The following is a 121,896-nucleotide window of genomic DNA, read 5'->3' as shown; positions in this document are numbered from 1 at the left end:
AGGGCTATGTAGCAAAAAAGTAGGTGAGTCACTAGTTGGGCCACGATCAGTATAGCTACTATGAAGTGTAAAGTGTGTTGCTGGTACATGAATCGGTTGGCTATTAGAAACCCGTACATAAGAAATAGACAGTCGATCCGGGTAAGGTACTGTACATATAAGCCAATCACAGAAACAAATTACCTTTAAATTCAGAGATAAAGAATGAACTCGTTCACGTGAAAAAATCATGCAACAACTATTACCACAGTACTTTAAATATTAGATGTGTCACACAAAGCCAAATGGCTTAATTTATTTCACAGTTCATGAAATACAAATGTACACTATTTACATATTTGACTGCATGATTCTATATTGTTTACAAAATATCTTCTTTCATATTAACAGAAGAACATACAACATCACGTACACAGCAAATAACTGCATAGTTTTGTTCTTCATTACTGGTTCAATTAAATAATTAAATAAAAATTACATCCACTCTCATGAGCATATGCCTAGGGCATGAATCAGAAATACTCTACAACAAAATACATTGATATTTTGCCTAATTGACAACAGTAATATTTACACAGTAGAAATATTTTACTCAGTTACTACATTTGGTACCTTCATTGAATAACAATTTTCCTATCAGTGAATATAGATGACTGGTCTCTCCACTATTTTGAGTAACTAACTATAGTTCAAACACAATGTATGACATTTCTTGAAGCAAAAGTATTGTGTTTGAAATAAAAATGCTTCTTTGTCAAATCAACAAATACTGATACATTATACATAACCACAGTTAAACAATCTGCTCATCACAATTTTTTCTTTACATTTTAAGCTAAATTTCAGTTCTGAAATAAATGGTACTCAAAGTTATATCAGTGTTTTTTGCTTCACACTGCTATCTCACGTTCTTTGCAAAGACCCAGTCAAATTGGAAAAGCTTACAAATTCCATATTGAAACACAAATGTGGGAGAGAGCTAGGTAGCTAGGGATTGAATTGAACCTAATAATTCAACAAATAAACTACTTCATATCACCTGTACTAATTATAATTCCGTAACCCTTTCAGATGTGGAAAATGAGACACTTCGGCACGGTAGTTATGGATATATATGTCGCTAGGATCAAGGAGACACACTTCTTTGCAAGTCGTAGCCCAAAAGATTCACCGATCCATCGGGGTATGTCATATGACGATCTTCCAGTTGGACTTCCTTGGTCCTGCCTTCCGGAAGGGTGAATTTTTCTAATGAGTGTTTTCATGAAGTTTTAGTCCACACTCGCATATCAACTATTTTCATTCTACCTCTGGAAAGAGCGATGAATGATATTGTTATGAGTTAATCCTCACTCAATAATCTACGTAATTTTTGTCTTATGGGTGTTAATGCTAAAAAGTGGTTCTCGGTGTTAAGAAATTATGCCTTCAAGATCTTCAGCTTCATCCCGTAGAGTTTCAGCTTTTTCCAAAAGTAAAACCTATGAATGAAAAGCAAAATAAATGAATAACCCACCATACTTTCAAGAGAAGCTGATGACAGGAACTAATTCATGACAACATGAAATATCTACAAGGAAGAGTCAAATGAAATCCGTAATTTGTTTTTCTTTCTTGTCAAGTAGATTTCTGCATGTAGGGTTGCACAAATTTGCTGCATTTTAGCACAGACCTATTTCTGATCTACATGTATTTTCAAGTTTGATTTAGTGCCTGCATACCTTCAGAAGAATTTAGTGCCTGCGTACCTTCAGAAGAATAAGTCTTTGGGGTCCATGTGCAGTCACTTACGAGCCACTGTGAAGGCCTTTCCACACATCTGCCTGCGCACTGAGTCCATTGTCGAACATTAGTAAACTTGCTGGTGCGGTAAGCATGAACAGAGATATTGAATTATCATTTGCTGAGAAATTTCTGTAAGTTTTAGGCTGACAGAGGACAAGAAACCACTCCTCCACTGGTGCAAGTGTGTGTAGGAGGCACCATCTTTAACCCCTTCCCTGTAGCGACATTGAAGAGAAGCGCGATTAAAAGAAAAATCATCTATATATAGATGCAACCGCAAATTCGTGTCATCATAAATAATGCAAAAACTAATTATAAAAAGACTTGCCGCAAACAAACATTCCATATTAGGTAAGGTTTCCCCTGCAAGGCACATTTAGGGTATGTGAGGGTAGGGCCCCACACCTCCACTACATTCTCGATATCGGCCATTTTGGAGGTGATGTGATCAGCACCATGCTCTGGCTGCCTTTACCCTCAAGTACACATTGATTTGAGGCTGTGAGAGACCTAGAGCCACTTTATGCAGGGACTAGGCTGGTAAAATTCTGACCTCAGAACACCCATCCCAGGAATCAAATCCACGTCTCCCATGTGGCAGTCTACCTACCGCAGCTCTAATTACATGTTGCAAAAAAATATTTTTCAGGAACTGACAAAGCATCAACAATGGACTTTTCGATTGCCAATAGCCCACATAGACTAATAATAGCACAAACAAGTGGTATCTATAAGAATGACTTGTCACAATACAAGAACTGTTAATTTTGAAATACCATCTATATATAGATGCTCTGCAAAAAAGGCCCAATTTGACTAGTGTCTACATATAGCTCTGCCACAGTTAATGGGTTAAAATGACAAAAATGGCATTTTGAAGCTCACATGATAAGTGTTGCAGCCATGAGACTGTCCTGTAATTTTTGTTGAACTTTTAAGGTTTTCATTTGACTCGTGTAATATTTTACAGTATGATACAAGAAACTGTCTTGCAGCTTGTGCTATAAAATACATTAATATTCATTATTTAATGTCTAAACAACACTTTGATTGGTTTTACAGCAAGTAATATTTCTAAAACTTCTTGTTTGCATCATCAGATGCAATCGTATTGAATAAAAGAAGAGACCTGTATTGTGAACCACATGGTTTGATGACAAGACAGTTAATTGTTTGTTGTTAACAAAACACATGCAACATCTATAGTGGAACCACAGGGAAAATAGCTTGTGCAGAACCTCATAACACTCGCGGATGGAGTTGAGGGCAGGGTAAAAGAGCCTTCAGCATGGTCTGAGTCAGTGTTGCCAGACCTATTAATTTCACAGGAGATTTCCTTAATAAACTGTTGCTATGGAACCAAAAGAGCTTGCTCAGAAATGATTTTCCTGCTCATCTTACTTGAGCATGGAGAGGAGAGGTAGATCAGAGCATATGGACCTCCACTCAGCCATGGAAAGTGATGTTTGAACTGTGAAATTATGCCAAACACTACTCAATTGTGCTAGGACATTATTATTATTTTTACTATTGTTATATTACTATGTTTAGATGGTTGTATTTTATCCCACCCCAAAATCTATTTCTAATTTGGTTATTTTACATCGCTTTTGTGCCTTTATGGGTAAATTGTACGACGATAATAATGAATGAGGAACCGATGAAATGGCATGAGATGGCACATACACAATGACACGTCCATGCCTTACTAGGCAGAACATCTGGCTTCACAACGTGGGTTTTACATATTTTTTCTTCTAGCAGATGGGGAGGGGACGTGACACCTCAGCATAAGCATTACCTTCAATTACTGAGGATGGTTGGTTGGTTGATTTGGTGTTTTAAGTCCACTTTATGCACAGTAAGGCTAATCGGGACTGGACCTACAGTTTAAAGTGGGATCCGAACCACTTGTGCCTCCACCGGGTATCGAACCCGGGACCCCTTGATTACAAGGCGACAACGCTACTACTGCGCCATCGGGAGGCCCTACTGAGGATGGCATTCTGTATAATTCACCAATATGTTAGATTGTCAATAATAAGAAATTTGATGAGAACGAAGCAGGATAGTTCAATTACAAAGGAAATAAAGCACCCCTCCGCTGTAGTTGCTTGGAACTTTCATCGGCTTGAAAATATGTAATTTTCTATAAAATTATATAGGGGCATTTCAGACACATAAGTTGATTTCAGTCACAGTAATTTACATCAATTATTATAATGAGGATGAAGGAACGTGATAATTTCAAACTCGAGTGGTGTTTTTTGAGGGTGAAACACTATTACGGGTATAACACCATTAAGCCTTGTTTCCATGACCATGATATGAAAAACTCAATATGCTGACCAAGGCAGAAATTTATTTTATACGTGCATTGTACTTGGTACAGAGTCTGAAGAAGACCTTGCTAGAAGGTTGAAACGTTAAGTTTAGATTATGTTTTAAAATAAAATAAATTTCTGCCTTGGTCAGCATATTGACTATTACGGGGTAATATACCTCGTTTACCCCCCCCCCCCCTGGAAAAATGCCTTTCTTATGCTAAAATATTAATAAAAATTACATTCTCCATTGTTTTGGTTGTAAAATCGATTATGATCACCATCTTCAATCTGCAATGAGTCGATTGTAAAGCTGTTGCTATGCTGATCAAGAGTGAATGACATCATACCTATTCAATGAGTCACCTACTCCTATGTGGAACAATATTGTCTTGTGTATACAAGGAGTCACCAACCAATGCCACCTCCCCCCACTGTATTTACCATCCCAAAGCTTTCACTTCTGTAACCATATTGTTTATTCTGTATTAGACGAAAGCGAGATGACAATTAAGGTACCTGAACCCAATATGGCCTATTTGCTATTTACAAGTAGTTACAAGATTAATTCAACAGATGACGTTAGTGATTGAACCTCTTGGCTGTACCTATAGTACAGTAACTTGAAGACAAAGAAGCGAAATAGCTGGACCTTGTGATTGTGTTCTGTGATCTAATATTGCATATGGAAGTTATTGTTCACTACATCTTCCAAGTGATAGGTGTTTATATCTGTAGTACATATTACAATAGCTCATAATTTGTACTTTACAACAATGTATTTAATTTAGACTTTAATCTAAAGTACTGTTTATAACGAAGGAAAAAAGAGCACTATGTAAGGTGTACTCAATATGGCGTACATAGGAATATATCGTGAAAGACATGCGCAAATGTGACATTTGTTACTCTTTGACATGTGCAAATGTGACATTTGTTACTCTTTATGTTCAAGTAGTGTGTGTGGAACTCATTAAGGATGATAAAGAAACTTTCATTTGCCCAGACTGTGATGTGTAATCCATGGTCTTCTGATAACAAATTGTGACATCTCACTCCCTTGTTTATCTAATATATAAAAATGGATGTGTGTGTGTGTGTGTGTATGTATGTTTATTCCGGCATAACTCTCAAACGCCTGGAGAGATTTCAACCAAAGTTGGTACACATATCACTTGCAACCTGGAAAGAAATACTGTGGGGGTAAGACACCCCTAGCACCCCTAGGGGATGGGGGGTGGGAAGGGGTGACATGTAAAAATAATCGAAAACGACTGATATTAGTGTGGAATCCATAGTTTTCAGTGTTGCTAAGATGAACAGTGACACTTCCAATGCCGTTCAACTCCAAGACACCGCTGGCACCACTAGGGGTGGGGCGGGAAGGGGTGACATGTAAAAATAATCGAAAACTACCTATATTAGTGTGAAATCCATAGTTTTCGGGGTTGCTAGGATCAATAGTGACACTCGCAATGCCGTTCAACTCCAACTTCATCACCTATCGGGATGGGGGGTGAAGAATAAAATGTAAAAAATGACCTAGATTAGTGTGAATCCATAGTTTTCAGAGTTGCTAAGCTAATTTGTGACATTCATGATGAAAAAACTTGGTACACATTTGACTTACAATCTGAAAAGAAATTCTGTGGGGGTAAGACACCCCTAGGGGTGGGGGGTGGGAAGGGGTGACGTAAAAATAATCGAAATCGATCGATATTAGTGTGGAATCCATAGTTTTCAGGTTCGCTAAGATGAATAGTGACACTTCCAATGACGTTCAACCTCAAGTTCATTTTACACTATAGTTAGAATTCATTATTTTCCTGTCTAATAGAAGGTTGGGATAAGGCAATCATCTAGTTAGTTTATAAACAATGTTATTTCTTTGTGCAAATCTCATATTTCATCATGTAAATAAAAGTGCATGAATATACTTATCTACCTATAAAAACAACATTGTGGCATTTTCTTTACAATTTCTGTTGCATTTTTTGATGTGATAGAAGAAAATATATGACTAGGCCATGTTGGGTACAATCTTCCCTGCACCCATGTTATTGTTTGGAATTTGTTCCAATTTTCAGTAAACGTGCAGAATGTTCCCCCTTTTGAATCTTGGGATTAGTTTTACCTTTGTGATTTTGTACATTAGAAACAATCGGAAACCTTAGGTAAGGCCATATTGGGTTCAGGTACCTTACGTTATGCATTTGCAGCACCCAGGAAGTTTTCTATTATCTTGGACAACAAATACTGCTGCTGCACATGTCGTGTGATGGGAGGTGCATGTTCGAATTCTGGCAGAATGGCACTGCTTTTATCGGTATCTCAAAATGTTCTCTTACAAAGTGAAAAATCGTTGGAAATTGCCATTTCAATTTTATAGTGCTTATTTTTTAATTATTATTAGTAAATGTATCCAGCCTGGTAATTTGTATTTGTGCCTGTTGATATAAATGTTTTATACTCAGTGTCATTGGGAAAACATGAGTGGTTTCATGTTGGCTGTCAGAATTATTGTGTGCATAATACACATCACAGTTTTTGGGGTCAAAAATTTTGGAAAAAAGTAAATGCAGTATACAGAAATAAAAATCATGAAAGTATAATGAAGAAATGTCAATTTATTTGTGACTTCTCCCACACCACATCTACTGTGAAGTGTCCAGATTGGATTGAGAGATTTCACCAATGATCCACCACCTTCAACAGTCATGAAATCCACTCGTTCCGTCAGATCACACACATGACATACCTTGGCAGCTAAAACAATTTGCTGTGCAGTCTTTCTTGGCATGTGGTCAATGGTGTTCACCAACACATCTGGTTCAGCTTTGGCAACATCCTGCAGAGTTTTGTATCCGGCGCAATAAAGTTGTTTTGCTCTTCCCTGTAAACATGTATGTATAAAAAGTTAGATTCAAATGGGCAACAAAATTACAGAATGGAAAGAGTTAGAAAAGTCTTAAAGAAAAACGTACACAGTGGAACCCCAATTTTACATTTTCCCACATTATACATTCAATGTTGATGCTCCCAACATACCAAAATGTTATAAAATTTTCCTTGATTTTATGTTTCCCCGCATTTTAAGTTTCTTCAGCTTGGTCCCCTGAAAAACATAAAATCAAGGTTCTACTGTAATATCTAATGTGCACATACATATTGTTTCTATGTTTATTTAATCATGGAATATTAATTGATTCATTTAATACACACAGACAGTAATTACAAAGTGTGTTAAAGAATAAAAAAATGGTATAATTAAATGATTCAGAAACATGTAACAAATCATACATCAAGTGGAAGATAAAAACGGATTTTTTTCTCTTTGTGCTGGCATAGTTGTAAAAACAGCTGACGCAAATGGGCTTCAGTTTGCATGCAGCCAATCGATTGTGAGTATCCAACAAACTTTACGTGCCTAGTACCAGAAGAATCCACAAGTGCACAACAGCATAATGACATGGAACAGGAAATTACTGACCTTGATGATCTGAATCGCAGTCGTTGACTATATAGGGTCCAGCAATATACAGAGTCCATCAAAAAATGTATACTCTTTTTAACTGATGGTATCTGCCTATTGTTTTTAGAGTTGCATTGAATTATCTGCGGAACATGTAGTATGGTGTTTTATCAACAGATGTCGGTACCCGTATGGCTCTCTTGACCAACACGTGACGTATGATAGTGAATCAAAATGGCCACTGCATGCCTGATGTTTGAGGAATGGAAGCTAATTTTAAAGTGGTGGTTCAAGTTGGAAAATATTGTTTAAGTTCAACGTGCGTGAGTTTGCAACACAACCTCCAACATGCTTGACAATTAAATGGCTCTGTGATAAGTTTGAGACGTATGGTACCATTTGTGATGTGCACAAGGGAAAATCAGGAAAACCTCGTACAGCTACAAAAATTGCTTCTTCGGCTATGGTCTTACAAAAGTTTGCAACGTCGCCTCAGAAGTCTGCTACACAATATGCTCATGAGACGGGTTAACAGCGCAAGTGTACGACGCATTCTGAAAGCCGCCAAGAGGAAAGTGTAGGTACCAAGATTAATGCACGCATTAAATGAGGAGGGTCCTGCGAATGGTTTCAGCATAATGCAGGTGAGGATGAAGATTGTGTGGTCTGATGAGGTCCAATTCAAACTAAACGGTACAATGAATCGTCATAATTGTGTTTATTGGGCACCAGAAAATCCTCACGTTCATGTCGACAAGGCAGTCAATCTCCCGAGGGTGACTGTCTGGTGTGGACTGTCATATAGGGGTTTAATAGGACCCTTTTTCTTTGAAGGTACAGTTACTGGTACCAGGTTATCTGGAAATGCTACGCACATCAATTTTGACAGCTACACGTGAACTTTATTGAAACAATGAGTTCTTCTACCAACAAGACGACCACCCAGGCATGCAGGCTTTCCTAGATGCGAATCTGCCGGGACACTGGATAGGACGAAGAGGTGCATTTGAGTTCCCACCATGTTCATCAGATTTAACACCGCTGAATTTTACCTTTGGGGGAACTTGAAGGATGTTGTGTATCGCAGGAAACTACCTACTCTGGAGGCCTTTCGTGAAGAAATTTCAGCAGCATTTGCAGAAATCCCCACGGACACATTGACCAACGTTGTTCAAGTAAACATTTGCAGTTGTGGTATATGTCTGGCCGCTAACAGCAGCCATTTTGAACACCTCAAGTAACTTAACATGAAGGTGCAGGATGACTGTATTAAACATGTGAACAGGTGCAGAAAGCTTGGATTAAACCTGTGAACAGGTGTATTAAACCTCTGATATGTAATTTAGTTCAGTACTAATACACAATAAAGAATTAGTGTTCGTTAAATTGTGTATACATTTTTTTGATGGACTCTGTATATCTACCACTTTAAAAGGTTGGTATTCCCTATGGCCTTGCAGTAGGGATGAAACCCAACATTCTAGGGAGTACGAGGGATGCCATTTCCAAAGCAATGCAGCGTTTGATCCCTGAAGATGCTGCTTTTGTGGTAGAAGCGTATTTTAAAAGTCTTGTATAGTACATTATATGATAGCTGCACAGCACACACTGACTGCCTGTGATTTCTTCCTCTGGGGGTACCTCAAGACCCAAGTTTTCGAACACGTATCCCTAACTTAGAGACCCTGAAGAGAAGAGTTAGGGAAGAAGTCCAGCCAATTCCACACGCAATGCTGGTGTCTGTAATGGATAATTTTGTTCGTTGACTCCGTAGTATACAGCACGAAATGGTGGCTATCTACCTGATGTGATTTTAAAAAAAATAAGACAAAGTGAACAGTGTTGTCTTATTGTGTTACAAATGGCATTACGTTATCTATCAATTACCGCGGTGGCTCAGTCGGTAACGCGTCTGACTACCATGCTCAAGGTCCCGGGTTCGATCCCCGGCCGGTTCAAATCCGGGAACTTTTCTAACGGTGAAAGCGGCCCCGGCGCCCACCCAGCGTCGAATAACATGGGTACCTGGGGGAAACCCTGGGGGGTAAAGGCGGTCAGGGGCGTGATGCTGATCACATCACCCCCACTCACGACCGGATCAAGAAAGTGTGGGGCGTTACCCCCACACCCCCTATACGCCTTCATGGCGTGGTGCTATGCACAGGGGAGCACTTTACTTTACTTTTACTTTATCAATTACCACTATCTTGCTTTACATTAGCTGTATTATGTTACACTACTATGTACAAAGAGTACCCGGAATTTGTGAATAAAACACAAAATACGTGGTTAATCATCAACATTTATTTTGTTGCCTTCAAAATAGGACCCATCAGATGCAACACACATATGCCAATGCTTAACCCAGTCTTCAAAACACTTTTCAAACACAGAATTCCTTCTGCGAATTTCCTTTAGTGGATTCAATTGATTCAAAACGCCTTCCCCGAATTGGTAACTTGAGTTGCGGAAAGAGAAAATATCACATGGAGCCATATCTGGAGAATTTGGGGCTTGGGCGAGGACATGTGTTGAGTTTTTGACGTGTGCGACGATGCATTATTGTGGTGCAAAATCCAAGAATTGTTTTTCCATAACTCTGGTCTCTTTCGGCGAACATTCTCACGCAGATGCCTCATAACGGTCACATAAAATTCTTTATTCACAGTTTGTCCCGCTGGAAGGTATTCTGAGTACACAACACCACGATAATCGAAGAAAACAACGAGCATGACCTTAATTTTTGAGCGACTTTGGCGTGGTTTTTTGGGTTTTGGTTCATTTTCGACGTGCCATTCCGAAGATTGTTGACCTCTTTGCATGTCATACTCATACACCCGTGTCTCATCACCAGTTATGCGTTTCATGAAGGTTGAGTCACTAGTGGCTCGTAAAATCATGTCTTCAGCAACATCCCTGCAATGTGCTTTTTGCAGGAAATTCAGTTCCTTCGGAACAAGTCGGGCCGTGACACATTTCATACCTAACACATCAGTCAAAATGTTGTGAACGGACATGTGTGATATGCCAAGCTCACGAGCCACCTCTCTCACTCTCACATGCCGGTTTTCAAGCACCATTGTCCTGATTATTCAGACATTTTCGTCAGTCGTCGACGTGGAAGGTCGACCAGAACGGGGCAAATCAGCAACAACTTCTCTGCCTTCTTTGAAAGTCTTGTACCATGCATACGCTTGTGTTTTCGACAGACACGAATCACCATTGTAGAATTTTCAACGATTCAGCACACGACAGTCCGTTGGCAACACAAAATTTCAAACAAATTCTTTGCTTGATATTTGTCTCCATTCTGCAAATCACAGGACACTAGTCAACACAACTAACATAAACAGCTGCTGTGCACAAACTGATGGATAGATTACTCTACCCCTCTGCGTGGTCATTCAGTACAGTGCTGTCATCCTACTTACAAAATGAATTCTTGATACCTCCAATGTGGGACTTTTACCAGTCAAATTCCGGGTACCTTTTTTTACTGAAGGTATACCAGAAACCATTCAAATTTATTGCCTGTTAATGGTACATACATGTGTAGGAGAGTCACAGTTTTTGTATCCCAGCACATGAGCACTCAACAAGTCCTCCATTGCTGACACGACATAGTTCATACCGTGCAGATATGGTGCGCCATGTGATATGCAGCATTTCTGGAGTGATTTGTTGAAAGGCTGCTCTCATCTGCAGTCGCAAGTTGGCTTCAGTTTGTGGCTTTTGTGCATATACCAATGACTTGACGTACCCCCACACAAAAAAATCTCGAGGCATTAAGTCCGGGCTATTCGCAGGGCATGGGATGGGTCCACCACGGCCACACCATCAAATATCCCATTAAGATGATCCTGCACTATGAGAGCCTAATATGCCGGAGCAAGGTCCTGTTGAAAGATGATGGTATCCAGTATCCCAATTTTGCATACCATATGACGCACTGAGCATGCTGCTGTGACATGAGCACCATTTTGTCTCTCATGCATGCATGCTAGCGCTACCACGTCGTTGAAGTCTGCAAACTTCCGCTCACTCGAAACTTACGACCTTACTGCTTAGAGTACGGCAAACTGTTCAGACATATGTACATTAACCTCGTGTTACTTTTATAACATTACGAACAGATCACCTGGTATATTAAAATGGTAGATATACATATATTGCCGGACCCTACACTAAGATGCATGCCATGTGACAAAGGGTGAACATATTGAACATTATGAGAACTGTAAAAGCCTTGGAGAGTTTGTCTTTTACTTAGGGCATTTATTACATGAATGGAACTCAGCCATTTAATTAAACCGATTTTTTAAATCTTTCACAGGCTTTATATTATCCTGTATATAAGATGAGTCTTAATCTTTGTAACAGGCTAATAGTTCCTGAAAGAATAATAAATTGCAGAATGCATTAACGTCAATCTACTAAAATGGACACGACAAGTTGAATGGTGGGAGCAAAAAACAAAGAGGGTGTATTTTAAAATAATTCAAATGGTAAAGGGGGGTCGATCGAGTGGCACCTTGTTTACAAATTTCCTACTTCGAAAAAAGCTTTTTGAAGGGGAAAAAAAATTGGTTTGGGTAATGGTTTTCAAATAGGTGCCCAAAAACTGATTTAAGGTTTCACTGAGTCTCCAACATAGTAGCAGGCTAATATTTTCAAAACTGAGAACAAATGATAAAAATCTTATATATGCAAACCCATAAGGCAAGTGGAATGGTAGCATTTTGCAAATCTGCAGTGGCACCATAGAGGTGATGGGTAACTTGAGAATTTTAAATGGGTGATGGTGCCCGAGTGATCCCTTGTGACATAGGATATTTTGAAAAACTCAATATGCTGACCAAGGCAGAAATTTATTTTATTTTAAAAAAAACTAAACGTAACGTTTCAATCTTCCAGCAAGATCTTCTTCAGACTCTGTACCAAGTACAAATTTTGTAAATTTGTAAATTGTGTTATAATAGGATATTTTGAGAAAATGTTGTAGGAAACATTTTTCGATATGGGGAGCCAATAATGTGTTTCTGTGCATGTTTAAATTCATTTGGTTTTGTGAGGTGACACTGTGAGTTTCTGTATTTTATCATCAGTTTTGAAACTATCAGTCTGTAATGAAGTTTCAGACTCACCTTGTCTATGGGGGTGTATGTTTGTACAAATGTGGTAATAGCAAATTTTTGCTACCAAAGTTGGTGCTGACAAAGTGATAAATATTCCACACATGAATCTCCTTAATCAGTGTATGAATCGGATTGTTCCGAGGTATCTTGCCTTAGAAAAAGAAACTGTGACATCAAATGCATCTACAAAATGCAAAATTTGTTTTAAGCCGACTTCAGGTTAAAAGTGGCAAATTGGTAGAGCCACGTATTTATGGTGAATAAAACATCAAGATTTTGGTGTCAAGAGCGATATAAAAATGGCATATTGGTGTTAAAATGGTTAATAAAACCTTAAATTTGATATAAAAACAACACTTATTACACAAAAGAAACATTTCCCTTCTAATAGTACATTTATGTAATTATCAGAGTAGTAAGTTTATTCCTGTGTAAACGAGTACATTTTTGCTTTTCAAATATTTACAGCAGAATTAATCAATTTTCCATGATTTGCATAACTTGCAGAATAATTCAGACTTCAGAAAGTGTCGCGTCGGTAAATAAACTCTAAATTTCATGTTGAAGAGTTAATTTTGCATTTTGCAGTTCATTTCGCATCATTTTGTGACAAAACATGGTAAGAAAATGCACCTCATACATTTCAAAAACTCGAAAAATTAACATTACAGTGTGTTATTTCACATTTTGTGTTAAATATACTGCCTTTTAATTGAGTTCCTATAGTTTATGTGGGATCAAAACATTGAATCTGGATCCCTTTGATTACAAGGCGACGGACATAATTCCAAAGGTATCTGGCAAAATACACTGATTACACAGGTGAGAATCTCATACAGAAAATGCAGATATATAACAGCCTCTCGCCTACCTTCTTCACAGCTGGCAGTTCCATCAATGACAACAACTCTGCTGTGCAGCAGTAAGACAAGCGTTGTGAAAACTTTACCATAATGTCTTGCAAAGCCCAAAACTCTTCCAGTTCCTTCAAAGAAAAATACATTCCATTATTTTACATCAAATATAATCAGAGTGTATCCAGCCAAAAAAAAAAGTTGACAGTCTTGGACAAGTAGACAGCCTGACAAATCAACCATCTTGTACTTTTGCATAAGAGAGTTGGAAAATGATTTGTGTCTCTCTTGCTTAACATGTTAACTGCCACGTGAGTTGTATTTAACTCACACTAGTTTTATGCCCGGGGCCTCGTGACATGATTGTTGCTACGATTTTTTGATTATGAAATTCTCTGACATTTACAGGTTTTCCAGTCCAAAAACAACATTTTTCCAGACATGCTTATCATCATGATTTTTGCTTTTGAACCATGAGTTTTTAAATTAAATATATAATCCATTAATTATTAATGGATTATAATTATTAATTATTATGAATTACTATTCATTTTCACAACTTTTTTTTTAGCTACTTTTATTCTACACACACAAGAAAACGTGAAAATTTGAAGAGTAAAATGCAAAACTACAATCGGCATAAAATGTATTGGGTGCTACAATCACGTGCATCTAGCCTTCAGGCTAAGGTAACAGAGGTACGTATATTATTTCACCATAACAGATCTCCACAATATAAAAACAACAGAAAAAGTTCATAAACCATACACAATTTTTCATTTTCTGGCAGATTTATAGTGTCGTATAAAATGCTGCTTTTTTTTGCTTACATTTGTAAGTACACAGCATCTGGAGAAATTTTTGTTCCATATAGGAATTCTATAGGAAATGTACTTTAGTTATCAATCAGATATCTGGACTGAAAGTTTTAATTTGATATTCCTTCTAATATCTAGTATTATAAAAGTGAAAATTTATTACGGAAATTCAAAGGAACCATAATGTTGCACAAGAATGAGAATCATAAGAACTAAAGAAACAATTAAGGTACTCACGTTTTCCGTGAAGCTGTTTTACATTATTTTCTATTAATTTTGGTAGCCACTGCTACCATCCTCGTTGGAATTCGTTGTGTTGTTGCTTGGCACGTTTAAGTTGTTTTTTCTTAAATCACCGCTAGGTGTGCTGCTGTCGCATGTACAGATGGGGGACAAAATAATACAAACACCTGTGAAAAAGTATGCCACATTTCACACCGGCAGTACAGCAGCACCACCTGGCACTGAAGTCTGCCACCTAGTGGCTGTGAAGGGGAAGGTATTAGTTTGCCAACAGCAGTCATTGGTGGTGCATTCGTCTATCATACGCTCTCAAGAGACACTGCAATGTCAGAGCTGACAGAGTTCCAAAGAGGCATGATTGTTGGAGCACGTTCAGCTGGAGCCACGGTGACTGAAACCTAAAAGCTTGTTGGGTGTGCAAGGAGCACAGTATCAGCCGTTATGACAGCGTACACAACACAAGGTAAGATGGCGTCTTCAAAGCACAACAGTGGACGAAAGACAAAGCTTGCTGCTCGGGATAGGAGGGTGTTGAAGCGCATAGTGGCCCGAAAGCACAAGCAATCGTTATCCGAGATAACATCTGAAATGAACAGGCATCTCCAGGACCCCATTTCAACCAAAACTGTCAAAAGGAAACTCCATGCTGCAAACATTCATGGCCGAGTGGCAATTCGTAAGCCATTGGTGACATCACGTAATGCTGTCAAGCGACGCTAATGGTGCAGAGCTCACAGAAGTTGGTCCCCACAGCAGTGGCAACAAGTCATCTGGTCTGATGAATCAACATTCACATTATTTCAGACCACGGGGCGCGTTTATGTGTGGAGAACGCCTCGAGATGCATTTCATCCTGACTGCCTCTTGCCGACTGTGAAGCATGGAGGTGGGTCCATTATGGTATGGGGCACGATATCTTGGCATGGTGTCGGACCACTTGTTTTTCTGCATGGGAAGATCAATGCCAGTCACTATCGCAGCATTCTGGGGGATCATCTCCATCCTTTTGTCCAGACTTTATTTCCTGGGGACCGACCGCTTTTTCAAGACGACAACGCTCCTATCCACACTGCTGGGTATGTCCAAACATGGTTTGAAGAACATGACGATGAAGTAGGACATCTTGAATGGCCCCCACAGTCTCCTGACCTGAACATTAAAGAACATTTGTGGGGATATTTGGAGTCCAAACTTCGTGCTCGAAGTCCGCCTCCAGCCACACTTTCGGAATTGGAGACTGCTCTGGAGGAAGAATGGCTTCTTATTCCCTTAAACATTGAGCATGACCTCTATGCGTCCATCCCACGTCGCATACAAAGTGTACTTCAGTCACAGGGTGGTCCAACCCTCTATTAATAAAGATTTTCTCTACATGTACTTTCTCAATTTTATGGTTGTGGAATTTGATATGCTTGGCAAGTCTGGTGGTGGGTTGGGCAGTTTTTGCATTTGATAGGTGCTGCTGAATTCTCTCACTGACGGGCCTGATGGATCTGCCGATGTAATGAGCCTTGCACTCGCATTCAGCATCATAGATGCCTGGACTGCTGAGGGGGGAGAGGAAGTACCGTTTATGTTTGTTTAGTTGGTCAGCTATTTTGGAGTTAGAAATTGAATAGAAAATAATGTAAAACAGCTTCGCGGAAAACGTGAGTACCTTAATTATCTATTACCGCGTCTCTCATTCCCATAGTATGAATAAAGAAATAAGTTTCTAAACTGAATCTTTTTTGGGAGTGGAATCACAAGAACCGAATCCAGAAGTGGAAGTGAACTGCTTGTTCATTTTGCAACTTTTTGTTTTGCAGACTCCAAAATGCACGTAAATTCCAGACGATCTGCAAAATTCTCTGATTTTTTTCCCTGACAAGCCAAATTCCCTGACATTTCCAGGTTTTCCAGACACATAGCAACCCTGAGGATGTACATTATCTTCTTTTATATTTATTTTTGCCTTTAAATTTCACTTCAATCTGACAAGAAAACAAAAAAACATTTTCACTCATGAACTGTTTTCATTTTTTTCTGATTATGTATTTGGATTTGATTTATTGCTGGCCAGCTCCTCGAACGACATCGATACAATAGTATACAGCAAAGTCATGTTGCAAATAACAAAAGACTCAATGATCAGAAAAAAACACTAACAATGCTCAGAAGAAAACAATTCCCAGAAAACAAACAATAACAATGCTTGAAAAACAATAATATGCTGTGAGTCAAATATAACTCACGTGGTATGCAGCATAATAATTTATTCTAGCGCTGCCTGAGTTGCATATGACTCATGCATATGCAAAAATAATAAATACTGTAACAATGTTTCATCTTATCATCAAAAAATATATAGCTTTCAATGTTTTTATTATATTCTCATAATAAAATATCGTGAGCCCCAAGGATTTTTTTTCATCTATTGTGGCAGTCAAGGTGTTAAATAATACGCTCAGCCTGCACCTCAAAATAAGGATTTGTTCAATTTCTTTCTATCAAACTTACAGTCAATCCCATGTTGAAAAAAGTACGGAATGATTATGAGGGTTTATCAATCTTACACATTATTTGTAGGACATATGATTTCATTGTCTTAGCTGTGAAACATGGTGACTACCTTCCTGACAACAGTAAACACAAATCAGAATCACAAACTCCCATTCATGTTCTTTTCACAAGAACCTATAAATTAGTCCATTAACCTACAATACATGATGGCAAGCAGGCAGCTGTTTCAGAAATGAATGGATGATACCTAAGATGAATTAGCAGTTATGTGCCCCAACAACTGGCCCTTGATTACAGGCAGATCCTACTAAGGGAAAAGTCAAGGAGACAGAAAAAAAAACACCTGTAGCATACATTGCTATTTGGCACACACAGGAAATACATAGGAATTTTATCAAATGTCTCCATCTTCAGGGAATTGTATTGTGTTACACAGTCAATATGTCAGTCACTCTGGTACATGCCATCAAAGCAGGTCTGCTTTGGCCACACTAAATAAACCTCCAATGCATTACATTGATTGATTGATTTGTTGTTTTAAGTCCACTTTATGTACAGTAAGGCTAATCGGGACTGGACCTACAATTTAAAGTGGGATCCGAACCACTATGTGCCTCCACCAGGAATCGAACCTGGGATACCTTGATTACAAGGCAACAACGCAACCACTGCGCCATCGGGGGGCACCCGATGCATTACAGAACATACTGACTGCTCAGTTACAAAGAGAACAGTATACAATGTACACTGCTATATATAAAAAAAAATCACATATAGGCCAAATGCTACTTTTCTAACAAAATCCAGGAAAAGATTTACAGATGTAATCTGCAGCTGTGAACAGCACAGAGAACTTATGCTAAAGCTGAGAGAACTGCAACTGCCAATATCAAAAATGTTACACATTTAATTTGTTCTTATGCCAGGAAATTAAATCTGAAAAAGTGTCTCGTACTGAGTTCCTATTCTCACTATTTGAAGGGCTCGGGTGTCAAACATGGTAAGTGACATTTCGGTCATTTCTGAGTTCATTGAGAAAAGTTATTAGAAGCTATACTGTAGATAAATTGTTTTCCTGTTATGTTTACCAATTTCACAAGGCTTCACTGAGACCAATGTAAATTGTATGACATGGCAATTTCACTCAAAAATTGAAGGATGGCACATTTACTTTGTAACTCAAAAATTAACAAAATGTCACTTACCATGATTTACACCTGAGCCCTTCATTTGTAATTTCTTACATTACATGCTAACCAGTGATTGTCTCAGTTCAAAAAAACAACATTAGTACTTTATTGGAAGCTGATTCTGTGAAAATTCGCAAAATCGCAGTCAACGTCTGTTTCTCAAGACATAAATTCTACACATTAATTGGCGGGAAAATACCAAATTAACAGCACTGGTTGATGGTTAGGTTAGGGGCTGCGAGGATAACTATAACTTGGTCATGATTAGGAGTGACCTTCACTAGTTGGTTGAAATATATATAAAAGTAGTTGCTTCATATTAAATTGTGCAGGGATGTGACAAGTCCAATTTCTGATGTATGAATATTGGCAGAGAATGGCATATTAGAACTGATATCAGAATCAGTAAAATTCTTATATACAAAGATTTTTTCCTGTTAAATAATTATGAGTATTGAAATCAGTCCCGAAAAAAGTAAATTTCCTACTTTATTTTATAACTACGCACATATTATTATGCATTTGCCTTTCAGATGCAGTTGACTACATAATAAAAAATCATTACCTATTCTAATTTTGTTTAACTTACTTCAACAAAGTGCAAAACACAGGATGAAAATGATGCAGCAGCAGTGAGAAGATTTTGAACTAGACCTCTATGCAGCTGATATTTCTCTGCTACTTGCCAAACTGTTTTCTGATTCCACAGGTCATATAAAATCAAAGTGAGATAAAATCTATGCAGGATATTCTTTGATACAACCTGAAAAAAAGTAGGCATACATAAGAACTGGAAAGAAAACTTTAATCTGATTTAGATCTAAAATTAAATAAGCTTATTTTCACAAAATTTCATCCTGAATTCTAACCCCATAATATAAAAAGTAAACAAAACATTTACACCATGCAAGTTTTACCAATTTTATGCAAAAGAATGTCAGATCACAAACTCAAAAATAATCCTTCCACTTTGGTCACAAAACAAATATCCCAAGCTGCTTCATACACCTCCACCAAGAAACCTGCCACCAACCAACCTGTACTTGTCACCCAATATCACCCGCACCAACAAAATCAGACACACTCTATGTTCCCTCCTTCCCATCCTCCACAGTGATCCTGACACCAGAAACATCTTCCCCGACAAGCCCAGAGTTGTTTTCAAATGCCCCCAACCTCCAAAACATCCTGGTCCACCCTACCCCCAACCCACAAATGCAACTGGCCAAAGTGCAAAACCTGCCCCATTTTTGCCACTTCCCGCACCCTCCAGATCTACACTGCCACTGACAAAGGAACCTGCCACACCTCTAACCTCATTTATATCTTCACCTACAGCATCTGTGGTGGCTTCTACCTGGGGGAAACATCCTCCATACCCATCAACCTCACAATCAACAACCAGCGCTTCTGCAACCAAAACCTGGACTTCACTGTTACTGTCCACACCAACAACCATAATCTCCTACTTCCAGGTAGCGATCATCCACACCACCCTGGCCTGCAAGGCCACCAGTAATGTCCCCCATCCTCACCCCCTCACCATCACCTTTCACCTCCCCCCCACATTACACCCCCTCCAACACTCCCCACCAGTCACAGGTTTCAACAAGTCAACAATCGTGGTGGAAGAACCAAGTTTTTTGACACCATCTACAACTTCTTTCTGGACCTGGCAACACTGCAGGTTGTCGGCTAGTTTCATGCTTTTTTCCTACACCTGATGTGGCTCATGGCTGTCAAAATTTGAATTTTTCCTGTGGTTGGTTAGTGTTTCCTCCTTTACTTGTTATTTAGCTCTTGTAGCCCTCCTACCTTTTATCCATATATATAAATAATATATTTAGCAATCTTCCTTCCCACTTCACATTTATTGGAAGTTGATGTTACTTGTTGAGCATTCCTTTGATATTAATCTTGGGATCATCTCTGAAGCAGTCTGCTCCAATCCATGTACCAAGTGCTTATTGTTACAAGACTTGTTTACACTAGCGAACATGTTAGTGTTAGGTGCAGTTATGTTACAGGTCATGCTTGACACACTAACATGACTTAAGAGGCTACAGGTTATCATCACATCCTTCCCTAACTGGAGGTGTTTTTAATCCATCATTGATTTCCTGCACATCTTGATTTTCTTTTAGATTTCATATTACATCCCCCCCCCCATTGTTAGAATTCTTGATACATTATATGCTCCAAATTCACCTGTGTCATTTACCTGCATTTGAGTTTCATCTCTTTCCACGTGATTTCCCACTTTTTATGTTTCCCTAATTTTAGATTTTTTATCTTTGTGCCCTATAAAAATGCAAAATTGGGAGTCCAATGTATTGCAGTAACTTCTATTTCAAGAAGATCCATAAATGCAATTACCTTAAAAATTTTAAAAAATATATACTCACCTTAATGTTTCTTCCACATGCCATCTGAACCATACAAGCTTCTGAAATTCCAAGCACTTCAGCTGCATGCTTGTCTTTTGAGCAAAGCTCTAAATACTGAAAGTATATTCAAAATATATTTCTATGAAAATAATTGACAAAAAAAAAAAGGATGATTACAAAAACAGAATCACATATACGTACATAAAGTATACGTACAAAAATAACGCACATCACCAAATAACAAACGGATTTTGATCTAATATAATTTAGAAATTAAGGTAATATGTCATTACATAACACACATAAAACTAAAAAATACTAACAGTACATTCCAATCATCAGGTACTGGTGATTAAGGTGAAATTAGCCGCTGCATTTAATTCTAATTAATTTATTAATTGTGTGCATTGCTTGTTGCACTTTAAACAACTAACTAACTAACTAACTCCCTAGCTTTCTTAAACCCGAAGGTTCATGGCTGCAGCAACACAGGCCTTCCATCTTTCCCTATCTTGAGCAAGTTCTATATACTCTTTTCCATCCCTACCGATTTCCCTTAGGTCCATCTCAACGTTGTCCCTCCATCTTCGTCTTGGCCTTCCTACAGGTCTCTTACCATCAGGTTTCCCAACAAGAATCCTGTAAACTCCTCTTTCCTCTCCCATTCATGCCACATGGCCTGCCCACCTAAGTCTTCGTGATTTAATCATTCTAATAATATCTGGACATGAATACAAATTATGTAGTTCTAAATTATGTAACCTTCTCCACTCGCCTGTCTCCTCATCCCTTTTAGGTCCAAAGATTTTCCTAAGGATCTTATTTTCAAATACTCTCAATTTATGTTCCTCTTTCAATGTAAGGGACCAAGTTTTACATCCATATAATACTACAGGCAAAATTACTGTTGTGTATATTTTAACTTTTAGTTTCTTAGATATTAAACGAGAAGACAAAAGTTTATGAAGAGAGAAGTAACATGCATTTCCTGAAATAAGCCTACTTTTTATTTCCTCTTTAATATAATTTTCATTTGTTAATATTACTCCTAAGTATTTGAATTTGGAAACTGGTTCAAACGAGTTGTTATCAATTATTAGATTTTGATTATTACCTAACACTTGGTTTCGGCCTGTAAGCATATATTTAGTTTTCTGCACTTTAAACAAAGGAAATCATATTATGTTTCAACAAGCAAGTCTTTCTTCAAGGAGCAACATTTCACAGTGCAGTTATCAGGATTGTCCGAGTGAAATCTGTTTTACTATTTGGTTCCACCATTATACCTGTTTCCTTAACTTCCAACACAAATATGATGTTCACAAAAATTTTACATTGTGATACTGGTATACCCTTTGGTAAATTGTCTATCACAATCTTGAATTGTTTTGTTTTATGTAATGCAAGACCTCAGAATTAAAGTACAATAGCTTTACGAACACAAGGTGTAAAAAGAAGAGTTCATAAATATAGCAATTGGCAATTTGGCATTACCTGTTTTGTCTTCTTTGTCATCATTCAGTGCTTCGGAAGATGAATTTTATCCACTGGTGACCTTTGTAAATCTATTATTGTTGGAAATCCTAAAGCTAATATTAATTAAATTATATCTAGTTCATCACTTAAGAACATTGATTCAAGAAGCCTCAAAGTTTTACATCTATCACAAGCATGTTATGGCAAATCGTTTAAACTTACAATGTGAAGTGGCACAGGCACTAACCGGTGGGGACATAAACAAGCTATTTATTTCCATGGGGCAACCTTGAAAGTACTGTGTACAGTTAAATAATTTTGAACATTGTTTTCCTGGAAGTCCAGAAAAATCTAGTCCACAAAAACTCATGAAAACTTTACCTTCACATCTGGATTTGCTCTAGGTTCCTGATGTTCAGAGACTGAAATGTATTTGAAATTGTTTACAGAACCAGCTGAATATGCACGTGGATTCTTATACAATATACCAATTCAAATGTTGGAACTGGGGAAGAGATAATAAGATCAAAATTGAGGTATGAATATGATGGCACTTGTCACTCATATATCATCAAGATGGAGAAATCCTAGACATCCTAATTAATCAGCTCCATCAGTGATAACCGAGACAAAATTGGTTGTTTACCTAACAAAGGTGGATGATGTCATTAATTTATTGAAAAGACTGGATCGATCAAGACAAAACTGGGTAACAAGCTTGATTTGCCAAGTAAATTTCAAATGAGAACATCTTTCATCAAGGACCGCAACGTTCCAGAGATAAACAAAGATACAAAATACAGACAGATGACATGCAGCCAAAGCAAAGGAGTAAAGGACAGTTTTCCCCTTACAATAGAGATTATAATTCTAGTTCTGTGTCTTGTGGCAGATCTGATAATAGTGGACAGTGTGCAAAGTTGTCCTTTGTCATTTATTTGTTGAAAGCTAATGGCTTGAAGTGAATTTTGTATCGAATGAAAAGTCTGCTCATCATTCATGAATGTGCAGTAGGTCCCCAAGTAGAGTACCATTCCCATTGGTGTATGTTTCTTAAATTAACAAAAGATGCATTTAATAAACTCATATTAGCAAATGATAATTGCATAAGCATTTAACATGTGAACAGTACCAGCAAAAAGAACAAATAAAAAATATTTGGGTAGTAATAAATTTTGCTATACATTAGGGATGAGCTGATATCGATGCCGATGTATTGGTATCGGTAATGCAAAGTATCGGTTGGAATTGATCTACTGATACTCTCCAGCATATTGGTCTTTCCCTGGGTTGACAAAAATGCCACGCAACACTTTCACGGAGTTTAATTATCCTGGATATTATGCAAAATTCAAACTTTATTTTTAATTTTTCACCAATTTTGCACAAAAAAATTATTTCATGATTACATAATATGTATTTTAGTATTCTGATGCAATTATTGAATATTCTAAATTAATATTTCTTGGTAAATTGATGCATAAAATGGGAGAATAATATTTACGCACCAATATTGATCAACATTTTGAACAAATTTTAATTGTTGCAATTTTCAAGTATCAATATCAGTATCAGTGGGAATTGGTAAGAATATCAGCATCAGTATTGGAACAGCCTTAATAAATTAATAAAAATATATGCAAAACAACAAGTTAAATCTCTGTGTAGAGTGTAAGAAGAAGAGAATATACATATTTTCATAAACTTACAGAATCATAATAAACAGCATCAACTGGTTGAATCTGCTGCATCATATCATATGGTGTAACAAGATATAGTAAATGCAATGGAGTACAAACAACCAAATTCATTTGTGCTTCCATAAGATCCTTGTAAAGGGTGTGTGCTAACTGCAAATCAATGCATCCTGGAAAAATAAAAAATGAAAGCCTGCATACAGAAATAAAATTGTATCTATATACAGTTGAATGGTCTCCAATCAGTGGCGTATTCTTGGCATTTTCTGCCAGTAAACCAACCTTTCTCATGTATTTACATTTTCCTGAAAAATTTTGTTAAGGTTTTACTTGCATGCCTGCATTGGTGTTTTATTTTTATCATCTCTAATTAATGTATAATAAGTATATACAATAAATAAGAATTGTTATGGTAAAGCAGGTCAAATATTAAGAATACTTACTGTCTCCATTTTACAGATAATAAACAATAAAACAATTTACCAAAAGTTACTTTTCCTGCATTATATACAGGGTGTTGCAAAATACCTGTTACAACGCTTGGGAGGTGATTCTACAAGTAAAAACAAGGAAAAAATGTCATGTGAAAAAATGTCGAAATCGGCACCGTTTTCGAGTGACAGGCGTGCGAAAATCGCCTCACACCATGTGTAAAGTACAATAACTCAAGAAGGAAGAAATATATCAATGTCGGAATAAAATAATACAAACAAAATCGTACCTGGTGAATACAATGGTGCATCAATTGAGGCCCAGTGTAAATTGCGCAAGGGGACTCTCAAAGAAAGTGGGGAATCCCCTGATGGAAAATACAAGAAATTTACTACTATCTTCTACATAATGTTGAGATCGGAATGTAGCCAGTAAAAAATGGCGACGTATGTCCACATGTCCCACTACTGCTGGGACACCGTCCCACACCCGGGAAATAGGAAAATAACTGCAAATCTCCTGTTGTACACGGTTCACATTGCGGTTCGAAGAAAAGAAACCAATTTGTCGCATGTCTCACTACTGCTGGGACACCATCCCAAATGGAAAAAAATACTGGAAAATCATAAAAAAAAGTTTTCAATCCCTTAATGTTGACACACTACTTTGCAGTACGAAAAACAAAAGTTAAACAATGGCCACATGTCGTTAGGCTGTACATATACTACAAGAGAGCTCCCCAAAGAAAGTGGGTAATCCTCGAAGGAATGAAGACGGAGAATGGCGAGAAAACGCACACAATGGCATGTAACATTTCCAGGCACAGCACATCTGGAAGGGATTCCACTGAGAAGCGCACAACCTCCGCACATGCAGATCGACGGTATGAAGTACAGCGATATCCAGCATCTTCACTCGTACCTTTCACTAAAGGACACTATGTGGTGCTGATAGGGGCTCACACAAACACCGGTATACTCAGAGACGTTGTTGAAAATGTCCGCCATTGACTTCAAGACAAAGATGGCATCGGCGAAGCACTGATTGTCTGGTACGTGCAAATACCTCTGGTATGTCACCAATTGTCCCAGCAGCGGCACTAACACGAGCAACGAGATCCTCAGCACTTTCCACAGGGGTTTCATACACGAGCCTTTTCATTTCTCCCCACACAAAGAAATCCAGTGGTGTGAGGTCGGGGGAACGAGGTGGCCACGGTAAAGGTCCACCCCTGCCAATCCAACGATCGCCGAAAATATCGTTGAGTAAGGCTCTGGCTCCCCGGTCGAAATGTGCGGGGGCGCCGTCGTGTTGAAACCAGATACGTTGTCTACCTGCCAGTGGCACGTTTTCCAAAAGTTCAGGTAATACCTCATGTAGAAACACCCGATAATTCCCACCACACAAAGTAGATGGCAAAATGTACGGGCCTATCAAGTGGTCACCTACTACGCCACACCACACATTCACTGCGAACCTATGTTGATGATGGCGCACAATGATTGCATGCGGATTGTCCATATCCCAGACGTGGCTGTTGTGGCTATTGAACATGCCGTCCCTGGTGAACATTGCCTCATCGGTCCACAAAACTATTGTTGGGAACTCTGGAATGGAAAGAGTTTGTTGCACGTACCATTGGCAGAAATCCATGCGTAGGGGAAAGTCCGTGGGCAGTATGTGGTGCACCTTATGCAATTTGTATGGGTGCAATCCCTCCTCTCGAAGAACGCGGAACACATTGCTATGGTGGGTTTGTTGAGTACGAGCAATGACACGTGTGCTGGTGTCAGGACGGTCTCGTATCGCGTCCAACACGTCCTCTTCAAATTGCACAGTGCGCACAGTGCGGGGTCTTCCACAATCCCACCTACGGGGTAGTAGAGATCCAGTTTCACGCAGTCGAGCATCAAGTCTTTGAAAGAGTGCATGTGCTGGTAATCGCCTATTGGGAAAACGTTCGTGATACAAACGACGTGCTTCACGGCTGTTTCGGTTTGCCTCTCCATAAACGAGATGCATATCAGCAAGCTCGTGGGTAGAGTACTCCACCATTGTCTTGTTCGAGAACTGCCCAGAAACAGGGGCACTTTCCCTCCGAGTGACGGATCACAACTACCGTGATTAGCACCCACGTAATGTCACACAGGTGTCCACGCAGTTGTTGCAAACCGAGAAAGAACACGGGAATACGTACTCTACGTACAGTATTCCTTAGCGCAATTCAACCATACACACACACGCCAGACTAAACTCCACGCTGCGAGACGCAGAACAAGACAGGAAAAACAACGGTCGACTACACTCTCTACGTAGTATCCACCAACACTAATACGTAACAGGTGACCTACACTCACAGCGCCTCTAGTGGAGCTTTCTGTACCAATTAGCTGAAATCAATCTGAGCGTAATTTGACGGCATAGCGTCATTTTCGAGTGAATTTCCTATTTCCCGAGTGTGGGACGGTGTCCCAGCAGTAGTGGGACATGTGGACATACGTCGTCATTTTTTACTGCCTACATTCCGATCTCAACATTATGTAGAAAATAGTAGTAAATTTCCTATATTTTCCATCGGGATTCCCCACTTTCTTTGAGAGTCACCTTGCGCAATTTACACTGGGCCTCAATTGCTGCACCATTGTATTCGTCAGGCACGATTTTGTTTGTATTCTTTTATTCCGACATTGATATCTTTCTTCCTTCTTGAGTTATTGTACTTTACGCATGGTGTGAGGCGATTTTCGCACGCCTGTCACTCGCAAACGGTGCCGATTTCGACATTTTTTCACATGACATTTTTTCCTCGTTTTTACTTGTCGAACCACCTCCCAAGCGTTGTAACAGGTACTTTGCAACACCCTGTATATATTTGAAGCCATGCTATGAAGAGGAAAATCAGAATTGTTCCAAAATCAATTCTGTCATTATTTAGTTTGTTTGCCAGTAAGGGGTATGGAATATACAAATTTTAGCATGTCCTTTATTGATTTCATAATAAAAAATAAATAGTCCGTGGTGTAACAGCCCAAGAGGGCCAGGGCCTGCCTACTGACTGCCGGCCTCACTCCCACCAGAGGTGGAGAGATCCTCCAACCAGCTGTGGCGACGTGTGGTCAGCATGACAAACTCGTAGGTTTTCTATGACTGGGTTACACTACTCATTAGTAGCTACCCAATTTCCTCATGATCGTGGGTGGCCACCAGTCCCATAGACAGGCCGAAATCTCAGGAAAAGTTGTTAGGCTTTCCCCAGGATACTCGAACCTGTGCACGTCCACATAGCTGGAGCCAAAAGCTTGCAACTTAGACTGCATGGCCACAGTGCAAGACATTGATTTAATAACAACATGAAATTTCTCCTAACCATGTCTGGCAATATACAGAAATAGATGTAAAACATTATGGAAGAAAAGTAACAAAATATAGAAATATTAAAAAAATACTGTATACATTTATGTAAGAAAAAAATTCACATAATAAAAATATGGTTTTACATGAAATAAAATTGGGTACTTACACTTCTGCTACCATGTTGAAAATGTCTACTCAATTACAAGTTTATTTAAAATGTACAAAAAAATGTATTTACTTAGAAATCTGAGCTCTAATAATACACTTCCATTGAAGTATGCATGCCATGCCTGAACAATATGCTGCAAGGCAAAAAATACTACAAAGATGTTTCTGAGAGATGACCTCTGAATGAAGAAACCTTTGTGGAATGTGAGCTTGGATTCAGGGCTGGGGTAGATAGTACAATTGAATCCTTGACTGCATATTCTTGACACTGAACATGGGATGTGAGAAAAGTTAACCGTTATATACAAGATGTTAATGCACGTATCCCTGAGCAGTTTGTTGTAATATAAGCAGAAAGGATATAAGTTTCAAGTGAGTGGAGGTTTACAGACTTCAATTGCATGGCAGCGCTAGAGTGCACGTAACAGTCGAAAATTTAGCTTACCATACAAAACAGTGTGTGTGGTGTGGCCACCATCTTTGTCCAGGGGTTTATAGGGGTGGTGGTGGTGTTAGGGGAGTGTAGCTAGATTACTGACCTTCGTCTACCATGCACACTAGCGTCACCACAGAGACTCACTCGAGACTTACATCCTTTCTGCATATATTACAGCACACTGCCCAGAGAAAGACAAGAGATTAATCTTTTGTAAATAACAGTATATTTTTCAAACATCTCAAATAGATAACCCTGTATATTCAGAATCTTAAGAATAATGGGATGGACATGACATTTTTCCTACAAAATGCAACATGATGTGCGTCTGCATTCAAAGAAGTAATTCTTGCAAAATTGTGATTCCACGGTAATTAACTAACTAAACCATAAGGTTCATGGCTGCAGCAACACAGTACATAAAGTATACGAACAAAAATAACGCCCATCACCAAATAACAAACGGATTTTGATCTAATATAATTTAGAAATTAAGGTAATATGTCATTACATAACACACATAAAACTAAAAAATACTAACAGTACATTCCAATCATCAGGTACTGGTGATTAAGGTGAAATTAGCCGCTGCATTTAATTCTAATTAATTTATTAATTGTGTGCATTGCTTGTTGCACTTTAAACAACTAACTAACTAACTAACTCCCTAGCCTTCTTAAACCCGAAGGTTCATGGCTGCAGCAACACAGGCCTTCCATCTTTCCCTATCTTGAGCAAGTTCTATATACTCTTTTCCATCCCTACCAATTTCCCTTAGGTCCATCTCAACGTTGTCCCTCCATCTTCGTCTTCCTACAGGTCTCTTACCATCAGGTTTCCCAACAAGAATCCTGTAAACTCCTCTTTCCTCTCCCATTTGTGCCAAATTGCCTGCCCACCTAAGTCTTCTTGATTTAATTATTCTAATTATAACACCATTAAGCCTTGTTTCCATGATTATGAAAAACTAAATATGCTGACCAAGGCAGTAATTTATTTTATTAAAAACATAAACTAAACGTAACGTTTCAACCTTCTAGCAAGGTCTTCTTCAGACTCTGTATCAAGTACAAAAGCAACAAGATACAAAAACAGGGTATTATATATACACAAACATTACTCCCTCAAGACTATTTAGAAAGTTGTTTGGAAATTTCTAGCAGGTGACTTTCACTTTCCAACTTTACTTTCACCTAAAAGGCTAAACACAATTACTTCCATATAGAATGTGGTTGGACTTTTAATCTCACGCTCTTTTCCCTTCATTTTTCTTCCTTCTCCTCTCCTCTTTCTCTCTTGTCCTTTCCACTCTTTCTAACATCTTCTTCCATTCTTTGTTTAACTTCAATCCCCCATTCCAGTTCATTGTGTCTTCTTCACCTTTTTTCTCTATTTCCTTGGCTTCCTTCCATTTTCTCACTAGCTTTCTCTTCTCCCTTCCTATCTGCTTAGCCTCATCCCACTCTATGTCATGTCCTGTTTCTCTCGTGTGTTTAAATATTGCATTTCTTTCTCTCTTAAGTCGTACATCATCCCTATGTTGTTTCAACCTGTCTTTCAGCCTCTTTTTCGTTTCTCCTATTTACACACTCCGACATTCTTTACATTTCACTTCGTAGATAATCCCTTCCTCTTCCTCTTCTCTGTTTTCCTTTTTCTTGTTTGCATTCCTCGCTATTCCTAAGATGCTTCTCCCTCCCTTCCTGTAAGTTTTAATTCCCACTTTCTTAAGCACTTTGCATATCTTTTCTGTGGTCTTCCCCATACTCCTTATTCCAAACCATCTCTCTCTTTCTTTCTCTTCCTCTTTTTCTTTCTCTTCCAATTCTTCCCTGCCCGTTTTCTTCCTTCTTCTGTTTATGTCCAGTCTATCCTGCTTCTCATAGCCATTCTTTTCCAGCTGTTTCCATAGGCTGTTTATTTTGCCTTCTTTTTCACATTCTTTCATGCATATTTTCTTGATTCTGTCCTCCATATTCTTTATAAAATTTATTTTTGTCACCTCACTTGCATCACTTCTTTTGTGGCAGAATACCCCTGCTGCACACTTCTTCTGATGCCAAGCGGTTTCAATTTCTTGTCCTCTCTTCCTTTTCATCAATATATCAAGGTAGCTTAACTTGCCTTCTTCTTCTATTTCAAGTTCCAATAATATCCCTCTTTCTAACAAACTAACTCTCTAGCCTTCTTAAACCCGAAGGTTCATGGCTGCAGCAACACAGGCCTTCCATCTTTCCCTATCTTGAGCAAGTTCTATATACTCTTTTCCATCCCTACCGATTTCCCTTAGGTCCATCTCAACGTTGTCCCTCCATCTTCGTCTTGGCCTTCCTACAGGTCTCTTACCATCAGGTTTCCCAACAAGAATCCTGTAAACTCCTCTTTCCTCTCCCATTCGTGCCACATGGCCTGCCCACCTAAGTCTTCTTGATTTAATTATTCTAATAATATCTGGACATGAATACAAATTATGTAGTTCTAAATTATGTAACCTTCTCCACTCACCTGTCTCCTCATCCCTTTTAGGTCCAAAGATTTTCCGAAGGATCTTATTTTCAAATACTCTCAATTTATGTTCCTCTTTCAATGTAAGGGACCAAGTTTCACATCCATATAATACTACAGGCAAAATTACTGTTTTGTATATTTTAACTTTTAGTTTCTTAGATATTAAACGATAAGACAAAAGTTTATGAAGAGAGAAGTAACATGCATTTCCTGAATGAAGTCTACTTTTTATTTCCTCTTTAATATAATTTTCATTTGTTAATATTACTCCTAAGTATTTGAATTTGGAAACTGGTTCAAACGAGTTGTTATCAATAATTAGATTTTGATTATTACCTAACACTTGGTTTCGGCCTGTAAGCATATATTTAGTTTTCTCTTTGTTAACTTCCAAACCTATCTCTTTAGCAGTTTTGAAAAATATTTTAGCATTATTTTTAATTGTATTCATATCATCCCCCAGTAAGTCTACATCATCTACATATGCTAACAACTGGGTCACACCATTTAATTTTAGTCCTTCTTTAGTTTCTTTTACCTTCCTAACAGCATATTCTAAGGCAAAATTAAAGAGCAATGGAGATAATGCATCTCCTTGTTTTAACCCATCATGAATTGTAAATTTGTCAGACATATTACTACCCACACGAATTTTACTTTCTGTTTCACTGGTGCAGACCAGTTTCCCTCTTTCTTCATCTTGTATTTCTTTGGCAAAAATATCAAGCTGCCTCTTCGTTCCCTTCCATATGCCAAAACAATCGTCCACATATCTGCAAAACAGAATTATTTTGTCACCTCCTTTTTCTATCACTTTCTTTTCCCATTCATTCATAACAAATTCAGCCAATGCTGGGCTTAGACTGGAACCTATATTTAGTCCTTCACTTATTAACATTATTTTATCTCCCATTATACTGTAACCGTTATTCCAAATGGTTTCCAGCGCCTTCACTACCCTTTCACTATCCCATTCTCCTATAATTTCTTGTCCCATTCTCTTTATTAATGTCCAAAACGTGTCCCCTCTTGATGCTCAGGAACATACTTTTCACGTCTAAGCTAAACATTGTCGTCTTCATCTCATTCAACTCATACTAACACGTCAATAACTTTCTTTAATTTCTTTTCTAAGGGTTCCAAAATATTGTTTCTGCAGTTCATTACTGGTCTTAACTTTATCTCCTCTTTGTGTATCTTTGGAAAGCCTTTCAAACTTGGTAGTCTTCCTGCCTCATTTATGCATTTCTTGAATCCTCTCCTCCTACAGTCTTTTATGATTCTTTCTTTTATAGTTTGTTCTTCTCCTTTTCCACAAATCTCCTCACATCCATTTTCTTTTAGGTCTTCAAACTTCCTCCTGTACCATTCTCTTTCCATCACCACAATTGCTCCTCCTTTATCTGCCTGCTCTATCACCACATCATTTCTTTTCTTGATTTTCTTCATCCATTCCTTTTCTTTTTGACTCAAATTATCTACTTTTCCTTGTTTTCCCATTTCTTTCTTCAGTATGGCTGCTGTTCTTCTTCTAATCTTGTCTCTTTCTGGTTCTTCTTTTATATGGAGCACTGCTTCTTCAAGGGAAAAGAGCGTGAGATTAAAAGTCCAACCACATTCTATATGGAAGTAATTGTGTTTAGCCTTTTAGGTGAAAGTAAAGTTGGAAAGTGAAAGTCACCTGCTAGAAAGTTCCAAACAACTTTCTAAATAGTCTTGAGGGAGTAATGTTTGTGTATATATAATACCCTGTTTTTGTATCTTGTTGCTTTTGTACTTGATACAGAGTCTGAAGAAGACCTTGCTAGAAGGTTGAAACGTTACGTTTAGTTTATGTTTATAATAAAATAAATTACTGCCTTGGTCAGCATATTTAGTTTTTCTTAATTATTCTAATAATATCTGGACATGAATACAAATTATGTAGTTCTAAATTATGTAACCTTCTCCATTCACCTGTCTCCTCATCCCTTTCAGGTCCAAAGATTTTCCTAAGGATCTTATTTTCAAATACTCTCAATTTATGTTCCTCTTTCAATGTAAGGGACCAAGTTTCACATCCATATAATACTACAGGCAAAATTACTGTTGTGTATATTTTAACTTTTAGTTTCTTAGATATTAAACGAGAAGACAATAGTCTATGAAGAGAGAAGTAACATGCATTTCCTGAATTAAGCCTACTTTTTATTTCCTCTTTAATATAATTTTCATTTGTTAATATTACTCCTAAGTATTTGAATTTGGAAACTGGTTCAAACGAGTTGTTATCAATAATTAGATTTTGATTATTACCTAACACTTGGTTTCGGCCTGTAAGCATATATTTAGTTTTCTCTTTGTTAACTTCCAAACCTATCTCTTTAGCAGTTTTGAAAAATATTTTAGCATTATTCTTAATTGTATTTATATCATCCCCTAATAAGTCTACGTCATCTGCATATGCTAACAACTGAGTCACACCGTTTAATTTTAGTCCTTCTTTAGTTTCTTTTACCTTCCTAACAGCATATTCTAAGGCAAAATTAAAGAGCAATGGAGATAATGCATCTCCTTGTTTTAATCCATTATGAATTGTAAATTTGTTAGACACATTAATACCCACACAAATTTTACTTTCTGTTTCACTGGTGCATACTTTTATCATACTAACAAGCTTCTTAGGTATTCCAAACTCTACTAATATATTATATAATTCATCACTTTTGACCGAATCATATGCTTTTTTGAAATCAATGAATAGCTGATGGACATTTTGATTATATTCCCACTTTTTTTCAAGTGTCTGTCTGATGTGAAAAATTTGATCTGTAGTTGATCTGTTACGTTTAATTCCACATTGGTAATCACCTATAATTTCATTAGCATATGGGTTTAATCTTGTTAAAATAATGTTAGATAATATTTTATATGTTGTTGAGAGTAGAGAAATTCCACGGTAATTATTGCAGTTCATTTTATCACCTTTTTTAAACACAGGAACAATTATGGATTCTTTCCACTGTTGAGGGATTTCTTCTTTATTCCATATTAAACAAATTAATTTATGAATTTGACATATTAACTAATTTCCACCATATTTAATTAACTCAGCTGGTATTAAATCTATGCCAGGTGTTTTGTTATTGTTTAGCCTTTTAATAGCATCTTTAACTTCAGTCAAGTTAGGTTCTGGAACTAAAGGTTCTGCTGTGTGTACTTCATTTACTTCTGATTTATCTCCTACATGAACATTTAAAAGGTCATTAAAGTAGTTCTTCCATCTATTTAGAATATCGCTTGGGTCAGCTAGAAAATCACCGTCTTTATCTTTTATCAAGTTTACTTTAGGTTGCCACCCCTTTCTAAATTCATTTTGTGATAATTGGTTTGGACATTTAACCAGTGTGCTTGTTTTTTGGATCCACCAACTTTTCAGAGGCTCTCTCCGTCTTAAGGGTATTGTATTTTGTTACATGTTACACAGTCAATATGTTAGTCACTCTAATTCATGCCATCAAAGCATGCTTCCCCAAATTACTACATAGAATGGAGCCTCAGCCATTGCTAAATAATCCTTCATGGCATTACCGAACAACTGACTGCTCAGTGACAACAAAGAATTGCACGATTGTGTTGTGTTAGTTGTTCACAGAAATTTTACTTTTAATAAATATTGTACAATCTAAGTAATTTATAAATATTGTGCAATCTAAGTAATTTATAAAACTTCCTAGGAACCAGTTTTGTAGATAAGCGAGTACTTCATTTCAGTGGGGTTATCATATCAGTTTTTTTAACAATTCAAAAAGAATCTCACTTAGCGTCAAGTCTACATTCTTGCCATTTTAAAAGAAAATTTTCACGTATGGCTCTTCCAATTTTAAGAGGATATTACATCTGTCTTGACATGATCAATAGGTTGCTTTAGCATCATGGTTGTCCGGAAGGGAAGACCATGCCCCCCCCCCCCACCCAAACTGGAAAATGAATGTCCACCTAAAAATTATATATTTCATCCGTAATTTCATTTTAGTCACAGTCATTTATATTCATTATTATAAGGGCATTGAAGGGACATGATAATTTCAGACTGAAGCAGTGTTGTATTAGGAGGCATCACCATTACAGGGGAAAATATGCCTACTTTGCCCCCCCCCCCCCCTTGAAAAAATATTGCAGACGTCCATGTTTAGCATAGTTCTTTTCTGGCACGAACTTTCAAAAAAAAAATAATATTAATTTAATTATGACTTAGGTCCGCACCCTGACCATGTTGTCTAAGGCGTCATGCTTTGGCCTTCGGATACGGGACGGAGGCAGGTTCAAGTCTCCTGGGGGAAGTGTAAAAATGTCTCTCCTGAGATTTCGGCCAATGTATGGGACTAGTGGCCACCCACCATTGTGAGGAAATTGGGGAGCTATGAATGAGTAGCGTAACCTAGTCATGGAAACCTACAACAATGACTGGGGATTCATCATGCTTACCACACACCACTCCGTAACTGGTTGGATAATCGGTAGGTTGGCCCTGGCTTACACAGGCTGTTGCACCATGGGTTATTTTTATTATATTATTATTATTATTATAATTGTGACTTACCTTTAATTGACGCCCTGCCTAGTCTACTTATTTGTAGCAAACCATTCTTCTGAAGAAGATCCAACTGTCCCTTTTCCTTACAACAGGTATCTTCCTTTTCAATATTCTCTTCAGAGTCAAAGCATATTAACTGATCCTTAGAAGACAATTTATTACCGATGCAAATGGCTTTAGAGTTAAATAAACTAGTGAGGGCATTATCTATAGCTTGTTTCACACTTATTCCAAGTTTTTCTTCTTGCACATGCAGCAAAGTACACTTCACAAAATCTTGCAACTCACTATAGCTGGTGGCCAAACCAAGTCCTATTACACTTAATAGTAAATTTTCTATGGGTTTTCCTGCATTAACATTTAAACCACTCAAACATTCATTCATTTTGGACATTAACATTTCAGCAACCTGCAACATAAATCTGAACTGAAAAACTGCAAGAGCAAATCAAATCAAAATAGACAAATGCACAATGATGTTTATTACGAAATATGAAACTTTTCAATACATTTTCAAAGCAAAATGACTGTGTCTTTGTGAAAGGTATTGAAGAATTTGTCAAATAATATATGCTTCAGACTACGAGGGGGTATCAAAGTTTGAATTATCATTCAGAAGTTATTAAGATACGTGAATGAAATTTCAACAGTGTAATCACTGGTCCTTGTGTGCATGATGATGTAAAAATGTTCGAAGTATGTCATGTAGTTTTTTTGACAGGTGGTGGTAGATGTCAGTAACCTACAAGATGGCGAAGAGTGAGGCTCACAGAGTGATTAAGTTCCTGGATTTGAGGGATTACAGTGTCGGCAAATGAATGATGAAATGAAGGCTGCCTATTGTGATGATTGTTCGTCATATGGCACTGTTGTGAGGTGGAAGAGGCCACACTTCCTCACAGACGAGCAAAGAAGTGGACAATCATCACTCATGGACGAAATGGAAAAGTGGAGGATCTCATCCTGGATGACCAACGAGTAATTCTCCACATGATAATGCATGCCACTCGTCTTAGTTACAGCAGTGTGTGGAAAATTATTCATGATGAATTCCACCAGCATGCATCTGCTCACTCATCTCAAGCTGTTGCTGTGGAATCAAGGCAATGTGGCTATGAAAACTTGCCGCATCCACCCTATAATCCTGATCTCGCCCCAAGTGACTTTTCTTGTTCCCTGAAATAAAAAATCCATTGCGGGGTCGGCGATTCAACAACACAAATGATGTCATGCAAGCGGTGGAACACTGACTTTGACACACTTTGAGAACTTCTACAATGACGACCTGCAGAAGGCCAAAAAACACTGGAAGAAATGTGTGCATCTGCATGGTGACTATGTAGAGAAGTCTTAAGGACCACAACTTAAAATAAAGTTTGTGTTTCATTTAGTTCATGGTGATAATTAACACTTTATGATACTTCCTCGTATTATGTGTCTAAATTTGGACAAAAGGGCATGGTAATCAAGTTTAAGCAAGTCATGGCATTTCAGGCATATATTCCATCGATACTTGTCATGTCACTCTAGGAAAAGTATTCTATCCTGTTATCTGCATTACAGCATTGTCTAACATCAAGTAAAGTCTTGTTTTTGGGAAATTCCATTGCGACAGGTGAGACATTCAGACAAATTTACAATCATTTTAAAATTATTTTCTTAGCACCTTCAAATATGTAACTCTACCGATTCATGTAATTTTATTTTCCTCGATTCCTCCCCATTTCAATTTTTAGCAGCAGAAAATACATTTTTTGTAATTGTGATGGGTGACACTTCTGAGACATGGCTTTAGGACTTTCTCAGTCTTTCAGAAAACTCTGTGAAATATATGGATTTACTGAAACAATTTCATTATATTCTCACAAAGCAGACTTTACTTGACGTTTAGATGCTTATAATATCTAAAAGTATTACTACAACTTTTTCTATAAACATTTTTTGCCTATGATGGGTGTGACATCATTATTCTTGTTCCGGAGGTGAAACTAAAAATGTTGTTTATAATCAGGTTTTGAGTTAAATTAATATTATAGTGAATTTGTAAAAGATTTTACTTTATAATTTGAATACTGTACTTATACTTTTAAATGCCTGTAAATAAAATTAGTTACATTTTACACTATAGTTAGAATTCATTATTTTCCTGTCTAATAGAAGATTGGGATAAATAAATACCCAGGCAATGTCAGGTAATCAGCTAGTTTTCAATAAAAATGAATTAACCTTGTTTGTCCACTTTCACATGGAATGGCTCTTTTGTAATCAGACCTAATCTTTCATCCATTTGATGTACAGGGTGGCCCACACTGAAAAATCAATTAGATTCAAATCCATGCAAACCGAAAGTGGTTATGTGTGAAAATCAGGGACCAACAGCAATATCCGTGAGTAAATTGCTTCTGAGTGCCGTGCTATATATCACCTAACTTTGTGACCCACATTCTGCAAGCTATGGGTGACACCTACAGTTGTGTTTTGACAATGGTGGCCAACTCGTTGAACAAATATTGTAATACAGCCTATGGTATGGAACTTTTGAGCCACCATGTATTAAGAATACATAATTAACACATTATTCCTGCTATCTGCATTATGAGGTGTTCATTATAAACTTCGGTGGAGGCACATAGTGGTTGGGATTCCACTTTAAATTGTAGGTCGTCCCGATTAGCCTTACTGTGCATAAAATGGACTTAAAACACTAAATCAAACAAACAATCATTATAAACTTCAATCGTTATCTTTCCAATGTGTTCTAATTCAAATAACTTAATAATGCAAAATTTAATTTCTATTCAAACGGTTGGTATGATATTTTGATTATGAAATTCCCTAACATTTTAAGGTTTTTCAGTCTAAAAATGATTTTTCCAGACATGTTTATTATAGTAATTTTTGCTTTCGAACCTTGTTTTTTCAATACACAGGTCTGTTAATTATTATGAACATTCACTTTCACTACTCTTTTTAAAGCAAATTTCATTCTACATACACAAAACATGAAAATTTGAAGAATAACGTAAAATTAGAATGGGCATCAAATGTGTTGGGTGCTATAATCACTTGCATCTAGCCTTCAGGCTAAGGCAACAGAGGTACATTATTTCACCATAACACATCTTAGCAATTTACAAATCTCAGAAAGCATTCATAAACAACACAATCTTCATAAATCACACAAAAAAATTCAAGTTTCTAACAGGTTTGCTATGCAATTCATATATGCAACAAAAATTTCTTCAGATTATGTGCACTTATAAATGTAAACAAAAATAAAGTAGCATTTTCTATGACATTATATTTGCTTCTGAACTATTCATGTACTTACTGCTATCATGCAGAATCAACAGGTAACAGTCAGGCTAATGTTCATTACATAAAATTCTACAATCTTGCTAACAAAATTTCATTTTGTCAAAATGTACATGCCAACAAGACCAAGATGTATAAAACAATAGACGATAACCTGTTCTTCACCAACCTTTCCGATAATTATGATCATATTGTCAATCTGCATTAGTTATCAATCAGTATAGCTGGAATACAACTTTTACTTTGATATTCTTTCTAAAATATGGAATAAAAAAGTGAAAATTAAATATACTACCTACAAGTCTATGTAGAACGAAATTCAAAGAAACCATAATTTTGTACTAGACTGAGAATCATAAGGATGAAAAACTAGTTTCTGAACTAAATATTTTTGAGGAGTGGAAATGAACCACTTGTTCATTTTGAAACTTTCTTTCTTGCAGACTACAAAAAGACTGTAAACTCCAGATCTACAAAAATCCCTGTCATTTCCGTTTTCCAGATACGTAGCAAACCCTGATTTATTTTGTGAAGGAAGTTAAATTCCAGTTTTTTGCATTTTGGTTATTTTGTGTTCCCTTTCCGTCTCTAATTTAATCATAACTATGACAATTCAATGGTAAAATGCACGAAAAGAGCTTTATTATGGTTTCCAACCAGCACAAATAAATTCACAATACCAACCAGCATCGACATATATGTGTGTGTGTGTGCTTGTGAAAGTGTATACACATTTAGCTGCTCCCATGACTGAGCCTGCTACATTGTGAAAGCCTGTAAAGTAATTTGATCCTCAAACTTTTAATGTGCATTGTGTATACTCCATTGTCACAAACAGATACTTGTTCATCAATAGGGTTCGGAAGTTGATGACCTAAAAAATGACCTTAAAATAACAAAAAATTCCCTAAAAATGGTAAAAAATGACCTAAAATAATTTTTGTTCTTAAAAGCAAAGCTTGATTTTTTTTCATAAATTACAAGAGAGTAGTTGAATAATTTGTTAAAACCTGTTCTTTGCAATTAAGTGCTACTGTAGTTATGTTGAATAAAATACACCACAAGATTTTTATGTGTAAGTCATTCACCTCCTATGAGAGTGAGCCTTGCACGACACACTAGTCAGTCAACATCTGAAAATACAGTTGTGTTTCACGTACAGTGCAGAGCAGATAAAAAGCTAATAGTGGCCATTAAGGAGACCTCAAAGTAGGCTTCACCACAGGTAAGGTAAGGTAAAGCATGTAGCACATTGCAATGAAGACACATTTCACCCACATTATTTTAAATTTGTTGGAGGAAAATAAATTTACCTCAAATAATTATTTAATCAATTGCCAAAGATTTCAGGTAAAAATAATTTTACGCTTTTCGTTGACTGTGTTTTCAATTAATGGCGAACTTGTTAAAAATTTAGCAATGTTAGGAAATTTAAATATGTAAGTTATGCTAGCAGATGTATAGGGCATCCCAAAAGGTACTTTACAACTTCAATGTCATATAACGAGACCTGCAATTCACTTAGAGAAACAAAGTAAGTTTTATGTGATGCACCAACTCAAAAAGTTTTGTTCTGTTAGGTAATGAATAACTTCCTTGTCTTTCCAGGTGGCAGGAGAAACATAATTTGAGAAATGGAGTCTGCACAGGAAAAGGCACAGTGTGTGGCTTCGTTTATTGAAGCACACGAAGCAGTGAATAGACTAAATAGCTACAGAATATATAAAATATGGAGGAAATACTCTTGGAGGCAATGACTAAACCGTATCAGAAGATCAGAGAAATTACCAGTAGAATTAGAAAATAACATTATTATACCACTGTATAAGAAAGAAGACTCAACCAACTGTGAGAACTATCGTGCGATATGTCTATCCACCGAGGCACTTTAAGTGTACTCAAGAATATTGGAAGTAAGGCTAAGAAAAGAGATAGAAAAGGATATGGAAGAAGAACGGGCTGCTTTTCGTTCTGGGAGACAAACACGAGATCACGTATATTCCATCGGAACAATATGTCATAAATACTTAAAAAAAGGAAAAAAAGATGAACTTAGCATTTTTAGATCTAAAGGCTGCTTTTCACTCTGTACACATAGAAGAAATGTGGACAATATTAGAGAAAAGAAAAATCCAAGGAAAACTCATTCGAGTAATAAAATCAACGTATAAAAGAGTAGAAGGAATAGTAAGATTGGATGGAAAGATGGAGAAAGGAGTGAAACAGGAAGATAGCTTGAGCCCACTACTCCTGATAGTATTTATGGATGAAGATCTAAAGATATGCAAAAGAACAACAGCAAGAACAAAAGTGGGTAATTGGAATATGAGACCGATACATTGCCAAGCATTAGTATATGCAGATGACATAATACTAATAGCAGATACAGAGAACAAGCTACAGGAGGTGGTTACAGAATGGGCAGAAGTGCTAAAGGCTAAGAGAATGACGGCAAGTGCAAATAAAAACAAAGTGATGCAAATAGGAAGAACGGAAGAGGTATTAGAAAGAATACACATAATATGCGATGAAATAGAACTGGAGCAGATAGAAAGATATGAGTATCTGGGAACAATCATAAACCAGACAGGAAGAATAGAAGAGGAGGTGATGAATAGAGTAAGGAAATCTAACAATGCATACTACCAACTAAGGAAGAGAATTTTCGGAAAAAGGGAAATAGACACCAACACTAAACTATAAGTGTATAAGTCAGTAGTGGAACCAACTTCACTATACAGAAGTGAAAGCTGGCCAGTAAGAGAAATAAGAACAGTAGAGATGAAATGCTTCTGTAGAATAATTGGTAAAACGAGAAGAGATAGAGTCAGAGAAGAATAAAATCAAAGCCAATAATGACACAAAGACAATAAAAATGGTTTGGACATGTTGTAAGAATGGACAAGAACAGAAAAGCAAAACAATTTATGGAAGCTAGAAAAGAGGGAAGACATTCAAAAAAGGAATAGAAGAAATAGGAGAAAAGAAAGGAAAAGGAATAAGAGAATTGAAGAGGATGGCAAAGGAACGGGAGAGATGGAAGGAGTGGATAGAAGCAACCCCGACATTATGAGGCAAAAGGGGAAAGAGGAGGAAGAAGAATAAAGTAATTGCAAAAAAGAAATAAAACATGCTGTTCTAGAAAGTGTTTGATATAATGTTATTAAAAGTCACTGTATTGTTTGTAGTTTCTGTATGGGTCCATTATGATTGTGAGAATGAATTGTAAATTCATGAATTAGTACATTATGAACAAAGTCAATTACCATACTTACTCATGTACTTTCTTCCAAATTTTTTGCCCCAAAAACTGTGGTGCATATTATGCACAAAATAATTTGGAGAGTCAACATGTTTTCACTATGTCACCGAGTATAATATGTTTTTATCAATACGGGCAAATACAAATTACCAGCTTGGATTTCTTTAGTAATAATATTTTTTTAAAGATAACTAAAAAAAAGTGAAATGGCCATTTCTCATGATTCACTTTGTAACGGAACATTTTGTGACACCAAGAAAAACAGCACCGATCTGACAGAATTCCAGCATGCACCTCCCATCACAGGGATGTGTATCACTGATTTGTATTTGCTGGGCGAGAAATAATAGAAAATAACTTCCTAAGCACTGCAAATCCATAAAATAATTTTGATCTTGGTTTCTTCTACTACAGAATGAACAGAAGGTGGTTTTTAGAACTAGAAACCAATATCATCAACTTTTAAGATCCTTAAACAAGAAATAGAAATTACACATACTTATTGTCTAATTTGAAAAATAAGACTGAATAAAAATGTAGCCTAAATATCCAAAATTTCCTTTGCCTTACCTTTTGCACTTCATTTGGTTTGCAGATAAGAATGCTTTCTCCAGAAGAATCCATTCCAGCACGCCCAGCTCTTCCCACCATTTGCTTATAATATCGAAGTTCCATGAATTGACAACCAACATATGGAGAACGCAAAATTACCTTGAAAAATATATATATATATATAATTTTTAAAATGTATCTCTAAGAAACTCAAAGTAGTTAAAATGATGTTAAAAATCACAAAATTGAAGTTGCCCATAGCTTTGAATTTTAATACAGAAAGCAGTCTAATGAAATCAGAGTTTTGTTTTATTAATGTGAGTCTTGTGATTGATTCTTAGAGCACAAACGTTTGATATGAGGCCTTACAGTTGACAACGAAACAGGCATATCATCCTCAAGGTTATGCAGTCTATTTCTTGCTTTGGACTTTATTGTTACCATAGAGGGAAGGCTTGCTCACACAAAAATATGAAGTTCAAAAGGGCAAAAGTTCTTCCATTGTTAGGATACTCCTCTGCCAGTCGAAGCCAAAAAACAGCCACCGATGCCTCACTTTTCGTGAACTTCCTAATATTTTTTTCCGTTTATCCCTAAAATATCTCCCACAGGTGCCATGGCACCCCAGTTGGGAATCACTGCTCTAGAGGGTGGGAGTCTCTTCCTCATGTTAGCCTCTTGCCAGCAGAAATAGTAATTTTCTTTCAAGCTCCCTTATAGTCATGGTTCACCCTCACCCTCATGATTCGTCTTTCACCCTCAGCCTTGCATGCCCTCACCCTCACGGCTAGACTTCATTTTGCCCACACCCTCATGGCTAGACTTCATCTTTGCCCTCACCCTCACAAAATTGTCTTCACCTTCAACCTCACAGTTCGACTTCACCCTCACGGCTCAGCCTTGCCCTCCTCTCACACCCTCACCCTCACAAATCTTTTGGAGGGTGAGGTCTGCCCTCATGAGGGTCTATGTTCTTCTTAAAGGTTTGCAGAACCACTTATTGTAAATGCAAAATAATATAATACAGTTATTTTCTGCGACGTTTTGTGCTAGTTTCTCAGAACTTTTTCAAGGTCAGTGACATGAGGAGGAGGAGGAGGAGGAGGAGGAGGAGGAGGAGGAGGAGGAGGAGGAGGAGGAGGAGGAGGAGGAGGAGGAGGAGGAGGAGGAGGAGGAGGAGGAGGAGGAGGAGGAGGAGGAGGAGGAGGAGGAGGAGGAGGAGGAGGAGGAGGAGGAGGAGGAGGAGGAGGAGGAGGAGGAGGGAGAAACAGCTAGTTATGACACCTGGGAAGGTACAGCAAGGTATAAAAATAAGTTTTCCTAGGAGGAAACAAGGACACAAATTATACATTCCTTAGAAGTGTAGAGTGACTGTAATGTTGTGTGTTGTGTGTGTTTATCTTGGTGTAAACTTAAAAAAGTTCTGGGAAACCAGGAAGAAACGTTGCAGGAAAAATAAATATCACTAAAAATAACTGTCTTCTATTATTTTGCATCTCATGAGGGTCGCCCTCTGGGCATGCACTTTTCAAACTTGTGATTTACAAAAAAGGAAACATAGGAAGAGAACTAATTGTGGCAGAGAGATGAAATTAGTTTTCTTTCTTTATCTTTTTTCCCCGCAATTAAAGAACTCTTAGCAGAGGTGCAATTTATACATTTTACCTCCTAATAATGAAAGTTTAAAATAGAACAAGAAAATCAAAATTTTATGCCAAAATTCATATTCAGCACTCCCCCAACCACGATGGCCACCACAATAGACCGTAGTTAACAAAACATGTTGTATGTAGTAATGGTGCAGAGTCTCACTGAAAATATAGATACTTCTTAGGGAATAAAATAACAACAACGTATAAGAAAAGCAGTGTTGACATCTTATGGAAAAAAAATCCAGAAAGTCGCTTCTAATGTCAGCCCTAAGGGTACTAGATGCACCAAATTAGCAGAGAATAAATAAATAAACAATAATAAAAAAAAACTCTTTGAGGACATGAAATCACCATCTTTCAATTTTTTATAAAAAGAGAATAATGCAAAACATGCAACTAGTTTTTGAAAATTTTCAGGAACCGTACATTATTACACATTGTGAACAAGTTCTTTTTATTTTTTTTAAAAAAATATTAGTAAGAGTAAAATGTATATGCAAGAAACTGTGGTTGACGAGTAATACCCCATTCACATATTACGTCACACAATTTTTTAGGGGAAAAAAATACATTTTCAAAATGCATTTTTTAAAAATAGTAACAATAAATATTAGGGATGGGTCCATATGAAATTTTGGCTGATAGCAATATAGTACTGATATAAAATTTACCAATATTTACAACCGATATTCTACCCTTTCACTAAAAAATTCAATATGGTCCTTAAAGAACCTGAATGGTTCATTGACCTCCTTAATAAATGTTTGTTTCCAGGTGCCTGCAGTGCAAAACAAGTTGTATAATTTGACATTTACTTTTTTCAACAGTAGGCAATGCAGATTATTCATAAAAAAATATAACAAAATGGCACTACATTTCAAGATATTTATAGATATATTGGATTGGTAAAATAATCGGTAATTTTATCGATAAACCAAAGCACTGATATGCCTATATCAACTGATATTGATAGAGTACTGATTAATCTGTCCCATCCCTATTATTTATTATTATTATATATGCCATAATGCACTTTCCATATGGACAAGCATAGATCCCATTACTGCAACAGCTAATACCCAACAGGAAGCCTATCAAGTGGTTAGAGGTAAGAGTTCTCAAGCGGATGGTGTCAGTGGCCACAAAAATTAACTGAACATTGGAAAACAGTTGTTTTGTGGGTATAGCGATCACCTCTCTGCGGTTAAAAGCAGTTATGCAGGGAAATCAGATGTTGCAATGCTAATAAATCAGCAACTCTTACACGTTTAGCAGGAAGATTCACTCCAGCTGCTAATGTAGAAGTACAACAAATACAGCACAGAATGCCTGTCAGGTAAGCTTCTTCAAGGAATTTCCTCTCATCAGCAGTCAGACCTATAAAACAGAAATAGGGCAGATCAATCAGCAATCCAGTGTATTGTATTAGTAACCAAAATAGGTAAAATTATGTTATTTTTATGAATAAAAACCTATAATTCATATGCCCTGGTTTTGTAAAGTAAATGTCTAAATAGACACAATGGTCACATTGAAGTCGTATGTGAGAGACAGTCGAAAAAAAAGTTTCCCACATGTGAATTAACGGAAAGCTTGGAAATTTTGGGTTGGTAATATGTTGTGGTTATACGGGCATCATCCTTCCTTTGTTGTCTGAAGAACAACCGTTTACTTGCAGAGGGCGCCAGCATACTGCTGTGTTGAAGATAGGAAGAGTTGAGAAGTATGTGCGGGGCCAGCATGAAGGACAGAGGTGTGTTGGAATCATGGACAAAGGATGAAGTGCGAGATGATGTTCGCTACGAACGGGTGGGACTTTCAGTACGTCATGTGATAGACAAATAAATGAAATAAAAATGAAAATTTTGATTTTTCTCAACATTGAACACAAGTCTCTTCATCCGTAAACAGGATATGCAGTTTTATGAACAGGGTTTCTTGAAACTTGTGCCTGAATTTCATGTTCCTTCTCTCTGCAGATATAAGACTAGGGAAACCTTTTATTTTTTCTCGACAGTACAGCAAGTTCCAACAAGGATAGTGGCAGTGGCCACTGAAATTAATCGAAAAAGAAAAAACAGCTTCGCGGATAAAAGTGAGTACTAGTTTCTCCATATTTATCCCTTGTAGTTATATACAGGGGTAGACAAAACTAAAAATAATTTAGGTGCTAGCCCCTTTTTCTCAGGAGCCAGTTCCCCCCCCCCCTCCAAATATGGGCTAAGAAGGCCATGAATCCAACTAAGATAAAGCTACACATTTTGAAATGTGACCTTAAAACATACAATTTATTAATTAATACAAGATTTGTTTAAAAGTAATTAAATTCTTGCTCCGGAGTGGCATTTCTGAAGAAAGCTCTACCCATAACAGCATAAAGAGCTATAAAATACATTCTAATCAATGTCCGAAAATTTATAATTGCATGTTTATTATTCTGCTATAATGATAAAAAACAAACTGTACTAGCTTTTAAAAAGAAGGTCATGGAAATTTCCATAAGTCAACTTGAATTATTGAAAACATTTTTTGTAAGTACTGGATTTACGTTACTGAGCTATTTGGAGTTGTATATTGAACTAGTAGAATATCAGTTTTTGGCAAAAATGTAATATTTCATCCCTAATACTTCCTATTAGGGATGGACCAATAAGAAATTTTGGCTGATACCAATAAAGTACCGATATAAAATTTACTGATACCGATCCGATATGAAATTAGAAATGGTCCTTGAAGAACCTGAAATGTTCATTCATCTCCTTAATAAATGTGTGTTTGGAGGTGACTGCAGTTCAAGAAGTTGAATATTTAGACATTTACTTCTTTAGAAAGAAGGGCATGGAGATTATCCATAAAAATTACAACAAAATGGCAGAATTTTGCATTAAATTATAAAATATTTATCGATATATCTGATCGGTAAAATAATCGGTAATTTTACCGATAAACTGATACACTGATATGCCTATATCGGCCAATACCGATAGAGTACCGATTAATCGGTCCCATCCCTACTTCCTATGCAGCAACAGCAATTTGCATTTTCAATCCTATTGCATAGTAGTGTTCAAAATGTGAAGACATACAAGTTATGACTGGCTACTAACATTGCTTACAGATTGGCTTCATTGATTGATTTAGTCTATTTTACTTTGTGTTTGGCTAAATGCATATGCTCACAGATTGAATGGAATTCAATATGTGCCACTATGGTTCCCCTACGAGGAAGTGACTGATAACACTGGGGAACAGTGAAATTGCGGCAAAGTGTTTGAGAGCTAATTTAGGGCAATTTCGTGCTACTGAATACTGATATAATAATATATTCCCTGAATTGGCTCTAATTTATGAAATAAATGCAACTAAACCAAAATGGCGGAAACATAAGACATACATATAAATGAACTTCCAACAACAATTTAATATTTCTTTTTGTGATTACAATCATTATTATAAAAATAAATTTATACAGGCCTATGATCATAATAATTAAGAAAATATGTACACAATGAAGTAACAAACTATGTGAAACGTTTTCTATACGATATCCTGCTGTATCGCTTTTTAGGACAATCCTTCTGTAAGCTCCAACAGTAGTCGGCCATCATGTGGCGATCCCACCGTCCCTGGTACCTTTCTTCCATTATCCTTATATCCTGATGGAACCTTTCTCCCCGTTCTTCACTAAAATCACCAAGGTTCTCAGGGAATCTGTCAATGTAGCTATGTAGAAAATGTATCTTCACACTCATATTAGCTCCCAATTTCTCAAAATTTTTCAACATATTTCCAACTATATCGGGGTACTTTTCTGCTCTGTGATTCCTCAAAAAGTTTTTGACGACGGACACAAAGCTCAGCCAGGCCTCAGATTCGATGTAAGACATAAAATTGGCATCATTTATAAGTGTACGAATTTGTGGTGGTCCGTCAAAGATTCCTGCCTTCAATTTTTCAATACTTAGTCCTGGAAAAGTGTGGCATATATATTTGAAACAATCACCACTTGTATCTAACGCCTTGACAAACTGTTTTATCAACCCAAGTTTAATATGCAGTGGCGGAAGGATGATTTTGTCCCTATCTATCAGCGGTTCATGAATGATATTAGCTTTTCCCGTGGGGCGTTACCCCCACACCCCCTATACGCCTTCATGGCATGGTGGTATGCACAGGGCAGAGCTTTACCTTCACTAATATTTTCCCTTTGGGGGACAAAGTTTTATCGTCCAATGCTTTTCTCTAGCACGACTATCCCACAAACATAGGAAACAGGGATACTTTGTGTACCCACTTTGCTGCCCTAGTAAAAAATTCACTATCTTCAAATCCACACACACGAGCCACTTATGTTCAACATATTCAATTTTTTTCTAAAACCATTTTTATGTTTTGGTATTCTTCCTTAAGCTTTGTTGAGTGTCCGATATATTGCCTAGCAATGGTTCATAAGTTGCCGAGCAACAATTTACAAATAAATAAATAAGTTTCTTAATGGGAATTTCAGCCCATTATCAAATTTTGATATTACCGAGAAAAGCGTAGAGTAATTTTACCTCCTACATTTTCCATGGTGTGTTTATTTTTATAACTGGAGTCAATTCAACTGAACCAATCATAGAATTGGCAATCACAGCTGTTTTGTGTGCTGAAATTGTTATTAAACTTTATGCCACAAAATAAAATCTTTTTATTGTTCCCCAGTGTAATCAAAGAGTTACCACACAAATTATTTCAAAATTATAAGCTCTGTTCAACCATATTATGAAAAAAATGTACTTCTTTTATCAGTAAACAATCCATTTTTAGCATGATTTCAGAAAAATTACCTGATAAAAGCCATTGTGACAAACTACATTAATTATTTGAAGTGAGTGATTGATTGATTTGATTTATTTTACTTTGTTTTTCTGCCACTTTGGCTATCATGATGATGAGGATGAGTGATGATATGATTAAATTGATGAAGGGACATTTGCAAAGAACACCCATGCCCAGGCAGTTTTCTGAAACTGTTGACCCTCACAAGCATTTAAAATGATAATACAAAATTTACATTTTTTCCCTTTCTTTTAAAGGGGTGTTTTTGGGGGTAGAATCAGGGTTGGGCCCATCCAGGCCAACCTTGTTTGGGATAATGTATAGGACTTCTGAGAAAAGGATGGGAAAGTTACTGGGTGCCAGGATGGATAAAAATCATGATTTTTATTTTAAAAAATCATTTTTGATGATTTTTTTTTATTTAAATAGCTTGTATGGTTTTTGGCACCATACAAATAGACATGTTTTTTATAGAAAGGCATTTTCTGGTAAACGGCCCTGTAAAACATTTGAACAGTTGGATTAAAGCAAATAAAAAAATGTATGTAAATATAATTTTTTCTGTTTCTGATACTGTATACAGTGGAACCTCGATTTTACGTTTTTTAGGGGACCAAACTGAAAAAACTTTAAATGCGGGAAAACGTAAAACCGAGGAAAATTTTATAACATTTTGCTTTGTTGGGATCATCAAGAGTGGACGTATAATGTGGGAAAATGTAAAATCGAGGAACGTAAAATCAGGGTTCCACTGTACATGAACTTACTACAGAAATGTTTGTTGAGTGTGTTAATGAAACTATAATAATTTCAGTAACTTTTCTTCCAGTGAAAATAAAACATTCTGAATGTACCATATAATTGTACTAGGAGGAGTCAAATGAAAACCTTAAAAGTGTCATAAAACGTTTAATATTTCTGCTATTGTGATGACATTTGGTGGTGCTGTTGCTTGTACTTTACTCTCTCTCCAACAGGTGGTAGAAGAGTGTCGGTGACCAGTCGTCGTTGTAGGAGAAGTTTCAAGATGGCCACCCCACTAACAACATGCACCAAGGAAGAACAGCGTTCTGTGATCAGATTTTGGATGAGTGAGGGTTTTAAACCTATGGATATTGATTGTAGAATGAAGACGCAGTATGGTGAAGCTTGTGTGTTACAGCAACAGGTATATGAGTGGAGCAGGAAATTCAGAAGTGGTGCGACATCTGTTGCAGATGCTTCTCGCCCAGGCCAAGCACATCGAGATGTTACGCCGGAGAATATAGCGGCTGTTGAGGCCATTCTATGGAATAATTGCAGCGTGATTGTGGATGAAATATCTGCCATTATAGGTATTAGTCATGGTTCAGCACATAACATCATTCATGACGTGGTCAAAGCGACATGGACTGCTGTCGTCAGGTGTAATTTTGCAGCATGACAATGCTAAGCCACATACTGCCCAAATGACTGTTGCGACAATTAAAGACTTGCATTTTGAGTGCCTACCCCATCCTCCTTACATCCGAGATTTGGCCCCAAGTGATTACCACTTTTTGGACCACTTAAAGAGGCCCTAGGATGACAGAAGCTCCGTTCTGATGACGAGGTCAAAGAGAGATTGTGCATACGTGGTTATGCAACCAACCCAAAACCTTTTTTTTCCGGGGCATACAAGCACTTTGTAAACGATGGGAAGCTTGCATTCAACATGGAGGGGATTATGTAGAAAATTATAACCATTTGTTTCACTTCCACTGAATACATATATTTTTACAGCACTTTTAAGGTTTTCATTTGACTCAACCTCGTAAATACAGGGTTTCCGGAATGGAACTGACAGTTTTTAAACAGTTATAACTTTCATTTGCAAGTTTCATTTCGCAATTGTTCATACTTGTACGACTAGCGGTGTAGGCACTGGTATCACTGAAACCAAAATGGCGTCGGTACGCGAAAGAGTGCAATGTGTGTGGTTGTATGCAGACACAAACAGTTTGCAAGTCCAACAAAACTTTTGCCGTGTTTACCAGAAGGACCTCCATCATGTAACAGCATAAAGGTGTGGAAGGAACAATTTATATCTACAGGGAGTGTGATGAAACCTCACAGTGGTAAACCGCAAGTGTCAGATGGACATGTGGAGTCACACGTAGTCCACATAAGTCAATACGGACAGCGAGCAGGCAACTGTGCACGATGTGGTGCATAAACAATTACGTTTGTGTGCGTATTAAGTTGCAGTTGTTGCAAGAACTTCAATCAAATGACAAGCCACAAACACAAAATTTTGCAATTGACATTCTGCTCAAGATTGATAATGACCCAACTTTTCTATCGACCATTGTTTTCTCAGATGAAGCAACTTTTCACTTGTCTTGTTGTGTTAACAGACGCAATGTTAGAATATGGGGTTCTAAGAATCCTCATCCGTATGTGGAACATGTCCGAGACAGTCCCAAATTGAATGTTTGTTGTGCTTTAATGCATAATGAAGTCATAGGCCCATTCTTTGCGTGGAGCAAACAATAACAGAAAATGTGTTCCTAGATATGCTCGAAAACTTTGCAGTTCTCCAATTACATCATTTACAACCTACAGTGATATTCCAACTAGATGGAGCCCTGCCACATTGGAGCCTACAAGTGAGGGAATATCTTGATAGGGAATTTCCTGATTCGTTGGATAGACCGTGATGGGCCAATATCATGGCCACCATGCTTGCCTGATTTTACCCCTCTGGACTTTTTCCTCTGGGGTTATGTGAAAGACATTGTGTATTCTGGCCCAAAGGTACGAAACCTACAAGAACTGCAGGACCGAATTAGGAATGCGATTGCTTGTCATGCCTCTGATGCTACAGAATACGTGGAGAGAAATTGAATTCAGGTTGGACATTCTCCGTACCACAAAAGGAGCTCATGTGGAGCTATACTGAGCTGTGCTGAGTTGTAACTGCTACCAATAAAACTTGGTGAGTATATCTTCAAAATGCTTGCTTTTCTTTTTATCTACTTCTATCCATATTAAAACCACAAACTTTTAAAAACTGTCAGTCCCATTCCGGACACCCTGTATTTCTTTATAGTCTTTGTAGCTGCATTTTGGCTTTTCTTTTTTTTTGCAAAATATCAACTGCCATTTTTTTAGTTTAATGATAATGACACTATTTAGTGTTTAACATGATTAGTATTTTGTATATTATTCTACACAAAATGTTTGTTATTTTTGCCTATAAAAAATATTGAGCTTTAAATCAAGAGAAATTTAAGTGTGTTTACAGTTTATATATTACATTTCCTTTCGTACGAGCTTCAACCCATCAATGCATGTATCTTGTTTCCTTTCTTAGAGCCTAATAAACATTATTAAATGATTACGAGATTAATGTACTTTCGACAAAAGTAATTCTGACATCTACAAAATCTTTATATACCGAGGTAATTTCGGACAAAATGACATTTTTTTCATTTTATGTTGGTATTCCTGAAGTTTTGAAGTTAGAATTACCGCACTTGCATTGTTCGAATGTAAAATGAATGTTCTCACTGGCTTCCGCGTGTTTCCATTGTTAGTGAGAAACAACGCACGTTGGGAGCAGTTTCTATTGTCGGCTTCATTTTGACTTGTTGAATTCTTGCGGAAACTTCTCCGTCTGCACGCCGATTAAACGAATCAGACTGTTGGTGATTGTTATTTCGTATTTGTCCTGTTTATTTTAAAAGTGAGTGTGAAGAGTTGGATGAATTCAGCACTCTTAGGTCGCACACTGCACACAGTTTTCCCAAAGTGTGTAATACGCAGTGCCAACTTTGGACATATAAAATATAGTTAGGAGCGCATATACACTGCAACTAAGAACAATATAAAGTAGATGTGGCAGTAAAAGCCATTAAAGCTGGCAAATTGACATACTGCAAGGCCTCTGAGTTTCTTGGTGTACCACGCTCCACCTTAGAAAATAAGGTAAATCAAACACACCCAAAACCCATCCTGAAGAAGAAGAAATGCTGATACATGGTATCTTAAAGGCAGCACCGTGAGGTTACCCTCTCACTTCAAATGATTTAAGTTTCATTGTGAAAGGATACCTGGACAGGTTGGGAAGAAAAGAGAAACAATTTCACGAGAATCTGCCAGGCGTCGAATGGGCAAGATCATTCTTGAAGAAACATGCAAATGTTCTTTTTGTTCGTCTGTCTGAGAATATCAAGAGAGCTCATGCTGAGGTCAGCTCTGAGACTGTTCAAGAGTTTTTTAATCATGTACAACATGCCTTAGAGAACATCCCACCCGAAAATGTCATCAATTATGAAGAAACGAACTTGTGTGCGACCCTGGAAAGAAACTCGTGATTGTTAAGAGGGGCAAAAAACATGCAGAGAGGGTAATAGACTCTACTAAGACTAGTATTTCTCTCATGATGTGTGTTGGTGGCGATGGGAAGCTCCTTCCCCCATATGTCTTGTACAAGGCCGTATGGGACACATGGCAAGAAGGTGGCCCGCCTAATACCAGATACAACAGAAACAAAAGTGGGTGGTTTGACCTTCCGATTTTTGAAGATTAGTTTTTATGGTAGCACTGCCATATTTAAAACAGCTAGAGGGACATAAAGTCATTATTGCAGACAATTTGTCCAGCCATGTGTCTTTATCAATGGTCCAGGAATGTGAAAAACAGAACATTTCTTTCATTTTTTTTACCAGCAAATAGCACACATATTCTTCAGCCGTTAGATGTGTGCTATTTTGGGCCACTTAAAAAAGCATGGAGACAAGTACTGCCAACCTGGAAAATATCCACACGTGGGACTATCTCTCGAGATGCCTTACCTGCCCTCCTTAAAGAGACTCTACAGAAAATCGAAGCACGAAACGCAGATATCATAAGGAGTGGCTTCCGCAGCACTGGGCTAATTCCTTTTGACCCACCGAGGGTCCTCAAAAGATTTCCAGAAACGTCTGGTAAAAATGAAAAAGAAACATCCTGGTCATCCAGTTTCGAGGCTTTACTATCTGAAGCACGCTACGGCTCTGGTAAGAGGACAACAGTTCGCAGTCGCAAATTGAACGTTCCTGCGGGGCAATCTCTCCTTGGTTGCCACTTTACTCACAATCAAGTTGTTGTCAGAAACCAGGCAGAAAATGAAGCAGTTGTTACAGAAAAGCAGCAAGAATATGACACTGTGGAAATTGAGGCAGAAATTCAAGAGAGAGAACTAAATGAAGATTCTGGAATTTCTGGACTGGTGCTTGACTTAGAAAGGTTTTGTTGTAGTGAACTACAATTATGAACATGGAAACAGGAAACAGACAAGACAGTATGTTGGCGTTGCTGTTGACATAGGAGCACGGGACGTGACTGTAAAATTCTTGCGATCGAACAGTGGAAGTAGAAGAATGTTTGCGTTTCCGAATGTTGAGGATGAGGACACAGTAACAAAGGACCAGATTGTCAAGATTCTACCAACACCAAAGGAAAAACGAGGATATCATTTTTGATGAAGATGTTATCTAATTATTCCTATATAGACTAAACTACACAGAAATATATTGTATCATCATTTTGCTCTTTGTATTGTAGTATCATTTTGTTCTTGTGTACATTTTTGTAAGATCAGTTTTGAAACAAATAAAAAAAATAGTAGAGAGTTATAAAATTCCCGAAATTAAAAATTTTACCCTTAATAAAAGTGTTGAATATTATTTTTTTTCCTAATTTTGAGTCCGAAAGAACCTCATACGTGGGATAAATTCGGAGAAACTCCTAAAACAAATAACTGTCCGAAATTGCCCCACCCACTGGGGTAACTTCGGACACAATTTAACATTTTTTAACACCATATAGTGAATTACTTTGTACATTTTCCAATGTTCAATATGCTCCTTAAACATGTAGCTAGCCGAATAAAATAAAATTATGTACAATTCCCTCGTCATTAGTGAACAGTAACAAAAAAAACTGTAAAAAGTGTCTGAAATAACCCCATCTGACGGTACATTATTCTATAAATTATTTCTTTAAAGTGATTTTAAAAAAATCACCTAGTTTAAACCTGATTGAAATCAAAACAAAAGGTGTGGTGGCACTCATGACTGATATATAGGATCTCTAAATGTTAACTGTTTGTTTTTTAAGTCAGTGCTGTTTATAAATTAATTAGTGAATTCACATAATATTTATAGTTAAATAATCACAAGAAATAAAAATTTGACACTTGAACACACCTTGAATAAACAAAACAAATAATATGCTTACCTGAATGATGATAAGCAACTCCAAATGGTAGTGTCTTCTTCAGTACAGGGCATATCAAACCATTGCTTTCAGATTTCAGTGCACGGTATAGAGCAAGTTTCTCTTCTCTCTTATGGTTCAACACTGAGCTGTTAAATTCAATATCAAAATTATCAATCCAAGTTTTTGTGTGAAAAAATATACAATTGAAATCTTGATCATACATCTTTCAGTCACATGTGCATAAAAATATTTGTAACAAAGGAAATATACCATCTGGGGAAACCAATACTAGTCTCTTCTCCTGGATGGTGTCTCATAGTGTTTTGCTTTGGATCCCACTTTAAACTGTAGGTCCAGTCCTGACTAGCCTGTTTGTTCATAAAGTAAACTTAAAGAACAGACTCGCATTGAAACTAATCTGTTCTTTTCATTCAAACTGAGAATTTTACCAACAAGGCCACCATGCGAGTCTCCGTGCACCACAGGGTTTAAACAATGACTTCATTTTCACAATAGCATAAAGCTATGGATGTAAGCTCTTCAGTTGTATAAATTTAATGAGTGAGCATATCATTTTAGGTATATTAAATTATTTCAATTTCTCGTATTAAATTGGTACAATATTCTTAAATGGTATTAGCAATTTTAATATTTGCATTGTGGTATGTACTTGGTGAAAATAAGTACTGCTGAAAAATGATTGAATTGTACAATTAAGATTTAATTTCAAGTAACACAGCTGACAAAAATAAAATACAATGCAATTTCAGAAAATAATTTCAATTATACAGCTATTACGTACCGAGGCATCATTTTGATGATCATTAACGCAACATTTTCACAATTCTTTTTTGTTGCACAAAACACAAGACAAGAATGGGAAGGTACGACTTCTGTAACAAGAGCACCAACAAGATCTGGATCAGAGGAGGCCATTTGAGGTGTATACTGAAAGAAAATAAATCAATTCTTTATTTCCTATGTAAAAAGAGAAGCAAAAATTTGCAAATTATTGAAGTGTATAGTAAAACATTGAGGCTCAGATCCTGTTCCTGCAAAATAGACATACATAGGTGTCAGCAACACAGAGAGTTGCTGTTCTTATACTCAAAACAAGTATAGAGCAACCACAAACAATAAAAACCTTTGGCTAAAATCATTCGCGCACATTCCCCTTGATCCATAAGGAAGCATGGTTCACCCTGCCCCTCCCCTTCTCGTGGGAGTACAGTGCACAGAAGTTGCGGGTCTGCACAGGTTTTTTGTCTGTGGTTACACTATAGTGACATCATCGTGTTGAGGCTGTCTCGAGAGCGGTAGAGAGTTATAGTGTACGGGCTTGCACTGACATTAACAAAGAATGCCTATGGAATCAGTGCTATGTATTTTGTGAACCATGTTGTGTAACCCACATGCAGTTGTATCAGAACATACATTATGATGTGAAAGTGATGCTTTGTGTGACACATCATCAGAAGTTAGTACCATAGCATGTAATGCACCGATAGTCGTTACAAGAGCTATAAGTGTTAAAATCAAATCTTTAAAGCCCTGTGAAGTTTGTCTTTGTTTCAATTCAAGTCCTGTGTGACTTGTTAATGTTATAAATATAATGGCAAATGTTACTGCAATATATAAATTAGTATTAAGCCCTGCAAGGCTTATTTATTCTATTTAAAACGTTGTAATAAATGAATATTGAATGCTTGGTTAGCACACATTTATATTCAGTGTTAATCCGGTATGTGTGTTGCAATGTGTCGAGTGCATGCAGTTCCCCGGTGAGTTGTTCCTGTGCGAACGGGAGCATTCTGCTGCAGTTCTCGGCCGGATAGTGACTGGAAAACACCTCTGGAGATCGAGGCCTAGAAGCAGTGGAAAAGAAAAAGAGTTCTGGATAATAAAAAGAGTTCCAGCAGAATTCCTAGTCTACCTGTACTGGCTTCGACTGAAAGGTTGGTACCTTTGGACATTAAGTCTGATACTCGGCTTCAGCCACAGGGTACCCTTAGGCTCTTTTTCTTTTCCTGCTCATATTAGCTACGGTTGTTTGCTTAGTACCGTTGGACCTTTCAGTCTAATACTCGCTATGGCTCAAGAGTACCCTTGGGCTCCTTAAACTGTCCATACCGGCTTCTGATGTGAGATGATACCTTCGAACATTAAGTCCGATACTTAGCTACAGCTTGAGTGTACCCTCAAACTCCTCATTTCCCCTGAGTACGAAATAGACCCTCGACAAGTAATGCCTGTGTGGACCCCATATCAGCAAGTCTACCGAAATAACAAATTCAAAATTCTTGACTTTTTCTAAACCTTTCTTTCCTTTTTCTTCATCTTTGTTTCATTTTTCATAACATTTATTTAATCTCCCCCTACTTAGGTATAGTTGGAAATTAAGTAAATAGATATTTTTATTCAAAGAAAAATCCCTACCACAAGGTGGGTTAAGATGAAAGGTGAAGCTGTGCTTTAACAAGAGATTTAGACTTGCTTTATTAATGCATGTAAAAATTAATGCTTCAGACTTCATCCTGAATAGGGAATGACTACCTTATTTAATACTGTACTTCTACAAAACTTCATGTATAAAGAATGTAATTCTTAAGAAACAAAGTAAGCAAATCTTAACCACAACTAATACAATTTTAGATTTCCAAATATTCAATTTTATCAAATCCCAGTACAGGTATATTACAACGTAAATTCATTGTACTGTAAAAAAATAGCAAAAATTCTTGAACGCAAGCATAATTTCTTGACTTGCTTGATCTACCAGTTGATTTCTTGACTTTTTCTTGACATTCTTGACTGGTAGACACCCTGCATATGGACTATGACCCGAAAATAAAATTAGGTCCCTTTCCTCCCCAGGTGCCGCACTGTGAGGAATAAATGCATGGTCCCTGCCCTCCTATCATCGAGACCAGGATCTGAGGAGCCATTGGTAGTGAAGAATAGTTGAGTTGAGTTGAGTTGAGTAGGTGTTTTAAGTCCACTTTATGCACAGTAAGGCTAATCGGGACTGGACCTACAGTTTAAAGCGGGATCTGAACCACTTGTGCCTCCACCGGGACCCCTTGATTACAACGCGGCGACGCTACCACTGCGCCATCAGGGAGGCCGGTAGTGAAGAATAGGTACTAAAGTGTGCTGCTATTTGTGAATGTTGGTGTAGTGAACAGTGTATCAAAAAGATAGTGTTAAATGTGTAACAAATTTTTTATACCCAGCAAACCTTGAGGTTTTTATGGAGTTTCAGTGCTACCGACTGGAGGAGTTAGCATAAGGGCAACCTTTTGCAATAAAAATAAGTACGGTTGTTGTCATAGGGTTGCGGTTATAGCAGTAAACGTTGCAACCAGGAGTTGCAACCAGATAATGAGCTGGCCTCCATGGTGGAGAACATTATGCTATGACAAGGGTCCAGGGTTTGAATCCTGGCCTCGACATTCATGTTCTTTGTGAGTGTCCCTGCATCAATTTCATATCATCACTCATCCTCATATTTGCAATTAGCCAAAAGTAGCAGAAATGCAAAGTAAAATAAATCATATGAATGAGTCAATCAAACCAGATAATGTGAAACAAAATATGCAGAACAGTTCAAGTTCCCAAGGACAATCCCCACCCAGAGTGAAATAAGAAACACCATTTGCATGGTCCAGGATGAACCAGAAAAAACAGAACCCCTGTTACTTTATTCATGGTCTAGTAAAACTGACAGTAATTTAGATAGGGCATAACTTACACCACATGCCATCATTTCGACAATCTGCAAGAAATTCAGAAAATGCAGAGCTTTCAAAGCACAGTGCAAAATTTGCTCTAAACCTGTAAGGATATGTTACTTATATTTAATTCATGAATATTTTAGCAACTTGCTAAAACACCTGTATTTTTCTCAAACATACAACAGAAAGGTTCACAAATAGAAGCACAGACATCAGCACTAGTACAATGAGATGAATACACAAAACAAAAACTACATACTCACAGAAGGTTCTATTTTTCTTGTAAAAATGAGCAGGTCTTCATAGCACTTTGCTTCAGAATTTAAGCTAAATATACTGTCTTCAAGTTTCAAATATTCTTTTAATTCTACTGGCCGGAAGTTATGTGCATATATTTCAGCTTTCAGAAATCTTCCAATTTCAGATAAGTTTCCAATTGTTGCACTCATGCCAATTAGTTGAATATCCTCTGAATATAAGAACAAGAAGCACAGAATTAGTAACGCATTTAAAAAATGTACATTGTTATAAAAGTAAAACCAGCAATATGTGGGGAAGAGGCAAGTGCATGAATTCAAACAAGCATAGCACAGAAATTAGGTTTAAGCCAATACCAATGCATTAATATCTTCCAATATCAATGATACTGGAATTAAAACAAACTGATTCAATTTAATAATCAGCAGGGAACAAATTTGTATGTAAATACATATTTATTTATGAAGCTGAAATCAGTTATTATCTTTGCACATCATGGTATGTACAGTAAAAAAAATGACTTTACAGTTTCCATATGTGTACGTATATTAGGTTTTAGCTCATATTTTAGTTACTTTTACATATTATTTTCATATTTCACAATATTCCTCAACATATACTCCACACTCGCGCAATATTTACATGTCACCACGTGACTGAAAGAGTTGGGTGAATTTCCTGTGGATAATTGAAAAGTCCGAAGCAACGTTAAAACAAACGAAAGTTTACTACCTCATTCAAACCTTCAAATTGCATTAATTACTACTTTTCTGTCATCCGAACAAGGTTCCTTTTTTTTTTTTTACCTCACAACTGTTTGCTTTTGTTATTGTAAAAAAACTTGAAATTCCTATTTATTTACAATTGTTGTCAACAGCCGGCTCCCGTGGTGTAGTAGTTAGCATATTGCACTACAATGCTAGGGGTCCCAGGTTTGAATCCCGGCCTGGTCATGGGTGTTTGTGAGTGTCCATCAATTTCATCATATCATCACTCATCCCCATCTTCGCAATAATCAAAAGTGGCAGAAAGTCGAAGTAAAATGAACTAAATCAATCAATCTATTGTTGTGAACAATAGAGAATGAGGGCTCCAGCATTGGCTCCTGGTTGTTACAAACGTTATTTTGGCAATGTTACCTTCAACAGACATTGTGAATTTGAAATACACTCCCATTAATTCTTGCGATATTGAATGCAGTTTTAGTCAATATCACCTCACGAGACAACAGGAGGATATTCACGTTCGTACACTTACAACAAAATTTTGTTATTCATTGTCTTGGAAACAAACACATTTTGTGTCTTTTACAATTAATGTGTCTGCATTTTATGTAGCTCCCGTAGTGTCTTATATTATTAAAAAGGTAATTTTTTACAATCTTAAGTCCACACTTAACTTCATATTTTGGTGAAAATAAATAAATATATAATTACATATTTAGCACATACAAATCTGTTCCCTGATAATCAGTATCAGATGTACCAGAAGGTACACAAAAAATGTCAATCAGCAATATCAAAAAGTCCAAATATTCTGGGAATTATGCACAATGTGCATTTGTATTTACTGCATGCGAAAATCGTAACAAAAATGGAATTCATGAATAAATACATAAAAATATAATAATTTACAGTAAAGCTAGTGTAGTTTAAATGAAATTCTTACAGTCTACCATTTAACTATTCTGAACAACTTTTAGTTTTAGTATTGACATTGGTATGAATCAATAAGAAAATCAGCACTGGTTTATAGCAATTTGAATAACCTCCAAGAAATATTTTGGGAATCCATGTTGGCGGATTTTCAACACACAGCTGTGTTCCGATGTCAGTAATAATGTACAGGGGTCATTCAAGGTTGACAGAGACTTCTATTTCTAGGAAAAAATTGGAAAGTTCTATAAGCACAAAATTATGTGAGTTTTTCAAAGGAATCCTCCTGAGCATGCAGGCACTGCTGCCATCATTGTGTCAGTTCCCAGAATCCTTTGGCATAGAAGGAAGTTGACTGCTGTCGTAGACGCTGTAGGACATCTTTTGTCCGAGCTTCACCTATCTCCAATTCCTTCCTTCTCATATGCTCTTTAAGGTTCGGCTGGACCTTTGGCATGCAAATGGGCGAATTTTTTCAAATTTTCCTCTCCATTCGAAAAACTTCTTGGATATTTCAAAATATGCAACATTACATCAGCTTAGAATTCCTTCTAGAGCATTGACGTGAATTTTCATGTAGCTTTCTTTCATTTTTGTCTAGATATTATCAATAGTTTAATAGACTTATGTAATCACAAAACTATTGATAATATCTAGACAACAGTGAAAGAAAACTACACGAAATTTCACGTCAATGCTCTAGAAGGAATTCTAAGCTGATGTAATCTTTCATATTTTGAAATATCCACGAAATTTTTCGAATGGAGAGGAAAATTTGAAAAAATTCGCCCATTTGCATGCCAAAGGTCCAGCTGAGCCTTAAGCGGCTCAAACAAATCTGATAATCACCGAGGGCTAAGTCTGGAGTGTAAGAACATGGAGCAAAACCCTTTCGGACAGTTGTTGCTGTCAAATTGAACATGTGGGGCAGTACATTGTCATGGTGAAGAATGATATTTGCAGACAACATACCAGGTCTTTCTTGCGAATGGCACCCATCATCAATGTTCAGGAATACTGGGCATTAATCACGTTCATTCGTCAGCAACTAGCATCCTTTGCCAAGTGTTGGCATCATTCGTACACTCTTGCCCGTGACATTGTTTGTTTCCCATACTGTGCTTGCAATCTTCTCAAATGTCAGCTAGCTTCAGGTTCTCCTTCACAAGGAATTTGATCATATAATGCTGCTCCACAACTACAGACACACATTGTTGCTAACAAATGGAATGAAGGGAATGAGTCATTCCCTCACAAAGTAGAAGTATTAACTGTGTTTATGTGGTCAATATATTTTTAGTTGCATTCAAACTATTCTTATGTAGTCGTATATCTATTTCTAAGGGCTATTGTAAAAACCGCGAGAAGTGTGTAGCAGATGACCATCAGTGTCCGTGTCGCTCACCCTCGGTAAAGGGAAGGGAGCATTCAGCATTCTTTGTAGATCTTCAGCTCTGTCTTCAGTGCAGGGAATGCATGACCGTACTCATTCCAGACTCACAGATTTTTTCGAACTAAATCTGCCTAAAATCAATTATTTTGCAATATTTTTTCTTCATTTACAGCGAATTTTGTGTTGCCAGTTATCCCAGTAAATTTCATGTGCGTTATTTCTGGAATTTGTATGAAAAACATAGGTTTAAAAACCATACTTAACAGTTGACCAAATCAGTGCGGTTCAATTGACTCGAAGGGAATGAATCCACAGAACTCATTCCAGGTCTTGCGGCAGCTAAAATAGGTAATGGTGCAGGGAGAGAGTAGGTGGGTGCTGGAAACAGTCTTCGTCCAGGGCTTGAGATCAAGAAGTTTTGAAGAGAACAAAGGGGTTATTTCTGGTGGTAGATCAATGCCCGATTTAGACTATCTGGTGTAGAGGAAAAAAGTGTTCGACATTTTAATCCAGACTAATGTGGAATAATAGGTGGCTGCAGAAGAGCATTAAAACTCTGCTCTTGGTCTTGGGTCCAATTTTCAAATGAGTTCTGTTCCTAAGCCCACTTCATGCGTAGACAGGCTAATCGGGGCTGGACCTACAGTTTAAAGTTGGATCCGAATCTCTATGTGCCTCCACCTGGTATCGAACTCTGTATTCCTTCATTTCAAGGCGACAACATTGCCACTCTACCATCTGGGAGGACCTATTTTCAAGTGAAAAAGGTGTGTGGAGCAGTTCAGATTCTGATGATATGAACAATTTACTTAAACATCACAGTGTCATCGGCAAACTCAAATCCACGCTGAAATTCTCCTGACAACATTTGCAGACAATAAACTTGCAAAAAGATCAACAGCCTGAACTGGAGATAATGAATCAAAAAATAAATTAAAGTTTCTACAATTAGTTGATAAAAAGAACGCAACAAAGTTTTCCTGAAGACATTTTCTATTCTTTGAAATTAAGTTATCAACATTTGGCATGGCTCGTCATAGAAGTGAACTAAGTGTCGCTTATTCCTCAGATTAAGATATCTTGATGGGAGAACAAAAACCCTTGCTTTACTTGAAGGAATGCTTTTTTGAATTGTTCAAGTTAAATTAAGTTTGTTTAAACAATTCCCGTGTGAAGTGCTAGAGCTGCACGATCTTTTCATCATTTCACCGAATTCACAATTAATGTAGAAATACTAGGAGTGTGCGGGATAGAATTTTTCAGGTCAGGATGGGAAATTTTTTAAATCCCGACATTCAGGATGGGAAAAATTCACAATTTCCCAGCAAAGTCGGGAAATTTTCGAAGTTTCCTGAAGCTCTGGAAATCTCGAATTCTACATGTCATTTTCATTTTAAGTGATTGTTGTTTTTGCATTTCTGGACTAAAAACTAACAATTTCTGACAAGTTCCAGAAACTTACAATGAAGAAAACGTCGAGAATGAACGACTTTTTAAAATGACCATTCGGTATTTCCCGACTGCTCGGGATCCTGAAAAATTGGGATGGGAAATTTTTTTCCCAGACTTTTTGGAAATACCCAAGGACAGTAATTGAGAAGCTGATAAAACTGAAATGAAAATGCAGAAGATGAACTCTACAATCTAGTGATAGAAGAATTCATAAAGAAGGCAATAATAATACTCCCTCTGTCCCATAATTATAGTCCGGTATGCCAAAATGGTAGTACAGAAATGACAGACGAAGAGGCAGATGGAAAGCACAATTTGTACTGATCCTTGAGTAGTAAAGTTGAATGACTCATTCCCTTGTTTCATGTTGTTCTTCTGTATACAGCAATGTCACAGTTTGAATATTGGGCAATTATTATGAGACAACAAACAAAGGTGTACCGGACAATAATTATGGGACAGAGGGAGTAATAATAATGATTTTTAAAATGTCTTACGATATGTGCTTCCCTTGTTGTAAAAGTCACGGACCGCCTCTGAACAAAACTGCACATGCGTCAACTACATCGGGGCGAGTGCCCAATACTCACGAAGGATGAAGGTACATTCTCTGGCAGTTTTATCATTCTCCAGATATTTACAATTTTTTTTTGTTCAAAAATGTCCTGGTCAACGTTGAACGGCTGGCTCTTCTATATGCAAAGATAAGTCACGGCAACTATTTTTTTTCTCAAGTATGAACAACGATACCACAATATGATTGTATGCTCAGGAGAACATTGCACCTGTAGTACATGGACACAGTGTGATGTATGGTTATCACACAGAGGGCAGTGGTAATTCAGTGGTTAGTCAACCACAGTGCGGAATGGACATGAACCGGCATGAACAACAAGTGCATATCAAGAGAGTCATTCTTAGGGAGAGAAATTACAGAGAATGACACAGGGAGCTGGGGGAAGCTGTACTGGACTACCAGGATGACAGATTTGGTGTTTTTAAACTACTGTGGTCTACGCCTCTTCGTGAGTGTTTGATATCTTGGAAGTTATTTTGGAAAGTTATTTTCCATACCCCCCTTTCATTTTAAGGTAAGGGTCTTACCTAACTAACTAACTAACTAACTAACTCTCTAGCCTTCTTAAACCCGAAGGTTCATGGCTGCAGCAACACAGGCCTTCCATCTTTCCCTATCTTGAGCAAGTTCTATATACTCTTTTCCATCCCTACCGATTTCCCTTACGTCCATCTCAATGTTGTCCCTCCATCTTCGTCTTGGCCTTCCTACAGGTCTCTTACCATCAGGTTTCCCAACAAGAATCCTGTAAACTCCTCTTTCCTCTTCCATTCGTGCCACATGGCCTGCCCACCTAAGTCTTCTTGATTTAATTATTCTAATAATATCTGGACATGAATACAAATTATGTACTTATAAATTATGTAACCTTCTCCACTCACCTGTCTCCTCATCCCTTTTAGGTCCAAAGATTTTCCTAAGGATCTTATTTTCAAAAACTCTCAATTTATGTTCCTCTTTTAATGTAAGGGACCAAGTTTCACATCCATATAATATTACAGGCAAAATTACGGTTTTGTATATTTTAACGTTTAGTTTCTTAGATATTAAACGAGAAGACAAAAGTTTATGAAGAGAGAAGTAACATGCATTTCCTGAATTAAGCCTACTTTTTATTTCCTCTTTAATATAATTTTCATTTGTTAATATTACTCCTAAGTATTTGAATTTGGAAACTGGTTCAAACGAGTTGTTATCAATAATTAGATTTTGATTATTACCTAACACTTGGTTTCGGCCTGCAAGCATATATTTAGTTTTCTCTTTGTTAACTTCCAAACCTATCTCTTTAGCAGTTTTGAAAAATATTTTAGCATTATTCTTAATTGTATTCACATCATCCCCCAGTAAGTCTACATCATCTGCATATGCTAACAACTGAGTCACACCATTTAATTTTAGTCCTTCGTTAGTTTCTTTTACCTTCCTAACAGCATATTCTAAGGCAAAATTAAAGAGCAATAGAGATAATGCATCTCCTTCTCTTAACCCATCATGAATTGTAAATTTGTCAGAGACATTAATACCCACACGAATTTTACTTTCTTTTTCACTGGTGCATATTTTTATCATACTAACAAGCTTCTTAGGTATTCCAAACTCTACTATTATATTATATAATTTATCTCTTTTGACCGAATCATATGCTTTTTTGAAATCAATGAATAGCTGATGGACATTTTGATTATATTCCCACTTTTTTTCAAGTGTCTGTCTGATGTGAAAAATTTGATCTATAGTTGTTGATCTGTTACGTTTAAATCCACATTGATAATCACCTATAATTTCATTAGCATATGGGGTTAGTCTTGTTAAAAGAATGTTAGATAATATTTTATATGTTGTTGAGAGTAGAGAAATTCCACGGTAATTATTGCAGTTCATTTTATCACCTTTTTTAAACACAGGAACAATTATGGATTCTTTCCACTGTTGAGGGATTTCTTCTTTATTCCATATTAAACAAATTAATTTATGAATTTGACATATTAACGAATTCCCACCATATTTAATTAACTCAGCTGGTATTATATCAATGCCAGGTGCTTTGTTATTCTTTAGCCTTTTAATAGCATCTTTAACTTCAGTCAAGTTAGGTTCTGGAACTAAAGGTTCTGCTGTGTGGACTTCATTTACTTCTGATTTATCTCCTATATGGACATTTAAAAGGTTATTAAAGTAGTTCTTCCATCTATTTAGAATATCGCTTGGGTCAGCTAGGAAATCACTGTCTTTATCTTTTATCAAGTTTACTTTAGGTTGCCACCCCTTTCTAAACTCATTTACACCTTTATATAAATCTCTGATATTTTTATTTTTGCTGTTTGTTTCAATTTCGTTAATTTTGCTTTTCAAGTAATCTCTTTTTTTACTTCTAAACGTGCGGTTAACTTCTTGCTTTATTCTATTATAATTGCTTAGATTTGTATCATCAGAGTTATTTAACCACCTAAGTCTAGCCTGATTTCTTATTTCTATTAGATTATGACATTCATTATCAAACCATGGCTTACTTTTTTCTCAGTTTATGGTATCCTATACTTTCTTTAGCTGCTGATTCTATTGCATTACGTATGTGCTCCCAATTCTTATTTATGTCTGTTTCATTTATATTTTCATCATAATTTAAATCCTGCAAAACATCAAATCTATTTGACAGTTTAATTTGGTAATCTTTCTTAATTCTTTCATCAGTAAACTTTCCTGTATCAAATTTTATAACTTTTAGATTTTGTTGCTGATGATTTATCACTGCGAGTCTTTCTCTTAATTTAGCAATTACTAAATAATGGTCACTGGCACAGTCAGCACCTCTATGTGTACGAATGTCAATTATACTAGTATGCCTTCTCTTATCAATGAGAAGGGTTTTAGATAATGGAATTTTCCCCGTATATACTGAAGGGTGCATAATAACCATAAGTAACGATGCACCCAAAAATTTTAAATCAATCAATCTCATGTGACAGATACTGATATATTATGGCATCAAAAATTGGCATTATCTATTTTTGACTTGTTAGTGTTACGTTTCCCAATATTCTCGTTTTTGTTTTAGAACATTTTTCTGTCAAATATACCAAAACTTAATACTTCCATTGTGCTTTTAAACTATTATTTTAAATTGTAGGTCACATGGTCTACGTATTTTCGTGACAGTTTGGTATGTTGGAACAAATTTTTGAGGAAGTAAAAGTAAAGTGCTCCCCTGTGTTTAGCACCAAGACATGAAGGCATCTAGGGGTATGGAGTTAGGGCTCCACACTTTCTTGATCACGGCCAAGGTGTGGGTGATGTGATCAGCACCATGCTTCTGGCTACCTTTATCCCCCCCCCCCAAGTTTACTCCAGGTACCTGCTTGATACGACGCTGGGTGGGCGCCGGAGCAGTTTGAACAGGTGAAAAAAATCCCGGTTCTTCCCCGCAGTGCCTCTCGCATGGTAGTCAGACGCCCTAACGACTGAGCTCTATTATTTCTCGATCGACAAATGGTAATTTAAAACACATCTCACATGACAAATACTGAATATGTGGCTCCCGTGTGACTGTAGATACACACTCGATCTCCTGTTAGAACCTTGCCACTTTGCTCTGTGATGCAAATCATTTTGATAGAAATTGAAAAAATCGTGAGAAATACATTATTTAATGTGGCTGTCGGAATTATTCCATGTGTTTAGCATTATAGTTTACTTTTGAATAAAATGTTGAAAAACTTGCACGTTCTATGTACATAAAATGGCACATTTTGTTTCTTTAAGTCTAGAAAAGACAAGAATGTTGGATTTCACGGAATTCTTCGTTGTTTTAGGACAATTTTTTTTAAAAAAAATAGCTAAATACACCAACAATTCGCATTTTATGCCAAATTCACGTTATTTCGATATTTTGAACAGGCGAAAAATGTGTCCAGACATCACTGCACATTCATAAACACAACTTCACAACAATTAACATTTTCCACGGTTTTAGAGTTTGCGAAAAATCAAGGTCCTTACTAATTAGAAATTACTTTCTGGGCACCCCTCGTATAAATAAGTAGATGAAAAGTGAAAATTTAGCAGGGCTGGCAGAGAAAAGTCAATTCTTGAAGAAAGTGATATGCTTTAACGATTGAATGATTCAAGTAAATATATTAAAATATTGATGTATTTATTATTAGTATTTCATTTCATAATATTGGACATTAACTTCACTCGGTGAGAGATTAATGACCATTTCTCAGGAGTTTAAACAGACAGGTGGCGTTAATTTCATTGCAATACTAGTGTTGCAGTAAATTTGAGGTTGGGAACATGCACTTGCCAAATTTTTATAACGTTCACCAATGCAGATTTATTTTTCAGTTTTGTTGGATTTTTCTTGATATCTAAGAATAGTGCAATGTCATTGTAAACATATGTTAACTTGTGCGAAACCAGTAATATGTCAGGATGATGAAAGAAAACCTTTGTAAACACGAGCCAGAAGAGTAATAAAATTCCAGCAGTATATTTGCAGTCTAAAGCTCTTGTTAATGCACGCAATTTTTGTTGGATGTTGCAGTCCGAAGACATCCAATGAAACTAAATTCCATAAGAGTGCCATGCATGCAATTTCTGTCGCATGTTGTAGTGAGATACTTTGTCGGGTGGCGATATTCGACAAAAAATGTATGTATCAATGGGGCCTATTTGTTTCCATGTTTCTTCAGTTTGTCCAACAAAATGCCTTACTACGACATCAGACAACTATTGGATGGCGCCACCTGCTCCCATCCCCTCCATCTGTTGACAGTTCTGTCCCCTTACTACTTCCATACGGACAAGAAAAAATGATAACTCAATGCATTTTCCACGCAATATTTAGAGGCTTAACACATTTTTCTGCCCCTCCGGAAATTTCTCCCCCCCCTACCATCACTGGTTTTTGGCACCATGGTTGTGTTGTGCATAAAAGGGGCCTAAAAGTTGAGGCCGAAATTTACCAACAAGATTTAAAAAAAAAGTCAATCAAGACAAAATTCCCTGACTTTTCCCGGTTTTCCAGGTCTGTCGCCAGAGGAGGCGAAAGGAGAAGACGAAAAGCAGAGAAGGAAAAAAAAAACTATAGAGAGAAAGAGAGAAGAGGCAGAGAGTAAAAGCGTGGGTGTAGGATGTGAGAGAAAGGAGAAGAGAAAGAGGAGACAGAGGGAGAGAGAGAGAGAGAGTGGAAGAGAGAAAAATTAAGAAAAGAGGGAGGAAGTAAGAGGAAAGAGAGAGAGAGAGATAGAGAGAGAGGAAGGATATTCATTTTTCATGATGCCTAGGCTATACTTCGTTTTCTTTCTCTAATACCAGGTACTGTGGGTGTTTCAAAACTTTTTTTGATGTGTGTAGTTACAATGCCGAGATTGCACATTATGTAGCTTGTGCAGTGTCTTGTATTATTAAAAAGGTAAATTTTTATAATTATAAGTTCATATATAACTCTATATTTTGGTGAAAATAATTAAATATGTATTTACATATTTATTACATATAAATCCATTCCCTGATCATGATGGTTTTGCAACATGCATCTTACCATGAAGTATCTATTTATTGATAATGAATTATCTCAATACTAGAGCTCAGATTTGTATGTAATTACATATTCTATTCCTTTCTAGATACATACCTTGAACACGAAAATGTCAACGAATACATAACTGACATGATTTTGCAAAAGTCTTATGTTACATATTTGCCAGGATATTACATATTTGCTAATTTACTTTACATAAAACAACATATTTCATATTTTTGCCTATTTTGATCCTTTTTCCTATATTTTCAATCTCTGAAACATGAAGAAAATTTGTAGCCCATGTGATGTCATATTTTCTAATCAATGAGATGCATAGTGCTTACAGTCACTTAAAATTGACTGGCAAGTCGAAAGACAGGCTGAAGACAAAAAAAAATACTGGAACTATTTCTACCCCCACCCCTCACCCTTCTGGTTACAAAGCAAAACGTTTTTAAGTTTAGGCAAAGCACCTAGAAACTTGGCATCGGTGGACAAGAAACCAACTATCCTGTATATAGCGAGTTACACAATTTGTTCAATTTTACAAAAAGTACAAGTAGCTATATATTTTTATTCGATAGTTCTTTCTGTAGAAGATTTTTTCTTAATAATTTGTGTCGAAAGTTATGAAGAGCTCTCTTACATATTTACATATTTTACAATACTTTGCGATGTGAAAAGTAATTAATAGTTGACAAAAATGGTTTCTTAAATATGTACATGTTGCTGTGCTTTCTAATTTGATACAAATTTTAATTTGAAAATTATATTGAATATGTTAAAATAAAATAAATATCTAGCAGAATTCTGAAACTGCTTGGATACTTGATTATTATTATTATTATTATTACATGTTCTTTGATACTACATATTCAGGTACATACTTTATCAATTATTGTTACATATATATGTACATATTTTGTACATTGATATTACATAAAAATCCGGGATCTACTCATTACTAAGGAAACAAAACATTTAAAAAGGATCCCAAAAAGACAACATTCTAAAATTGATGCACTGGTAACAATCATGTTTTCCTCATTAATTTCCACAAAAAATAAATTAATAAAATTAATATTTATCTATTTTGGTTGGTGCCCAAGGAACCTGAGGATGCAAACAAGAAGTTGATGAAACTCCAAAACAAAGTGTTTCAATTCCTGTGCTGTGTTTATCAAGATTATAAATATCCTGGATCTCTAAAATAACTTTCTAATGTTAGTTTATTTTTGTAAGGTATGATTTTTCGGAGCAATGATTTACATTCATAAAACAAAAAAGCAAAGGATTTGTTCAGATTTTTCGTGAAATGATTGCCATTTTATATAGTGTTGCGACAATAGTGTATTATCAGCATTCATACATTTTATATTGACAAAAATGTCATGTTGGTCCAATAATAGTAAATGAGATCAAGAAAGATTAAATGACAGAGGTGGAAGATGGGAACAATGTAAACAAAGGAGCAAACAAAAGTAAAAATGTAATAAAAAATCTTAGCCCAGAATATACACAGAATTATTTCTCTTATAGTGTATGGTTGTTACAAGCATAAAAACACAATTTGTTGTGAGGTTTCAGGAGAACACACGCTCCATTTTTCAGACATTTATTTTTAGTTTGATTAAATATACAGTTATAACAATGGTTAAATTTTTTTAACAAAAAAAGAATCAGTTATGCAATGGATCTTGTAAATGTTACATTGTTGTAGCATAGCAACTTGACTGTGAAACAAGCAGTCATTTCAGATAAAAAAAAATCACATTTTTTAAAAATTATAAATCCAAAATATCATCAGGCAATTCAAAATCATCGTTGCTTTTAGAGATTCTTGATGTTTTCCGTTACATTAAATTTTAAAGATGGTGGCTCACTACTCCATAGTGGGTCTATGTTATCATTTTCATTATTTAATTTATTCTTGGGTTTAAATTTATAATCTCCAAATTGTGGATATTGCCATTTTCCTTGATGTTTGTCCTACATAATCCTTTGAACATGAACAAGAACAAGAAACAGAAACCCAAGAACAGGTTTGTCAGCTTACATCATTGAGGAGAAGCATATGATTAAAAAGAGAAGGGTTTTCAAAAGAGGGATGGAAACATAGATTTGAATGTCTGGGAAGATTCGTTCATTGCAGAAGAACACTGGAATATATTAAATAATGAAAATGGTAACATTGACACACTATGGAGTTTACTTCTTCACAAGTGGAATAAGCCACCATCTTTAAAATTTAATGTAATGGAAAACATCAAGAATCTCTATAAAAGCAATGATGATTTTCAATTGCCTGATGATATTTGGTACAATTTTTTGAAAATGTGATAAAATTTATTATCTAAAATGACTGCTTGTTACATAGTCAAGTTGCTATGCTACAACAATGTAACAATGAGAAGATTTTCAGAAAAATGTTGTATTATTATGCTTTTCAGAGCATGAAAAGCATTTTAATTCTGACATTAGGACTATAGGATCAAAACTTGAATTTTATAGAAATTCATGTTCAATGCTAATACTCCCTTGAGACTCATTTTCTATACAGATGAAGCCAGAGATAACTGTATCTTTAATGAAACTAAAAATAAATGTGATGAATGGAGCGTGTGTTCTCCTGAAACGTCACAACAAATTGTCTTTAAGCTTGTAACAACCAGGACTACAAGAGAAATAATTCTACAAAGCAAGCAATGCATACATACAAGTACAGGTTGAGAACTGCATCAAACCAATGAAAAGGCTGAGGGTCTGAACATTCACAACCTAACACCTTATATTTACAAACCTTTCCTTGTAACGACGAGTACCTGGTTCAGGAGTATAAGTACATGTACAGCACACATCAGACACAGAAGTTTATTGGAGATTTCGCATAAACCAATACACAAAACTAACTAACTAACTAACTCTCTAGCCTTCTTAAACCCGAAGGTTCATGGCTGCAGCAACACAGGCCTTCCATCTTTCCCTATCCTGAGCAAGATCTATATACTCTTTTCCATCCCTACCGATTTCCTTTAGGTCCATCTCAATGTTGTCCCTCCATCTTCGTCTTGGCCTTCCTACAGGTCTCTTACCATCAGGTTTCCCAACAAGAATCCTGTAAACTCCTCTTTCCTCTCCCATTCGTACCACATGGCCTGCCCACCTAAGTCTTCTTGATTTAATTATTCTAATAATATCTGGACATGAATACAAATTATGTAGTTCTAAATTACGTTGTATGTAGCCTTCTCCACTCACCTGTCTCCTCATCCCTTTTAGGTATATACACAAAACTAATATTTGGATTTCAAACATTTACCCAAACTTAAAAAGAAAGCAAACAAGGTACACAATAGAAAGGCATATTGAATAATTTTCAAAGGTTAATGTTAATGGCAATTCCAGAGAAGTTATCTTCTCCTTCAGGTTTCACTTCAATATTTAATATATTGAGGAATGTGACACTAGAAATGGAGTTGATGGGGTTAAGTATACATCTCTGTGTTCCAAATACCAACAGTCCTTCATCTGAAGAAACCGTGATGATTTCATGGTACTCTAAAGATTTTCCACATACGAGATATTAAAGTGTGAACCATGCTATTGTTCTGACAACTACGTAAGTTACCAAGCCAGGCCTGGTTTCACATTATTTTTTGCTTCCGGTGTTTGGCCAAATCATAAGACTGTAAGGTATGCTTAGTAACTGTTGTTCTGTGTTCTTTAACTTATCCTTCAGAGTGGGCACTGTTATGTGGCATGTACTGAAACAATCTTTGGTCCCTCAGAGTGGGCACTGTTTTATGGCATGTACTGAAACAATCTGTTGGTGATTTTGGACATCAGCCCATAAAAACTGGATGGGTGAATCAAATCCCAACTTTAACTATTCTCTCTGATTTTTTTTACTCTCAACTTCAACTAACTATTGTTCACGACTGTATAAAAATGGACTGAAGAAATAAAAAACAAAATGTTATTTTACTCTAGATATTGATTGATTGATTTAATTTATGTTACTTCGCTTTTCTGCCACTTTTGGCTAATTGCGAAGATGGGGATGTGTGACAATATGATGAAATTGATGAATGGACACTCACAAACACCATGCCCAGGTGAGGATTCGAACCCGGGATCCCTGGCATTATAGTGCAATGTGCTAACCACTCTGCCACGGGGGCCGGCAAAATTTTATTTTACAAACTATAAGGGTCAGTCAGTGTAAAACAGGCCACCCTGTATAACTATGAAACTATATGCTCACCTTAAAAGTAATCCTTGTAAACGTTGAGGCATTTGTCCCATTGCCCTGGCACTAGGTCAATGGCAGCCCTGAAGAAGGTTGGTGGTTGCTGCAACAACCAATCACTCATTGCATCCTTCACCTCAGTGCCCAAGTTGAACCGGTGACCATGCAATGCCTGTTTCAGCTCACAAAAAATGGCACAATCGCACAGGGACATGTCCGGGTTATAAGGTGGGTGATGGAGTGTTTCCCACCGAAATCCATGTAAAAGGTTCCGAACAACATTGGCTGTATGCAGACGTGCATAATCATGCAACACCACCACCCTGGACGACAGCAAATCTGGTCTCTTGCATTTTATGACCTGACAGAGGCACGTCAAAAGTTATGTACACCGCACGCCAGTAACGGTTGCACCTTTCTCACAAAACTCGATAAGCAGGTGCCCCTTGTAGTCAAAGAAAAATGTGGCCTCCATGATAAGCCACACGGCAAGTCCCTGCACTTCACATGGCTCACACTCGCACTGCTTCACACAAGCCTGTGATGCAACTACCATCTACCGGGTGACAACAAACCCCCTTCCAGTGGCAGGAGTTTTGTGGAGTCACGGCATCCGAGATATACAAGGTGGCCTGTTTTCAACTGACTGATCCTTGTACTATTGAAAAGATGATATAACTTACATACCCTTTGAATACAACAACTTGGTAAGGAAACCTTCAAGTGTAGCACCTCTGCCTCCATTGTCGCCTATAGTATGAAGCTCGTCCACAACCACCAATCCAATTTCACCGAGTCTTCGAAATTCTAATAAATTATTAACAAGTCCAAGAGCTTTTTCGATAGTAGCGACGTATAAAGATTTTTTTCTTCGCCTCTTCCGTGGTGGAAACACACCTTTGTTGCTTGCATATTCCTCAATTAAGAAGTTTAATTCCAAAGCAAATGCCGAGAATGATCGTACCTAGAGAATAAAAATAAAGAGTAGGGGTAACATATGTCAATTATCTCCTTAATTTAATTTTTAAAAAAAAAACCTAAGAACAGACATCTTATCTTTTAGTACAGTTTTGATTCTTTAAAAATAACCTCAGGAGATTGACAACATGTTCAATCTCCAAGAGAAGAGTAACATAATGTAGAGTGCATTCCCATGGAATGACACTGAACAGAATATTAGTAGGTGTACACAGTGTGTCTCATAATTTTCCAGGCTAGGAAGAGAAAACAAGAACTGCACCCGCAATGACACTTTTGGGTGTATAGTATTCAAAATACATTCCTTCTGCTTCAATACACTGAATGCAATGCTCGATACAGCTTGTCAAAACACTTCTGGAAGTCTTGACGGGAATAGTGTTGAGATACTTGGTCGAAGCTCTTTGAATGTCTGCCACAGCATCAAATTGGTTCCCTTTCAGCGGCAATTTGAGTTTCGGGAAAAGGAAGTAGTCAGGAGGATACAGATCAGGAGAATAGGGGGGGATGATCAAGCAGAACAATCCCCTTGGAGACCAAAAACTGATAAACAAGCACAGAGGAGTGACTTGGTGCATTGACAATCTAAAGGGACCACTTGCTCTGTTGACGGTATTGCGAGCATACCCATCGAATTCATGCCTGTAGATGCTTCAAAACCTCAAGGTAAAACTCCCCTATGTCCATTGGGAACAAATTCTCTATGAATGAGTCCCAGAACGTGATAAGCTTAATCTAATCTTGATACGGTAACTTCCACACTGAACTCTGGCACTTTGTTAACGGCTCATATTGGAAACGCCACGTATCGTCCTAGTACACTTGTTTCAACATGTCGTACGTTTCAGTTGCAGTTTTGCCAAGTTTCTTTGTTGCAAAATTTGATATTTATATGCTGCTCCTTCTTTGTTTCCAACATGGTGACTTCGGGTGGTGTTGTTTCTGTTACTGTAACTATTAAGAGGATCCTTCCCCAATGTTCAAATCTACCAGCAAGAGAAAGAAAACATCAGGGTAATTGGAGAAATGTTTTTACAAATCATGCAATATGTAAATGCACTATGACATCAGTCAGGAAAATTATAGGACAGACTGTGTACATCCATTCAAAATATAGCTGAGTGAGATAGGTTTCTTGAAGATCTGCTGAATAGCATCTTGGAGAAATTTCAACATCTGTATCAAGCTATGATGGTCATAAACTATTCTAAGCTTTTGAGGATCCGTTGCTGAAGTAGCATTTTCATATTTGGGTTTTGGGCAATTTGGATAAGACTATAACTCTAGATCAATTGTCACTGTTTAATATGTTAGTTTCTTCACATTTGTCAAGCAGCAAATCTATATCAGTTCACACAATGCAGATGTCAACAATTACATTAGTATCTTTTCTGCAATGTCTGCTTATTGACTTGAGTTTCCCGACATGTTTCATAGTGTATGACAATTACATATATGAGGGGCAGTCAAATGAAAACAGAACACCCACCATAAAACACATTCCTCGCAAACGTTGGCAACACTATTGTTACGTATTGATACTGCCATCTGTAGGGTAGGAGAAATGCATAGTGAAAACGCACAGGTCCAAACAGTTGCTTCGTCATTGCTCAGGAGGTGAGCGTAGTGAAAAGTATGTTCGTCCAGCATTGGAAACGGAGGCAAGCAAAGAAGAGCAGAGAGGTGTGGTTCGTTTCTTGGTGGCTGAGGGTGCTGGAACACGGAAATTCATCGTCGCATGTCTGCAGTGTATGGCAAACACTGCATGTCCCTGACAAGTGTGCACGAGTGGCAGAAGAGATTCTGTGAAGGATGCACATCACTGCAAGATGATCCGCACCCAGGACAGGCCCATCGAGCCATTACGCCTGATGTGATTGCGAGGATCGATGGTCTGATCCGGGAAGACCGACGAATCACAGAGGAAGAAATTCGTGTTCAGGTTGGCATTAGTCGTGGCTCTGTGCATGCCATTATCAAAGATCACCTGCAGTTCCGAAAAATTTGCACGCAGTAGGTTCCGCATCAACTGACGGAGGGACAAAAGATTGACAGAATGACTGCATGTCTGAGTCATTTGCAGCGGTACCACGAGGAAGAGTATGCATTTCTGTCACGTATCGTCACAGGGGACGAAACATGGTGCCACCATATTGAGCCCGAGAGCAAACAGCAAAGCCAACAATGGAAACACATCTATTCTTCCCCGCCAAAGAAATCCAAGGCTGTCCATACGAGTTCCGGTAAGGTCATGCTGAGCTTCTTCTTTGACTGCAAGGGCCCTCTGCTTGTCGACTTCCTAGAGCGTGGAGCTACAATCAATGCACAGCGCTATGCAGACACATTGCAGAAACTGCAACGTGCCGTAAAGTCAAAATGCCCTGGAATGCTGTCGGACAGAATCATCCTTTTGCATGATAACGCCTGTCCCCATACTGCCAATCTGGTGAGGGATAAGCTTCAGACATTTGGCTGGGAAACGCTTGAACATCCTCCGTACAGCCCTGATATTTCCCCTTGTGACTTCCACATTTTTGGTGACCTGAAGAAAGACATTCGTGGATGTCGGTTTCATTTGGACGAGGAAGTGCAACAGTGGATGAGGTTGTGGATCCGTCAGTGATCTACCTATTTCTACAAGACTGAAATTGATCGTCTTGTCTCCCAGTGGGATAAATGTCTTAACACTTGTGGCAATTACTTTTGAATAAAACAAACTCCATTGTCACTTTGTAGAGGGTGTTCGGTTTTCATTTGACTGTCCCTCATAATATAGAAACATGTCTATCACTGATCACAACTGTTCAATTTTATAGCTGATATAACATTGACAACAGGCTGGACGACAGCAAATCTGGTCTTTTTTTTATGACCTGACAAAGGTGCGTCAAAGTTTATGTACACCGCATGACAGTAACAGTTGCACCTTTCTCACAAAACTCGATAAGCAGGGGACCCTTGTGGTTGAAGAAAAATGTGGCCTCCATGATATGCCACACGGCAAGTCCCTGCACGTCTGCACTTCACATGGCTCACACTCGCACTTCGACCACAAGGTGCTCCCGCTTATAGTTTTTTTTTGTGAGAAAGGTGCAACCGTTACTGGCATGCGGTGTACATAAACTTTGACGCATCTTTGTCAGGTCATAAAATGCAAGAGACCAGATTTACTGTCATCCAGCCTGTTGTCAATGTTATATCAGATAATGAAAACATCATAGCTAGTGACAATTAGTTGTAGTGTTATCACAGCTTATAAACATTACAGTATTCTTGTTTAACTTTTTTACTAAGGGTCCCAATTTTAACCCCGTAAGGTGGAACACCAAAAGTGCAACTACAAATGCCTCCCATGGAATGGAAATTGGTTGAATCGCATGAAAGCTTGTCGTCCTCCCCAAATACTGATGGGGTTTTATGGGATTGTAAGTTTGATTATCTGTGGAAAAAATATGGTTTCCATATTTTTGAACAGTCTGCGGAGTCCTGGAATAAAGCATATTTTGGAGGAAAATAAATACAGTGGAACCTCGATTTTATGTTTTTCAGGGAACCAGGGTGGAAAAACCTAAAATGCAGGAAAATGTAAAATCGAGGTAAATTTTATAACATCTTGCTATGTTGGGACCATCAAGATTGGATGTATAACGTGGGAAAATGTAAAACCGGGAAACGTAAAATCGAGGTTCCACTGTATACAAGAATATGGAATATGACAATAAAAAAACAATCTTACTATAACTGTACAAAACTGTAAAGAATAATTCCTTCAGATAAATTGCTTTCCTAATGAAACCATTTTTCCCTTTCAACCTCTACAAGTGTTCACTTTAGCCTATTTTATGGAATTTCTTGGAGTGGAACTTTGTAAAAGTGTTCCATCCTACTTTTCTGTTTGAATATTTTAACAACAAAATTATGTAGAAGCTCACTGTGCTTAGAAATACAGTTCATTTCATTACTTCAATGAGCAGATAGCATTACATTTATAAGTACTCGTACATATTTTTCTTTTTGGCCAACAAGAATTGGCATAGATCAAAAACGTAGTCTGGATGTTTGTATGTACGACATATGAGAGCAGGAACAGTTAGGTGGAAAGCAGGAGGAAATATGACACTTGGGGTTTCACCCCAGGGGCAAGAAGCAGGTGCAAGTGGTGATATTGTTTTGGCATCAGATGTTGAGTGTGCATCGAGTGCAAAATTGTCGAATCAATGAAAATTCCGCTCTTGTGCAACAGCTATCGTTGATAAGAGATCTAAAGACAACATCGAACAGTGTGGGCATGTTTGGCCAAAACAAAGAACAGCTGTAGCTTGTAATGATGCACTCATTACTTGATCCTTTTTATTTTATATGTTTATTAATTAATTTAATTGGGTCGGTCGGTTTTTTAGTTTCATGTGTTTTGGTAATGTAAGTGTGCAACTCTTGTGTATGTTTATGTATTCCTGTAAGTTTGAATTCTTGGCCAAGAGGTAGGTAGGTGTGTCGTTGGATAGCCGATCAGCGGAAAGTTTCCAGTAACAGGTTAGGTCATTAGCGGGGCATATAAATAGGAAGAGAAGGGAGCAGTGGCTCTCAGATGTTTGGCATAATATGGAGAGGTGAAGATGTGTCTTTCTCTATGGGACGAATGGGAGAATTTTCTTGATACAATGAACCGGCGGTGTGCGGCGGTTTTAAAGAAAATAAAACCACCACTGACTACAATAATCAAAACAGCCATGGTGGATGTGACAGAAGAGATACAAAGTGATCTCAACAGGAAAATCTCTGAGTTAGACAAACAGGTGATGTAAGTGCAGAAGGATTTTGATCATTTGTTGCAATATGACTGTCCCTGAACCTGAAGCTCCATATTTATACTTTACCTCTGGAAGGTCACTAAATACCATGCTACAACAGTGATTATATCTTAAATGAAAAACCAAAGGAAGAGATGAATCTGTGCCTTTATTAATTAAAAAATACTATTTCAGGTAGTAAAATTTTGATTGTAAATATTGTCTACACAAGTAAATTATAATATACAGGGGGAGGCAAAAGTCGAGCACCACCCTTTTAATTTTAAAAGGACTTGACGGAGGGCGATGGAATTTCAGATATGGATAATTGGGGTGGGGGCACACCAGATGGGGCTAGTGTGTATCATGGTGGCCATCTTGAAATCTGTCATCTTAGAATTACATCCAGAGTCTCAAATGGGAAGGGGGTCATGTAGCATATAATTTATGTGCATCTTCTCAGGAATAGGAATATGCAGTTATTTTTCCGCTAACTTTATTTGGTGAGGATATTTTCACAGTTGAAGTTCACATTTGGTGTAATGTAATGGGTTGTACTTATATGTCCCAGGTGATCTAACATGGCTCTAATTCCCCAAGAATGGATCGAAATTGTTGTTATAAGTGGGGAGTGCAGTGCCAGGGTGATTGCAGATTTCAATGCCCGGCATTCAGAGAGACACATCATCTCACATACCACAGTGTTGCGTGTAATGCAGAAGTTTAAGGAGACAGGATCCATGTGTGACAGAGAACGTAGTGGACTAACAAGTGGCATCTCTACAAAATTCAAATGCAGCAGTTCTTAACTGAGGATGACCGACACAGACAGTTACAGTTTGCAGACTGGGCTTTGGCTTGTTGCAACGAGGATCCCCAGTTCCTGAAAAGTGTTCTGTTTAGTGATGAGGCCATATTCTTCGTGAAAGGTGAGGTTAATAAGCAGAATCATCGTTAGTGGTCAGATACCAACCAATCGTGGACAGATCCTCGTAAGGAAGTCGGTGCAGCAAAGGTAACGATGTGGTGTGGTATATGGAACATCCGAATTGTGGGACCTGTCTTCATCCATGGCAACCTGAATGGGGAGATATATCTGAATATTCTCCAGGAAGATGTGTTCCCTCACTGATGAACCCAGACGGCGAATTACCAGCCTATTTCCAGCAGGACGGCGCACCTCCGCACTACTCGTTATGTGTCAGGCAGTGGTTGGATGAACAGCTCCCGGGTCACTGCATTGGTCAAAGAGGGCCCACTGAGTGGCCACCCTTTTCTCAAGATCTTACGTCCCTTGACTTTTACCTTTGAGGTCATCTTAAAGCCATAGTTTATCAAGAGAAAATCACTGATCTCAGACATCTCCAGCACCGGATCCAACAAGCATGTGACTCTGTCTACCCTGCAGTGTTATTGCGTGTCCATGAGGACTGGCTGAAACATCTTACGTTGCGTGTAGCAAAAAATGGGCACATCTTGTAGGATGCCAAATGTGAACTTCAACTGTGAAAATATCCTCAGCAAATAAAGTTAGGGGAAAAATAACTGCATATTCTTATTTTTGAGAAAACGCATGATACACACTAGCCCCATCTGGTGTGCCCCCCACCCCCAATTACCCATACCCTAAATTTCATCACCCTCTCTCAAGTTGTTTTCAAATTATGAGGGTGGTGCCGGACATTTGCCTCACCTTGTACTATCAAGCAGAGGTACTATTTTATCATTGTTGCTGTAATAAATTAATGAAAACTTAACACATGCTTCAGAAAATTACATCTAAAAGCACAAGAGAATAACACTTAGAACACTAACACAAAATAACAGATAAAGTTCCACACTAATACAAAATGCTATACCTAGACCCATATATTTATGGTAAATAAAAGATCAAGGTATCGGTACAAAAACTGGGTATATCTTGGGATCAAAGGCGGTAAATAAAATGGAATTTCGGTGTTAAAATGGTGAATAAAAACCTAAATTTAATTTTAAAACTACACTTATGACACAAAATTAACATTTTACTTGTAATATCACATTTATATAGTGATCAGAGACACTAAGTTGCTGACCAAGGCAGTTGCTACCAAGACAGTTTATTAAGATAAAAACACTTAACAGGTAACGTTTCGACCTGTATCAGGGTCTTCCTCAGACGAAGAACTAAACTTTTATCTTAATAAACTGCTTTGGTCAGCAACTTAGTGTTTTTAAATATGGAAACAAGGCTTAATTATATTACAGTTTCAGAGTACTAAGCTTTTTCCTGCATCCATTTTTTGCTTCTCAAATATTTACAGCAGAATTAATCAATTTTCTGTGATTTGCATAACTCACAGGATAATTCAGACCTCGGAAGGTGTTGCGTAAATAAACATCATTTCATGACAAAAAATGGGATCAAAATGCACCTCACCCCTTTGAAAAACATGAAAAATTAACATTACGTGTATCGTCATACCTTTTCCTGTACTATTGAGACATAAGGCAAAACAAAGATGACATTCTTCTTATTGCACAGCAATTCTTTCAGGATGAGTATTTCAGCTACTAAAGTTTTCCCACCACTTGTTGGGAGAGAGTACACCAAATTTCTCCTTTCATGCACTGCCTTCAGGTTCAGACACTCTTCTTGCCAAGCTGCAATTGAATACACAATCATTACAACATGAAAACAGTGATATCTTACTACAACGCACACCAGGGTTGTGCAATTACGCGTAAAGAAAGGTTTCCTGCACGACATGCAAATACGTATAAAACGTAAACTAAATGGAAACTAGAATCAAACATAAGAATGAAAAGAAAACATAGTTTTTGCGATGGTTATTTTTATGTATGGCAGTTCGTAGTGGCAGAAAACAGAAAAAAAATGGTTTTAAAAAACTTTCCTTCCAAATTTGTATGTGTTCTTGTATTGGAATTTTACAAACTGCCATATTCACATTCACATCGTAATTAGGCTATGCAAGTGTATAATATGTATGAAAAAGGAATTTGAAGCTGATACTAAAACTTTGAAATCCAATCCAAATTAATAGTTGTTAATCATTATGTTACAAATACAAGTACTAGTGCAAGACGTACATGGTTGGTTGGTTGATTTGGTGTTCTAAGTCCACTTTATGCACAGTAATGCTAATCGGGATTGGGCCTACAGTTTAAAATGGAACCCGAACCACTATGTGCCTCAACCAGGTATTTTAAGGTGACGATGCTACCACAGTGCCATAGGGAAGGCATGCAAGATGTATATATCAACAGGTTTCTCAATGTTTAAAAATATGTGAAAGAACAGTTCTATTTAAAAATATCTGTTAATGAGGGTGAGGGCGTGAGGTGGCTGTATAAACAATCTTTAGAAAATAAAAATTTTGTACTGAAAAATGTAAGAAAATTAAAGTTTAAACATGTAATATAATTAGAGTAATTTTTACATTACTAATGTACAAACTAGTTTTGTACATCTGCGTAAAAGCTGGTTTTCTACGTGAAGTAAATTACTAGTCAAGTATTATGCGTAAGTTACATAAAAAACATAAGGAGTAAATTACATTGCCAACCCTTACACACACAAAGTGTTTGTAATTTTATTCTTTAACTTGATAATATCAAAAGGTAATTAATATCAAAAAAATTGTTGTGTGGATTCTTTCATAAATCATGATACAGCTTACGTGTAGCATAGGGATGGCGTGATATGAAACTTTTGAATTCAATTTGGGTTTTAAGTCCACTTTATGCACAGTAAGGCAAATCGGGACTGGCAATTTACTCGGATAAGCTTACTTTTCATTTTTCCACTCAAATTTTGTTTGTGATCGATCTCGCCACCCACCTGGTGGCTTCATCAGGCATCTGCTGCCAGTACCACCAGACGGGTGCCGAAATCGATCGCAAAGAAAATTTGAGTGGAAAAATGAAAAGTAAACTTTTCAGAGTAAATTACCTATCTCCGCTCAACCGTCAAACATATATCATTAGATACAATGTAATTGTGACTGGACGTACAGTTTTAAAGTGGGATCCGAACCACTATGTGCCTCCACCGGGTATCGAACCTGGGATCCTTTCATTACAAGGTGACGAAGCTACTGATGCGCCATCAGGGAGGTCCTGATATGAAACTGTTGGAGATGCCGATAATGTATAGATATGAGAAATTTATCAACAACCAATATTATGATTTAAAAAAATAGAATCTTTAGCGGTTTACTGATGACTTTTTTTTTTTTTTTTTTTTTTTTTTTTTAACATCAAGCAACCAGGCAAGCACTATGCCACTGTAAGGTATGTTATAAATTCCTTTATAATAAATCAGTGATGGATGTGGTAGCTCGGACAACTGTGAAGAACTTTAACCAATATTCAATTCATCCAGTATAAAATTGCAAATGTTCTATAATGATTCTGGATAGTTCACTGACCTGCTTAATTAATACATGTTACCAAGTGACTGCAATCGTTTTACCAATGAAAAATAAACTGTATTTACACACTTACATTACTGAACCAGAGTATATGAATTGTACCCTTGTAATCACAAAAGAAATCAAGATAGTCCTATGCCAGCTGATATTATGAGAGTTGCCCACCTATCACCCACAATAACACTGACTTCATATAAAAACAGTAACCATGTTTCATTGTCACTCTTTAGTTCTGTGGTATTAAAGAGGGTAGGAATGAACAAAGAATAGTTCCAACTGCCTAGCAAAGACCCTGAAACAGTATGACATCAAACTCACACACAAACCAGTGAACAAAATAGTCAGTGTCCTAAGCAAACACAAGAGATCCTTCCTTTCACCACTAGACAACCAAGGTGCATATGATGCCCAGTGTGAGTGCAACTCGCATTACATTGGCAGATCCATCAGATCCGTCAACGAGCGTATACAACAGCACTTAACGGATGCAAAAAAATCCCAAACCACTACCAGACTAGCAAGGCACCTCAAGTTTAACAAACGCAGGATCCAAAAAGTTTCAGTTAGACATACATCGCACACCCTAATCGACACAAAAATCAAAGAGACGCACGCAATTATGCACTTTCCGCACGAGCTGAACATCGACAGTGGTCTGGCTCCCACTATTACAACAACTCAAACCCATCACACACAGCAGATGAAATGGCTACACCAGCGCCCCTAGCGGTAAGTAAGGAAACAACAGGAACTGGAAGTCAACCCAACAGTAAAGCATCGAGTTCCCAAGTGGATGGTGGCAGAGGCCACCGAAATTAATAGAACATTTACAAGTAAGTTTCACAGATATAATTGTAGAAACTCGCTTACATCTTATATTATCAACCGCGTTGTTTATTCCTCTCATCATGAAAAAAAAAAAAATAGTACTTCTTCAGTGGATCAATACATTAAATTAAGTTAAAATTGTGACTGCAAATACTATATGGGGTGACTGATAAGTTTTGAGCATAAAACAGAAAATTGGTAGCTAGGCAAACAAAATGATATTTTTGATAATGTGCCACTCTTCATTAGTATCAAGTCCCATTCTCATATTTCTAACGTTTGTCATTTTTTTTGTTGCAGGGCCTTGAAGTGAAGATGGTACAGTGTTTGTTGAAAAAAGCGGAAATACAGGTCAGACACCCTAACCAACCACAATCAACCCATCCGCAAGCAACCCAGCCACAATCAACCTCCAGCAGCCAATATAAATGATTTGCCTTCCCCTACCATCTCACCACTTCCAACCGCATATCCAAAGCTCTTCTCAAAGTAGCACACAAACCCAATTCCAAAATAGCTGATAAACTGAACAAACTCTACCCCCTTGATAACCCAGGTGTATACGATGCAGTGTGTGAATGCAAGGCACATTACATCGGCAGGTCCATCAGATCTGTCTCAATGAAAGAATCCAACAGCACCTAGCAGATGCGAAAAAAGCCCAACCCACTACTGGTCTTGCTAAACATATCAAATACAATAGCCATAAAATTCAAAAGGTTCAAGTCAAACGCACTACCCACACGCTTGTAGACACCAAAATCAAGGAATCGCATGCCATAATGCACTTCCCGCACGAGCTAAACATCGATAGCGGGCAAGCGCAGCACACTTGGATTACCCTACTACAGCAGTTATCACTGGGAAATAGCAGACGACACAGACCCAGACGAACAGTTAACAACAGCGGCTAGTATAGCTTAGCGGCAGCCAGAGAACTACAAACAAAAGACGCATACCAAGCAACAGTACAGCAAGTTCCAACGAGGATGGTAGCAGTGGCCACTGAAATTAATCTAAAAAGAAAAAAACAGCTTTGCGGATAAAAGTGAGTACTATTTCTCCGTATTTATATACTACCGCGTCTCTCTTTTCCAAATTATGAATTCTAGCGGACAGGGGCGTGATGCTGATCACATCACCCCCACTCACGACCGGATCAAGAAAGTGTGGGGCGTTACCCCCGCACCCACTATACCACCTTCATGGCGTAGTGCTATGCACAGCACAGGGGAGCACTTTACTTTTACTTTACTTTTTACACGTTAATGAGCAATTTCTACACCTCACCCCAACATGTTAACCTCAGACAAATCATCGTGACTAATTATTTCGTGAGTAAAAGCAGTAGCATAGAAATTACAGAAGGGTCCGGTATTGTAAATTCTTGCCCCAGTTTCCAATAAAATAACTGCAAATATCAATATATTATTACATATTAAATGTAGGTTTACGCCCGCTTTAGATGAAATCATTTCCTTTAACATTCTTGCTATACTAGCACTGAATAACACCCATATCTTGTGTTGGAATATCACAGGTGAAGAATAAAAAATCAGTCCTGGAACTTTCCTGACAAAGGTTGTATTTAAGCAGTGTTATTGTTTTGTACCTAACACCATTTTATATGAAACGTTATTCTTTCTCGGTTGAATAGTTATTGGCTTTTAAAAATGTGAAGTGATACATAGTTTACATCTGCACTCATGACTAGGGAAAGGAACTTTAGGTAATTAAATGTTTTTTCTGCGATAAGATACAGACCCTCATTTTTGCCAAAATTCTGATTATAGCCTTATATGTCAACACAGCAAATTTTATTTTACATAAAAACACATATTTTCCAGTTTTCCGTATGTAAATACATATTTTGCGAATTTTCATTTTAAATACATAAAATCGCTCATTGACTTCATCCACCTCGAAATCCTCGAAGGAAAAATGTTTATAGGCTACTCTGCACCTCTTTCATATCGAGAGTGCTAGGTTTGTTTTGTCTTTGAACACCCTCGCTGGCAGACTTCTGGCACCTCGCCTATGATCCTATTGGGAGAAAATAGCTGTAAGTAGTAGCTGGGGCTGGCTACAAGTAATGATAGCAAGGCTTTTTAATGAAGCAATGCAGCTATTGTGGCCGGAAGGCATAACATTTGACAATGTTCTTCTCCTCGTGACAGATGCTGCAGCTTACATGAAAATAGCTGCAGTAGGCCTTGCCGTTAGCTACCCCAAAATGGTGTACTTAAATGTGTGGCCCATGCGTTGCATAGAATATGTGAAAAGATAAGAGCTCTTTATCCCAATGTCGATAAACTGGTTTCAAATGGCAAGAAAGTTTTTATCAAGTTGGCTAGAAGAATAGACAATTTTAAACAAAAATGTCCTAAGGTTCCCCTTCCCCCTACACCTGTAGTTACGCGATGGGGCACTTGGTTGGATGCAGATGTTACGCCCAGAACTTTGAAAAAATTGTATCTGTTGTAAATGATCTCGACAAAGAAGAATTCTGCAAGAACTGTTGATGGAGCCCTCCGTAAAAGTCGAATTGGCATACATCTCAACAAACCTGTCCATTCTCTCTAATTCCATATGAAAGCTTGAAATGTCCGCGAACACTTTGGCAGCTTCCATTGTTAAAGTCCGTATAGTAGAATCGAAACTGCAAGAACTCACTGGATCTAAGTGTCTAAATGTACAGAATTTTTTGGGAAAAAACAAGGTTTTCAAACTTTGTGCCAAATTGCATGTGTTTTGGAAAGTGAAGTAGAGGAAGAGGAAGCTTTGGAAAACTTAAGCGTTAGTGACATTTCGTGATTCAAATATGCAAGAATTGTTTCTTGTGACGTGGAGCGATCTTTCTCACAATATAAGATGCTTTTTAGAGATAATCGTCACAGATTTACAATGGAGAATTTGGAAAAAACTATGGTGATCCACTGCAACTCTTCCAAAAAATTGCTCGCTAACAGGTAATCATTTAGAAACTAATTTCAGGTGTTTAAAATGCATGTTATAGTTTGTTTTTGTTACCAAATGTTTTTATTTTTGTCACATATTTTCCTGTTTTTATCACATATCTTCAACATTTATGACACATAAAAAATAAATATTTCTGTGTTTTTTAGCACATAAAGTTCCGTTCCCTACTCATGACCTAGAGGTTGCTTGTGATTGTCATGCTACGGATAGAGGACAGATCCTATCCTTGATAAATGCCATGAAATATGCCATAAATTTTTTTTCACTTTACACGGTAGCATTTTGGTCATGGTATAAATGTTAAGAAAAATGCTCTTGTCTAAATCACTTAAAGTGATCAAAATGGCAAAACAGTTCATCTGAAAATAAGAGATGAGATTCTCTCTTCAAATTAGGTGTCAGAATAAATCAAGTGTACCATAGGCAATTAAGATTACATTGTAACAAGCAAAAAGTCTAAATGGATTAAAACCCTCTACTCTAAAATATGCATTAATAATATAACTTACAGTATAACTTCTCTATTCCTTTGAACTTCTTGAAAAGGTTTTTCACATTAGAAGGTAATCCAAAAAATGGCCCAATATCACAACTGCTTATATTCTGTGAAACTTTAGCTTCCTGTACAACTTCTTTCCTTTCCAACTTATGAACTTCTTGCGCATTCTTAATTAAAGCCTTCTTAATCATGTTGTCAATAACAAATTCATTCACTGATTGTACAGATGATGTCATAGTAGAACTAGAAATGGAACATTTTCTCCATTCTACATTACTCCCAGTCAAATCAGTATCCATAATGCACTCTAAGTCACCAGGCACAACAAATTCTGGCGAATTGGTGGGAAATATGTTAGTGTCACTGCATAAACCTGCATGTATGTCATGACTGTCAACACCATCAATATTACAACCATGTGTGTTGGAAGTGACACTTGCTGTATCATGATTACACTCTTCACTGATTGGAATACACACATTCTTATCATCTACCCTCTGCTTCTTATTAGTAGCATTCAAAATTTCTTGGTCCAAATCAAACATTTCAAGGATCGAGGTATCAAGTGAGAGCATTTTCTTTTGGATGGGACTCTGAACATGATCTTTAGATTTAGTTCTTTCATGATTCTCATCCACACTGTCAACTGTTTCAGAGTTTCTTATTTGAGCACATATATTTTTTAATTTGGCTTCAGGTGAAATGCAGCTGTTTTCTGCCATTCTTCTTATGTTACCTGAATTGTCATTCAAATTTTTTAAACTGGTTTTGAATTTCCTTCTTGTTAATGCTTTCCTTTTAAATTCCTCCATGTCATATACTGATTTGCACATTCTCGTGTACTATATCTGAAATTAAAAATTGTTCATTTTACTATATTTCTCATACCATCAAAGATGTAAAATAACAGAATGATAAGTTTACAACTATGAACATACATTAATACATACATACATTAATGACATGGACCGGGCTATCAAAATATTTGGGGGGGGGGGTGATTTTTGCTTAACCCTCTGACATTCGCACCCACATATTAGCACAAATATCCCGCGCACGGCACTCAGTGCCGCCCTATCAAAACCAACTTTATTTAGATGAATTAATTCAAATTGATTTTGAATTACACTAGCAATTACTGGAAATCAGGTGATATATATACCGCGTGAGGCACCTAAAAGTACCACCTGAAATAGCGAAGACCAGAAACAGTAGTGATTTGAGGTTTGCGAGAAACAATAATATCAAATGGGGCTCGTAAATCGGAGGTATGGGGTGGGTCGAAAAATATCGACAAATGCTTCATCTGGAGCAAATTCATATTTTTTAAATGGAACGATATACAATAACATGCATAATATAAAAGAGCGCACGCAGAGAAACACAACGCCGTTGGTCTCATGCATCTACTGCACATAGGAACGAAGATATGGCCATGTGAAAATATGTAAACAAACTAACAAGTGGCCCACTTGACCGTCAGTACAACGGCATGCAAGACTTCTCAGGTGCCTGACAGAAATGCCTTTACGCAGAGCAAGTTTTGATAGCAGGTCCACGAGATCGTGTTAGTTCATAGCAAGCAGTCGTAGTGGTAAGAGCGAAGATTATGGTGTTCACAAACATAGAAAAAGCGTACATGATCCTGATTTATGGGGAATGCTGAAAGAATGCCTCAGAAGCCTACCGTGTGTACGCAGAGAGATATCCGGACAGACGACAGCCATCTCGACGTCTGTTTGGTAAGTTATTTATTAAATTAAGAGACACCGGAAGTGTAACACCACGAGCACGTGTGCGGAACAAGCCAACTACAGGTGAGGCAGGTGCAACAAATGTTCTCGCCGCTGTTGCTGTGAATCTGCACGTTAGCTCCCGTGAAATTGCCAGGGATGCTGGGATGAGTCAGCGAAGTGTATTGCGCATTCTGCACACACACAAGTTTCACCCATATCATATCTCCCTCCATCAGGAACTTCACGGGAATGATTTTGTGGACCGTGTTCGGTTTTGCACATGGTTGTTACGACATGACACACCCAATTTGTCACGCATCCTCTTCACTGACGAGGCAACTTTTACCAATCATGGAAATGTCAACCTAAGGAACATGCACTATTGGTCGGTGACAAATCCACATTGGCTTCGCCAAGTGGAACGCCAGCGCCCATGGAGTGTGAACGTGTGGTGTGGTATAGTGGGTGAACATCTCATTGGCCCTTTTTTTATACAAGGGACACTAAATGCTGACCGATACATACAGTTTTTACAACATGAACTGCCTGTACTATTGGGGGACATACCACTTCAGACAAGGAGGGAAATGTGGTACCAACATGACGGGTGCCCAGCTCACAGTGCAAGACGCGCTACAGCACGTGTGGAAAATACATTTCCAAATCGTTGGATTGGACGTGGAGGGCCTGTCAAATGGCTGGCTCGTTCCCCAGATTTGACACCGTTAGACTTTTTCCTGTGGGGAAAGCTGAAGGACATTGTCTACCGGGATGTGCCAACAACTCCAGAGGATATGCAACACCGCATTATTGTGGCCTGTAGGGACATTCCCTACGAGATGCTACATTCTGTGCAACGATCTTTGCGTGGGCGCCTCGTTGCCTGTATCGCAGCTGACGGCCACCACTTTGAACACACACTTTGACAGGTTTCCGCTTCTTATGCAGTGGTTCTTCGACATACTGTCATGGTCATTTTCATTATGCTGTAACACTGTCAAATACATGGTGCTGACGATGTCTACTGTATTTTTTCTTCCTTTAACACGTTCTGTCTTCATCTTGTCCAATGGCTTCAGACATCTCATACTTGTACATGCCGTGGTACTGACGGTCAAGTGGGCCACTTGTTAGTTTGTTTACATATTTTCACATGGCCATATCTTCGTTCCTATGTGCAGTAGATGCATGAGACCAACGGCGTTGTGTTTCTCTGCGTGTGCTCTTTTATATTATGCATGTTATTGTATATCGTTCCATTTAAAAAAAAATATGACTTTGCTCCAGATGCCCCATTTGTCAATATTTTTTGACCCACCCCATACCTCCGATTTACGAGCCCCATTTGATATTATTGTTTCCCGCAAACCTCACATCGCTACTGTTTCTGGTTTCTACGCTATTTCAGGTGGTACTTTTAGGTGCCTCACGCGGTGTGTGTGTATGTGTGTATGTATATATATATATATATATATATATATATATATATATGAACGCAAACAGTTCATTTTGGACATTTTTATTAGTTGAACTAAAACTTAAACTATATAATAACTAAAAACATTAGAAAATATCACATAGAGGTACATGTTTAGACTCTTGAAGCAAATACACCAAAATATTATTCCAAAAGTAGTTAAAATTTTGCCATATATGTATTAAAGGAACTATTTGTTCCAAAATTCTCAAGCAAAAACTTGCTGACTATCAGAAAAAGCAATCTAATGAGTAAAACACAACTCGAAGATAAAAAATATTAAAATTTTCAAATCTAAATATGTTTCTTCTACTTTTACGAGACATAAGTGAAAAGAGATATACGAACTCAAACAAAATATACATAGCGTATACTTATAATAACGAAGACATCAATATATGCATATTTCATTCTTCAAAACTATATACTCAGATGCCCCTTTGAAATGCCCTCACTTTCAAGGAAAAAAATAGAACATGAGGCCTCATGAGGCCCTGATTAAATGATGATGAAGAAATGACAAAGTATTGCTAATAAGTCATAAGTTGACTCATGAAATGCTTGAAAAAATTTAACTGTTTTTCACAACTTAAGTATCAGGAATTGAATTGCAGAATCTGTGAACATTAGTGTAACAATGTAAGGTTTACAGAAATGTTTCATTACCTTAAACCCTTATTTCATCAAATTTTGGAATTGTAAAAATTTCGCATTCACTAATTGAACTATTTTGGATACAAACAACATTTGGAAAATCCAATTTTGAGGGCTGGATGACATGAATTCCAAAATAATTGCCTAAGATTTACACTGAAAAACCCGGTGTTGGTTAAGACTGGAGGTGAACTCCAACTGGTGGTTGGCTGACCAAAAATTTGATCAGACATTGATAAACCGGCCCTAACACCACCTACCATAGTAAAAATTTGTTCTAGAATTTGATGCATGTACACTCCTGTTCACATAAAGTATCACATTTTATATGATTAGACAGTTGAAATATGTGCTACCTAACCAAACAGAAGTATACAAACAGGTGTGAATCACGATTATACTTGAACTGCAGAGCCATGAGTATTGTGGCGCAAGTCATGAGTTACTTGGTAATGCATTATCAAAATTACGGTTGATTTGTTACTCTGCTTGCATTCAAAATAATAACTCATGACATAAGAGCCTGGATAGCCAGTGCCTACCTACTGACTGCCATCAGAGATCATCCAACCGGTCAGCATGACAACCACCAGTCATTGTTGTAGGTTCTCAACAGGGTTATGCTAATCCGTAGCTCCCCAATTTTCTCACGGTGGTGGGTGGCCACCAGTCTCATACACAGGCCGAAATCTCAGGATAAAACTTGCTACGCTTCCTCCAGGAGCTGTGCATCCCACAGCTGGAGCTCAAAGCTTGCACCTTAGGCTGCATGGCCACTAGAGTGCTGCACCGAGGGCTTTATGCTCAAGAGTCTAATAGTTTGCATGGATGATGCTAGATAGCGTACAGAATTGATAACTATAATGCTCAAACAGGCAAAACAATTGGTATACACTCGAGGCCCAGTAGTTCACATATAACCATAATTTACATGTGGCAGTTTGCCTTCTAATAATAAACGTGAAATGAAAGACACGGTGAAACTAAAATTTAAGGGAACATAGTCAGCATCTCCATGTTAAAATGTAGTTTAGTCTCTCTTGCCAATACATAGCAAATATATGTAAATGAATAGATTATAATGGGCTGAAAGTACCAGGGCAACATTTTACACATAGATTTCTATGATAATTGTTACACTGACATGATATTTGATTCTATGCACTCGTGGGAGACTCGAACGAGTATGATCAAGTGAAAGTGGTCCCATGCAGTACTCCATAACGGCCACGGTGCGAGACAGTCTGTTTGCATTAATTTGTTAAATTCAAAACTGGAGGATGAAACATGGATTACAGATTTGATTTGATTTTTGTTATTTAGCATCCTTTTCTGCCACTTTTGAGTAATCGAAACAATGAGGATGAGTGATGATTACATGAAATTTGTAAAGTGTCACTTATATATAACATGCATGTTCTGGAAGTTCGGTGGTCAGTCTGACAGTCAACCACCAGAATGACTACAATTTTGCAAAAACAAAATTCCCTGACTTTTCCAGGTTTATCAGCCAAGAACCAAGATTTTCCAGACCACGTAATGATTACAATTCATGTATTTAAACATGCATGTAAGAAGGTCACTACATTTTAGCTAAACATCAAGCTTATAATCCCACATAACCAAGAATTTTGAACAACTTCAACTTCACATGTTAAACGTAATAACGAGAAAGGAAACTGAACAAAAACTGACTGTTGGATATGGGAAGGCATTAAGAGTGAGCTATCGCATGATACTTGCCATGTATAACTTATGGTAAACAAAGAAACCATTAGGGATGTGACGAAGCTGACAATTTACCAATGCTGATGTACTCACCGATAATTTTTGGAACCGATACCGATGCCGATATTTAACCGATTCCGATACATAAGATTATTAAACAGAAATGGAATGTTCTTTTCAGCATGACAAAAATAAATTTGCTATGTACATTTGCATCTACAAAAAGTGGTTATGTGAACTTTAAAGAAGAACATAGATTCTCAAGAGATTTAACATTAGTACACAAGCAGTTCTTTGAAATGCAAAATGAATTACTGTTCTTTATGTTGGAAATTTACTGCTGCTAGATTCAACTTCAGAAAAACGAGTTTTGGAAGCACTTCTGAAAGTAACGTACTTCTTCTCTTATCGTAAATCTGTTCAGCAACTCCGAACATTCGTTCACTGAATACTGATGCAGCAGGTATGCCCAAGTATTTTCGCAGCACTTGCTTCAGGTTTGAACACTCATTTTTGAATCTCCAATACAACAGCAGATCCTGTTCACGTGGACTAGTTGCTTCAGCAATGTACTGTTTTATTTCTGATTTTGAGTTAGGTTGATCCTCTGAATGGAAGTTTGCAATAATTTTATTACAAAAACTCTACAATGACGATGAATCAGAACCCAATTTTCAATAAATCTTACAAAACTAAAATATAAAACTTATTAGAAGGTAAAAACTCTAGTATAATCTGTACCGGTTTAAATATTGGATTCTTGCCGATGCCGATGTCAATTTCTGCCGATTTTCATACATCTGTAATCGGCTTCGGCACATCCCTAGAAACCATCATACAATCAAAGCATAAATAATACATAATTGCAGTCACATTTAGTAATATATGGATGGGTTAAAGTTACAGTGGTGCCAACAGATGGCAGTGGAAGTTCTAGTGATAAAGGAAACAGCTGTTGTGTTGATCAGCAAAGGTGTGTGAGTCAGACTTACACCACTGTGTTTGTAAACACTTCCAGAGTGCCGACTGACTCCGCACTTCTGCGTAGGCTTGCTACAATAACAATGTATTCTGACGAAAGTATTCGAGATCCATTAGACGATCTTGAGACCGGTGATGAATGGAAGCCAGAGTAGGAAGGAAGAGAGTTCCCCATAAAAAGAAGGCAAGTTTCCTCCATACCAATGTTTGGCAGATAAACGTGTGTTATAAAAAATAGTGTTGAAAAGGTGGGTAGGTAGGTAAGTAGTTAAAAGTGTGTATACATAGTAAGTGCGCTAAGGTAGTATGTGTATAAATACCATAGTTGTTTATTGTTTCAGAAGAAGATGATAACGCACCAGTCTGCAGACCCCATCCTGGCCCAGTTCCTACTGCTGGCCCATCATCTGAACATCTGGAAAACCAAAGACCGAAGAGGATAAGGAAAAGACAGATACATGGTAGGAAAGCTGAGAAGTGAAAGAAAGCCCGAAATTCAGGTTTGCCATACATCTCTTCTAGAGGGAAAGAAGTGGAAGGTAAGGTGTTTCAAAACTATGATTGTAAATGTAAGAAGAAGTGTGTGGATAACGTACCAGAAACAGCAAGGAAGGATACTTTTCATTCATTCTGGAATATGAGTACTTTTGGTGAGCAAAATGGGGTATGTGGTTTGATCACCCAAAAAGAACCTGATGTAAGATGCCCACGAAGTTCATCAAGAAATCCAAACTGGTCATGTGGCAACTGTTCCTTTAGAGGAACATAGAACGGTCAACTCTGAATGGTACACAACAATTTGTTTGCCAGAGGTCTTCGGTCAAATACGGAAAACAAACAAACTAAGTCGGATCATTCTTCATCAAGACAATGCCAGCTGTCACACATCTCATCTAACAACCGACTTTATGAACAGTCAAAAAATCGAATTGATGGGTCATCTGCCGTACAGTCCTGATTTGGCACCCAATGACTTCTTCTTGTTCCCGAATGTCAAGAATAAATTGCGTGGACAACGATTTTCGTCGGCGGAAGATGCCGTTGATGCGTTCAAAAACCATATTATGGAGGTGTCTCAAGAAGATTGGAAAAACTGCTTTGACAAATGGTTCAAACGAATGCAAAAGTGTATTGACCATAAAGGAGAATACTTCGAAAAACAATAACGCAGTTTTCAATGCCAAACTCCTGTTTTTTCATTGTTAGGCTCAAAATATAAATAGTGACCCTCGTACTACAAGGGGAACATGTATACTTAAAATTTTGGAATCCTAGAAGTGCTTGTCCTCCTCCGTAGCCGAGCGGGTTAAGGCGTTCACTCGTCTTAAGATCATTCGCTGCGGGACAGCGTAGGTTCGAATCCGGCTCTGGTCGACATTTATTCAGCCTACGTATAGGGCTGGTGGCAACCCACCATCGTGAGGAAATTGGGGAGCTCCGAATGAGTGAGCGGTAACCCGGTCGAGAAGACCTACAACAACGGCTGGGGGTTCGACGGGCTGACCACCCGTCACCCCAATACTGGTCTAAGATCTCCACGCTATAACAGGTGACGGAGGAACAGTGTGGGAGGGAGACACTCCAGTGTCTCAGTCTCAGCAGTCGGTAGGTAAGCCAAGGCTCTCAAGGGCTGTCGCGCTCTGGGTTATTATTAGAAGTGCTGGGTTTATGTACTGCTGGGATGAGACCATCGCTTCTCGAGGGTCACAAGAGATTGGTTCCTGCATTATCAAACATCTTGAATCAAGAGCTTCATCACCAAAGCACACTATCATGTACAGCAGGGCATGAAATTTCAAGTTTGAAGTCAGTCGCCGGACTAAAATCTTTGGTCACCACTATTTTATATTGATAAATAATAAAAATATGAGCAATTATTAAAAAGTTAGGAATTAATGTTTGTGTAGTGCTGTCGTTCTGCACTGAAGTACCACTTATCAATCGCAGCTGCTGGGTCAAACTCTGACAGGGATGGTCCATTTACGGAAACTCGGAGCAAATCATCCAGTGTCTCAGTCTTCAGAGAGTTCCTGTAAGTAGCCTTGAGTCTGTTGTCACAGCTGAAACCTATCTCACATGAAGCTGTGCTCACTGGTAGAACAGCACAAAGTGTCAAAATCTGTAGCAAATTGGGGAATCTTGTTGAACACTCCTCACTGTGAATCTTCTCCAGCATCTGATTCAAAGTCAGAGAAGAAAACAAAAGTTTGTATTCTGCCCACTCTGCTAACAGAACATCCATTTTCTCATTATAAAGGCTCGGGTTAAGTACATGTAGAGCTTTATTTCTTCTATCCCAATCTGAAGAATATTTTCTTTGGGAGGCCAACCCAAGTGTCGAAAACATACAGAGATGCAATCACATCTGTTGATATAGATTGCAGTCTTTCTGTGATGTACACCTTCGCATTGTTAATTAAGTTTCATCTAACAGTCTCAAACTCTTGCTCTCCATTTTGAATGTTTGTGAGCTGCACATCCCTGATCTTTCCTGAAATTGATACATGGTCCAATAAATCTTGTTTGCTTGGTCCAACATCAGATTCTAGGTTATCCAGTGTTCAATTCTTATTTTCAGAGATGCAATCAAAAGATTCTTATTTTGTAGTGCCACGCTTAACTTTCTAGCGGGCGCGTGACACATTTTTTACGTCATTTATTATCATTCATTATGAGCAAGGATTTTTATAATATAAACGTAAATTTTTTTGGGTCTACATTTATTTATATCATATCTGAGGTTAATATAAATGAAACATATTGAAATACAAGTTAGAATGCTGAAAAAGATTTAAAAAATACAGTACGTAACTTATTACCTATTTATATCGCACCATGCTTTTCATCAGCAGGCGCATGTCGTACTTTTTACGACAGATTTTCCTGCTGAAAAACCTAAATGTTACAAGTAATTTTTTAATTTTTTTCAGCATTCTAACTTGTATTTCAATATGTTTCATTTATATTTACCTCAGATATGACATAAATAAATGTAGACCCAAAAAAAATTACGTTTATATTATTAAAATCCTTGCTCATAATGAATGATACTAAATGATTCACTGTCATATTGATTGACTTCTATATATTCGTCACTTAAGTCACTATCACTGTCCAATTAATGTGATCCCTCTTCATCAGAAGAAACTTCAAGGATACGCTGAATTTCGCTCACGTCTATGTTTTGTCGACTCATTTTCAACAATGACCTGACGAGAAAATTACAGAACAGGAGCAGGCGCGCAGCGCAAACTTTACGACACGGTGTTCTGATCTGAAATAAACAACAATTGACAGAGTATAACATATGGATTAGTAACAATGACTGCTAATATGCAACACAAAATACCTCTTTGAGGAATACATAAAAAGCATAGGTCGACAAATTCAAAGGAAACACAAGAAAATTAAAGAAAATTACTTTTGGCGTAAATTTTGCGCAGGCGCGCCAGCTCGAAGGTTAAAGGGTTCAATAGAAATCCAAAAGGAAGTACAGAAGCTTAACAAATTTAAATTGCTTCAAACTTTTCAGCAAACCCTTAGCTTTAGCGCCATCACAGCTTTCCATGACTGCAAGAGAGCTCATAAGCACTTTTTGCTGGCTAACCACCTAACAGTGTGGATATCACTCAGTTTTAGAATTTCTTCTCCTATAACTTCTGCTGTTTCTCTCAAGAGGTGAAGTCTTTTAGCAGAGCCATGATAACACTGAAAAATATTCCTAATCACGGAATCAAATGCTCTAAGATATTTAACTTCACCACACCCACAGCTAACTGCAAACGGTGTGCAAGGCAGTGAATGTTTATCATTTTATTACAAATAGCTTTCATTTGCACAGCCAATCCTGATTTGTGCCTGACCATATTTGCTGCAGTACCCAAGCCTATAATGTTACACCTGTTTCTGTATTTATTTGAACCTATTGCCTTATGTAAATAATTAGTTATGGCTGTGAAGTAACCAGCAGAAGTAGATTTTGGATGCACTATTACTCCTAAAATGTCCTCCTTGATGTGACCAATCATTTGCATTAATGTATCGAACATACACATTCATCAATCAGAAGGCTGATGTATTTCTCTGGAACCACTTCACTCACAACCACTGAACCAAAAAAGGTAAACAGAATGAACATTACTACCATGTCAACCAAAGTTCACAAGTGCATTTATCGCATTCTTTTGTCAACACAGACTGGACACTGGCGTGCGCGAGAGGAATTCACAACTGTGAAAACAGGGTTTTTCAGTGCACAAGCAAGGAGCCTCGGTTGCGCCACGGTCTGCTCCACTCTACCCCTCCCCTTCTCACCTCAAGTCCGCATGGTGCACGATGCACACATACTTTCTGCAATGTCGTCATTTGGAAACAACAGAGTGGAGGAAAAGCAAAGCAGGGAAAATGGGTTGGGTTGGCTTGCATGTGCATCCAAAGTGGTAGCATCCCAACAGTTGCAGAACTGTTGTGCCGATTAGATGGTGTCGGCACTGAGTGGACACAGGGTTTTCAATCGGCTCGCTTTCCAGAACCATGTACAAACGCTGGATTGAGATGTTCGGGCATGTGTGACACACATTTGAAACAACAAAATTTTAGTCCCGGCCCCAAACCGGAAATTCTGCACCCTGATGTACAGTGATGTATGTACAGGACAAAATCGTAAGCTCAAGTTACCATTATACTTGATGAAGTTTATGCAGAGCAATAACAAAATAACAACTGTGCAGAAATCGTTGATCATAAGTTTATGGTAAGTGACCACTCTTACCTTCCAAACGACACAGATTTTGGATCGATTGAATTATATGCAAAAAATAAACTGATTTAGACTCCTGATGAATTGGTATAGTATTATTCTGAAATGCAGAAGCAAAAGATATATATACATGTTGACCATGGGACCATGACTTCAAATGTGTTGCTAACTTGGAACACTGTATCACACGTAGAAAGAAAAACTAGAATAATTGCACCATTAACTGGTTGAAGATCCAATGGATTAGGATTCTGAAAGATCGTCCTTACACTCTTCTCTATAAGGAAACACTGAATGAAGATGCCATTTTCTGTGCTTAATCTACGACCAGCAAGGGCTGGTAGACCATAATCTCTAGCGAGCGTTCATCAAGATGTGCTGCATCCACGATGAAGACTGGTTACGGAAGCGAAGAAGGACATGATAGACCTTCAGGGAAACACATTCCACCAGTGAAACATGATTTTTTTTCCTTTCCCTTCGAACGACACTTGATTGTGAGGAAACACCACCTGATGATCTTGGTGCACTGGAAATTGTGGATCCAGAGCAAGAACAAAATTATGAATGAATATTTATTCAGTCTTTGATTTTTGTCCATTTGTAATAACAATTACTTATTTTTAATAAGAATAAATTCTTTGTTTGAGGTTTTCAAGTTCACTTTATATCCATTTTGTTGACAAATACACTGGTGTAAGTCATTGGCTATGTTCATACACAGTTGTGCAAGTCATTTTTGTCAGCAGTAAAATTGCAACCATTGTACAAATTCCATTCAATTCAAGCCTCTATGGTACATTTAGATTCAGTTGACACCCTTGAAATGATAACATTACAAGATTTTTGTTCCCGAATTTATCACAGTAACTTTTGCATTTTGCTACTTTCTGGAAAACAAAGACAATGTGACTTACACCACTGTAACTTTAACATGGTCCATATGTACTAATCCTAATATCAACCGAACACAATCAAAAAATTGCAACAAGAAAGTGCTAAATGCCAATAGCCATTTACTGTAGCAATTTCAATAGTCTTAATAGTTTAAAACATGACCCCTTTGCAAGAATTTACAATACCGGACCCTCCTGTAATTTCTATGCTACTGCTTATATTCGCAAAATAATTAGTCGTGAAGATTTATCTGAGGTTAACATGTTGGGGTGAGGTGTAGAAATTGTTCATTAACATGTAGAAGTTGTAAAATAAGCTTTTCTATTCTCGCAATGATTCTCCATATAAAAGTATGGAAACCATATTTGTTGATATGAACAACTGACATTCGTAATTAGTTACGATGTCTACAGCATTGCCACACTGTTGATTTCAGTCTTGGAGAGCATGGATCGTGTAAGAATGGTGGAAGAGAACAACAGATTGTTAGGTGGAGTGTGCAGGAGGATGGCCGTGGGCTAATCAACAAACTTATGAAATTGATATTTTGCCCAAAGAAGGTGCTTACATATGTCCACAGCAGCACGTTCTAAACTTGAGCAAGGACAGTGCATGTATTGATCAGCATGTGGAATGTGAACTGATTTCATTACAGGTAATTTTGGCAACAATGCATCGATCGTAAAATTGCAGGCGTCTTCGATGAAGAGCGTTTGCCGTTAAAGTGCTATGAAAATAAGATTTTTTTATCGGTTCGTTATCACAATTAGCACAAAACCATTCACGGATAGCCCCACTGACCATCCTCGATAAGGTTAGGTTAGGTTAAGCAAACATAGTTAAAAGTCGTAAAACCATGCACGGAGTCTCCCATGAACCATTCACGGTAAGGTTAGGTAACCATAGTAAAAATTTGTGGTCGTAGTAATGTCAGGAATATATATTTTGCTCCTTAAGTATTCGAAATGCAAAATCTTCCGGTAAATAATGAGCAATCGTGCCAATCGCGGACCACTCAATTTCACTTATTTTGCAATTTCTACAGGTGACCCCCTGTGTTCGTGTTTAGGAGGCCTCAATTAGTGAGTATGCGAAATATTAGAAAAATTTGGGAAGGGTTCGGTATTGTAAATTTGCTCTGCATCTTCTACTAACAATATTCAGTTTACCGAAATGAAGTATAGTTTGTTCACTTCTTTTTCTTCATAAGGCACTACAACTTCATACACTGAAAGTTTTGGCCTTCTCAACAATTCTCTCCATTTTTTACTGTCCTGGATGCACTATTTTGTTGATCTTCATAGCAAGCGCACGTGGAGTGGCAAGCACGGGGCCCAGATGGTAGTACAGTTCACCGCTTACGAGAAGATCCCCATACGAGGGGAGACGGGGAGCGGGGGTGAAGGGAAGGAGCAGTCCATTTGCAGATTTTAGAGGTAGCAGAAAGAATTCCGCTGTGGTCTAGTATCATTTTCAAAGTGTGTGGGAGTTGATTTGCATCAATTACGCAAAGTGTGTGTCCGCAGCAACAGTCTGCTGCTTTTCTTTCAGTCGCCAGAATACTTTTGTATTGCATATCCTGTGCATTATTTAGAATTCTGAAAAGAATATACAGCATTTGGTGAGCTTATAGATCACACACCCCTGTAAAACAATTTCACACCATTTCCGTATAACTAATAATAGGCCTTATTATAGGCATGTCTGAATATTCTGATATTTATTCACTATGCCCGCAACATTATACGGTTGTGAAACTCGGTCTCTTACTTTAAGATAATAACATAATTTGACATTCTGCCTTGGAGTTGTTTCTTCCAGGCCTAAAGTCAGGAAACCATTTTTGTAAGGTAAGTCGTTACTAAAATCACATTTGCATTCGGCATGGTTCAGATCGCTGATCCACAGAACTTCACTTCTCCACTGCCACGTAACAACTAAGAGAACAGCAGTTAAAAACTATTGTTTATTTCTGAATTCTGATGTCCTGAAACTCAAATAAGCTGCGGCGCGTATCACACGTATATTCTTACCTATTGTTAGAAACTTGCTTATCACCATGAGCCACGGTAGATATCACAAATGCTTTGAAATCAAAACCTTACGCAACGAGCGGCGACAACAGAAGTGATGCAAAAGTCCGACATTTTTCCTTTGTTGGAAGAAAAATTTCTTGACTTTGCACTTGCAAACGAGAGTGTTGTATTTCTTTACTTCGAAATTGAAATAATATTAACAATTATTATTAAATAACATTTTGTTACTAATCTTGAAGTTAAGCAGTTGTCTTTATCCCAGAAAAGAGAACATTTCCAAATTTTCCTAAAAATCTGGCCGGACCATTTTTAGGACTCGAAAAAGAGGGTTAGTCCAGGTAACCGTGAACGACTTGTATTGCTACAACGGTTACAGCAAGCCCACATGTGTTTCTCACTCGGGATGCACTCCCCTAACTCTAATAGTGGAGTCGCCTGTTGCTACGTCACTGCACTTCCATTGGGGATCATCTCCTGATGGTGGCCGCGGTGGCTCAGTCGGTAACGTGTCTGACTACCATGCTAAAGGTCCCTGGCCGGTTCAAATCCGGGAACTTTTCTAACGATGGAAGCGGCCCCGGCGCCCACCCAACGTCGAATAACATGGGTACCTGGGGGAAACCCTGGGGGGTAAAGGCGGTCAGGGGCATGATGCTGATCACATCACCCCCACTCACGACCGGATCAAGAAAGTGTGGGGCGTTACCCCCACACCCCCTATATGCCTTCATGGCATGGTGAGAGGTGAGCTGTACCTTGTAAGGGACAGTAGCCAGGGTTACGGCACAGACCTGAACTGCAGATGCGGCGGAGAAGGAGACCTTTTGGTACGGCGCAGATGGTGGAAAAGGTAAACCTCCCTCTTGTGGTTAAAAAGAAAGAGGGAACTCACTGCCTTGTGGTAAGGAGGGATCCCCAAAGGCTAAGGGAAGAAAAAACCCTGACAGAAAACCAAGGGAAAAAGGGAACTCCAAGGCATGGTGAAGCTGATCCCTTTAAGGGAGATAACCCTGAAACAAAAAAATCCAAGTCCTCAAAGGTAAAGGAGGTTGGGAGTGAGTTTGGCACCCTAGTACAGTAAAAAGTACGACCATTAAAGACTCTCTACAATAGTTTGTTCACAACAAACTTAAAACTTCTTTTTTTTTTTGGTAACACTTTACTATACCGGAGACGGATTTCTTCAAATTTACAGGAGAAAGTACTTACGCAAATAATTTTCTCTGGCGTTGTTGATGTTCGGGAATGTAGTTTTGATCCATTTTAATGCGAATGCATGTGGTTTTCTACGAAAATCTATTTCAGACGTGCTATTGCTGCTGCCGCCATTTGCTTTCTGCACGAGAGCACAATATGCCATCGTATTGTCCATATATGCTAAATTGAACGAAAGGAGTGCTAATGGAACCTAACCTAACAGGCCTAACCTAACCTAGTAGGCATACCTCGTTCCCGTGATGGTTCGTGGGGCTATCGTGAATTTTTGGGCTAACGTCAATTGTTTTTGGGGCTACCTGTGGATGGTGTGTGGGAAATAAGGAACAACAGTAAGTACTCGTTAATGTAAGAAATAGACATTATTTTCGTTATAAATTCATTATTTCACCTAAAGAAATTTTCCGCAATGCAGAAGAGTACGTTAGCAATGTAAAAAATTGCAAAATAAATCATTGATAGGTCTCTCTGGTATAGTAAAGTAGTACCTTTTTTTAGCCAAAAAACCTACTTCTAGTGGACTACGACAAAAATACTGGGTAACGGTTCTAAATGTTGAACGATTTTTTTCAAAGTTTCATAGGAGAAAGATGAAGTATTGCAGAATAGTAGAAATGATTCTTACAGTAAATCTGAATCTTGGTGAAAGTAATTACCAGCCTCTAGAGTTCTGAAAAGTGCAATCTATCAGCAGAGGAAAAAAAAACAAAAAGTACCTTATGCAAGCACCTGTTTCCATTCGACAAGACATTTTTTCGTTCATACAATAAGGAGAAAGTATAAAGTATCTCAAAATACTGGAAAAATTTGAATCTTTCTGAAAGTATGTAATTAGCACTGAAAAAGTTATATTTATCGGCAAAGATGTAAAAGGTACCTTACGCAAATATCCCTGCACAGACTACTGCTGACACGAAGCTTGAAGGGATATTGTGCCTGAGACCAGCATCAACATGATGAGACATTGAAAGCATATATGGAAATTATTGTAATGCCAAGAACCCTTAACCTGGCTCACCTAACCTAACCATGAAAGCATTTAGAGCCCTAAATGATACTCCCCTAACCTAACTACGAAACCCATTCGCACCACATAAGTGATGTAGATGGTATGAGCAATCCGTAAGCAAGATGTCAGTAAACAAATGGTTTGTTGCAAGAGAATACTTAAATAGGAGCATACGGAAGTGAAAACCCATTCTCGAGCAAACACACAGTAAGTAAACGCTCAATATCAGAAGTATGTGTTAACAGACATAGTAAATAGAAATCTATCCATGAAAAAAATGCCGGCACAAGTTCCTTTTGATTTATTGCGATTTCATCATGCTACGAATGCAATTTTAACGTGGTTCGATTTACTTCTGTTTAACACATACTGTGGAGTTTTAGCGAGTACTTAAGATTTTGTTCAATATATGCTTTCATAGTTACGTTAGGCATGCCAGGTTTGGTTCTCTTAGCATTCAAATAAAGTCCATAAATGCATTCTACTAAGGTTCCGATTTAGTTCTATAAAAATTCCCGCTAGTCTACGACACTTACAGTCGCTTGTCACTACATTGTCCATAGAAGCGCGCATGCTTTCATAAGATAATTTTTGAATTGTTTTTGTTCAACATAAATAACTTTTTTCGAAATCCAAAAAGTGCTCAATACTTTAAGGAAGGTTCAAATTGCGTGTGATAATGATTGCCAAAATTCTGCGATAATTAGTCGGTAAATTTCTCGTAAGGGACAGACAGCTGAAATTTGCTAGTTCATTTATTTTGAAGATTCGTACTTACGTATTCTGCATTGAGAAACATTGCTGAAGTTGGAATTTTGCTTCCTTCACGGAAATAAGCTCTATTTGCGACATATCGAGTAAGTTTTCTTCGTTTCTTGTTGCCTTCGGTAACACACAAAATGGCGGTCACAGTTTCACTACCATACTCCACATACAGTGTTTCCACCCACTGTACCCAAAAATACCTACGTATCCCCACAAACCATTTCCAGTAAGGTTAGGTTAGGTAGGGTCACGTATAGGTTACAATAGTTAAAAATTGGTTTCGAAAAAAATATGCGTAGCCCAACACATCATTCTCGCATAGCCCCACGGACCATTGACACATAGGCCCCCAAACCATTTGCGGAAACATACCTTCTTCAGTTACAAAAACACATGTTTGGAAACACTGAACGGGATTATGTCATCACACACAGGCTACATCCACCTGGAAGTAAATGGATGCAAGAGCTTTCGTGCATTGGTCACACATTTATATCGAAAAATAGATAATTTACCGGCAAAATTCAATGCACGATGCAAGAAAACACTTCCCCGAACTTCCAGAAGTATAAAGAAACTGCATTCGGTAAGCAATTTCTCCTATAAATTTGATGAAATCCGTCTGTCCCTTACGAGAAATTTACCAAAAATCGATGTTCGATTGTACCAATGTCTTTGTGGTTAGTAGAAAATAATCAGTTGATTTTTTTAAAAAAAACAGTAAATTTTCTTGACGTTTCCAGGATTTCTTGACTAGTAAAAAAAAGTAAAGTAAAGCGCCTCCCTGTGCATAGCACCATGCCATGAAGGGGGTGTGGGGGTAACGCCCCACACTTTCTTGATACGGTCGTGAGTGGGGGTGATGTGATCAGCACCATGCCCCTGACCGTCTTTACCCCCCAGGGTTTCCCCCAGGTACCCATGTTATTCGATGCTGGGTGGGCGCCGGGGCTGCTTCCATCGTTAGAAAAGTTCCCGGATTTGAACCGGCTGGGGATCGAACCCGGGACCTTTAGTATGGTAGTCAGACGATACAATACAATACAATATATTTATTCATCATTAGACATTGTACAATGCAATATATGTCGTCAGTTTTTGGTTACATATTTGTTATTGTTTATATGTAAATATATAATTATATATAGAGAGATGGATTACATGGAACTACAATATGTTATAGATACTAATATGAGAGTATATGCATATATAAAGTAAGAGTACATAGACATAAGACAATTATAATATTAGTGGCGATGAAATAATATAAATATGGCAGTGGCAATATACATAACAATAATTCATAAAACAGGAAATAAACAATACAATACATTCTAGAATATTAAATCATTTTTGGGATGGATTTCGAATTCTTCTAGATTGTAGAAAACCTTTTCTTTTAACCAGGGTTGAAGTACACTTTTAAATTTTTTAAGAGAGAGACTGTGAGCAGCTTCTGGTAACATGTTGTATAACTTAATTCCTAAATACTTATAACTATTTTGTGTTTTACTTAATCTGATTCATGGTGTTGAGCTTGTAACAGAATCTTGTATTGTGTCTGTGCACAGTGTGTCTTGCGTTATAATTATGTACATTTTCTTTTGTATACACTAGACAGGTAAATATATATAAGCTTGGCACAGTCATTATTTTTAGTTCTTTAAAGAGATTTTTACAGGAAACAGACTGATCAAAGACTCCTGCCATGCTTCGTAAAGCTTTTTTCTGCCAGATAAATACATCCCCAGCACCAGATGAGTTTCCCCACAAGAGAATTCCATAAGTCAGAAGGCTATGAAAATATGCATACTATGATTGCAGCAACAAATCCTTGCTAATGCATGTTCTAAGCTTTTTAAGTAGAAATACCACCCTGGCAAGTTTGGAACATAGGTGATTTGTTTGCGACTCCCAAGATAATTTGGAGTCTAAGTGTAAACCAAGAAGTTTTACAGAAGTCCATTCATGGCCATTTCCTAATGTAAAAAATATTTTCTCTGTTTTATTTTCATTAATTGTAAGTTGATTTGTTTCAAACCAAAAAGTGGACCTTTCCTCTATTTCCTTATCAAGCTTCTCAACTGTAAATTTGTCACTGCCCACTGTAAGGAATGTGGTATCATCTGCATATAAAACAGTCTTATGAGGAGTAATATTAGGTAAGTCATTTATATAAATATTGAACAACAATGGGCCGAGGACAGAACCTTGTGGAACTCCAGTTTTTATATTTAAGAATTCTGATTTTATGTTGTCTACAGTGACCATTTGTTGTCTATTTGATAAGTAGGATTTTATTAGAGCAAGTTCAGTTTCTTTGATGCCATTGAAGTGTAATTTCTTTATTAATATTTGATAGGAAACAGAGTCAAAGGCTTTAATCAGATCAATAAGTGTTGCACTTACAGAAAGTTTGGATTCAAATGCATCTACCACTGTGAAGACAATGGTTTCATTCGCTTTCACAGTGGATAGATGGGCTCTGAAACCATATTGTGCACTTGTATATAAATTATTATTTGTGAAATAGCTATCGAGTTGATTATATAAACAGTGTTCTATAATTTTGGAGACAATGGGAACAAGTCATATAGGACGGTAATTGTCGCGGATCGATTTATCACCCTTTTTATACACGGGTATGACGACTGAGAGCTTGAGGCAGGAAGGAAAGTGCCCACAATACATCATCCAGTTTATGAGAATGCAAAGTGGGTACTGCAGAATATCAATGATTCTTTTTAAAATAAAGTTCGACATTCCATAAAAGTCTTCTGATTTTGAATTATTTAGTTTTTGTGCTGCTTTTAAAATATCAGCAGGTTGGGTCTCATGCCACCGGAAGTCAGTTAAAAAGTTACCGACTGAGCCACCGCGGCCTATTTCTTGACTAGTAGACATCCTAATGCGCTCGGTTACCGACCTGGCATACACTAGCGAGAGAGAAAAAAAGTATGCTTATGTAAACAGTTAAATATCTTCATTGTATGACAAAATAACGGTAGCATGTTATATTGGGAAGCAAAATAAGTGCAGCACGTTACTTTCTTTTTAGTAACTTACCCAACTTTGGAATTACCCAATGTGATCTTGGACCATCGCGATTCTTTATGAAGTTTATAAAAAAACTATTATATCGTACTTCAGCGCCTAATCGAACATCATATCGTCAACTAAATTCTCGCATCCTCTTCCAAAACAACTCAAATACCATGTCTCCCATAGACATATGAGACGAACAAACAAAAACTTGGCTAACAAACGTTCATTCATATTTTGCGGACCAGTTTTCTCCATGCTGGTTATCATACTTTGTCCCGTGCTGCAGCATGATATTACAGAGGAACAAAAGTTTCTTTTCAATTGCAAATATCTTTCAGAGTATTCATTCACATTCCAATTAGTTTTCGTCGCGCTCTGTCCCATGAAATTAACTGTAACCATAGAGTGGTATAGAGTAAAAGAAATAATATATTATTCATGTACAAGTCGACACTTCAATGACTACACTTTTATCACAACGCCTTGCTCACAGATTAGAATTCTTCTTCTTCTTCTTTTTCTGACCCTATCAACTGGTAGTCGATTTTAGTCATCTTCCTGAGTTTTTTTTTTATTTTTTTTTATGTATTTAGTTCGCTATTCACTTATATTTCACAAGAATGAAAAAAAAACATCTATTGATATTTATTTATACTGTTTGTTAGATCGTCAAATTACATCTTCTTGCATATCCATAAAGAAGCCATATGGTGGGAGGAGTAGGGTCCGCGAGCAGGGCAGTAAGAGATGTAGGGAATGGAATTCTATTTCGACGTAAACCACTATATAATTTATCTCGTTCTCTGTCGAAATTGGGACATTGTAAAAAGAGATGTGTAGCATCTTGATTATCTTCTCCACATGCGCAGGCTTGTTTTGTTGTAATATGTAGTCGTGATAAATTATCATTAGTGCGAACATGACCTGTACGTAGACGTATTATAAAAGTAATAACTGATCTTGGAAAATTATATGGGTAGTACCAAGGTTTGTTTTGTGAATGTTCTGCAAACCATTTATATGTGTTGCCCGTGGATTGAAATTGTTCTATACACCACTGTTTCCATTTTTCTTGAAGTTTATATTTAACTCTTGGAAGAAGGTCCGTGTATGGAAGTCTCGCAAGTGAGGTAGTTTCCGATGATCGAGCGGCTTTGGCATATGTGTCCACACGTTCATTTCCCGTGTTTACTTGGTGAGCCTTTACGTAACTAAACTGGACGTTGATATTTCTTCCATTAGCATACTGAGTTTGTTGGATTATAAGTATGATGAATAAAGGATGTTTACAAATCTGAGGATATGAGGAACTCAGTGCCATTAATACGCTTAAAGCATCTGTTATGATGAGAATTTTTGTGTAATTATTATGGATAGCGTATGTGAGAGCTTTATATATTGCATAACTTTCTGCAATGAAAATAGAAGTGTCAGGTGGTAAACGGAATTGTTTGTTTATATTTTGATCTGGAATGAAATAAGCACAACCCACACCTAGGAGGTCTTTGGATCCATCAGTATATATGATTAGGTGTGTTGGCCATTTCTCTTTATACATGATATGTCTTCCTAAATCCCTGAAATGGATATTGCATTGGGTATATAAGGGTATGTCTAATTGATAAATTAAAGGATGTTGAAAGGTAAAAGACTTTGCACGTGATTCCAGGTCTATGTATTGGCAATATACAAAATAGAAATAGGCCTTGCTTTTACACACTTTTCACACTCGCTAATGAGCTCCGACCCGCTCTTCGACTGTGACGTTTCTCAAAATTTCGATAGCTACCAATGGATGGAGTCAGTATATTTATGCGAATAGAAGCAAACCTAACAACGTATGCATTTCTCATCTGATGTCAAAACGCGAGGTAGCTAAAGTGTTGTGCGATAAGGAAGGTCCCGAAAGCCCGCCCCTTTGGTTTAATGGAGTCCATCAGTGGTGAAGTCACAAGCAGGGTTGGCAAAATTTGTGTTTCTTTAAAAAAGAACAAAACAAACTGTTTTTTTTTGTTTAAAACATGTTTTTTTGTTTTAAACATAGTTTTAAACATGAGTTAAAAAAAAACATGTTTTAAACAAAACAAATTCAACCTTTCCCCAGTAAATTATACTTAAAAGTAGTTAAAGAGAAAAAATACTCATTTTTATGAGTACAATTGCGACAAGGACAGTTTATTTACCTTTGGAGATAAGTTTTACCATACTACAGGGAAGGGGTGTGCGGGACAGAATTTTTTGGGTCGGGACGGGAAATTCTTTAAATCCCGACATTCGGGACGGGGAAAATTCTCAATTTCCCGAAAAAGTGTTCGAAATTTCCCAAAGCTCTTGAAATCTCGAATTCTACCCGTAATTTCCATCTTAAGTGCTTGTTTTTACACTTCTGGTACAAAACCACAATGCAGAGAACGTCTAGAATTGACGACGTTTTAAAATGACCATTCGGAATTTCCAGACTGCTTGGGATCCCAAAAAGTCGGGAAATCATTTCCGGAAGTCGGGATCGGGATGGAAATTTTCTTTCCCGATTCCGGTCCCGACTTTTCGGGATCCCGCACACCTCTACTGCAGGCATAGGCGCCGACTCCAATGGGCTTGGGGGCTCGAGCCCCCAATATTAACAATGTGGGGGCAGAGCCCCCAAATAAATTTGCTTAAGAGGATCTAATGTATTATTTTGCTTCTCTTGTAAAGTTTACTCTGAATTGTGCCACATGAACTTAACTTTTAATACACATTTAAAACTTTCTAGACCATCAACTTTGTGGGACTGAAACCGCTAAACCATCAACTTTGGGGAGGCTATGACCAGAGACAGCAAAACGCATGATTTATTACTAGTATATACTAAGTATGTAATTATGAGTATCGTTAAAATTTTTACTAAAAAAGAGTTTCAAAAAACGATGTGCATGAACTAGGGGAGTGGATGGGACGTTTGGGCTACAAATGGCTCTCGTATGACATTCAGAACGAGATCATTGATATATTAGGAAGATTTGTTTTGCGCTCCGTGGTAGCAGATAATAAAAGTCGGGAATATTTTGCTATTATGATTGACGAAACATGTGACATATCCATGCGTGGACAATTAATATTCTGTGATTCATGGGCTTTTATTAGGGGTGTGCGGGACGGGATCGGGACGGGAAAAATTTTCAATTTCCCTACTGAGTCGGGAAATGTTCAAAATTTCCCGATGCTCTGAAAATCTCGAATTATACGTCATTTTCACTTTAAGTGATTTCTGGATTAAAAACTAACAATTTACGGTAAGTTCCAGAAATTGACAATGCAGAAAACGTCGAGAAATAACGACATTTTCAAATGAGCATTCGGTATTTCCCGACTGCACGGGATCCCGAAAATTCGGGAAATTATTTCCCGAAGTCCGGATCGGAACGGGAAATTTTTTCCCGATCCCGGTCCTGACTTTTCGGGATCCCGCACACCCCTAGCTTTTATGAGATTCCGAACACTGAGGCCAAAACTTAAAAAAGGGAGAGAGTGAGTCATTCATTAATTTATTTCAGTGATCAGAGCCCCCCCCAATAATTTTGACAAGTCGGCGCCCGTGTCTGCAGGGACAAAAGTTGTGGGTAAGAGCCCCCCCTTTTTCCGCCACTACTGAAGTAGGTTAGGATTTATATTCATCTAAATTTCAAGAAACTAAATATTATAGAATTACTATCCTCGTCCTGAAAAAATCACGTTGAAATATTTCCTGCTGTCTGAACAGTTTATATAGCAGAAAACAACCTGCAGAGTCATAATAGATTCTCCAGATGAATTTATCTTTCAAAGTACAAAATTATGTTACCAAAAGTAAGCATCTGCGCTTCATTCAGTTATACAGACCAATGAATCGTATCGCAAAAGAAGAAAAAAAATCACGTCATGATCAAAATCACGCATTGTTAGATAATTAGTTTGCATTTCAAGCTTCCACCAGTCTCAAACTTACAGGACGATACGAAACAAGGAACTGAGAGGTTTCGATTTCTACAGTAAAGCACGGGTTTTTCTTGTCGCACAACAATTTTGCGACCTTGTGCATACATAGCTAGCCTCCCTAACCTAACAACATAGGCATTTAGCCTAAAATTAAAAACCTTTCTTCCGTGACGTCAGAACATAAGGTTGCTCAAGTGTTGTGCGATAAGTGAGATCTGTAAAGCACGGATTAATTGACACAGATTCAATGAAAAACAGGGTTTCCAAACAAAAAAAATTATCACAGACTATAAAATAACTACCACCAAAATGTGTTTTAAACACTTGTAAAAAAAAACATGTTTAAAACATATTGTTTTAAACGTTTAAAACATTTGTAAAAAAAACAAAGCCGTGTGTTTTAAACGTTTAAAACAAAGTGTTTTAAACACTTTTGTTTTAAACATGCCAACCCTGGTCACAAGCAGACGACGAGCTGGAACTGAGAATACACAACGAGAAAACGTGTTTTCTTCCTATCCAATTCAATCCTATTTTCTTTCAGAAGGGGTAGCTTTAATTATTGTGACAGCAGTTAAGAAACAAAATCATGATGCGTATCGTACATCAGTGTAAAGATGAGATTTCTGAGAAAACGACTATATATCACACATACCCTACAGAGAATGAGGTAGAGAATAACCGTAGTAAGAAAATGAGTCATTTTTATACAAAAGTTGGAGCATTCGCTTTACTCGATTTCCTACTCCATTTATTCTTTACATTCTCATCTGTAATGTACAGTACGATGCATATCACAATTTTGTTTCTTAACTGCTGTCACAATAATTAAAGCCACCCCTTCCGAAGGGAAATAGCATTGAATTGGATAGGAAGAAACAAAGAGGGAAGAAACACGTTTTCTCGTTGTGTAAACTCAGTTCCAGCGCGTCGTTTGCTGTGACGTCACAGTATTGGACTCCATTAGGGCTTTCGGGTCTTCCTTATCGCACAACACTTTAGCTAGCTCGCGTTTTGACATTCATTGTTTTCTGCCTAATTGGCAGGTTTTTCACTGTAATCTCCAGCTTTCCCTGTTCTCTGCCTTACGCTTCGTAATAGCATACGACCCAGTTAATTTAATATCATCCATAAGCTGATATCTCTTTCTTCCACGGACTTTTCTTCCTTCAACCATTCCCTCCAAGGCATCTCTTAGCAGGCAGTTCCTTCTTAGACAGTGTCCTAACCAGTTTCTTTTCCTCTTCTTGATGGTCTCTTGTATTGATCTTTTTTTACCAACTCTTTTCAGTACGGCTTCGTTTCTTACCTTGTCCGTCCATTTTACACGCTCCATTTTTCGCCATGTCCACATTTCAAAAGCTTCGAGTCGTTTCTCTTCATTTCTTCTCAACGTCCAGGTTTCTGCACGATATAGTGCTACACTCCACACAAAACATTTCACTAATCTCTTCCTTAGACCTATGTCCATGGGTCCACAAAAAACATTTTTTCTTCTATTGAAAGCTTCTTTTGCTATTGCGATTCTCATTTTCACTTCTTGGTTGCAGCTCATGTCACTGCTTATAGTGCATCCGAGGTACTTGAAGCTATCCACTTGCTGGATTCTTTCACTGTTTGCTCTCACATTAATATTCCTTGGTTTCCGTCCTATAACCATTGCCTTTGTCTTCTTTACATTAATCTTCATTCCATACTGCTCACAGCTGCTGTTTAACTCTTCTAACATACTATTTATGGTTATTTCATCCTCAGCGAATAATGCCATGTCATCAGCAAATCTTATGCAGTTTATTCTTCTTCCTCCCAATTTGACACCTCCTGTACCCTGGAAACAAGTTTTCACTATATCTTCTAAATAGTTATTAAACAAAGTAGGCGATAGGCAGCATCCTTGTTGTACTCCTCTTCCAATTTCACAGCCTTCTGTCATTTCGTCTCCTGTTCTCACTTTAACTCGTTGATTCATGTATAAGTTGCTTAGAAGTCTTCTCTCTTTCCAATCTACACCAATTTTCTTAAGAATTTCTAAAAGTTTAACCCAATTCACTCTATCAAAGGCTTTCTCCAGGTCTACAAATACTACAAACACCTCCTTTCCTTTCTCTAAATATCTTTCCCCAATGGTCCTCAGTAAACCAATTGCATCCCTTGTACCTCTTCCTTTCCTGAATCCAAACTGTTCTTCCTCTAACTCGCCACTGACCTTCGAGTATAGGCGTCTGTTCAGAATTCTTAGAATAATTTTTGCCGAGTGAGATATCAAGCTGATTGTCCTGTACTCAGAACATTTTCTGGCATTGCTTTTCTTCTGCAGAGGTATCAAAACAGTCTCCGTGAAATCTTGTGGCCAATCCCCTTTCTCATAGATTTCATTGCATAAGTGCAGTATTTCTCTTTTTCCATCTCCCAGGCATTTGATAAGTTCAACAGGAATTTCATCAGTGCCCGTTGCTTTCCCATTCCTCATTTCTTTGAGTGCTTGCTCAAATTCTTCATTCAGGATATAGTATCCTTTCTCATCATCAGGCACGTCGTCTTCATTTTCTACATTCAGACTGTCTGGGCGATTCTCTTTCTGGTAGAGCTCTTCAACGTACTTTCCCCACACATTCGATATTCCTATTTTGTCTGTGATTTCACATCCTTCCTCGTCTTCTATCATCCACATTGTTTTCCATTTCTTCTTTTGGAAGCCCAAGCAGTTTACTTCACGATACATCAAGTCATACCTTCCTTTTTTTTTTCCAGTTCTTCAATTTCTTCACATTTTTGTTTCATCCATTGTTCTTTTGCCCTGTCAGTTTCTCTTCTTAGCTGGTTATTCAGTATCTTGTAATTATGTCTTCCCTCTTCTGTATTTACATTCTTCCATTTTCTCCGTTCCTCCATTTTTTCCAGCATACTCTCAGTAATCCATGGTTTCTTTGCACTTTTCCTTTCCCTGTAGCCTATTGTTTCATCCACTGCCTTCTGTAAGCAGCTTTTTATTCCATCCCACTTCTCATCCTTATTGTTACAACTAGCTTTAAACTTATTATAGTTTCCTTGGAAATGTTCTGCAAATTTTTGTCTTTCGTCTTCTTCCCTTAGCTTCTCTAAGTGGGGTTTCTTGCTCACCTGGTTTTGGGTTATCTTCTTCAATGTAAGATTGATTTCTCCTATTAGCAAGATGTTGTATGTTACGCCCTCCCTTGCCCGGGAAAACAAATGCTACCACTACCTAGATAGAGGCGGCAAAATCTCCCTCGGACAAGCGAAATAGCGTTACGGTCCAGGTTGAGTTCGTGTGTAGGAACCGGTGACCAACAGTGCATAGTAATAAGCCATATCGAATAAAAACAAGGACATATGTACTTTCAAATTACCACCTCTTTACCTGTAGCCGGGAAGCGGCTAGCTGCATACCTGAAAATCACGGGTAGCGACATGCATACGAAAATGATATAGCCCAAAATTAACATGAAAATAAAAAGTATATTCTATTCATAACCAACAAAAATGGAATTATTACAGGTCCCCACACTTGCACTCTCACATTATCTCTCAGATTCAATCCTCATGGGGTCATCGACACAAGAAATTATACATGACATGTACAGGTTTTATGACGACAAGCCCTTATTATTGCATTCTCAATTAATTTTATCTTACTTTTTGTCTAATCAGGTCATTTGTGATTTTGCTCCAGTGCTACTTAAATCCTAGCCAGCCCTTACTTAAGTTCACCTTTTGTTTTTAAAAAAGAAACTAGTCGGCGCGGTGACCATACATTACTTGACCAGTATAAACAAAGGCGTCTCAACGGCAATTACATTCACGTGGGCGGACGTTTTCCTTTTACAAGACCTTCCAAACATAACAAATAACCTCCGTTGAGTGTCGCAACCATATACTCTCTAGCAGGCGGGACTTAAACACTTCGCCGCGACGAGCAATTCACATTACCAGGCAAATACTTTAACAAATAATCACATATGCGACCGGACATAGCTAGCAGCGACACAGCGCTGACACATAAAAATGAACAAACCTCAAGTAGAATATGCAATTAATCGGGCGGCGCTTTACTCTAATAGTACGCACTTTAAACAAATACAAAGGAGCACAAACAACAATGAATTTAAGATCATAAAAAAATATCACAAGGAATAAGAAAAATTTGACCTGAGACGAATAGATTACAAATGACAAGCGCGACGGGAGTTTGGTATGAAGTTCGAGTTGAGTGGGCGTTTTCAAAATGTCGACGAATTTCAAGGGCGTTCTCTAAATCAATCGGGCCGTCACGTGTTAAGGTTCACACAGATGAATACTTTACCATCTCTCAGCTTCCGGGGTGCATCCTGGCGTCTTTACGGGCGATTGAAAACACATAGTATCCACGCGAAAGGTTTCCTGGGTCGTGACGATGAAGATGCAAAAAGGGTTCAAACACCTAGTTCCCCGGCTCCTCTTCCTCTCGGGATCGGTGGATCTCCGTGGTATGGCGCGGTTCGGACGTCGCATCTGAGCGGTCGTTGTAGGCGTCGTCGGCGTCGTCGGGGCGTCAACATCTCTCTCTACATCTCTCTGTCGCGGCTGGTAGGCGTCGTCGGCGTCGTCGGGGCGTCAACATCTCTCTCTACGTCTCTCTGTCGCGGCTGGTAAGCGTCGTCGGGGCGTCAACGTGGCGGATGGTAGGCATCGTCGGCGTATCAATAGGGCGGCGTTCGACGTTCTCTCTCTCTCCATGGCGGCGGATAGGCATCATCGGCGTAGCTTCTTCTGACATCGGGCGAATCGACGTAACGCCCCCATCTCTCTTCTTCCTCTAGCCCGTCATAGTTTCCGGTGTTCCTCGTTTCTCAAAAATTATAAATGGCGTAAGGTAATCACGGAAACACGGTTTCGCTTCAACTTCCCCCAGCGGTTGAGGTAGGCGCACTCGTGTAGACTTACTGCCTATCACACACACTGGTGTTCGCACAACACAACAAAGTCCACTGTACACGAAAGGTAGCACGAAAGTGCTCTCGTTCCAAGAATCGCGGCAAAACTGTATATGGAGAGGTAGCTCGGAGCTGCTCTCGCTACAAGGATCGCGGTAAGACTGTGTGTCGAATAACCATGTCCTTCGTTTTATTTAGATTTTGAAAAACGACGCTAGGCGATCGTTGAAGCGACGCTTCCGAAGAGGTCAGTCCACTTTGCTCTATTGTCTCCAAACTAGGACGTACCGTGTCCGAAGTTGACTTGTGCGGATTAAGCTTCCGCCTGGCTGTCGCCCATAGCTCAATTGCAATCGCTGTCCACAAACTGATCAATTAGAACCGATTTGATCTGGCGTCCGTAATTGTCGCTTGATCGTGACGAAACTCCACACATCCGTCCTTGCACACATGCCGCTGCGCTGGTATAAGTTTCACATGAATCTGACCGTTGGAAACCGAGATATTTAAATGTTTGTCATTACGGTCGAATTTCCTAAGCTTTAGACGCATAGCGTGACCCTTCAGGTGCTCACCCTTAACACAAGCGAATGTCTCGTTCCTCCCGTCGGCTTGGCAAAAATCAAATATGTAATCTTACAAATTAAAACACTTAACACTTTGAATCAACACGTCTTTTTACCGCTACATACATGAATAATAATGATAATAATAATGACGGTAAATCTGACTGTCACAATGTGGTCTGAATTAATGTCAGCTCCTGGCAATGTCTTCGCATTTTTCAATCAATTTCGAAATCTTTCTTGTACCAGTATGTAATCTATCTGGTATCTTTTACAATCTCTTGGACATATCCAGGTGTACCTCCTTCTCTTATGTTGCTGGAACAGTGTGTTTCCAACAATTAGGGAGTTTCTTTTACAGAAATTTACCAGGCTTTCCCCTCTCTCATTTCTCTCGCCTAATCCATATCTTCCTACTGTACTTCCATCCTGCCTTTCTCCTACTACAGCATTCCAATCACCCATTACGATAATGCACGATCCCTTTCTCTCTTTTTCCATCAATTCCTCTATCTTCTCATAGTTTTCCTCCACTTCTTCTTCTGACAACCCACTATGTGGCATATACACTTGAATTAACACTAAGTCTTTCTTCTTTCCTTGAAGTTTCACCATTATAATCCTGTCATCCACATAACGCACTGCTATAACTTTACGTTTCACACGTGGTCCTAGCACTATTCCCACACCACGGTTTCCTTGTTGATCACCTCCAGAATAAAACATCTTGAACTCATCACTCACTATTTCACCATTCTGTTCCCACCTCACTTCTGATATTCCCATAACATCTACTTTGTTTCTTCTCATTTCTGCCTTTAAGTTTTCTAGCTTTCCCGACTGTAACAGGGTTCTGACATTCCACGTTCCAATCCTTAGGGCCGTTTTTTCAATGTTCAGTTAAGGTTCATGTTAGCACGTAACTGGAAGTTAGTGAAAATTTCTGTTTTTCAATGTACAGTTAGCTCGTAACTGGAACTCTGGTGGCGATTATCTTTACTGGTGCTTCTTCTTGCAGTTACCAGCCTAACTGCAAGTTACGAGGCAACATGGATGCCTCGTGCAACTATCGAAGTTCCACACTCGCAAATTCACTGTCAGATTAAACAAGATATGATTCATAAAACTTTTAAATTGGTACAGAAAAAGACTCGTTTTGTTTGGCAGAGCTTACCAACATCCATGCAAATATGGAAATTAAGCAGCATAGTTGTTGAATTCGTTTGGTAAGGTTGTGTTAGAGAATTTGTAGTCACGATATCCGGTCTACTAGGCGGGACAATCTTCAATCGGTAATTTGGTGTAGTGGTTAGCGGTACCACCTTTCGGAGCGTGTTGTGTTTTGTAATTCGAGTTCGAGTCCTGGTCACGGGTATTTTTTTTTCTTGTCAATTATTTATTACGTGTGTTGCATTTTATTCACGCTTTATTGTTGAATGATCTTCTCGGATTAATATTAGAGTAAATTTTAAAATTATTTTTACTCGTACCTTCATATTTTTGGAAGTTTAGAAAGCATGCTTACTATTACCATCATGTTTTTTTGCTCAACAACATGCATAGAGAGATACAAAGCATGCAGTCAAATGTACAATATTTACATATTAATAATAATAATAGTGTTTATATCAACAAACCGTTATTATTAATGTCTCGACTTTCGAGTTCTTCACGCTTCACGCTTCTTCTACAAGAAAGTATCTGCGCTTGCGCCTCATAACATCATTTCCCCCCACGTGGAATTGGCCTTTATTAGAAGAAAACCAAATTTGTAGTGCTGTCTTTCGTTAATTTATTTCGTAAGCATACAAAATGGATGCGCAGCCATTGTTCCTATCGTTTCACAATGCAATAGAGTGCTTTCGAGCGCGGCGTGCTTGTAGTTCTATATTTAAACGCCAGGCTGTGTGCCAGTCGACACGGTTTGAAACTATACTAACAGATGGCGCGCAGATCGATTTCCTGTAATTTCCGTGCTTCAGAATTGCCAACACACTGTTTCGCAGAACGAACCATGGTTTAGTTAACTGGCAGTTAATTTCACATTGAAAAACCCGGTGCTGGTTAAGACTGGCTGTTATCTCCAACTGGCAGTTAGTTAACAGAAAGATTAACAGGACATTGAAAAACTGGCCCTTAATCTTACCTTCTGTTTGCTTCTCTTTTCCCCATCAGTGTCCTTTGTCATAACGTGTCCTTCCCAGACATCCCCCTCCCGGACATCCGAATGGGGGGCTAGTTTACGTCCGGAATATTTTGCCTTGGAATGACTCATCATGATTGCAGTTTTTCTAGGGAAAAGATATATGCGGTAGCTTCCCGTTGCTTTCCGCACACCACTCTCTCTTTCGCATCTTGAAAGATCCCAGGGGGCACCAACGAGGAGGTGAGGAGAGTGGATTTGACTAAATGAGCCCTCCGGACTTCACCGAAATTCACTGCACCAAACGTATGGTGTTTGGATATAGGTTGCATATCAGTTCCATCAGGGTTTTTGACTCAAGGTCGAGAAATCCCATTTAGCCTTTGCCCCCCGCGTTTTGACATCAGATGATAAATGCATACGTTGTTAGGTTTGCTTCTATTCGCATAATTACACTGAAAATTTATTACTTATGCTGATATAACTAAACCTAGCTACCATAACATAAGAACTTAACTATTTAGCCTAACAATAAAATTTTTCCCTGGTGACGCCAGGACGCAAGGTGGTTAAAGTGTTGTGCGATAAATGAATCTCGTTTTCATCCTGTCTCGTAGAAAACCACGAGTCAGTGACTCAAGCCAGTGTTGCCACATGAAGGGAAATTTCCCTTTTGCAGGGAAATTCGGACCGAAATTTTAGCCAAAAGGTAAAAGGGAATTTCGATTAAGAATACCACAATTTCAGGGAAATTTTAAAACATCTGACTACATTATGACAGTTTATGTTTAGTTCCAATTTCATATTCACATTTTCATTTTTTTGTTCTTTTTTCTGCTCCCTTGAATATAGCCTGTATACAGTTATATTTCTGTTAAGTACATAACTTTTCTGCACTTTCAGATAATTCGCGATTAAAATTACCACCTGAGCGCTAGTGTCGCTTCCAATATGGCCGCTCTAAGTAGGATAAATCATTCAGCAGTAATACAAAATAGCAGCGTGTTGTCATGACTGGTATGATAGAAAACGTTTAAATTACGCATTATTTTTAAATATTGCGAATGGGATGTGAATTCCAGGTACTCTAACAAACGTGAAGCTGTACTGAAAACGAAGCATTTAATTATGATAGGCAAAAATTACACGGAAAATGCAGACGAAACTATGTATACGCACTGGTTGTCCATATCACATTGTTTGAGCTGAATTGTTATACAACACCTTGTGTCAACAATCCTGCACAGAATTTCTTTGTTTCTTCAAACACAGTCATTCAGAACTGCGCTGAAGACAATGAGACGAGAGTCGGGAACCTCTCTCCTTCAAAGGGTTACATTTGCATGTAAAATGTCCCTTCTTTCACCAAAATGTAGAAAATTCATCAAATGACTTAAAAAATGGCCGAAAAATGACAAACTGTTTAAAAAGTCTAAAAAATTACATTTACTTCAAAAAGGT

General features: G+C 37.7%; 1 protein-coding gene across 1 annotated transcript; it reads right to left on the bottom strand.

The window, feature by feature from the left end:
- Positions 1 to 268: 268 nt before the first annotated feature.
- On the bottom strand, positions 269 to 109,077 carry LOC145988930 (helicase POLQ-like). The gene is made up of 16 exons (XM_083124228.1): positions 108,860 to 109,077; positions 88,547 to 89,384; positions 82,262 to 82,440; positions 74,717 to 74,993; positions 59,182 to 59,387; positions 55,987 to 56,132; positions 55,203 to 55,330; positions 45,403 to 45,515; positions 42,505 to 42,645; positions 35,364 to 35,766; positions 23,896 to 24,053; positions 20,729 to 20,824; positions 18,913 to 19,086; positions 13,588 to 13,701; positions 6,868 to 7,002; positions 269 to 1,481 (listed from the first exon to the last, which is right to left on the bottom strand). The coding sequence occupies exons 2-16, from the start codon at positions 89,367 to 89,369 to the stop codon at positions 1,413 to 1,415; spliced, it is 3,162 nt and encodes a 1,053-aa protein (XP_082980354.1). The 5' UTR covers positions 89,370 to 89,384; positions 108,860 to 109,077; the 3' UTR covers positions 269 to 1,412.
- Between the last annotated feature and the right edge of the window lie 12,819 nt (positions 109,078 to 121,896).

The sequence above is a fragment of the Lepisma saccharinum genome, chromosome 6, assembly GCF_977018435.1.
Source record: "Lepisma saccharinum chromosome 6, izLepSacc3.1, whole genome shotgun sequence".
Classification (NCBI taxonomy): Eukaryota; Metazoa; Arthropoda; class Insecta; order Zygentoma; family Lepismatidae; genus Lepisma; species Lepisma saccharinum.
Note: the sequence above shows the minus strand (reverse complement) of the source record. Positions and strands in the feature narration are given on the sequence as shown.

Excerpts from the sequence above, each read along its gene's own strand:
- LOC145988930 (XM_083124228.1), bottom strand. The coding sequence starts at position 89,369 with ATGTGCAAATCAGTATATGACATGGAGGAATTTAAAAGGAAAGCATTA. Across the intron at positions 82,441-88,546 it reads AGGAATAGAGAAGTTATACT|CTTGGCAAGAAGAGTGTCTG; the intron begins GTAAGTTATATT and ends ATTCAATTGCAG. Across the intron at positions 7,003-13,587 it reads AACTGCCAGCTGTGAAGAAG|GGAAGAGCAAAACAACTTTA; the intron begins GTAGGCGAGAGG and ends ACATGTTTACAG.